The sequence below is a fragment of the Dromiciops gliroides genome, chromosome 3 (genome assembly GCF_019393635.1).
Source record: "Dromiciops gliroides isolate mDroGli1 chromosome 3, mDroGli1.pri, whole genome shotgun sequence".
Taxonomy (NCBI): Eukaryota; Metazoa; Chordata; class Mammalia; order Microbiotheria; family Microbiotheriidae; genus Dromiciops; species Dromiciops gliroides.
The window spans coordinates 81,752,130-81,896,308 of NC_057863.1; the positions used below are offsets into that span (position 1 = coordinate 81,752,130).

The 144,179-nt window shown below is 38.7% G+C and overlaps 2 protein-coding genes across 3 annotated transcripts; one reads left to right on the forward strand and one right to left on the reverse strand.

Annotated features, from left to right (window-relative positions):
- The first annotated feature begins 1,391 nt into the window (after positions 1-1,391).
- Positions 1,392-10,642, forward strand: METTL21A (methyltransferase 21A, HSPA lysine). 2 transcript variants are annotated; one of them, XM_043990755.1, is made up of 4 exons: positions 1,392-1,607; positions 3,896-4,075; positions 4,607-4,718; positions 8,457-10,642. In XM_043990755.1, exons 2-4 carry the CDS (start codon positions 3,932-3,934, stop codon positions 8,852-8,854), a joined length of 654 nt encoding a protein of 217 aa, XP_043846690.1. In that variant the 5' UTR covers positions 1,392-1,607; positions 3,896-3,931; the 3' UTR covers positions 8,855-10,642. The 2 variants fall into 2 exon arrangements, with proteins under 2 accessions (XP_043846690.1, XP_043846689.1); XM_043990754.1 differs by lacking the exon at positions 1,392-1,607 and adding an exon at positions 2,043-2,092.
- An 8,688-nt stretch (positions 10,643-19,330) lies between these two features.
- Positions 19,331-101,706, reverse strand: CREB1 (cAMP responsive element binding protein 1). Its single transcript, XM_043994770.1, is given in 11 exon segments — positions 19,331-25,703; positions 25,706-25,798; positions 25,800-25,818; positions 43,223-43,373; positions 45,355-45,466; positions 45,468-45,538; positions 52,612-52,754; positions 58,275-58,375; positions 70,060-70,206; positions 72,596-72,717; positions 101,512-101,706. Coding segments are annotated over 10 exon segments (984 nt in total). The 5' UTR covers positions 72,710-72,717; positions 101,512-101,706; the 3' UTR covers positions 19,331-25,670.
- Between the last annotated feature and the right edge of the window lie 42,473 nt (positions 101,707-144,179).

Sequence of the window (144,179 nt, forward strand, 5' to 3'; positions counted from 1 at the left end):
TGACAAGAGAACAGTCCCTTCAATCTCCCTAAAGTTATTAATCTAAACAGTCTTCCTCCAGCCTCATTTGTCACAAAATTCTCTTTATAAAGGTTCTTAATAATAGTTAAGATAGTTATCCTGTGAAAGTTTTTACTTGCTTTATTTCTTTTGTCCTCTCCAGAGTTTCTTTCAAACCATCTTCCTTGAATCTCTTTTCAGTTTCTCAGAAACTGTTAGCCCTGACTGCCAAATCCTAAATATTCCATTTGGCTCTTAAAGCTATAGAAACTGTAGCTAAAAAAGAAAAGAAAAGAAACTGTAGCTATGGCTTCTGTAGGACAGGCTTTTTAAAAAAGGGTTTATATTTGTGTTATAGTTATTGACACCCAACATTCTCCCATGACTGGTATGAATTTCGTAACCATATCTCTGCCTGCTTATTTTTTGCCAGGTGATGGACATGCAACTACAAGCAAGGAAGACAGTTCTTTCTCCTCTATTGCCTGTCCATACCCCTCTCCAGCTTCCCTTTAGGTCTTATAGTCCTCCATTAAAATGCAAGTTCTTTGAAGGTTGGAACTGTCTTCCTTGCTTGTAGTTGCATGTCCATCACCTGGCACATAGTAAGGATCTATAAAAATTTTTGACATGCCTGGTGCTGAAGCAGAAGCCCAAAATATTTTTTAAAACCCACAGAAAGAGCTAAAGACTGTTGGGTAGATCCTGCGTGAAGCATTTATCGTAATCTCTCTCTCTCTCTTTTTTTTTTGGTGGGGCAATGAGGGTTAAGTGACTTGCCCAGGGTCACACAGCTAGTGTCAAGTGTCTGAGTTCACATTTGAACTCAGGTCCTTCTGAATCCAGGGCCAGTGCTTTATCTACTGCACCACCTAGCTGCCCCCTCGCAATCTCTTTTTTAAAAATTAATTTTATTGCAATAAAGCATTTATTTTCCCCTCTCTCCCACGAATGGGAAAGAAAAACAAACCCTTGTAATACAAATACCTAGTCAAGAAAAACAAACTCCCATATTGGCCTTGTTAAAAAAACCCTGGAGTTTCTCATTCTGTGCGTTTAGTCCATTGCGTCTCTCAGTGCTCTGGATTTACGGTTGGCCATTGCATTGATCAGTTCCTTACTTATAAAACTGTTAGCGTTCGCAGTTGGGTACACGATGTTCTGGTTCTGCTCATATGAAGAATTTATAGAAAGGAATGAACATGACTGGAGTTGTGGAGGATGAAGGTCGAGGGAGCATTCACACCCATGACATCACAGGTCCACCCGCGCATCCATCAGTTAACTAGCATCTATTTAGGGCATTCTATACGGGACCCAGGGGATACAAACACACAGATCAAACAGTCCCTGCCCACAAGAAGGCTCCATTCTAGCGGGTGGGTAATTTGGCCGGCAATAGACTTCTTTTCATAGCCAGGCCTCAAGATTCGAGGCGGGGAGGTTTGGAACCGTTGGGCTTGCAAGAGCTGCCACCCTCCGTCCGTCCCATCTTCCTGCAAGTCCTGCAGCTGCTCGCGGACGCCTGGCCCTTTAAGGCCGACCTAGGAGACACAGTCAGCCCTGGGGGGCGGGGAAAACCGCCGCGCCGGCCGCCCGCGAGTCTGGTAAGGAAAGCGGGGCGCGGAGGCCCGGAATCTGCGCCTGTAGCTGGCCGGCCGCCTCCTGCAAGCCCTTCCACGCGTCCGGGCAGTCTGCCGCTCCCCGGCCTTCTGCCATTGCACCCGGGGCCGCATGCTCGCCCCTACCCCCTTCCCTTGGACCAGGGCGGAGTGCTTGAGCCCCGCCAGCCACGTCCTTACCACCCCAGGCCGCATGCTTGCCTCCAACCCCTTCCCCCGGACCAGGGCGGCATGCTTGAGCCCAGTCTGGTCCTTTCCACCCCAGGCCCCATGCTTGCTCCTAGCCCCTTCCCTTGGACCCTCGGCTGCCTGCTTGACCCTAACCCTTGCACCCGGAGCTTCCTGTAGGAGGCCGGCTCTGGGACGGGTTCTGGGCTCTCCACTCAACTTAGCTCGACCCGGCGCGCCTTAGCACCCGGGTTCTGGGCTCCCGCTCCCCGGAACGCCCTTCCTCGCTTTGCGTAGAGGAGGTGGCCACGGGAGGGGCAGTGGCCTCGAGAGGGCCCGGGGTGGGTGGGGGAAGCCTGGTAGGAACGGGATGAGGACACCCGGATCGCAGGCTTAGTTCGGGAGCAGAGCGGTCCCCTGGGCCCGGAGCTTCCGGCAAGGGGCCAGCACGAACCATTGGAGGGGAGGGCGTGGAGCAGCCCTGGGGGCGGGGCAGGATGGCCTTTTTTTTTTTTAACACCTTCTTTTTTTCATTAAGAAACCTTTGTCCTCTCCCCCTCCACCCAGACCCTTTGTCACAAATATGCACAATCAAAGCAAAACAAATCCCGACATTGCCCCTGCCCCAAAATGTCTTATTCTGCATCTGAACCCTGCTGTCAGGAGGCGGATAGCAGGCTTCATCCTTGGGCCCCCAGGAAGCTGGCTTGGTCATTGTGCTGATCCTAGTTCCTAAATCTTCCAGAGTTGTTTGTCTTCATAATGTTATTGTTCATGTGTAGATTATCATCCTGGTTCTGCTCACTTCATTCAGCATCAGTTCATACAAGGCTCCCCAAGTTTCTTTGAAACTTCAGCATGGTTTTTTCCCCATCATCATTTTTTTTTTTGGCAGGGCAATGAGGGTTAAGTGACTTGCCTAGAGTCACACAGCTAGTAAGTGTCAAGTGTCTGAGGCCAGATTTGAAATCAGGTACTCCTGAATCCAAGAGCCGGTGCTTTATCCACTGCGAAATCTAGCTGCCCCCATCATCATTTCTTACAGCTATATTTCATCACTAAAGTTAAACTGTATTTTTTTACAGAACACCTTAGATCAGCCTATCCAAATCACCTATCATTTCCCAGGCTTCCATTCCTAACCATATTAAAATGTAATAAGGATCAATTAATAAAATAAATATACAATAAAACATACATTCCATTCCATTTTAAAACTAAGTCGGTATGAAGCCTGCAGGGATCCTTATTCCCCTGAATTAGGGGCACTTTCATATTTCAGTTTGACTCCACTAGCCTAGTGCCCTGAGACCTCCCCAGGATTCCCACAGCCAGTATGTGTCAGGGGTGGAACTGGAACCCGGGTCTACTAGACTCCAAGATCAACTCTTAGGTCCTCCATGCCCCACCACCTGTCAGGTGGGAAAATGAGGTATCAACATTTTCAGAAACAGTTAACGTCATGAATCATTTAATTATTTAAATTAATAATTACTTAATTTGTCCATATTTTATTCCAAGGGTTGCTCCTGGGAGGAGAGATCATTGGGAAGTAATGATGAAAAAAGATAAAAGCATCACTAAGACATTTAAGAAATAAAATAGAATAATAAGGCAAAGAGCAAAACAGTTGATTGTGGAGGACAGTAGATTTAGAGGTGGAGGGGGCTCAGAGTCTGGGTTCTTGAGCACAGAGGGATCCAAATTGTTGAACTGTTAGAGTGAAGAAGAACCATATAGTGCAGACCCATTGCCTTTCCCTCCCTCTTTGTATAGATTTCAAACCAGAAACAGACCTTACCACCATCTTCATCTTTTTGTCTCTCTTTTTTTGTTGTTATTTGTTTTGCCTTTTTTTTTTTTTAATTTGCTGGGCAATGAGGGTTAAGTGATTTGCCCCAGGGTCACACAGCTAGTAATTGTCAAGTATCTGAGGCCGAATTTGAACTCAGGTCCTCCTGAATCCAGGGCTGGTGCTTTATCCACTGCACCACCTAGCTGCCCCGACCATCTTTTTTTTTTTTTAAAGAAATCCTCTCAATTTGTGTTTAAAGCTGCATTTCCCAGGACAGAGCATTTTACATAGCATCCTTTTTTTATAACAGATTGAGGGCAAAGCCTCCAGATGGACTAAAATCAAAATGGCGCTGGTTCCCTACGATGGCGAAGGAATCGGGATACAGAAGTTCCACAAACCTCTGGCCACCTATACTTTTGCAAACCGCACCATCCAGATCCGGCAGGATTGGAAGCAGCTGGGCGTGGCGGCCGTTGTTTGGGATGCGGTTTGTATGCCTCAGGGCTCTGTGTTTCATTAAGAACCACCGAACGACCCAAAACTTGCCTAGAGATAGATGATGAGACTTGATGCTCTGCTCCCTCATTTACATTTTAAGGATGAGCCCACGAGGCTGAGTCAAGATTCCCGGGGATGACATTATATAGCAAGTTAGCAACGCAAACAGCCTCTAAATGATAGGCTCGTTGGCCAGCCTCTCTGACTTTGGCTCATTTTTTTTTTTGAGGCAATTGGGGTTAAGTGACTTGCCTAGGGTCACACAGCTAGTAAGTGTTAAGTGTCTGAGGCTGGATTTGAACTCAGGTCCTCCTGACTCCAGAGCCAGTGCTCTATCCACTGTACCACCTAGCTGCCCCTCATTTTTTTTTAATGGAATTTTTACCAGAATCTTGATTAAAATTCGAAATGCCCAAACCCTTTCCCCTACAATCCTACAAACAGTGTGATATGGCACGGGTCCCTTCTGAGTGTGTCTGCACACACATAGTGTGGCTCTTTGTCTTCTGTTTTGGCCCAGGCTGTTGTTCTCTGTACCTACCTGGAGATGGGGGCTTTCAATCTTCAAGGCTGCTCTGCAGTTGAACTAGGAGCTGGAACAGGATTAGTGGGCATCGTGGCTGCTTTGTTGGGTGAGTTTGCCCAGTTCTTTTAAGTCCACATGGTGTTTAAAGTGAACCAGGTGTGGGGCAGCGAGGTGGCACAGTGGATAAAGCACCGGGCCCTTTATTGAGGAGCACCTGAGTTCAAATTTGACCTCAGACACTTGACACTTACTAGCTGTGTGATCCCGGGCAAGTCACTTAACCCCGATTGCCTCTCCAAAAAAAAAAAAAAAGTGAACCAGGTGGTTGTGGCATTTTCTTGTTTTGGCTAATTTCTTTACTCAGGAGGGTTTGGCTTTATATAGGGTATGCTAGAAGATTTAATAGTTTAAAACTGCACTAAAAATGTTGGAAGACCCTATCTTTTCTCATTGGATATGGTTCAGTAGCAGGCTATTATTATTTGGGGGGTGGGGGGAATCCAGCTTGGTCACATCTAAAAAATTCCTTCAATAACTACATTCTTTTGACCTTAATAATAATGATAACTGACATTTATATAGTGTTTACTATGTTCTAGGCACTGTGCCAAGCAGTTAACAAATATTTCATTTGACCCTCACAACAACCCTGGGAGGTCAGTGCTATTTAATTATCCCTCCTTTTACAGATGAGGAAATTGAGACAAAGAGTGACTTGCCCAAGGTCACATAGTGTCAGAGGCTACCCAGGTCTTCCTGACAACAGACACCCAGGCCCCATCCACTGTGCCACATCTCTTTCCTTTATTCCCTGTTTCTGGAGTCTCATCTAGGTGCAAAATCCCCCTTTGATTTTTCCGCCCATAGTCCCACCCCCTGCTTAAATCTCTTAACTCCTTTCCCTGGCTCCTAGGGTAGGAGAGAGGTTTGCCAAACTTCTTCTTCTTACCACTTCCAGACTGATGTTCTACCACCATCACTCAGCTGCCTTTTTTTTGGAGCCATTGCCTTACGATTAAGCTCACCCATGCCATTTTCCCCTCTCATTAGCTTGCGATGTGTGTGTGTGTGTGTGTGTGTGTGTGTGTGAGTTGGGGGTTTAAGTGACTTGCCCAGGGTCACACAGCTAGTAAGTGCTAAGTGTCTGAAGCCGGATTTGAACTCAGGTCTTCCTAAATCCAGAGCCGGTGCTTTATCCACTGCACCATCTAGCGTCCCTCTCATTAGCTTTTTTTTTTGGGGGGGGTGGTTTGTTTTGTTTTTTTGCAGGGCAGTGAGGGTGAAGTGACTTGCTCATGGTCACACAGCTAGTGTCAAGTGGCTAAGGCCGGATTTGAACTCAGGTCCTCCTGAATCCAGGGCCGGTGCTTTATCCACTCCACCACCTAGCTGCCCCCCGCCTCATTAGCTTTTTTTTTTTTTTTTTGCTCTGGGGCAATGGGGGTTAAGTGACTTGCCAGGGTCACACAGCCAGTAAGTGTCAAGTGTCTGAGGCTGGATTTGACTCAGGACTTCCTGAACCAGGGCTGGTGCTTTATCCACGCGCCACCTAGCTACCCCCCTCCTCTCATTAGCTTTTTTGTTTTGTTTTGTTTTGTTTTGTCTCTGTTTTTGTTTTGTTTTGTTTGTGCGGGGCAATGGGGCCAAGTGACTTGCCCAGGGTCACACAGCTTAGTAAGTGTCAAGTGTCTGAGGTCAGATTTGAACTCAGGTCCTCCTGAATCCAGGGCACCTAGCTAGCCCCCCTCATTAGCTTTTAATAAAGAATTCACATACTTTTTCCTCCCTGATGTTAACTCTTGGCTCAAAGTCCTCTTCCATTCCATACCTTACGATCATCATTAAGACATTTTAATATCCATGCAGATGATTCTCTCCAATAATAATGTTGTTTGTTGTTGTTCAGTCATTTCAGTCATGTCCTACTTCATGACTCCATTTGGAGTTTTCTTGCCATTTACTTCTCCAGCTCACTTACAGGTGAGGAAACTGTGGCAACTAGTGGTACTAGTCACCATAACTAGTAAGTGTCTGAGCTGGATTGGAATTCAGGTCTTCCTGGCTTCAGGCTTGGCACTCTTATGTACTCTGCCACCTAGCTGCCCTCCAATAATAATAAGTTTATATTTATTTATATAAAACCTATAGTTACAGAGCACTTTTTCTTAAAATTAAAATTTTCCAATTGTCATGTATTAAGTTTCTTTTCCCTCCTACCTTCCCAATCCCCAAATAGAAAAAGAACAAAACAAAACCCTTTGGGGGCAGCTAGGTGGCCCAGTGGATAAAGCACCGACTCTGGAGTCAGGAGTACCTGAGTTCAAAGCCAGCCTCAGACACTTGACACTTACTAGCTGTGTGACCCTGGGCAAGTCACTTAACCCTCATTGCCCCCACCAAAATAAATAAATAAATAAATAAATAAAAAGGAAGGTAAGGATGGAGTATTTTTTAGGTAGATGGGAAGGAATCTGTACAGCCAAGTTTCTTGACCTTTTCTTGTGTCATGGCTCCCCTTTGATAGTCTGCTGAAGCCTCTGGACCCCTTTCCCAGAATGATGTTTTGATTAAGATTTTTTTTTTTTTTTGTGGTGAGGCAATTGGGGTTAAGTGACTTGCCCAGGGTCACACAGCTAGTAAGTGTCAAGTGTCTGAGGCTGGATTTGAACTCAGGTACTCCTGAATCCAGGGCCCGTGCTTTATCCACTGCGCCATCTAGCTGCCCCTCCAGAATGATGTTTTTAAGTGCATAAAATAAAATCTATCAGATTACAAAGAAAAACCAGTCAAGTTGAAATAGTCATCGATGTATATACATACACACATACCAATATATGTCAAACATACATGTTCTTAAAAGTTCACAGATCCCATGCTAATAGCCCTTGCTTTAATAGTGTTACCATTCCTAAGCTTGCAAATTGCTTTTTCTTAATTGCATTTAGGTTATCTGTTTCCTGAATACTTTTAGAGAGACTCTCTAATTACATCTTTAAGCACTTATCAAAACACATGTAAGATAGATTAAAAGATGATACATATATGTGGTAATGTTACCAATGGCAGAGTTTTAGCCATGAAGGATAACCTATATCTCAAGTGGAATATTAGGTCAGAAGCTTAATGGAACAGTAGATTAGAATCCAGGATGTGGAAGGGCATAGAATAGTGGATGAAGCACCAGGCCTGGAGTTAGGAAGACCTCAGTTCAAATGTGGCCTCAGCTGTGTGACCCTGGGCAAGTCACTTAACCCTGTTTGCTTCAGTTTCCTCATCTGTAAAGTGAGCTGGAGAAGGAAATGGCAAACCACTCCAGTATCTTTGTCAAGAAAACCCCAAATGGGGTCATGAAGAGTTGGATACAACTGAAATGACTGAACAATGACAAAAATGAGATTAGGGGCCACGTGACAGCAGCCTTCAGTTATCTACAGGGCTGTGATATACAAGGGGGATCAGACTTGTTCTGCTTGGTCTCCCAGGGCAGAACTAGGAATCATGGGTAGGGGTGGTGGAGAGGCAGATTAAAGCTTAAGCTTGATGTAAGGAAAACTTCCTAACAGAAGTGAGATGGGTTGCCTGCCCCCCACCCCCAGCAGCCAAGAAACATTTATTAATTGGCAGGTATATGCCTGGCAATGTTCCTAAGCCCTTGGTTTGGATGGGACTAAATGGTATCAAAAGCCCTATCTGACCCAGAAATTCTGTGAGTATAAAATTATTCTCCTCTCTCATACCTGATTGCTTACCTGCCTACTAGAGAAGCTGTTGGGGACATTAATTGATAATTAATTAATTGGGCACATTATTTATCATGAGGCTATTTCTTTGACCTCTCTTCTAGGTGCTCATGTGACCATCACTGATCGGGAAATAGCATTAGAGTTTCTCAAATCCAACGTTCAAGCCAACTTGCCTCAGGATCTATATCCAAAAGCTGTGGTTAAGGAGTTGACTTGGGGGCAAAATTTAGGGAACTTCTCACCAGGAAACTTCGACTTGATCCTGGGGGCTGACATCATCTACCTGGAAGAGACTTTCCTGGATCTCCTTCAAACCCTGGAGCACCTCTGCGGCGACCGCTCTGTAATCCTTCTCTCCTGCCGCATTCGATATGAACGGGATTATGACTTCTTAAAGATGCTGGGAAAGCATTTCACTGTTCATGAGGTTCACTATGACCTGGAGAAAGATGTGCACATATATAAAGCACACAGGAGAAGCCACAAGGAAGACTTGTAGAATCTGGGTACAAGTATATGCCATAGACACACTCAAAAATTTTGGAGGTCACCTTATCAGTTAAACGCTAAGTGTTGTGGCATCCTACGCGTTTATCTGTATCACCATTGATTCCTTATTTGGTAATATCTTCTCAGGCACATCAAAATCGGAAGAATGAAGCATTTGGCAGCATTAATCTCATGATGAAGTACTCCTATGCATAGGTTCTTAGACATATCTGGATGTTGGTTTAGGGATAGGGACTGGACCTATGATTTATGATTTCAGTCTTTGTGACTTTCAGGTAAGGAAACTCCTATCAACATAGATCAGCACCTTCCCATAAACTTTCTGTATTCAGAGTGCCTTTGAGGACCAAGAAGGAAAGTGACCTGGCCAGTGGGTCAGAGGTGGCCCATGAACCCAGGTTGTCCTGGCTTCTAGGACAGCTCTGTATGCCAAACTGCCTCCTATGGATTTCGGAAGGCTGAGTTATATAAATGACTTAGAATTCCTTGGGAATGTTCAGTGTTTAATATAGAGTTTTCAAAATGTGAAAGAAATTTGTTTATATATTCTCTGACCTTCTATTGCAATCTTGTCTTTCTTGCCCCTCTGTAGGTCTTTTCTACTTTTGTCTGGAGCCTGCAATTTGTATTTAGGAAACATTATATGTTCATTTGCGTAAAAATATAATAAGATGATTAAAATAAATATTTTGGGTATTTTGAAAAATGAGCTCTTATCTGTAAAAATAATCATTTTTTACCTTTTTTTGAATTGCTTGTTGAATTTCTGTTAGCTTCTGATAAAAAGATCATGGTTAATTCTTTACAACTTAACTTTCTAATTCATTCTGTTCTTGCATAGGGGCCTTTCAAAAAGTGCACAGTAGATTATACGGAACATCAAAATGTGGTAGTGTAGCATGAATAGAAGAGGATGGTTTTACATTTCATTGGCTTGTCCTTTTATTCTCTCTCTCTCTCTCTCTCTCTTTTTTTGTATGGCAATAATGGTTAAGTGACTTGCCCAGGGTAACACAGCTAGTAAGTGTCAAGTGTCTGAGGCCAGATTTGAACTTAGGTCCTGCTGAATCCAGAGCTGGTGCTTTATCCACTGTGGCACTTAACTGCCCCCTTGTCCTTTTATTCTCAAATGTAAAGATTTGATGAAGGGTAAAACTTCATTCATAAATAACATGTTTTAGGTCACATGTGGTTTTGTTTGTTTGTTTGTTTGTTTAAAGGATAGAGCTAGCCTAAGTGTGGTAGTAGCTTTCTATAGTCCCTGCTGCTGGGGAGGTTTGAGAATGGTATGTAGTTTGAGGACTGGGATTTCTGAGAAGTGGTAGGGTTCATGCTGACTGGTTGTATACTTCAAATCTGGGACCAGTGTAGTGGGCTCCCACACTGCCTAAGGAGGGGAGTACAGTCCAGGTTGGAAAAGTGCAGGGCTTTGGTGCTGTGACTGGTCCAAGCGAGATGGTGAGGCCAGGCCTCTTTCCTCAAAAGTAAATGAATTGATAGTAGCTTGACACTTTTAGACTAAAAGCAGGTACTTTTCAGTGATAAAAACCATCATTTTTTGTACAGATAATTTTTGAGAATTAAAAATTGATTTTATTTAATTCCAAGTAGACTATGCCACAGCAACTGGCAAACTTTTTTCTTTCTTTCTTTCTTCTTTTTTCTTTGTTTTTTGGTTTTATATACATACACAGTGTCTGAAATGACAAAATTTGTAATTCAAGGAAAATCCCTTGTCATCCTGCTTGTAAAAACAACACAAAACAAAAAAATAAAACCCGTGCTTTTTATTTAAAATTATTAGTTTTGTCCACATTAAATTTATTTGATTTTACTTTTATTGTTCTGAATTAAATGCCCATAATTAATTTATATACACAAAACTGTGTGCTTCTAATTTACAGTTAGAAATGGAAGTCTCACAACTCTTTTTTGGGGGGGGGGGTGGGGAGGGTGTCTTTTCTCTTTCCTTTACGGTACTACCTTAGGTAAAAAAAAAAAAATCAATTCCCTAATTTCTAAATTCTGAAGTCTTCACTTTTTGCTTAAACTGAAGTTACAAATACCCTATTAAGCAACTGATCAACTCATATGCTGTGGTGATAGCCACAAGATGGCATTAGTGCCCTACACGTGGGGTCTGAAAAAATGACTGGTCAGCAGAGCTCTTTTTTCCTTTGCTTCCTTGCCTGCCTGCCTTCCTTCCATTCCTCCCTCCCTCCCCATCTTTCAAAAAGAGCACATTCAACAAAACAAAAAACAAAAGAGCACATTCTCTTTGTAGGTTGGAACTAGAAATCGTAACTGTAAACAAAAGTAACTTTGGACTGCAGTCTTAGTGCAATACTATACTAAGGAAACATTGGAAATACTTATTTAATTGCAGTGTTGCACTAAGATTGTTGGGACAACCTGCATGTTGAGAAGTTAGCTGATTTAGAAGGCAGGAAATTGCCCTATTTTGCCAAACAGGTCTTAAAATTTTTTTGAGGACATAGATTATTTCTTATACATCTTTTGTCTTGGCACAAGTTCTTTCTCTCTCTCTCTCATTATTTGCTGCTTAACATTATAGATACTTTGAAAGATACAAAAAATGACTTGTAGTCACTGCTTCTAGAACAAAAGCTGATTTCTTTCTATTATTTTCCTGCTACCTTCCTAACTCAACTTTCTAATTTTAAGGTAATGTAAGTAAAACTCGTCGAAGATTTGTTGTTATCTTGAAACATTTTATTAACCTATGACCAAGAGCACCTCTGCTCCTAATACCCAGTTACATTAATAGAGATTTAACAAAATGAAGTCTGTTCACAAAACTTCTGTGCTTCTATAACTTACAAATAGTAACAGAGGGCTCACAATTCCTTTGTGTCTCTTTGGTTAGCTCTTAAACAACCAGAGGAAGTTATACATGTGGTAAGATAATGGAATTTGGCAGACTGATTGGGATGAGCCATACCTGTCCTGTCCTGAGTGATGTGTGCTGCTAATATCAGCAGGAGAAACCAGCTTTCCCATAGGCAGTTTGAAGGGGCCTCCCCTTTTGGGGGATGGAGAGTAAACACTTGCAGAGGGGCGCTCAGTCTCTTTCTGGAGTCACTTTCTTTCTGGTGGTGTGAGCTGCAGGAGCTGGCAGAAGAGTTTTTTTTTTTCCTGGCAGTTTGTCCTGTGGGCCTGGACCGCAAAGCTGTTTCCCATTGAAGCTGCAGACCCCAGGTGATGAGTTAACAAATGAGTGCTGCTCTTTTAAATTAGCTGAACTGGAAGTGAGTTTGGGGATTGTATAGTCTTAGGTTTAGAGTTTAGGGGGATTATCCATTTTTCTTTTTCCCTATTCCCTTGTCTTTGATTTTATTAACTTCACCTTTGCTGTTTATTTTATTCCCATTAATAAAACCTGATTCTTTTGTGGAAAAGAGGCTGTTAGGCTCCTTTCTTATTGGCCTGGGAGAATACCTAAAAAGGCAGTTTGGAGGGGAGGGAACTTTGGACCTAGAAGTCCCTCATTATTTCCGGGACCCCAATATTACAGTGAGCCACTCAATTAACTCTTCCTATATCAAATTTGGCCCCTACATACAAAATTATTATCTAGTGTTATCAGCTAATCGGAATTGTATACAAATTCAAATGAATAAACTTTATTAGGAAACTGCTACACTCAGGGCCCTGTGCCAGTGACTGTAGAAGACAAGAAAATAGAAAGTTTTAATAAGGACAAGGTCTGCTCTCACAGAGCTTACAATCTAGTCAAATTGGCAAGCTTACTATGTGACAGGCAATGTGCTAAGTGCTGGGGATACAATCTAAGAGGAAGCTACTTCTAAAGATAAAATTCAAAATAATACATAAGCGCATGAGAGGTATATCTGGGCCGGTGGAATCAGGCAAGGGAGGAGGTATTAGTATAGTTTGGGATTTAAGGGTCAGGTGGGAATTTTATTGGCAAAGTGTGGGTACAGATGTGTATGTATCTGGCAGTGGGAATAGGGGTATTCCAGGCATAGGGAAGAATGTGAGTAAAGACAGTACCAAATATATACGTGACATGGTGAGCAGTCATGTGTGGCAGGAGCACTGTATGCACAAGACTAGCATCAGATAAAGCTATAGAAGGTAGGATGGCATCAAGCTGTGAAGGGCAATGGAGTCTGAAATTTTATAAGAGCAAGAGGGAACTAGTAGGATTTCTGAGTGACTGGATATGACCAGAGTTATTCTGGTAGCACTGGAAAGGATGGGCTGGAGGGGTAGAGAGTGGAGGTGAGCTTGCATGCTGATGGGAATGTGGAAAGAGGCACACAACTATACTATTGGGGAACATTAAATTGGTTCAAACATTTTATAAAGCAAGTTGAAATTGTGATAAAAAAAAGTTATAACCATGCCCTCTGAAGTGCATCCACTCTAAGGAGGTAAAAGACAGAAGTCCCCATAAGCTCTAAGTATTAATAGCAGAACTTTGTGAGGGCCAAGACCTGGGGACAAAAGATGATGCTACTAATTGAGAATGGCTAAACAAATTGTGCTACATAAACGTAATGGGATATTACTGGTTTATAGGAAACAACACAGATGAAACAGGTAACCTAGGTGATGGATATGAGTGAGGGACCAGGGAGTCAGGAAAATCAGAGTTCTAAATCTGGGCAGTGATACTATGTAACTGTGGGAAAGACACGATGTTCTAGTCTTAGTTTCTTCATCTTTAAAAGAGGGATAATAATACCTACCTCACAGGATTTTTTATGAGGATCAAAAATTATTTACAATTCTTTGCAAATCTTACAGTACATTAAAGTGCTCGTTACTAATTCAGAGACATCTGAGAGGGCTTTTATGAACTGATGCCGAGTGAAGAAAGTAAGCACAACCAAGAAAACGATACAAAATGACAAAGTAAGTAGAACAAAATAAAACGAAACTGAATGTTGTGCAATTTTAAGGACCCTGAAGAAGAGGTGGGGGATCTAGAGGTGAGATGTTGCATATATTGTCAGACACAGTTGCTATGTTGGTTGGGTTAATCTTTTTATTTCTTCTTAAATCTTTCTTACAAAGAAAGGCTCACTCTACGAGGAAGGAGAAAGGATACTGTAGTTATAGATGAAGGTAACTGAAAAAGGATAACAATAAAAAGATTTTAAAGAAGAGGCTCTTCTAGTAATACAGGCTGGTGATGAGTAGTGCTTGTACTATGATTGTGGGAGGAAGTGTGCAGATCAGTTCTGGACGTGCAGTCCTTTGAATACTTGTATACGGGACAGTTTCCAAATGAGGGGAACCTATGCATGGTTGGGCTCCATTGCTCTCATCCTCTAAATCTTAATCTACTCCACAGCATGACATTTAGAGCTGTCTACTCTCTGGTCCCAATTGGCCTTTCCAGCATTTCTTCAAAGCTGCTCCTCTGAAAGTGCCCTGAACTAAAGGCTGGTTCTTGAAAGCACCATGTCTACACAGTGCCACATCTGCCAAAGCGTATGCCCGTCTCTTCATCTGAAATACTCTCCTTTGTATCCCTGCCTGCTGAAATCCTACCTGTTCTTCAAAGTCCTGCTGAAATGCCAGATCTTCAGTCAAGTCCGTCCTAAATTACCAACTAAAAATGAACACATAGAGCAGTTTTGTTCTCTTAGGAGGCACTTAAGACAATGTTTTGTGTTACAATATACATCTCATGTGTCCCTTATTAGATTAGACTGTATGCTTCTTGAGGGCAGAGATTTCTTAGATAGCCTCCCCATCTCTGGGGGAAAATATTCTCAAGACATACTTTTAATTTGAATCAGCGTTCTTAACATTTCCTCAAAACAATAAATCAAACCCTGATTTGTAGTCTGCTATTTCTAGGGTATACACATACCCCAAATTGAACATTAGGGTCTTTCAAGTATACCTCTATTTAACTGACACTTAATGTTTGCTAATTTCATTTTATGTTCTTGGCTAGTCCACTGTTCTTGGTTTTACACACATATACACACACACCCTTTTTTTTCTCTCCCAATTCTATTACTTTGTACCTGACCTATAGGAAAACTGGGTGACATAGAGGAGTGCTGGGCCCCTAGGAGTCAGAACCCTCATCTTTGTGAGTTCAAATCTGGACTCAGACACTCCAAAGGGTCTATCTACTATGTGCAAAGCACTATAATGAGTGAAAAAAAAACCCCAAAACAAGCACGGCTTGCCTTCAAGGGGCTTAAATCTCTGATGAGGGAAGGAATGTGTTATGCATTTGGATTAATATAAGGTAATTTGAGGAGGGAGAGAGCTCTTTGAACTGTGGTGGGGAGAGGGAGAGATGAGAAACTTCCAGTAGACAAGTGCCTAAGTTAGCCCAGCATAGTTAAACAGCCTCTATAAAGGAACATAATTGGGAAAACTTAGTTGGGGGGAAAAGTTTGGTTTGGCGTAAACTAATCTGTCTGGAACAGAATGTATGAAGAAGAGGTGTATTAAAAGCTGAATCTGGAAAGGCAGATTAGGGCTGGATTTTGGAAAAATACAAATGCCAAGTTTGAACAAATTATTTTTATTTTACAGGCAAGAGGGAGCCATTGAAGATTTTTCAGAAGGATTGACATGGTCAGACCTGTGCTTTAGAAAGATTTCTCTGGCAATTGCATAGAGGATGGATTGGAGACTGGAGGCATGGAGAGCTAATCTAGGAAGCTATTTCAATAGTTCAGGGGAGAGGTGAGAGGGTCTAAGGCTTGAGGATGCGGCCATGTGAGCAGAAAAAATATAATGCCTGTGATAGATGTGGCAGAGTAGAATTGATAAAACGTGGCAACTGATTGGAAACAAGGGGGTGAGGGTATAGAAGGAAGTCAGTTTAGACCTGGATGTTAATGTGGAGATTGAGAAGATGGTGATTCAGGAAGATAGGGAGGGTCTGGAGGAGGGAAGAGTTCATTCTGAACATATTCATAGGACATGAGGTAGAATATTCAGCATAAGTTTGGCAATGTGAGACTGAATCAAGGAGCTAGATTAGGGATATACAGCTCTCTCTCTCTCACTGAACCCATGAGTACAAACTGTGCATGAAGTCAGTAAGAATCTAAGTTTGAATATGGCCTAAGACACTGCTGTGTGACCAAAGGCAAGTTGTTCAGAATTAAAACTACCATTTACACATTCGTTAAAAAATAACAGTAATAAACCCCTTACATCTAGATTGTGTTTTTAAATGATTGGGGGGGGTAGGCTTAGTTTTCTTTCTTTTTTTTAGCCAATGGGGGGTTAAGTGACTTGCCCACAGGTCACACAGCTAGTAAGTGTCAAGTGTCTGAGGCCGATTTGAACTCAGGTACTCCTGAATCCAGGGCTGGTGCTTTAACCACTGCGCCATCTAGCTGCCCCAGGCTTAGTTTTCTAAAATATTTGCTTATATATTAATAGCTATTTATATAATGGCGATTGCAACCATTTTGGCAGTATTTATTATTATTATTATTTTAGTGAGGCAATTGGGGGTTAAGTGACTTGCCCAGGGTCACACAGCTAGTAAGTGTTAAGTGTCTGAGGCCGAATTTGAACTCAGGTACTCCTGACTCCAAGGCTGGTGCTCTATCCACTGCGCCACCTAGCTGCCCCTAGTATTTATTATTAATATTAAATATTAGTATTGACTTCATGGCAGTTAACATAAGCAGAAGAGCCCCAGAGGGCTCTCAGAGGGAGAGCACAAGGCCTCAAAGTTCGGAAGCCCTGCATTACCTACTCTGACCCTAAGAGAGCGCTCACCAACTGACAGCCTTCGCAAGCTAAGAGTGCAATCCAAGATGTCTACCACCAGGAGCTCATGTATCTCAGCTTTTATATTTATACTCTTTTGATAGAGGTAGGTCGCTAGACACTGATCAAAGATAATTGGCTAGCATCATTCAATTCCATTGGTGACATGGACTTGAGGGTGGTTTCAAATGAAAATGAGCTCTACAGAAACATCAGGGGAAGTATGCAAAGACTACCCCTAAATTGCTCAAGGCAAAGTCCAGTATCTAGGTGTGGTTTAATCCCCATGAACCCTTCAACAGATCTAGACAATAGAATCTATCCTCCATTCTTTTTTCAATGTGTAATGTGATAGATATAACCCACATAAAAGTTCTTTAAGGTCCTCCATTTTAAAAGGGATTCCGAGACCAAAAATTTGAGAATTACTCTCCTAGAGCTTACATCTCCCTCTCCTCATCTTTGTCTCTTCTATTGGATCCCTTCCCATGACCTATAATATGCTTAGGGCTCCCACCTTCTTACAACTGACCCTGCCATCTCCTTAAGCTAGCATGCTACTTGACCTTCACAGCTAAATTCTTGAAAGAGTTTGTCTACACTCACTATTTTACCCCTCCTCACTTCTCAATCCCTTCCGAGTCTGGGTCTTTGATTCCTAGCACTCCCAAAGTGAAAAACGCTTAGATCTCTTTCCAGAAGAAGGACCTTAAATGTTAGACTAGGAGGGTTATTCCTTAATGTACATCCTCCTCCCCTTGGGCTTCCAAGACCACTTCTGACGTCTTCTGTATCTAACTGGTCCTATTTCCTTGCCTCTTCTCAATTACTATTTTCTGGTTACCTTTCCTGTTGCCTGCTCTATGCCAGGCACTGTGTTTTACAAGTTATACTTCTGTATAATTCTGTTTGATCGTCACAGCAGCCCAGGGAGGTAGGTGCTATTCTCATTCCCGATTTTATAGTTAAGGAAAGCAGGGGGACAAACGTCTTCCTTATCCACACTTAGTCCACAGCCAGTTCTGAGGCTATATTCGAACTCAGATTCTTACTGACTTCATGCACAGTTTGTACTTATGGGTTCAGTGAGAGGAGGCTGTATATCCCTAATCTAATCATTGGAAATTAAAGCTATTATACAAATTTGTTAAAAAATAACAGTAACAAACCCTGTACATCTAGATTGGTTCTTTTTAATTATTGGGGGGGGGGGCTATATCTTTATTTGTATTGTAAGCTTGGGCTGGTCCCCAAACCAACTAAAATTCCTAAGAGCTGGACTTTCTGGGGTGAGGGGAGAGAGGGCTAAAAAACGGATCTGGGTCCCTGCCAAGAAAACTCTATCACAAATTTATTTTGCAGATTTCTCTATTGCCTAAGATTAATAGAAAAATATGATATTTCATTTTTGCTTTTGCATTTAATCTTTTGTGGTATTGTTTTGGTTGAGATATTTGTGAAGAAAATCCAAATGTCATTGGATAAAAAAAGAAATAATAGGCAAATAATAACTTAGTATTACAAAAAGTTTTAAGCTCATGGACCAACTTGATAGGGTCTTGGGAACTCAAAAGGTCTATGGCCCACATTATGAGAACTGTTGCTGCAGTCTAGGAGACAGCATATAGGCAGAAATGTAGCAGACAGGGCTTTCTAACCATATTTCCACTTCTTTTTTCAGAGATTTATAGCAAAAGAAGAGAAACGTGGGTGGTCTTAATTTTCTCAGTAAAGGAGATGAGGCTGTTTGCTGAGAGGGAAGGAGCTAATATACCTGGTGTGGAGAAGAGTTTCAATAGCCACGGTGAAGATCAGGGAAGTCTGAGGCCAGATAACTTGAACCTGTAACAGACCCAGGTTGCATGGTTGAGTAGCCCAAGACAAGGCAGGAGTGGGGGTCACTCAAGATAGGGATTTGGCAAGCTGTCAATGGAAATCTGTTCAAGGGTGAGCTACAAGCAATTTATAGCTGAACGGGTGAAAGTTGAGGCCAAAAAATAATTACTAAACATCAGTTATTTTCCCTACACAATAAAACTGAACAATTAATAAAAATCTTAGAAGCGTTTTCACTTTCAAAAGAAAACAGGTAAAGAAATTATCCCTCTTTCCCCTTATTATTTTAATGTCATGATCAAAGAACAATCAAACTTTTGAAAATGCCATCCTAAGAGTATATCTAGGGGCAGCAAGGTGGTGCAGTGGATAAAGCACCGGCCTTGGATTCAGGAGGACCTGAGATCAAATGCAGCCTCAGACACTTGACACTTACTAGCTGTGTGACCCTGGACAAGTCACTTAACTCTCACTGCCCTGCCCCCCCCCCCCCCAAAAAAAGAGTATATCTAGTTAGTTCAACCTCCCATGCAATTCCTTCTACAATATTCCTGATGGTCATTTCTCTTTCACATAATCTATATAATTTATGAATACCCTTCAATTTTACTCAATATAGATTACTGTATCAGAGTGGAGAATCCTGTAGCTAAAACATGGGCATGTCATGAAATATGGCAACAGAAGATCTACTACAGTTCTCTGGTATTATTTTACCCAAGGATTTCTTTCATATGATACTTCTATTAGCATTTTTGCTCACTTAACATTATTAACAAACCTATATAAAGCTTAAAGAATATTCAGTTTGTCACTATTTAAAAAACCCCAAACCATATATATGTATATCCATCCCGCCCCCAAAAAAGAGACTTATAAGCATTTTTAAAAGCATGTTTATGTGACTGCACATAAATGTTGGTGTAAAAAGGGCATTATGACAGTTTATACCACAAAGATTACAGTAAGAAAAAGCACTTCTTTATGACAATTCACAAATTCACAAGGATCACTTTAATATACAAAGCAATTACTACCATTCTGAAACACAAAGCAGCTAATATGTACATAGTGTTAATAAAATGCATTATAACTCAGTACATTTTTTCTTTTACATAAAGCACAAAAAAGATTTAAGTAAAAAAACATTAAAACAGGGATGTTTCTAGAATGTAGGGAATTTTAATAGAAACCTGTTTTCCCCATTATAGTTCTTTATTTTGTAATCCACTCCAAAAGAAATATTAAGAGTTAAGATCAATACCCTGTTTTGTGCTGATGGTTTTGGGTAAAGTAAGAAATGGATAGAAGTAACATTCACCTCAATTTTCTTTAAAAACAACAACAAAAACAAAACAACTCTAGAAACTTCCCTGATCATATTTTTTTAAAAAAAAAAAGTATTAAATTATAAATTTGGACTAGAAATCATTCTTTCTTGGTGATGACAACCAACATGTGAATAAATCAGGCAGGGACTATACTTCTACCACAGAAAACTGATGACCCAGCACTCTTACTCCCCCCTAATAAAATCCATACTAGCAGGAAATATTGAAGGTCAGATATATGCAGTTTCTACAATTTAGCTCTCCCACTTTTAATATAAATAATTTTATTACATACATAAAATGGAGTGGCATCTGGATAAAAATACAACATTCTATAGAGCATTTTACCAATTCAATTAACATAAAATAAAGTCCCCCAAACACATGATAGACTGTTTCATTTGGCCAACTAACATAAGACCTTTATTTTCAGGGATCTCCACCTCTCCTCACCAGTTTCAAATCATCTTAGATGTATCCTCCCCTCAGGCAAGCTATTCAGTTGAGGCTGAATCTTGAAAATTCCATGCTTAAATAGGCGCAAGCATTTTATAACATCTACTCCAAGTAGGTTAACTGATTTACCTATTACTCCACATTTCCTGAGGGACTGATTTTTTTATGTGCAGGTGAGAAAAAAAACCCCAAATTGTCAAGAATATAACTAACCCCAATTCTTCCCTCCCCCTTTCATTTCCCCTCCCTCCCCCCAGCTAGGGGACCTGTACCCACAGTACCAGAATGCAGCAGACAGGTCAATATTTTTTACTTCTGTGCTAAACAAGTCTGCCTGTTTATAATATCAACTTACTTTACAGGCTTCTCTGTATTTTTAAAAGTTTTATATTTTTTAAAAAATAAATTTTCAAGCTAAAACACCTGAAAATACACTTACTCCTTTCAAACTGTATCTGGTCCCTCTTAAAAACTAGTCTGCCCCTGAGGACACATACAAAGGCTTAAGTTACATTCACTAATTCATGTGAACTTAACATAAAGCTGATGAGGACAGATGGAACTTCAGCACCCTGTTAGATTTATTTGAAATCCTTCCAACTGGCTCAGCTTAATGATATGTTCAAGCCCCTCTCCTAATCATTGAGTTTACAAAGTGAAGGAAACCAGTTCCAAGTACATAGAGTTATAGTCAATCGCTAAAGTCAACATTAACAATATTCAGGGATATATACCTAGGTGATCAATTCATCTTCATTGCTGCCTACAAAAAAAAAACTTCTAATTGTGCTTTTTTACAAATGAATGAACAAATTATTTCCATGCACCTTTTGCTTTATGTCAGTAAATTTTATTTTCTTTCACTTGCATTAGGCCTTTTCAAATATATAATCAGGTTTAAGGCTCAACACAAACCAATTTCAGAGTGAAAAATTTAGCACAAAATTTTATTTGGTTTACACAATGAAAAATCCTTTTTTTCAATCTCTTACCCTAAATGCAATTCAGATGGTTGTTTTGGTATCACATTGACAATCATAATGTTGGGCAAACATTCCACCAAAAATGGGGGGAAATTTTTGTCAGAAGAACAAAATTCAATTAGCTATATGCTGAAAGAAAATAAGATAGAGTTTGAGCCAGTCTTTATTCTATTTAGTGGCCCTGACAAATCTCCCACCTTAGCACCTAATTGTAAGGCTAATCTTCAGGTACTAATATTTCAAACAACAAAATGTCTCTGTTAAAAAACAGCCACATGATTTAATCATAAGGAAGAGAAAGATGGACAATCAGTTCATGATTACTAGCCGAAGAAGCTTCTCATATTGTCAATACCAATACCCAAGTTCCTAGAAATTGGGTAGGTTTTTTTTTTTTAAAAGTGCATTTTATACCAAACATTTACAAAGAACAGAATGTAAAAAGAACCCAAATAAATATACAACCTTTATGTCAGGTCAATGGAATATAATCCACTAATAGTTTTCAGAGCTCAAAAAAAGGAAAGAGACGCTTCCTCCCAAAATTTACTAAAAAGTTGTATTATTTCCAGTATTCCTGAACCCTGAAATGACTTCAAAATTTAACTTTAAGATACTAGGCTTAAATTGCAAAATGAAATAACCTTTACGATTTGTAAATAACTACAGCCCAGTTTGAGCTGGTGACTGGCTACTACTGCTCCTAAAATAAAAACTGATTTAATGTACATAAAGAAAAATCTGGGTTAAAAAACACTTCAAGTAAGTAAAGTATCCTTGTTAAACCAAACACTGTTGTTTCTTCCTAAGCCTTTGCATGATTCCAAATATCACCTCTACTGGTAGGTATAGTACCCAAGTGGGGATTGGGCCTGAGAAGAGAAGAGAGAATGTCAGCCAGATGACTTCCCCTTGGACAGCCTGCCTGACTGGAATTGTGCTTTCAGATAATAGCAATGTTGCCAACTTATCATCAAAACACCATTTCTGAGAACATCCTGCCTAAATGAAACTCTCGAATCCCTCCCCAGAATGGTTAAGAAAATCAGTGGTTCTTTTTCAAAGAAATCTTCCAATTTTTTTTTAAACCACTGTTATAGCTGCCAGAGACAAAGCACAAAAATAATTGAATACTTTGGGGGGAAGTTTTCAGGCAAGTACAAACATAATTTATAAGAATCAGCCTAAGATAACTAACAATAAAAAAGAAACAAAATAGTTGGAAGAGTAATTAGAACATAAAAAATGCAATCACGAGTGCTGGAATAACACAATCCAAACACTACCAAAAGGGATGCAACAGCACACAAAAATGTACGAGCTGTATCTGACCTCAATAGACTATAATACTCAGCATTCCTGACTTAAGAGCTCTCAGAGCTTCAGATTATATACTGTGTGTATATATATATATGTACATATATTATACATATGTATTTTTCCAAGAATATCTAAATTAACAGAGCACCTCTGACAATATCACAACTGTCAGCCTGGTACTTTTATTTGTAAAATAATGAAAATAAAATAAATTTTGAAACCAAATTTTTGTACTGTGAACATAATGGATCTAGCCCTTTCTAACCTGCCCTTCTGTTAAACCCTACCAAAGCCCCCAAACGCATAACTTTTAAGATATAAAAAAATCCCCCCCACACTTAGTTTTTATTAGACTTAATCTGTCCTACAGATAAAAGTGCCAACAAGCCCTAATTTGCAAAGTGAGCAATATCAATTTTGCTATTTTCTACAACATATATACAGATTCCTATGTTTTCTTTCCCTTTTGGCCAAAATGAAGAGTAAAGCATCTATTATTGGTAGCCACATGTATTCTTGGTTAAAAATGATTTCAATGTGGGTTTCTTATTAAAAAGTTACTTTCTAAATGAAAATATCTAAATTCCTTAATTCTCAGTTATATGGTTGAACAACCAAACAAATTCTGTTTTAAAAAACAACCAGAAGAAAAGTAGCCTGATTTCTATTTGTGGAAACTGAAGTCCTCAAATATATCCAAGGATCTACAGTAGATTCATTTTAAGAGCATACAATCCTTTCTCCTCACTACTTTATTGATGATTTCAATTCAGTGTTACTACCTTTAAGGAGAAAAGAGCCAGGTCATTCTTCATAACCCAATAAATAATATTAACCAGACTGTCATTATTTACCAGGAAAAAATAGGCAAACTGTCAACTAACTTTCAATATAAACTGAAAAGTACCAATTTTTTGTAAAATATATCTTTAGAGGGGAGAATCAATTTTCTAGGCACTGGCTATTTACAGTTTGTAAATAATTTTTAATGGAATTCCTATTTGACATCAATTAAGCAATAAGAAATAATTTTGCCATGAAAACAAATCCATGAATTCCCTCAATTTCTTCATTGTGGCAAATGTTGAGGAATGACACATTGTACACTAAATAGCCATTAAAAAAATTACATTATTTGTTCCAAGTAGCTCAGTCAGGTAGAAACACTAGACTTTTTAAGCTGTTTGAAAGCCTTGAGAATTTGGTGAATGCATCCACATTTATAGCTATATCACTTTAAAAGCTACATTCTTTAATTGATGGTTCCCCCACTCTGTTTACATTAAAAAACCAACAACCCCCCCACTGCTATGATAATAAAGCCATTTATAGCTTGAAAATATTGCTTTTCAAAATTGATCCAGTAGAAAGCCGACATGACTTTTGCATTTGATAGTAAACAGTCTATACAATTTGATTTCAAATGGTGATGACCTAAGACAAAAACATCAAATCCTACACTTTTTAGCATTTCTTAAACTCTCTTATAAAACTGAATGCAAAATCATAACGCAAATACTGTGACAATGATCTTAAGCCAGTGTTTTTAAAATTATTCTACATTGATATGAATTATACCTTCTTTAACAAGGTGAATTTTAATTTTATTTCGGGGTAGATTTAGTGAAATAATTTAGCAATGAATACCTCAAAGAATTATTAGATATAATTATTGTGAGATATGCTCACAAGCCATACATTTCTTATTAGGGAGTTTAGACATGCAGTTACTTTATCAAATGACAAAGATCACATGCCATATGGAAGCCCTGAAGCATAATTAACCTTTTAAGGCAAAAACATAAATTCAGGACTTTGGTGGTTTGAATGAGCATGTGAGTACGTTTACATGAATGAAACCCAAACACTATAATAGAATTCACTCTTAGACACTGCACTGGAAAAAAAAATGCATGCATAAATGAACACTGAATGCGTTTCAGAATGTTCTTATAACATTTTTATAGCTTTCACTAATAAAATTCACCTTGTGTAAATTTTATACTTAAAATGGGCTATTGTGTAATTAATTTCATTTTTCCTACAACACATTTTATTTTCATTAATATAGTATTTCATTTTTCTCTCTTTAGCATCTTGAAGGCTTTTTTGGTAATGATAAAATGTTAAGTGCAGAGGGAAGAGCAGGTATTGAATTTTTTAAAAAATAGTAAATGATTACTGTTCTGAAGCCACGGACATGAATATTCATAAAAACCTCTGTTTTAATATAAAGGGTCTATTCTATTTCTTTTAAACAGTTCTCTTCATTAAAAATTAATATGCCTTAAGTAAAAAGCTCTTCACACCTGTATTGGTTAACTTTGACTTCACTTTTGATCCAAAGGCCATGCTATATACCATTCACTTGGTGACCTTCATTAAATGTATTCCAAAATACAAAGAGAATTGCAATTTAAGAAGGGAGGTGACCTAAAAGAAAAGCCAGCCCCAAAATGCCTTGACAGGTATGAACAAGTTTTTAGCACTGCAGAAATTAGAGAATAGAACATACACAAGAAACCTCTTTGAATTAATTCCCCTAATTTTTTTTTCTATATATAAATCCCTCCTTTTGGGATATATCATTAGCAACAAATTTATAATAATTTCAATGATACAGGTCAATTGGCAATCATCACTTCTTCATTGCACCTTACTTACTTTCTGCATTCAGTCCACACCGGTACTTCAAGAGGCTGGGGGGGGAGGGGAGATGAGAGAGGAGGGAGGGGGAGATTTCTGTTGCTAAGGCAATCAAGGAGCTCAGCACAAACCCCTTGAAATTAATAAAAAAAAAATTCTTCTCACTTTCCCCCAACAATTCAAACAACATGAACACATTATCACTCCTTGAAGAGTTGAAGAGGGGATAAAAAACCAGAAGTCTCATCTTCATGATCAGGAAGATGACAATTTCTTAGGGTGGGGAGAGTGGAGGCAGGTGTTTGAATATTCACGTTTAATGCAACGCACAGATGAATTGAAATTCTGTAGTTGCTTTCAGGCAGTTTTGCGCATAGAAAAAAGAGAACTGTTTAGAAAATAAAAAGTTACCTTTGTCTTTCTGGCTGTGGACTAACCAGTCATTTTCTCCACCTTAGGAAGTGAAATGAAATCCATCCCCCAATTAATCCGATTTGTGGCAGGTAAAGGTCCTTAAGTGCTTTTCAGCGCTTCAATCAGTGTCTTGTTTTGGTTCTCAAGCACAGCCACTCTGTTCTCTAGACATTTCACATCTTCCTTTTTCTTCCTACGGGCACTCACGTGCTGCTTCCCTACAAACAGAAAAGAACATTTAAAATAAAACTCAAAGACAGCTCTCTGGGAGGAGGGAGGATGGATGGATACAGAGGAAAGGTAAGTGATTAAACAACATGTAATACATACATGGGAGTTCATTTTGGGACTAAATTAAGTGGATTTGAAAACATTTTGAAAAAACAGTTCCATGAATTAGACATTCTTAAATACATAATGAATTCAAAGAAGCTTAATAATGAAATACTAATCTTATTTCCCAACTACCAGGCTTCAGATTATCCTGGCCTCCACTTGGGCCATCGTGCCCCACTAAACTTGGACTCTGGTAGCAGGAACAACTAACTCTGGGCCATCTGATAGGTGAGCTTTCCCTTATCCCACCCAGAACCAACCCTATGCTAGCACCCTTACTTCCTGGCCACCAACCAAAACATGACATCGCATCCTAATTCCTTCAATCTCCCTTTGAAGCACTGTCTTCAATACACAACATAAACTCCTTGCTCACTAGTATTTGTGTACCCAGTGCTTAGTACAATGTCTGGCACATAGGAGATGCTAATAAAATGCTGATGATATCAATTGTGTCAATCAAAATATTCTATTATGTACAGTATAAATTATAAGTAGTGCAAAGAGAAAATTAGTCACTGCATCTCAGAAAAAACCAAAACAAAACACCTTTCTTTAAAAACCACTAATGTTTCTTCCTTAGCCATCCCTTTGGTAACACTGCCTGCCTCCCCAATTTTCTTCCTAATTTTGGCTCTGGACCTCTGACTTCACAGGTATGGGGGATATCCTAGTGCAGAAAGTCCTCTATCAATGCACATCTTGCCATCATCCTGGCAAACTTCTGGTCTTAGAAGAGTCACCTGGAGCACTGAAAAGTTAGGTGACTTGTCCAGGGTTATACAGCCATCAGATGTGGGACTTGAAATCAGGTCTTTGTGACTCTGAGGTAGGATATCTATCCACTATACAACACTGTCTCCTTTCTCCCCCATGGCACAAGACAGTAAGTTACCCATGAAAGCCTAAAAATTCTGATATATAAGCATTTTACTCTGACCTTCTAAGAACCTAATAAAACATATATGAAAAATATCTGCAACTGAAATTTTTTTCTTCAGTACTAAAACTTCAACCACTATTCCAGCACACCCAGGGTATTCTTTAGGTGTAAAAGTAACCTGATCTGGTACTTGATAGCAGAAGGAGCACTGATCTTGGAGTTAAGAGAACTGTTTTGAGTGCTGGTTCTGACACACTGAGACAGACCTTGGGCAATCGCCTTATCATCTCACTGCTTCAGTTTACCTCATCTGCAAAATGGGGGTAATAATAGCTAGTATTTATATAGCATTTTAAAGTTTGCAAAACGCTTTATTCTCATTATTTAAAAAAGTCCTCAAAACAACCCTGGAGGTAGGTGCTATTACTATCACCATCATTTTACAAGTGAAGAAACTGAAGCAGACAGATGTTAATGGTGGCCTTGAGGTCATATTTGAACTCAGGTCTTCCTGCCTTAGGTCCCGTGCTCTATCTTCTGTATCACCAAGCTGTCTCCAAATTGTACTACTTATCATACAGGGTTGTTGTTGAGGAAAATGTTTTATAAACCCTTAACTTAAAGCATCATTAAAAAATGCCAAGTGCCTACCACATAGAGCACTTAGTAAATGCTTGAATTTAATGCAAATATGTTAAAGTATAATTAATATTACTCTTAAAACCTCTTTATAAACCTTTTTCTCTCTGTACTTATTTCTGTCTTCACCAAATTCAGTTCTTATGTACAAATCCAAATTGTCTCTTTCTTTGCTTTATTCCTCTTGCTTGTTTTCAACCACCCAAGTTGTTAATTATTTTTTCAGAAGGCTGGCCTTCAAACATTAGAATATAGGCACTGGGTGCCCCTGACATCTTTTACTTTTCCAGACTAAACATATCCAGTGTCTGTAATTATTCTCATGTCATAGATGCCAGATCTCTCATCATCCTGTTCTTCCTTCACAAGACAGCCAATACTCCTCTGAAAATGTGGTCCCAGGAAAAATGTTAGTTATTATTGCTAAAGATACGCAAAGGGCTTGGATTATTGCATTTCTTACTTTTTTAAAGGCCATCCATGTTTTAGAACTGTTGGCTTGTAGTAAGCTTTTTATTATATTATTATTTTTTTTTTGCAGGGCAATGGGGGTTAAGTTTGTAGTAAGCTTTTAATGAAAAACCTCTTGCTAGTCAGATCTATTTAATACATATGTAACCCTCAAAATTAGGTATAAAAACATTATGGGGGGTAGCTATGTGGCACAGTGGATAGAGCAAAGGCCCTGGATTCAGAAGGACTTGAGTTTAAATCCGGCCTCAGATGTTTGACACTTACTGGCTGTGTGGCCCTGGGCAAAGTCACTTAACCCCCATTGCCTGCAAAAACCCCAAAAACCCAAAATCTAGCTTTAGACTCCCCATGTCGGCTTAGTCAACATCCCTCTTCCTCAGTTACTCTCTACATTTCAGCTATTCCCTATTAATGCCTATCTCCATGGCTTACCACAGGCTGGCTGTCTCTCATGCCTGGAAAGTACTGACTCCCTACTGAACTCCACCTTTGGAATCTCAAGGTTTCTGTTTCTTAAAGACTCAACCCAAGTACTCATCACATTTTTGAATTTTGTCTCCAAGAATTTCATGGACATTGTCAGATGTCTTGCTGTTATCAACATATACCATGTCTAAACATTCCCTAGACCTAAATCTAAAAAACCCTCTCTCTTGTGGGTGGGGGGTGGAATGGAGAGAGGAAGAGAACCTGGGACACAAAGTTCCTAAAAATCAATGTTAAAATTTGTTTTTACATATATTTTGGAAAATAAAATTCGATTAAGAGAAAATAAATAACCCTATCAAAAAAGGAAATGAGGGTTAGTAAGAATTGCTCTAAAGTAACCTTATGAACTCTTTTCTAAAATGGTTATAATCTTTTCTAGAATTATAGTGAGAATCAACATCAAGTTTACTAGTCTTGTTTTCAGAATATCAATCAGTTGATAAGAGCAGATGTTTATCAATACACCCACTATGTGACAGAAACTGTGGTAAGTGCTGCGGAGTGGTAGTGAATATAAGGACAAAGAAATGAAAACAATTTCTACTCCAAGAAGTGTAGCTTAGCTTACATTCTAATGGAGGAGACAACAGGTACAAATACAACAAAAAGCTAATAAATACAAATGTACAAAAACCAGTTAAATACAAGATAGAATTAGAGTGATCAGGAAAGGTTTTCCTGTAGAAGACAGTCTATACTGCATCTTAAAGAGATTCAGGCCAAGGTAGGAGGGTTTAGAGGCATCCCAAGCATGTGAGCTGGTAACTACAAAGGCATTGGAGACAGAAGATGCAGTGTCCTGTGGAAGTCCTAGTTGAATCATGGCACGTGGGTGGTCATATAGTTAGACCTACACTTAAGGAAAATTACTTAGTCATCAGTGTGTAGGATGGAGTGGAGAGAAACCAATTGAGGTGTTGCAATAATCTAAATGTATCACTTCCCTGTTGAGAATCATATTTGAGGCCCCCTCTAGACTTCAGTGGTTTCAGGATTACATACATATACCAGGGAATGAAATTTATTAGGGAAAGGAGACACTCATTTAAAGTCACCATCTTTTCTCTTCTCTTCATCATCTCCTTGAATTTCAATTCCTTTAAATGTTTGCTTTAATCATTTTATTTGAAGATCTTCCTCAGAATAATCTTTTGGAAACTCTTTTATTTGGAAGACCTTTCTTGGTTGAGAAAAAAAGTGGTAATTAGATCAGTGCTTTATCCATTGTGCCACCTAGCTGCCCTGATCTTCCCATTTTTCAAGCCATTTCCCTTTTTAGAACCTCTGCCTATGAAACTGGAATATACCTATTATGAAAACACTAGGGTACATGTTTAGGTTTGAAGTACTTTCCTTAGCTATTATGAACTCCAAGATAAGATGGTTACTCTTCAGTTTTATGTCATTTCATCATACTAACCAATTCTTCCTAGTTAGCCTGAATTAGCAGAGTCAAAATTAATCATGAAGTAGCAGCTCCCCTCAGTGCTTCCTTTCTGTCTTCTCAGTGATATAACTGTCATCACAGTAAGTTAAAATTTGATGCTCAGCTTTTAGGACAAATCAGATTTCTGAGGTTGAGATAAAGTCCATTCTCAACACTGTCCCTTGCGCCCCCCCAATACATGACTTTATAGGTTGCTTTTGTAATCTGCATCAGAATAACATTGTCTATATCCTTTATTTGTAGTTTACTCACCAAATGAAATAACTTTAGCTACAAAATTAAAGTAGAATGTCAACAAGGAAATTAAAATCAAGTGGTGATTTTCATAAATTGGTAGAAATACTATCATGCAGAAAACTGGGGGTTAGAACTACTGAATTCAAAGAAAAACCAAGAGTTTTCAAAGTCTTAATTTTAATTTATTTCCCCATCATTATGCTATTACTTTATTTCCATAATAAGTATAAATAAGTAACAGTAGAGCTGTTGTGTCACATAACAGAATTTATGTACAAGAGAAATGGCTGCCTAATAAAGCAATTTTAATGTATTAAATGTTATTTTCTGACAGAGCCAATATGCAAGTAAATTAGCATTTATCAAACACCTTCCAAGAATGCTAAGCATATAAAAGCAAGATGAGAGACAGTCCCTGGATTCAAATAAATAAAAACAGGTGATAATCAGAAAAAGTAAAGTGTACTAACAACTAGGGGGATTAGGAAAGGCTTCCTTCTAAGAGGTGGCACCTGAGATGGTCCTTGATGCAAAATGAGAATCCTAACCCTACAGGATCGAGGAAGCTAGAGAGCTGGAGAAAAGGCAGGCAGAGAGACAGAGTTTGGCAAAGGTCAGGGAAATAGCAAATGGACAGTCCAGGTGAGAAGGTACTATGAATGGAGGAATGTGAAATGCAGTGGGAAACAGAATGGAGAAGATGTAAGAACAGACTGGCTATAGGGGAAAGAGGAGTCAAGAATGATTTCCAAGGTTAGGAACATGGGTGATTGGAAGGATAAAACTAGAATGTGTATACAAAAATGTTATCAAGATAATAAAATCACTTCCCACCTAGGCTAGATGTCATCTTGCCCATTCTGTCTCTTTTCTATATTCAGTCTTTTCCCTTCCCACAAGAAATCCATGGCCCCAAAGAAGGTATACTTACAAGAGTGTGTAAGTATAGCCTCTCCCCTGCCCCCCCACAATAGTTTAAGCAGCCACACTAGAGAGAAAAACGATCCCTTCCCCATAGAATCAGAGAGGCACATGAGCTAGTCAGGATCGTGACAGTTCATTTAGCCCAGTTTCCATATTTTTACACAACAGGAAACCAAGAGATAAACGTTTCTTGCTAAGAGCTAGGACTAAAACCCCCAGGGTTTTTGTATTAATCACCATTTATTAAATGTTATTAAGTACCAAGCAATGTGTCAAATGTACAAAGGCAAAAATAAAACGGCCCCCTGTCCTCAAGGAGCTTACATTCCATTAGGAGAGACAACATGTACACACCAATATTCCTCCCCTGCCCACAGTGATGAGGGGGTGGTGGTTAAATTTTGTTACACAATGTTTGGTTTTCTAAATGTTTCACATATTTCTCTCTTGCCTTCCCAACTACAACCCTGAAGGCAGGGCTGATGTCTGTTTCTTTTGTATTCCTCAAAGGTCCAGCCACATAGTAAGTGCTTAATAAACACTTGATTTATTAATAATACTGTGTTCTGGGGACAGCTAGATGGCGCAGTGGTTAAAGCGCTGGCCCTGGATTCAGGAGTACCTGAGTTCAAATCCAGCCTCAGACACTTAACACTTACTAGCTGTGTGACCCTGGGCAAGTCACTTAACCCCCATTGCCTCGCAAAAAAAAAAAAACTACTGTGTTCGACATTGCTTTATAGGTTTGATTTGCTCTTTGGAAGCTATGATTTCTCCTCATGTTATTGCCACAATTCATATAGTTGTTATTAGGTGAATGGTGGCTATCCTCCTAAGGTGATATAAGCTAATACCAACTAGGCTTTTAAATAAGAAGTTAACATTTATATTGTACTTTAAAGTTTTCAAGGCTCATTACATTATGTATTTCTTATTTGATTCTTACAATAACCTTGTGAGCACTACTTGTCTTCCATTTGTAGATGAGGAAACTACGTCTAAAAAAAGGTTTGAGTGTCACACAGCTCAAAAAGATTAAAAAGCAGGCCTTCCTGAGTCTAGGTCCCCTTATGATGCATGTGTATGTGTGTGTAACTAAAACATTAAAATATAACACAAGATTTCTTTTTTTCCCCTCAGGATGTCAAATTTCTAATGATGGATGTGGCTGGAGTTAGGGGACCTGGTTTAAATCTCATCTGATACTAGCTGTTAAAGCTCTACCAGTTCTAGATTTGTTCCTATATTACTCGGGGTCTTTAGAAAACTTATACATCCAGGGTCTGTGTGTGACCAGCCAGGCCTCTGCACAATGAACCTCAGACTCCAAACTTCATCCTTGATTATAAAAGGGATACCTGAGGAGATCCACCTCTCCATTTTTGCTAATTTTCCTTTTGGGCCAGACATAACTCAAGATGTAGGCATTATTGGCTTGTGCCTAAATCAGGGACTCAACCTTTTTGTGTCATGGAAATCTGTGGCACTCTAGGGAAGCCAAGGACCTTTTAAGGACCCTTACTTAGGATAACATTTTTAGGTGGAGAGAAAATAAAATATATAGGATGGCAAAGAAAGAAATGAATTATATTGAAACAAAGTCATCAGAAACAACCCCCCCCCCCCAAGTCCACAAATGTCAAGCTAAGAACCCCATGTCTAGATAATGGGACAAAGAAAGATGTATCAGGAATAATTGTCCTTATTAGCTTTCAGTTTGTTGATTTACATAGTAAAGCCATCTCAGAAGATAGGAATGAAGTCAAGAGAATAGCAATGGAAGGATTAATTTTAAGGCCAAATTTGAGATTTGGGATGGAAGGTAGTTTTTAAGCAATTTAAGCAACTACATTAGGAAAAGGCATGAGAACTAGGTAGTTTTCCCTCAAAGAATCTTAAAAAAAAAAAAAAGACAAAGTAGAGCCTTCTTAGAAGAGATGTACAATCACTGAGTCTGTCCTATCCATCTACACAGGAAAGACCAACTATATATCTGACTGGACATTCAATAAAGCTTATCCAAGGAACAAGACAATAGGAATGAATGATGAGCTGGGCCCAAAGTTGAGAAGGTTTGGATTACTTCTGGGAAACTGAAAAGCATTTTTACATTTTTCTTAGTGCTGACAATAAAGATAAAGCATGTGAATTTTATAACAAATTTCCTCATGAAACTTAGTTATTTGGTAGGTATTTTTGGCAAAACCAAAAAAACGCAACTGAATACTCTAAACAAATCAATGTAAGGTCCTTAAATTCTTATCATGATCCAGAAAAAAAGAAAAACATCTTTATGAAAAATTAGAGCTATGTATAGTACAGTTAAAATTTTTAGAAAAATGTTCCTTAATCTAAAACTCCCCATCACTCCCTGTAAGTAAATGACCTACTTATTAAATAATCACTTGCTGGGGGCAGCTAGGTGGCGCAGTGGATAGAGCACTGGCCCTGGAGTCAGGAGTACCTGAGTTCAAATCTGGCCTCAGACACATGACACTTACTAGCTGTGTGACCCTGGGCAAGTCCACTTAACCCCCAATTGCCTCAACAACAACAAAAAAATAATAACTTGCTTGGTTTATAAAAGTAATTCTCATTTTAATTTAAAGGCTAGAATATTCTTAAATATAAAAGGAATAAGGAACTCAAAGCATGATAATACAGCTTGGTCTTATTCTATCTGAACAAGAATATTTAAGAGATGATCTTTTAGATTAGCAGATAAAAAAGGAAAATTAAAAATTTGTTAGAGGGGATTTCATTCAGGAAGAGAGATACACTGTTGATGCACCTATGAATTAGTTTAACCATTGTGGAAAGAAATTTGGAATTATGCATATAAAGTGGCCAAAATATCCATACCCTTCATAGGCATATTCAAGAAAAGGGCAGTGGAAAATGTAGGTTATATAAAAAACAAAGTATGAAAGAAAATCGAGAATGTCAGTGACACATCGAGAAACTTTGTGCCTCCAAATTAACACATTCTTTACATTAAACGAATAGTTACATTTTTGTTATAAATGAAATGTGATACTTATAAAAGGATTTCATTAATAAATAGTTACATGTTGTTTGTTGTTGTTCAGTTGAGTTGTGCCCTAACTCAGGAAAAGATGCTGGAGTAGTTTGCCATTTCCTTTTCCAGTGGATCAAGGCAAACAGAGGTTGAGTGACTTCGCGAAGATCACACAGCTAGTATATCTGTGCCTGAATTTGAACTCACATCTTCCTGATTCCAAGCCCAACTACATGTTACATTTTTATTATTTGTTTAAAATGTGTTGTTATAACAATAGCAATTCATTCTTACTTGAATAAAACATGAACTAAAATTATCTGCATACATGGTTTTAAAATTTTTTGTTTGTTTGTTTTTGTGGGGCAATGGGGGTTAAGTGACTTGCCCAGGGTCACACAGCTAGTAAGTGTCAAGTGTCTGAGGCCGGATTTGAACTCAGGCAATCCTGAATCCAGGGCCGGTGCTTTATCCACTGCGCCACCTAGCCGCCCCCTGCATACATGGTTTTATGAAAAGTGTGGGGTGACAATTCTAGGGGAGGAGAATTACATAAAACTTGAAAACCAGAGTCTGAGAGGAGAATATTTTAGGATTAAATAGTTTTGCCATTTCCCAAGGGCAGAGGGTTCTGAGGCAAAAAGGATCTTTCAGATCTAATTATCTCTTCCTCTCTTCCTTAGCCCCAGGATAACCTTAGAAAGGACAGCATGTATATAGTAAATGGAATGAGAAGTGCTTCAAAAATAAGATGACACTAAACAGAGAATTTGGCTGGATGAGGTGGTATACAATTGTAATATCAGTTTGTGAAGAGGCTGGGGTTGGTAGTTCTGAGTTGCAGTAGGCTATGTGGATTGGGTGGCTAAACTAAAATCTGGTATTAATATAGTGAGTTGGGAGGGTGGGAAGAGATGAATGGATCAGGTTGTCTCAGGAGATATGAACTAGCTCTCCTAAAGCTAATGGATTAAGGCCAAAGCTCCCATGCTGATCAATGATGGGATTTCCAGCCTGGCCAAGATGGGGAGACCCAGTCTTTTTTTTTTTTTTTTAAGTGAGGCAATTGGGGTTAAGTGACTTGCCCAGGGTCACACAGCTAGTAAGTGTTAAGTGTCTGAGGCTGGATTTGAACTCAGGTACTCCTGGATCCAGGGCCGGTGCTTTATCCACTGTGCCACCTACCTGCCCAAGACCCAGTCTTAAAAGAAACAAACAAGAATCTTGAGAGAAAGAAAATACCTTCTATCCTCTCCTACCTTAGAAATGGTAAGAAATCAGGTAACAATTGAATTAATCTGTCTGAGCTTTTAATTAACATCTTATTAAAAGAAATAAAAGTAGCAGCTGCTAACGATGTTAAATGGGTTAATTGGGGAGGGGGTCAGGATCTGTGATTTCATAGAGAATATGCAATTTACAGTGGCAGACAGCTTCCTATGAGCACTGAGAAGTTAAGTGAGTTCCTAGAGTTAATCATCAGAATGTCAGAACCTAGGTCTTCCTGACTCCAAGGACAACTCTCTAGTAGCTATTCCAAAGCTACCTCTCTAATCAAATTACTTCACAACTATGGCTCTAGGTAGAATGCTCAACCAAATAAAGGATAGATAATAAAAAGCAAAATAAATTATTTTAAATACTTAGGAGATTTTTGTAAATAAAGATGAAATCAGAAAAACAGCAGAGTATGAAAATACTGGTATGAATTGATAACAGGCTGATATAACTGTGAAGTGATTCCAAGTATTCTGGATTACGTTTTTGAATTATGTAATAAAAGTGACCACACTGTCCATACCAGCTATCCTGTACTTAGTCACATCCTTCAGTTTTACCTTGTTTTAGAAGATCAAATCTGAGTTATTTATTTAAAAAGGATGAAGGCTATTATAAAAGAATGAGAATGAGAAGGAACGTTGGCAGATCTTACCTTCTTCACAAATATCAGAACCCCCTCTCCCCCCCAAGATAGGGACCATTTCCTCCCTAGACTTCAGTGGTGAGTCTGCACCTAAAGGGGCAGGGGAAGAAGGCTGTCATTTTATGGAAGAAACCATAATGCTCTCATTCTAGTAAAATACAACCAGGCTACAAGAGAGACTCAAAACTCCAATTCAAAAGTGAGAGGAAAAGGAAAAAGGGGAAAAAAATCCCAATAAGAACTAAGAAAAACCTGGGAGTTGTAATAAAACCTCAGTATGGCATCCTTCTGCAACCTAAGCAAAAGGTCCTTAGAGGCAGTCCCATGTTTGGACCATGGAGGTATGTCAGCTTAAGCTTTCCTTCATAGACCAGGGCAGAACCTGCACTTTTCAGCTCATTGTACTCTCCACCTGAAGCTCTACATGGTTTCGGCTCCACTGAACAAGATGCCCCAGTGCTGGGCACCGCCATGCCAGGTACCCCCCCTGCTAGACTATCAGCTATTTGAAGGCAGGGACTTTTTCCTTTTTTTATTTGCATCCCCAGAGTTTAGCACAGTTTCTGGCACATAGTAGACCCTTAATTTTTTTTTTGCTCAATTGAACCTTATCAAATCCTATGGAAGCTGCCTGTTTCCACAGCCTTCTCATTGTGGGAGATTGATGACCCTGCAGTTCCTTTATCTGATGGGTCATTTTCCTCCTAAGCATTTCTATTGTAAGAAAGTGAGCCAGGTCAGTCAGGTTCCTTCCTTTCTGAGCCCTGCTCCTGACTTTCCAGAATTCCTAAGCCACCATGCTCTACCTGATTTCTTATACTGGGAGACAGGTCCAAACTGCATGGGTGGCCCTTTCCTCCCCAGATCTTCATGTTAGGGAAAAGCACCAGGCCCACCATGTTTATTGTTCTAGGTCCTACTCTTCATGCTCCAGGCTTCTTTTTTCACCATGTTTCCCCACTGTAGCTCCATCCCCTCCCCCTTTCCCTCCCAATATTCTCAGCTTCTTTTTGTGCTGTCCTCCCCCATTAAAATGTTCCTTAACAGGGGCAGCTAGGTGGTGCAGTGGATAAAGCACCAGCCCTGGATTCAGGAGGACCTGAGTTCAAATCTGGTTTCAGACACTTGACACTTACTAGCTGTGTGACCCCGGGCAAGTCACTTAACCCTCACTGACCCCCCACCCCCCAAAAAAAGGAACCCCAAACTATAAATTTTAAAAAATGTTTAAACTGGAAATCGAGGGGTTGCCCATCAATTGGGGATTGGCTAAACAAGTTGCAGTATATGAATGTAATGGAATACTGTTGTGCTGTAAGAAATGATGTGCAGGGGCAGCTAGGTGGCGCAGTGGATAGAGCACCGGCCCTGGAGTCTGGAGTACTTGAGTTCAAATCCGGCCTCAGATGCATAACACTAGCTGTGTGACACTGAGCAAGTCACTTAACCCCAATTGCCTCACTAAAAAAAAAAAAAAAAAAAAATGATGTGCAGGCAGATTTCAGAGAAACTTGGAAGGACTTACATGAACTGATGCTGAGTGTGAGATGAGCAGAACCAGGAGAACATTGTACACAGTATCAACAACATTATGTGCTGATCAACTGTGATAGACTAGATTCTTCTCAACAATACATGGTCTAAGATAGTTCCAAAGGACTCATGATGTTAAATGCTCTCAAATCCAGGAAAAAAAATAAGAACTGTGGAATCTAGATGCAGATTGAACCATACTATTTCTATTGTTTTTATTGTTTTTCTTTTTTGAGGTTTTCCCTTTTTGCTCTGATTCTTCTTTCATAGCATGACCAATGCAGAAATATGCTTAATATGATTATACATATATAACCTATATCAGATTACTTGCTGTCTGGGGGAAGGGGGAGGGAGGGGGAAAAATTTGAAACTAGAAATCTTATAAAAACAAATGTTGAAAACTATCTCTACATGTAACTGGAAAATAATAAAATACTTTTATGGAAAAAAATGCTCCTTAAGGAGATGTTCTCTTCTTTTTGCTTAGACTTAGCACATGCCTGGCACAAAACAAGCAAGTGAAAGATACTTAATTCGACACAGAGAAGTATAGATGATTTCATATATATTGGCATCATGGATTTGTGCAGGGGATTTTGTAGTAAGCAGAAATCAACATGGCATGGGGCAACTGCCCTTGGGCAGAGATGACAGTCAAACAGAACACTGATTGACTTTGAAATAAACACATTAACTTTTGAACAGCCTTGAGGTGGTCAAATGTACAATCTTCTACAGCCACAGATACCACCTAAGCAAGCAAGATATGGGTTAGAAAATGTAACTAGGCTCCAGGGTCTTAGAAAATAAGGAAAAAGTTGGAAGCTCTAGAAAAGAAGACTGGAAGTGGGGGAAGTACAGGAAGCAATAGGAAGCAATAGGAAAAGAACAATCCTGAGCAAATAAAGTTATCCTTTCCAAATCAAACATACATGGAACAAAAACGAAAGGAGACCTAGGACTAGAAGAATGGGATGCATAAATTTAGTGAATGGAAGGGAAAAACCTATGGTCTGGAATCCTGGTAATGAGAAAGGCGATAACAGGGATGAAAAGGCATAAGGAAAGATGATTAGGGCTGGAGATGCTGGTACTTCCTAAGCCATGATCTTAGTTGTCTACAGACTTGCCTGGGAGGACCTTTGCTGCCAATTCTACTGTCTGCTGAGTATGCCTTATCGAGGCTGTAGGTGGGTGGGGACAATGCCAGTAAACACTACAGAAGGAATTAGGAGACACTTAGTCCAAGGCTCCTACTATGTCCTATTTTACCAAAACAACTTCCAGAATACCAATGATAAGATGCAGCTAGGCTCAGGCTTTAACTATCATGTCTCTCACCTTAACCTTAACTTCTAGGGTGATCAGTGTTCCATGGCCTACCCTCTTCCCCTCCCCCACCCCAGTCCAAAACCAGAAGCTGAGCAGGTATATAAGCAGTCCTGTTTTCTTCATGCTTCTTTCATGTAGGTGGTCATTTTTTCAGATTTTAATAGTCATGAGATACCACCCCCCCCAAAAAATACTACCTTACTCATGCCAAATTTTAACATAGGATGATCCTCGATGAAAGAGTGGATTGGCTTGTTGAGTGGCTGGAATAAAACTCAATGTAACACACTGTGGTCTCTATTGTGGTCAGACTCATATGGGCAGATCCATAGAGCAAGGAAAGAAATTTCTCTCAAGTTCAACAAAAAGGCAAAGAGTCAAAACTGCTTTATATGAGCCTGAAAATAGACAATCTTGAAATCTTGAAGGCTAGACAAAGGGCTTTTGAGATGATACAAATTCTATTATTGCAAAGTAGAAAAAGAGACAAGGGAAATAAAGTCACTAACCCTCTTTCTAGGAAAAACAACACAACCTATAACAATCGAAAGAAAGACTGTGGAGGATGGGTAATTCCAGAAATGACTGTCAATCCATGAGAGTTATTCAATGCCTCAAAATTGCTGGTCAGCAAATATGTGCTTTCTTTGCCAAGCAAAAGGACATGTCAACGAAAGGCAAACCATTATGAACAAGGATGAAAATATTAAGTATCACCTCACAAAACAAGGAAACACATTAAAAGGAAAATAAGGGGCAGCTAGTAGCGCAGTGAATAGAGCATCGGCTCTGAAGTCAGGAGGACCTGAGTTCAAATCTGGCCTCAGACACTTGACACTTACTAGCTATGTGACCTTGGGCAAGTCACTTAACTCCAACTGCCTCACTTAAAAAAAAAAAAAAAAAAAGGAAAATAATCCTGGAGCCTGGCATGAGATTCATATCCCATATCATCTTGAGAGCATATAAAAATAAACCAGAAGAGGCCAACATATAGATGTGAGATGAAAGAGAGCCATATTTGGGCTCTATCACATGTGTACCTGACACACCCTATGAGGAAATAGTAGTATAACTTAATAAGATTAAATATGAGTGTCTAGATTAGACCAAACACATACTGAAGAAATTCACTGCAATTTTAAAGGCAAAAGATAGCCTAAAAAATTGATTTCTAAAAGATCATAACTGTTGTTTATACTGAGACAACCATCCCCATTCCAGGACATTGAAAAAAAAAAAACAACCCAAATACTACCCACAGGCTTACTTTCTAATTTCTTTAGAAAATCTTTATGAGAATGATCTATATTCACACAGAGAGGATCCTTAATGATGAAAACATAAGATGAGAGCAGATAGACTTAGATAATTTTCTACACCTTTACTTTAGCTTGTATATATCTCATTTGTACATGGTTGTTTGCATGCCATGCCCCCCCCCCCAGATTGTAAACTCCCTTAGGGCAAGGGACTGTGCCTTTTTTGGAGGTATTCTCAGCAATTAGCAGGCCTTGCATATAGTAGGCTATTATGAATGCAAACGACAGAGTTAGACAAGGGGTCAGGAAGCTCTGACTAGCCTGGATAATTACAAGCTCTGTGGGTCTGTTTTCTTATATAAAATAGGGATTAAAAACAGTAGCTACCATTGAGTGATTTATCAAATGCTTATCGCAGTCTGAATCAAGCAAGCAGGAAGATCAGATTCTGTCTCCAGACATCACATCAAGAATGGATATGAGTGGGGGGCAGCTAGGTGGCGCAGTGGATAAAGCACCGGCCCTGGATTCAGGATTGCCTGAGTTCAAATCCGCCTCAGAAACTTGACACACTTACTAGCTGTGTGACCCTGGGCAAGTCACTTAACACTCATTGCCCCGAAAAACACAAAAACAAAAACAAGAATGGATATGAGTGAGCTCATCTCCGGATGAACGTTTCAAGACTCCCTAATAAGGCCCCAGATGACTTCACACTAACCTCTCTTTCAGTAGTTAGTACATGAGCTTCCCATTTACCATGAATATTGCAGCCATCTGACTAAGAGCCTCCTCATGGGCCATTTCTCCACAACTCAAAATCTCTCTTAAGAAAACGGATGAATTCTAACTGCGGATTGAAGCAAGCTTTTTTTTGGGGGGTGGGGGTGGGGTGGGACTATGGGGGGTTAAGTGACTTGCCCAGGGTCACACAGCCAGTAAGTGTCAAGTGTCTGAGGCCAGATTTGAACTCAGGTACTCCTGAATCCAGGGCTGGTGCTCTATCCACTGCGCCACCTAGCTGCCCCTGAAGCAAACTTTAAGAAAATTATTATTTTTATTGTTTTATATTGTTTGTTTTCTTTTTTTAAAACATGGCTAATGTGGAAATGTTTTGCATGACTTCTTATGTATAACTGATAAAAACTGCTTGTTTACTCAAGGAGGGGGAAGGAGTGGGAAATAGTAAAAAGAATTCAGAACTCAAAAATTTAAAATTACATGTAATTAGTAAATATTTAATGAAATTATAATTTAAAAAATCTTCTCAACTCAATTTTTTCTACTTTAACAACTTGGTTCAGCAGAACAAAATGTAACTTTGAAGGCTTTTAAAAAAAAAAGGTGTTTTTCCATGTGTATTTGAAAATCTTCATATAAAATTATGCCAGATATGGTTGTAGAGATAATCTGGGTCAATAACTGGAATATGATTACATGAAGAAATGTGCAAAATAGGAAGACACAATTACCTGGGGTATTTCTTGCAATGTCACAGAAGATGAGTTTCACAGAGTTCAAAGAAAACAAATCCCCTATGGATGGTAAGGTTTTCAAAAATGCTCTTTGTAAAGGATATTATACTGACTGTACAGGAGCCCAGAACCTGACAAAGTCTCTTCAGTGAAATCCACAATAAAAGCAAAAGACATTATCCTTCCATTGTGGATGGTTAAATCAAAGTGGATGAAATGGTATACATATTATCCAGACTAGTGAATGTAACTAGATGGGGAATTCACCAAAGTTGTACTATGTGAGTTACTATTACCAACATGGTTGTGAATCATGGGATATTATAATCTCTTAAGAACCCCAACTTAAGAGTAACAGTATAAATATAAACAGAATTTAAGCACATTGCCAAAGAGTAAATGAAAAGGAGCAAAAATAATACCAAAAAGAATGTACTTTGAGAAATAAATGTTCAACTTATCATGTGGTCTTAAGTGAGGCAATTGGGATTAAGTGACTTGCCCAGGGTCACACAGCTAGTAAGTGTTAAGTGTCTGAGGCAGGATTTGAACTCAGGTACTCCTGACTCAGGGCCGGTGCTCTATCCACTGTGCCATCTAGCTGCCCCTTATCGTGTGGTCTTATGGCGAGAATGACAATCAGGACATGGATGGAATGCCTAAGTGCTGTAAGTGGAACCCCAAAGATATTAAGAGAACTAGAAGACACCACCTGGGGCTGCTGGATGACATTCCTCAGGAGGATTTATCTAAAGATATGAGCAAAAGCTGCATAAAATAGAAGGCATGGGCAAAGGGGTAAAATGATCATGGTATAAAACCTTATACTTATATGCCAATCATAAAGTGATACAACTGTAAAGTTAATACATTTATCTAGTCTAGCTTATAAGGAAAATACAACACACACATCAACTTAATTTCTTCCAACTTTTAAAAAGAAAATAATTTCAGTTAGTCCATCTGGTTAGAGCATAGTAATAGTAAGATAAAATCTATACAAATGAATCCTTGAAACAGGGTTCCTACTGAGAAATGAAACTCTGTGTGTGTGTGTGTGTGTGTGTGTGTGTGTATGTATGTATGTATATATATGTATATGTATGTATGTACACACACACATACACACTATATACAAAATAAGTTATCTAATGAATCCATGCTGTTGGTCACCAGTGAAGACAAGCAGAAAGAAGCAAGTGAGGGGCAGCTAGGTGGTGCAGTGGATAGAGCACCAGCCCTGGAGTCAGGAAGACCTGAGTTCAAATGCAGCCTCAGACACTTGACACTTACTAGCTGTGTGACCCTGGGAAAGTCACTTAACCCTCATTGTTCCACAAAGAAACAAAACCAAAAACAAACAAAAAAGAATCGAGTGAGATAGCTAAGCATACATCTCCAGAAAAAACAAAATGTGCATCATACAAAGCATAGCACATTTAAAAGACTTAATGATTTTTCTTTCTTTTTTTGTGAGGCAATGAGGGTTAAGTGACTTTCCCAGGGTCACCAGTGTCAAGTGTCTGAGGTCAGATTTGAACTGAGGTCCTTCTGAATTGAGGTTGGTACTTTATCCACTGCGCCACCTAGCTACCCCCACTTAATTGGTTTTTGACTTAATCTAAGTTAATTCATTATTACATACCTATTCTTCATGAGACGAACTTCTCTCTTTCGTGCTGCCTCTTCTGCAGGTTGGGTAGGAAGTGCTGGGGATGAAGCCATAACAACACCAGGTGCAATGGTACTGGTGGGTGCCGTTCGAATCTGGTATGTTTGTACATCTCCAGAGGCAGCTGAGAAGAAACTAAAAAATAGGGATATAAGGCATGAGACTTTGAAGCCCTACAATATGCAAGTGTTAAACTAGCATCACTATAAACATGACAAAGGACAAAAATGGGATCAAAGGATTGGAGGACTCTGGCATTGTTTGGGTCATCAATGGAAACTAATTCCTAATTTAATGTATCCATGAGTAAAGCCCCTTGAATGGAAAAGGATTTGACCCCGCACTGCTATGTGTTATCATTTTCTTTCACTGAAGGATAATTCTATTCAGTTAACAGGCTTACCAACTTTAGATCTAAAGGTAAGTAGGAAATAGCAAGGACGATCTTCTGAGACAGTGAGTATTGTCTCCAATGCCTTCTTTTGATATAGGTAAATTCATATTTTAATATTTCAAGCAGAATCTTTTGCCAGGATATAAAAACAACCAAAACTTTTCAAATGTAGCAAAATGGATGAGAAAATAAAGCATTATGGTCAACTGTTACAGTTTTTAAAATAAAATAAAATGTACACTATCAAAGAGTATTGTTTGAGACACTAAATTATTCACGCAGACACTGTTTTAATTGGTAAATAAATTCAGGTTGTGTTTTACTAACCAAAATAACCAATGATTATGAAAAGAAACACAACCAATATTCTTTCCAAACAAATCGGCTCTAAACTAGACTATACTCCCAAGGAAAAGAAATTTAAGGAAATTTCAAAGAATTCCCGAAGTTTTCATGAATTATTCATATTTACTCCCAGACCTACCACCACCTTATCAGTACCAATTAAAATGTGTAGTTTGGGGGAGAAAAGTTAAGATTTATATACTAAGACATGTTACCATCTTCAAACTGACGTTCAGAATTCAAATTCACTGACATCCTGCTTTACATTTTTTGAGTACCTGCATGTAAAGTGAAAAGGTGTTTTATTCCCATTAATATGCAGTATATTGTTTTCAAAACGTTATTCTTTTAGTAACAGGATTATGTTCTGTAAACCTCCTAAGCTCTTTAAGTAATTAAGAAAATATGTATTTGATTTTTTTAGGATTATTCAAAGGAAAATATCCAAGTTGAAAGACAAATAGTCACTTGCCTGACATAAGGATTAAAGGTTTATATCTGCAATGGAACATTTTTAAGGAAATAAGTGATAGGTCTACTTTCTATCATTCTAACTTACAAACTCTACTTTTAAAATGACAAATCTAAAATCTGTTGCCAATTATTTATATTCTTAATGTGGAATGAATTAGTATTCTTGAAAGATCCATATAGCTAAAAAGAAAAAAAAAGGACCAATTCTTCTTTATAAAAAATTCTAGAACCAAAATAGAAGGTAAACAGGCTTTTTTCAAACCCAAAGTTGATAGAATGCAATTTCCTCTATAATGAAACTCTATGTGCCCACAAAAGGAACAAAGCTAAATATTACTCTTAGAGAATCATGGAAACAGAACTCATACTAGTATTATAATCTTGACATAAATGTGTAATATAATTACACATTTTTGGCTTAAAAAAGTATTTTAGGAAGCAATCTGTGACATTAAATACAAAAAGGTGGTAAAATCTTTTCAGGGGAAGAGAAATCATAACATTTTAAGACAGAAAGGGACTTTTAAATCCTCATTTTAGATATGTGGAAACTGAGCAGTAGGAGGACTTGCCTAGGTCATACAGCAAGTCAAGGAAAGTAATTTCATTCGGTGCACTTTCCATGCATATGTTCAAAGGAAAAAAAAGACAGACCACCTTTTAAAGTCTAGAAACACTTGCTTTTGTGCCACGACATTCTGGTCCAATAGAAATGGTGACACATTTTAGAAAGACTATTACAGTCTCCGTGATTAATGAAATAGATGCTTAAGTTTGGAGCATTCTTTCCAACAGTGACTTACACTGTACTTACTTTTGCTGCTATAGTTTGTCAAGTTACAATCTTCTCGGAACAATCACAACACATTCAAAAATTCTGAAATTCTCTTACCTTGCACAACAACCTGGTTGCTAGGTACGAGGATCTGTTGCCCATCAGTGGTTTGTGCATACTGCAGGATGGTGGTGCTGGCCTGAGTGGCAGCTGCATTTGTCATAGTTAACGGTCTGCAGGCCTTGTACCCCGTCTGTGCCATTGTTAGCCAATTGTATTGCTCCTCCCTGGGTAATGGCAACTAAAACCCAAAGAATTTTTACTGTTACAAATAAAAATAAGTCATAAAAAAGACTACAAATACATATTTACAAGAAACACTGAACATTTACTGTAACTAAAACCTCATCACAACAAATGTGATGTCAAAAAGAAAGGTTCTATCACTTCTGAATTATATGCTGAAGAGTTATCTAAAAGGTGGGAGAGTTCATGCTCATTATCTCATTCTGTTAATGTAATTATTAACTGTCACTTTTCTGATGGAAAATAATGTAATCACATCTGTGTTATTCAAATAGAACACAAAGGTAACTAACTCATCCATAATAAGTAAGTGTGAAAGCAATGTCAAGACCTTAAAAGGGATATGCAGGTATGTCATTTTATTGCTATTATTCTAACAGGGAGAATAATGCTTGTACTAGCTATCTCACTGGGCTGTTTTAAGGTAAATAATCTGTAAAGCTCAAGTAATACTGAAATGCAAAATGCTGCTATTGCCATCCTACTTTATATTTATAGCATGACTTAAAATTAAGCACTTAACTGACTCAAAGAAAAGCCAAGATCATTTGTTACTATATGTCAAAAAATGACTACGGTAGCAATTCAAAACAATGCTTTTTGGGAAAACTACAAAGATATTCTTTATTAAATATCTGCTATGTGCCACAGGCATTGAAAGGCAAAGCAAAATTTAATCTCTCCTCTCATGGAGCTTACTTTCTATTGGAGAAAGCAACAGGTGTCAACCCCCTTACCCCCCCCCCCAATAAATACCAAATAACTATGAGGGGATTTTAGGAAGAATAAACCAAACTACCAATCTTAAATACCTTCTTACTTAATTTAAATATAGTATATTATGGTAGTTATTCCTTGAGTAATTCCTTCAAGAGACAGAGGTCACAAAATGAAAATCAGATCTTACTTTTAAGATAGGATTAAAATTTAGCCTAGAGACAATACATAAGGATTCCTGGTACTGGCTTGTTTCTTACAAGGCAAATGCTCAGGACTCTCTACCTACTTTTAACCTTTAAGACGAATCTCGAAATAAGTGGTCTCCAAGTTTTTTTGGTCATCTACCTCATCAGTAAAAAATTTGAATATGCAACCCCAATGTGTATTTATTTATGCATAAATTATAAGTATATTATGTTAATAATTTTGCATATATAAAACATAAATAAAACATTTTTAAAGGGGGTGGGGTTAGGTGAGGGGAAAAAGTATACAGATAGGGAATTTAGCTGCTACATCTATCTGAAGAATGGTTAAGTTTTTTGGTTTTTAAAAAAATTTTTTAGTGAGGCAATTGGGGTTAAGCGACTTGCCCAGGGTCACACAGCTAGTAAGTGTTAAGTGTCTGAGGCCAGATTTGAACTCAGGTCCTCCTGACTCCAGGGCCAGTGCTCTAACCACTGTGCCACCTAGCTGCCCCTGAATAGTGGTTAAGTTTTAACTGCCAGTATTGGGAGAGAAGGTGATGGGGGTGGCTAAATTATGTTGGACATAAGACTATGACTGGCTATTGCAGGCTAAGTAAGAAAGCCCCCATCTCTCACCCTACTACTGGTTAATCATAGAGTTGTTGGGGCCATAAAAAACTTGCACTTCTGTGACTATGGGATCTAATGGATAAATATTCTCTCACTCAGTCTCAGTGAGTACCCTCTATGTCTGTGTCCTTGTCCCTTTTCAACTCTACATGAGAGGCACAGTTTGAACCCCGACTCAGACACTTTATAAGCTATGTGTCCTTGGACTGGTCACTTAACCTGGGTCTCAGTTTCCTGATTTACAAAATGAAGGGGTTAAAAAACTGAAGGTCTAAGGTCTTTTCTAGTTCTAAGTCTATGCTTTTATGAAATCAATGAATATTTCTATTGGCTAAAACATGAAAATTAAAACTTGATGTTTTTACTCAGAGAGAAAGATCCCTTCTGATTCCACCTCCCAAACTGACTCCTGGGAATCTCATCCTGTTTTTTCAGCTCCCTTACTTAAGCTAATCTTAGAAACCTCACAGATAGTATGGGATACTATGGCTTTAGTGGTATGCCTGGGTCACATAAGGAAAGCTAACCTTTCATTCACCCTCTTAGGGAACCTGGCCTCTCATTCACCCTGTTACATAAGGGGAAGTATGTGCATTATTAAGTGCTTATTATATGTCAGACACTGCTAAGTGCTTGGGATACAAATTACTATCAATGAACAGGAATCAAATCAACACTATTAGTATTAATAAACTTAAAACTTACTAGCTGTGTGACCCTGGGCAAGTCACCGAACCCCAATTGCCTCACTAAAAACAAACAAAAAAGAAGCTAAATCTATCTATAACCTCTCTGTGCTTTAGATTTTGCTTCTGTAAAGTTGTAATAATTCAACCTGGGCAGGGTTTTTGTAATTATCAAACAGAAGGGATATGAATATACTGTGCAAAGTATCAAGGTCTAGAAAGACATGAGGTATATAAATTCTTTATATTCTTCCCTCCTTGGTGAATAAGTCTTTTAATAATTCCTTCTCTTCTTCACTGGTACTTTTCCCTACCTTAAAAAAAAGAACACATGTAACTCCCTTCCATTTTACCTCTATCCATTATCTTTTTTATTTTTTTTAACAAACGTTTTATTTTTCCAGTCACATTTAAGGGCAGTTTTCAAACATTTGTTTTCATAAGATTTAGAGTTTGAAATTTTTCTCCTTCTCTCCCTCCCATTCCTCCCCACTCCACAAGACTAAAAGCAGGTTATATATGTACAATCCACAAGCGCTCTTTTTATCAGTACTTTCTATGGGGGTGGATAGTAAGAATTGTCATTAGTTCCTTGGGATTATCTTGGATCATTGCATTGCTGAGAGTAGTTAAGTCATTCACAATTGCTCATTGAACAATACTGCTGTCACTATGCACAATGTCCTCCCAGCTCTGCTCACTTCATCTTCAGTTCATGTGTTTTTTCTGGGATCATCCTGTTGGTCATTTCCTATAGCACAGCTTCTTCAATTGATGGACATTCCCCTGATTCTCAATTCTTAGCTACCAAAAAGAGTTGCTATAAATTTTTTTGTGCAATCCTCCCCGCTTCTCTCTTTTTCATGATTACTATTGTTAACTGTTTCCCTTCCATACTATTCCCTTCCCCATGATATTTATTCTATTATCCATCTTCTTTCATCCTATCCCTCTTCAAAAGGGATTTGCTTCTGTCTGTCCCCTCCCCCAATCTGCCCTTCCTTCTTTTGCCCCTCTCTCTTTATCCCTTTTCCCTCCTATTTTCCTGCAGGGTTAGAGAGATCACTCACCCAATTGAATGTATATGTTATTTCCTCTTTGAGCCAATTCTGATGAGATTGAGGCTTTGAGCCAATTCTGATGAGTGTTAGGCTCATTTACTGCCCACATTAAATAGATTACTCCACCCAGTTGCATGTGTATATTAATCCCTCCTTGAGGCAACTCTGATGAGTTTGAGGTCTTTGAGCCTGTTCTGTTGAGTGTAAAATTCATTTACTGCCCTGTTCCTCTCTCATCTCTTCCCCCATTCCATAAGCCTTTTCCTGTTTCTTTCATGTAGGATTTCACCTCTGCCCTTTCCCCTCCCCCAGTGCATTCCCCTCACTCCTCAATTCAACCCCAAAGATGTTATCATGGGGCAGCAAGGTGGCACAGTGGACAAAGCATCACCCTGGACCCAGGGGGATCCCAGCCAAAACCCAGCCTCAGACACAAGACAGTCACCCACTGCATGACCCTAGGTATGTCTCCCAACTCCCCCAATTTTTTATGGTTCTCTAGGCTCTTGTATTTTAAAGTCGAATTTGCCATTCAGTTCAGGTTTTTTCATCAGGAATACCTGAAAGTCCTCTTTTTCATTAAAATCCCATTTTTTTCCTCTGAAAGATTATCCTGAGTTTTTCTGGGTAGATGATTCTTGGTTGTAACCCCCAATTCCTTTGCTCTTTGGAATATGATATTCCATGCCCTCTAGTCCTTTAATGTAGAAGCTATTAGATCTTGTGCTATCCTGACTGGGGCTCCACAGTACTTGAATTCTTTCTTTTTGGCAGCTTGCAATATTTTCTCCTTGACCTGAGAGCTCTGGAATTTGGCTATAATATTCCTAGGAGTTTTCCTTTTGGGATCTCTTTCTGGAGGTGATCGGTGGATTCTTTCAATTTCTATTTTAGCTTCTGCTTCTAGAATTTCAAGGCAATTTTCCCTGAGAATATCTTGGAAGACGATGTCTTTCCTTGATCGTGGTTTTCAGGTAGACCAATAATTTTCAAATTCTCTCTCCTGGACCTATTTTCCAGGTCAGCAGTTTTTCCCAGAAGATATTTCACATTTTTATTTTTATTCATTTGGATTTGCTTTATTGTGTCTTGGTTTCTCATAAAGTCACTAGGTTCCATTTGTTCAATCCTAATTCTTAGGTAATAATTTTCATCAGAGAGCTTTTCCATTTGGCTTTTCAGCTGTTGACTTTTTTCTCATGTCTTTCCTGTATCACCCTCATTTCTCTTTCCATTTTTCCTCTAACTCTCTAACTTTATCTTCAAAGTGCTTTTTGAGGGCCTCTATGGCCTGAGACCAATTCATATTTTTCTTGGAAGCTTTAGATATAGGAGCCCTGACGTTGACATCTTCCTCTGAGGGTGCACCTCGGTCTTCCTTGTCACTGAAGAAACTTTTTATGGTCCTCACCTTTCTCTATCTGCTCATCTTGCCTTTCTTTTACTTGACTTCTAGCTCCTTAAAATGGGGCACTGTTTCCAGGCTGCAGTATCCCAAGCTTCAGAAGTCCCAGGTGGTTTGATTTAAGGAGGATCAGGTGCGTTACTCACCGGCCTGTTGCCTGGTCTGTAGATGACCCCAGACCAACTTGCTAATCAACCAGCTTTGTGTTGTTGTCAGCTCAGATGAGCCTGTGCCCCTCCCCTACCTGGGCCACTGCTACTCAAGCCTACCTCCTGGTTCCCAGCAGGGGTAAAAAACCCAAGTTCTGTCTCAGCACCAGCATAGACCCCTGTAGTCTTCCCTCTTCCAAGGGCTCAGCCCTCTCACTAGACTGTGAGCTTAGTTCCAGATGACACTGATGCTTCAGCTGATTCAGAGGCTCTGGGGGTCTCCTTCTCTGGTGAGGCCTTCCTGGGACTGCACCTCTATCCATTATTTAACCTCTCCCCCCAATTCTTCTTCACTTAACTTTCTTTCAATTTAAATACCAAGGCCATTGTGATATATTATAATGGCTATATTAATAGATTATTATTATTATTATTATTATTTGCAGGGCAATTAGGGTTGAGTGACTTGCCCAGGGTCACATAGCTAGTAAGTGTCAAGTGTCTGAGGCTGTATGTGAACTCAGGTCCTCCTAAATCCAGGGTCATTGATTTATCCACTGCGCCACCTAGCTGCCCCCTCATAGTTTATTATTGCTATGATTATATATTATAAAACTTCTGGAAAAAAAAGACAGTACTTTATTTTTTAAATATTCTGTTCATTTCCCTTCTTTATATACCTCTTTCTTTCCAATCTAAAGTATTTAAGTAACATAAACAAAAACATAAGTTTCTTTTCACATTCAAGTTACTTTAAAATTCTGTTCCTTTTACCTTGTGAAAAATTTCAACTAGAAAAGGCAAAATAAGTTCTTAAAACAATAGGCAAGCTTGATAAGGTGTGAGTGGGAAAGGGAAGTGCCTTTTTTTTTTTTTTTGCGCAGGGCAATTGGGATTAAGTGACTTTCCCAGGGTCACACAGCTAGTAAGTGTTAAGTGTCTGAGGCCAGATTTGAACTGAGGTCCTCCTGAATCCAGGGCCAATGCTCTATTCACTGTGCCATCTAGCTGCCCCTAAAGGGAAGTGCTTTAAAGATGATTCCTTTGGAGAATGTTTTCTGTGATAATTTTTTAAAATTAGAGCTACTAGAAAGCAAATAGTAGTTGAGTTGAAAACATGACTTCAAGCTGGAGAACTGTGAACTTGTACTCATTGTTGAAGCACAAACTATTCCAAACAACTGAGCTATATACACCACTCGGGGGTTAGGGACATGCATGAAAAATAAATCAGCATGTAAATTTACTAATAGATTCTCTAAAGCTGAGCCAGGAAGCTAAATGATGGGCAGCACCAAGTTTCATACAAAAGGTACAGAAGTTGAAGGAGTTTTAGTGAGAAAATTGGGCATCAGAATATATCCACTGTGAAAAGGAATCTGAATTTTTCAAGAGGAGTTTTTATCTCTGAGAAGCAAAAAGTATGTCATCTTATTTTCAATATTTTCCCATGTTTGGACCCACTTAATTACAAAATAGAACTATATCAACTACTACGTTATACTAGGGATAGATTTCAAGTATGGCAAGCCATTGCAACCAATATAAAAATTCAAGGATGGAGTCCTTTCCAAAACTACCCTTTGGGGAAAGAATTCATTTTAGAGAGGAAAAGGGGGAAGGGTTATTTTTATTCTTAACTATATTCAAAATGTTTCCTTTATTTGAATGCATTTTTTGTACTGTAGGAACTGAAAAGTAGGGTTGTTTTATTCATCTTTGAATCTCCATAAGTTTGCACACAGTAGGTGCTTAATATTTATTGAATTGTAAGTAAACTTAAAAGAGACATCTTTTAAAAGATGAGCTCATCCATTTTTAGTTACATTATACACCTTTAGAAAACGGTTTATTGTTGTTCAGTTGTGTCTGACTCTTTATGACCCCATTTGGGGCTTTCTTGGCAAAAATACTGGAGTGATTTGCTACTTCCTCTTCCAGCTTATTTTACAGATGAGGAGACTGAGGCAAAGAGGGTTAAGTGACTTCCCTAGGGTCATACAGCTACTAAGTATCTGAGGCCATATTTGAACTTAAGTCTTTCTGACTTCAGGCTGGGCACTTTACTGTATAACCCCAAAATACAAAGCTCTTTAAACAGAAGACAATGGCAAGGGAAATGTAAACAGCTAGTTTGGAAAAATCATATTGCATACCTTTTATAAACTCAAAAAGAATTGTCACTCACTCCTCTCTTAGTTTCTCTAAATATAAATGTGTATAACTCACTGTATTGCCCACTGCTAGTCTGGTAGATTGGAGTTGGCACCGTCACAGTTGTGATGGCTGGTGCTGAAGTCTCCTCTTCAGACTTTTCTTCTTCAATCCTTGGCACTCCAGGTGCATCTGAGGATAAGTCATTCAAAATTTTCCTAGAGAAACAGTAAACCATGCAAATCAACATAAAAGTAAAACAAAGTACCCTAGATAAGCACAAAGTAATCAAAAAGAAAGCTCAGAGAATGATAAAGTTACTAGTTTATGATTGACTACAAATTTGGGAATCACTAAATAACGCATTTTACCAAAAAATCTCAAACAAATAAAAATTGTTAGTTAATACATTGTCTAATCCTAGATTAAAGGAAAAGTTCACAATATAGTTTGTGTTAAGAAAGTAACTTCTATGAGGAGACAGCCTGATGCTGTGGAAAGAGTCCTAGTTTTGAAATTGCAAAACAGGTTCCAATACTGACTCTTCCGTTTACTACCTGTGTTGCAGTGAATAAATAACAAACTCTCTGGGCCTTAGTCCCCTTCTAGTCCTAAATCTATAATCTTATTTGAAGTAAAGTATGTCATTTATGTATAAACTATCATGAATTAGACAGCATAATTCACTATGTGAATGAAGTCACTGCTAATGCTTTAAGTCACTGTGCTATCACATACACGCACACTCGGAGTGATATAATAAATCAACATTTTCACCATTAGGGGAGAGAGATGATTGGATCTATGATTTAATTGGTATTAGAACTTCAGGTGAGGAAACTCCTCTGAATATAGATGGGTACCTGCTTTGCTATTTACAGAGCTGCCTGGTGCATTAAGAGCTTAAAGGTTTGTTCATGGTCACATACTCTGTGTGTCAGAGGGAGACCTTAAGTCCAGGTCTTCCTGAGTCCCAAGACCAGTTCTCCTTTTACTATGCCATGCCTCCTTTCTAGTTTCATAACATCAATCACACTTTATAATCATACTCCACTATCATGTCACGAAATCCTACTATAAAAGAGTAAGCAATGAGTGGTTATTAGTCATCCAGTTATGTGTCTGAGCCCCAGGTGGATTAACTTCTGACTAGTAGGCTTTATGTGGTCATATTCCCTTCATTCTTCTGCACTGGTCATTGCACATGCTTGGAATGTACTCCCTACTTACCTCTACCTCAGAGTCCCTCTCTTCCTTTAAGACACACTTCAAACATTATTTTGCATGAAGGCTTTCCTGATCCCCCAAAGGACAGGGCCCTTTTCTCCAAAATTAACTTCTACTTAACTGCTTTGTGTGTGTGTGTGTGTGTACATATTTATTTTATATTTATGTTGTATGTATTTATATGTAGGCTTTTGTCTCTCTCGTTAAAATGGAAGCTCTTTGGCAAGTAGAGATTGTTTCATTCTTTATACTTGTATACCTAGAGCCCAGCAGAGTTCCTGGCACATAGGCAGAACTTAACTGATTCTTGCTGATTGATAGTCTTATCTAACTTGTTTGTGTGGAAAGAAGTGGTTGAAAACAACTGTCAAAAAACAAACCAAAGAACTATGATCAATGCATTGACTAATCACAATTCCAGATGAATCATGTTTCCCGGTTCTTGGTAGAGAGGTAATGGATTAGAGGTACAGAATAAAGTGTGTGTGTGTGTGTGCGTGTGCACGTGCGTGCGTGTGCACGCACACACATGCACATGTATTTCAGACTTAGACAATGTGTGGATTTGTTTTACATGACTATGATTATTTTTTCCAAGGGAGTTTTAAGTTTTCCTTTTTTATTACTGTGAATTTTACCATAATGAAGAATAGGGGGATTAATTATATATATTTTACAAGATTTATTTTTCCTTTTTTTCACTGGGAGATGGAGAGAGAAGATACCTAATGATAATGTTGCTATCCCCCACCAAGACCCAAAAGTATGAAAATATTTATAGCAGCTTTTTGTTATAGCAAAGAACTGGAAATTATTTTCGTCAATTGGGGAATGTGTGAACAAAATATGGTGTATGAATGTAATGACATAGTACTGTGCCATAAGAAATTTTTAAAAGGATGGTTTCGGAGACCTGGGAAGATTGATATGAACTGATGCCAAATGAAATGAGATTGAGAAGAACAATTAAAACAATAACAATACTTCAAATAAAGATAACTCTGAAAGAATTAAGAACTGTTACCAATGCAATGATGAATCACAACTACAGCTCAACCAGAGGGCAACACTACCCACTTTCTGACAGAGAGGTGATGGGTGTAAGTTGCAGAAAAGATTTTTTTAAATACAGTCAGTGGTAGGAATTTGTTTTGCTTGGATAACCATATTTGTCATAAGGATTTTGATTTACTCTCTCCCCTAAAAAAAGAGGGAGGGACGAGGGGAAAGGTGGGGACTAGGGATAGGGTTTCCCGAAAGAAGAAAAAGAGAGAAAAAATTGTCATTTGAGCTTTTAAAAAAATGCACAGAAAAGAACAAAAAGGCCAAAAGGAAGCCCAGATAAGCATGGTTGTTTTAAGTTACATGTTGAATGGGGACAAATTTGAATAACTGTTGACAGGGGAAGCTAAAAGTAATTAGTTTGCTGAGGACAAGAACATACTGAAAATAACTGATGATATGGCAGTATAGGACAGGTAGGTGACAAGGGATAGGGCACTGGGCCTGGAGTCAGGAAGACACATCTTCCTGAAAGTGAAGAGGAATTAAGAAGCCTCTTTAGAAGGGCAAAAAAGGAAAGTGTAAAAGCTTAATATAAAAAACCCTAAGATCCTGGCAACTGGTTCTATCAGTTCCTGGAAAACAGAGGGGGAAGAAATGGAATCAGCGTCAGATTTTATATTCTTGGGCTCCTTAAAGATCACTGCAGATGGTGACTGCAGCCATGAAATTAAAAGATGCTTGTTTGTTGGAAGGAAAGCTATGCAAATCTGGAGAGCATACTAAAAAGCAGAGACATCACCTTGCCAACAAAGGCCCATACAGTCAAAGCTATGATCTTTCCAGTAGCGATGTATGCCTGTGAGAGTTGGACTGTAAGGAAAGCTGAGCGCCACAGAGCTGATGGTTTCCAATTGTGGCATTGGAAAAGACTTCTGAGAATCCCTTGAACGGCAAGGCCAATTCAGTCAATACCTAGAACATTGAATTGAAGCTATTCACTAGAAAGTCATTACTCAAGCTGAACCTGAAATACTTTAGTCACATAATGAGAAGTTGACTCACTGGAAAAAACCCTCATGTTGGGAAAGATTGAAGGAAAAAAGAAAAGGGGATAGTAGAGGATGAAATGGACAGATAGTATCATGGAAACAATGAACATGAACTTAGACTTCAAGAGATAGTGGAGGATAGAAGGGCCTGGCCTGCTGTGGTCCATGGGGTCACAAAGAGTTGGACAGGACTGAACGATGACAACGACAACAACAAACAGTAATATAAACCTTCTGAAACATCCAAGCAAGAGAAAACATTAAGCCAGAGAAAGAAAAAAGCAAATGGAAAAGCAAGAGAAGCAGTTCACTGCAGTGTCATGGAATTTAGGATAAGAGATTTGCGTACGAAAGGGATTTATGAAGTTACTGAATATTTATTTGTTGCTACTGACTCATTTTTCAGTTGTGTCTGACTTTGTGACTCCATGTGGCATTTTCTTGGAAAAGGTACTGGAGCTGTTTGCTATTTCCTTCTCCAGCTCATTTTACAGGTAAGAAAATTGAAGCAAAAAGGCTTAAATGACTTGCCCAGGGCCAGACAGCTAGTGAGGCTGGATCTGAACTTGGAAAGATGAGTCTTCCTGATTCCAGGCTCATTGCTCTCTATCTGTTGTGTCACCTAGCTGCCATGAGTATATATAAGCCCAAACATTATTACTGACTAAGAAACGGAAGTCCAGAGAGTCAGAACAACTTGTTCAAGGTCAGAGTTCAGATTTAACTCAGGCCCTCTCTGATTCCAAATCCAGTATTCGTTTATTTATTTTTGCAGGGCAATGGGGGTTAAGTGACTTGCCCAGGGTCACACAGCTAGTATGTGTTAAGTGTCTGAGGCCGGATTTGAACTCAGGTCCTCCTGAATCCAGAGCCAGTGCTTTATCCACTGCGCCACCTAGCTGCCCCCATCTAATGGCTATTTGAGACTTTATTCTCTTTTCAGGCTACTAACTACTCATTTTTTCCTAAAACAAATACTAGGGGGCAACTAGGTGGCGCAGTGGATAAAGCACTGACCCTGGATTCAGGAGGACCTGAGTTCAAATCCAACCTCAGACACTTGACACGTACTAGCTGTGTGACCCTGGGCAAGTCACTTAACCTTCACTGCCCCACAAAAAAAAGAAAAAAAAAGAAAAAAAGAAATAGCCATTAGATTTGAAAATATGACCTTTAAAAAAGAAGCTTTGTTAAAAGTGGGAATAAAAACCAGATTTCAGGAAATTAAAGAGAATAAGTGGTAAAGAATTTGTTGTTTAAAGTATTTAAATATTATTGCTAGAGAGAAAAAAATACTGCCTGTTTTGATTTGCTTTATGTTAAAAAAAAAAGTAGTATAACCTAGTCTTAAAAGATACATAAAAATTTAAGTTATAATGCTAACTTGACAGCACTATAGGAAACAAACAAAAAAATCAGATTGACTATAAACTGGTAAAAATATACCCAGTTCAAGAAGAGTGAATTCAGTTGAGCAAAATTTCTGAAAGCTTCAATATTAGTTTATAAATATACATTTAGAAACCTGAATTTGACTCTAAAAAAATGAAATGAACTAATTTGTCTTTAGGAAAAGAAAAAACAAAAAAAAAGACTACAAATAAGCTGTGACAATTACTCTCCAGTTCCTCAAAAGAGCACAGAGAAACACATAAATGAGCTAAAACAATAATCCTAGGTATATAGCACAATGAAAAGGATTATGACCAAGCAGACAGAGCTGGTTTTATAGTCAGGAAAGCCTAGGTTCAAGTTCTGTCATTGACATGTAACAGTTGTGTGGCCACAGGCAGTTCCCTTAACCTCTTAGTGACCTGGACAACTCTCTAAGATTCTAAGCTGAACAACTGGTGCTGATCAACAATAGTAGAGAAAATTTCCCTACTGGGATTTTTTTTAATGCTGAAAACACAGGTCCAAGCCCATTCCTTACACAACTGAAAACAAAAAGCAGAAAGATTACCACCACTGTCAATCTAAGAAGGGAATTTGTGGACTTTTCCTTCTGTTACAGCCTTGAGGAAGGGGGATCCTCACAAATCAAGGCAGCTAAAGGCCAGAAGTAGTATGTATACTAAAAGTAGTACTGTAAAAAGAGCCCTGTAGGGAGCAGCTAGGTGGCACAGTGGATAGAGCACCGGCCTTGGAGTCAGGAGGACCTGAGTTCAAATCCAGCCTCAGACACTTAACACTTACTTACTAGCTGTGTGACTCTAGGCAAGTCACTTAATCCCAACTGCCTCACCCAAAAAAAAAAAAAAAAAAAAGAGCACTGTGCTACTTACAGAATGCAAAGTTTTTATTCCTAACCCTTTCATTCTAAAGATGGAGTCCATTATTTTCAGAACATAAACTCCACAAGAGCTCAGATTATATATAATTTCATAATACCAGCCTCTAAACACAAGGCTATATACATAGTAGAGATCTGATAACTACTTGTTTGAATTTCTGTACCTGTAGGAGGGTCTCCTTGAAAGAATTTCTCTTCTTTTTTGAGAATCTGTGACACTATCTACTGATTCCTGTGAATCCTCACTCTCTGCAATAGTAGAAATCTGAAAAGAAACAAAATTGTACTTCAATCAAGTTCAGTTCATATAGTTACTTTACATATAAAACAAAGTCAAGAACATAAACAGCACACTTAGGATGGAATAAAGAATATCACAAAAAAGATTAACATTGATTCCTTTTTGTTTCTCAGTCCCAAACAATATGGAGAGCAAATGTTCTCAAATAACTTAGAAAATCTGGGGGGCAGCTAGGTGGTGCAGTGGATAAAGCACTGGCTTTGTATTCAGGATGACCTGAGTTCAAATCAGGCCTCAGATATCTGACACTTTATAGCTGTGTGACCCTGGGCAAGTCACTTAACCCTCGTTGCCCTGGGGGGGGGGGGGGAGGAAAATCTATAAGAATTTGTCAATGTTAGGATATACCTAAATTCAACCTTTATATTCAAACAAAAGAAGTCCTGAAAGAATTTAATCTTGAGTAGACTAGTCATTTAAGTTTCCTCATCTGTAAAATGAAAGGTAGTGGAAACTATGATTCCTTTTAGCTCTGAATTGTATAATTTTACAAATGGACCAATTCTTCTTCTTAGCTATTTATATTTTACTTACTGACCATGCCTTAGAAAGAAGACTCTAGCTTCAGAACTAGCACTGGGGTTAGTGGGAGGAGAGACCTCCACTATTCTGATTGGTATGTCGAGGCCAACTCTACCTAGTCAGGCTACAGCCTTAAAAAGCTCTTCTGGCCAGCTACCATGTACATACATGTATACCCCTTTTCTTCACCTCCAAGCTAGGTGTCTAGTTCTTGAACCATGGTTTGGAGAACACTGTATGTTGTACTTCAATAAGCCAAAAACTTATTAATATAATTCATTTCCGTGTTATATGTGGGTGAAGGAAAGCTGGCAAGAATGGGTGAATGGAGATGGAGGTAAAGAGGGCAGAGGCACAGGAATGGAAGGAAGAGGCTCAGCAGGCTCCAGGAATGAGCTGAGGTAAAATAAACCAACCTTACTACACTAGCTTATTCCCTGAGGTTGAGTCCAGGATCTTGCTTATTTATGTTGCTCTTTTTAAAAATTGCTTAATCTTAGGTCAGAAGCATGCCCCCCTAGAACTCTTCAAAAGCATGGGATGGGGTAGTTAGGTGGCACAGTAGATAAAGCACTAGCCGTGGATTCAGGAGGACCTGAGTTCAAATCCAGCTTCACACTCGACACTTATAGCTATGTTTTCCTGGGCAAGTCACTCAACCCTCATTTCAGCACCGCCCGCCGCCCCCCCCCCCCCCCCCCCCCCCCCCCCCCGCAAAAAAAAAAAAAAAAAAAAAACATGGGCATAAATGGTTAAGTAAACTCGCCTATGTTTTGTAGTCTTCAACACTATTACCATGAATGTTTTTTCTTTTTTATCCCAAATTATCCCTTAAATATGCAGGACCAGCCTTTTAAGTATTTGGGTCCCTTAGCCTCACAGGAGTCATGCAAAAACAATACTTTAAAGTCATTGGAATCTTATACAACTGAATAACACTTGATTTATTGTAAATATTGAAAATGGTCAATAGTTGGATATTTTTGCTAAAAAAAAAACAAAACCCCAAACAAACCCTGACCTTTGAAATGCTAGTTAAATTATCCACAGAGATTTTCAATACTTCTTCATCCTTAAATCTAATCTGCAGAGACGAAACCTTTAATACGTTATTCCCTGGCCAGCCTTGGCATTAAACTATGCATCATTACTCCAAAGTCTGATCAAATCATTAGTCAAGGATGTAGTGAAGGTCCTCTATCCAAATAATGTGGCACATCAGTTTAATTCTTAATTCTTTATAGAAATTTGCTCTAAAATCAACTTTTCAAGAATGTGTTCTCTTGAGATATAATTTGAAGTGTAACCATTACAGAAGAGCAAAAGTTGACATTTGGCTGGGGCTCCTTTAAAACTGTTGAGATGTGAACACAGATGAACTCTATAAAATTCAGCCTCCCTAGTAGCAGAGATTACAAATGTATGTTACCATGTCTGACCTAATTTAATTTCTTAAAAAACATCCCCCCCCTTGCTTATTTTTTTGTTCCAAATTCTCTTTTCACCCATCTCCTCTCCCCTATTCACAAGGCAAGAAATGATACCTACTACACATGAGTCAAGCAAAACATTTCCACATTAGCCACTGGGGGAGGGGGGGCGGAGAAGCAAGAAAAATAGGCTTCAAGGAACACTCAGGAGTCCATATCCACCTTCCTAGAGGTGGGCAGCATTTTTTCATCAGGAGTCTTTTGGAATGGTTGTGGATTATTGAACTGATCAGGGTAGCTAAGTCTTTCATAGTTGTATATTATCATAACATAGCTGTTACTTTGTACAATGTTCTCTTCACTTTCCATTAATTTATATGGGTCTTCCCCAGTTTTTCCAAAACCATCTCCATCATTTCTAATAGCACAATAACATTTCATCACAACTTGTTTGGCTATTCCCCAATTGGGGGGCATTCCCATAATTTTCCAATCTTTGCCACCACAAAAAGAGCTACTATAATTTTTGTACAAATGGGTCCTTTTCATCCTTCTTTGATCTCTTTGGGGTATAGGCTGGGTTAAAGGGTATGCATAGTTACAGTCCATTGGGCATAGTTCTTAAGTGCTGTAGAGGATAGCTAGACCTATTCAAAGCTCTACCAACTGTACTTTAGTGGACCTATTTTTCCACATCAACCCCAGCATTTATCATTTGCCTTATCTGTCATATTAGTCATTCTGAAAGTTGTGAGATGGTATGTCAAGGTTGTTTTAATTTGCATTTATCTAATCAATGGGGATTTGGAGGGTTTTTTCACATGACTACTGATAATTTTGATTTCTTCTTCTGAAAACTGCCTGTTCATATCCTTTAATCATTTATCAATTGGGTAATGGCTCTTATTTTTAAAAATTTGGCATAGTTCCCTATATATTTGAGAAATAAGACCTTTATCAGAAAAAGTTGCTGTAAATTCCTTATCTTCCTCCCAGTTTCCTGTTTTTCTTCTAATTTTTGCTGCACTGGTTTTGTTTGTGTAAAAACTTCATGTAATCAAAAGTATCCATTTTATCTCCCATGATCCTCTCTTTATCTCTTGTTTGGTTATGAACTCTTTCCTATCTTATCCATAAATCTGATAGGTAATTTCCCTCCAGGTTCCCTAATTTGCTTTTGGTATCCCCCTTTATGTATAAATCCTGCATCCATTTTGAGTTTATCTTGGCATATACTATGAGATGTTGGTCTATGGCAGTTCCTACCAAACGGCTTTCCACTTCCCCCAGCTTTCTTGTCAAACAGTGAGTGCTGAGGACAATAGCTGGGATCTTTGGGTTTATCAAATACTAGATTACCATGGCTATTTACTTCTGTATGTTATATACTTGATTTATTACACTGCTCGAGCACCCCATTTCTTATCCAGTACTAGATTGTTCTGATGATTATCATTTTGTAATATAGTTTGAGGTCTGGTATTGCTAAGCTACCTTCCTTTACTTTTTTCTCGCACTGATGTCCTTGATCTTCTTGACCTTTTTGTTCCTACAGATCAATTTTTAAAAATTACTTTTTGTAGCTCTATAAAATAATTCTTCAGTAGCTATATTGGGATAGTACTGAATAAATTAATTTAAGCCATATTGTCATTTTTATGATATTGGTCCTGCCTACCCATGAGCAATTAATTTTTCAATGGTTTAGATTTCTTTATTTGTGTGAAGTGTTTTGTAATTGTGTTAATAGAGTTCCTATGTCTCTCTTGGTAGGTAGACTCCCAAGCATTTTGTACTGTATGTCGTTATTTTATTTTATTATTATTATTTTTGGTGAGGCAATTGGGGTTAAGTGACTTGCCCAGGGACACACAGCTAATCATTGTTAAGTGTCTGAGGCTGGATTTGAACTCAGGTCCTCCTGAATCCAGGGCCAGTGCTCTATCCACTGTGCCACCTAGGTGCTTCATATGTAGTTATTTTAAATGGAATTTCTCTCTCTTGCTGCTGGACTTTGTTGAAAATACATAAAAACAGTGATGCGGGTCTATTTTATATCCTGTAATTTAAGTTGTTAATTGCTTCAACTAGTTTTTTAGTTGAATCTCTTAGGATTCTTTTAAGATTCTCGTTCTCTTATGGCTCTCATCATATCATCTGCAAAGAGTGCTAAGTCTTACTTCCTCATCACCTATTCTTATTCAATTCTTTTTCTTGTCTTATGGTAATTTCTAAATAATATTGTCTCATGACATTTCTAATATAATATTGAGTAATAATGGACATTCATGTTTCACCCCGTATCTCACAGGAAAGGCTTCTAGTTTAACTCCATTACAGATAATGATTTTAGATATAATAGGAATGGGTGTGGCCTTTTGTCAAAAGTTTTTATTATCTATTAATATGTTTTTGTTATTGATAGTGGCCAATTATGCATTCCTAGTATAAATAGCACCTGGTTGGAGTATATGATCTTTATGATATACTGTTATAATCTCCTTGCTAATATTTTATTTAATATTTATATTTAGTATTTTATGTATTTGTATCAATTCATTATAGTCATTTAGGGAAATTGGGTTATAATTTTCTGGGGTTTTTTGCTCTTCCTGGTTTAGGTATCAAAACCATATTTACATCATAAAAGGAATTTGGTAGGATTCCTTTACCGATTTTTCCCCCCAAATAGTTTATATGGTATTGGGATTAATTATTCCTTAAATGTTTGGTAGAATTCAATTGTAAATCCATCTGGTCCTGGGAATTTGTTTTTAGGGAGCTCATTTATGGTTGCTCAATTTCTTTCTGTAATATAGTTCTTTAAATAATCCATTTCCTTTTCTGTTAATCTAGACAATTTATATTTTTTGTAGCTATTCATCCATTTTACCTAGATTGTCAGTTTTACTGGTATTTAACTGGGTAAACTAATTACTAATAATTGCTTTATTTTCATTTCATTGGTGGTGCCCTCAACTGTTTCATTTTTGATACTGGAAAACTGGTTTTATTCTTTCTTTTTAAAAAACAAATTAGGGGGCAGCTAGGTGGCGCAGTGGATAAAGCACCAGCCCTGGATTCAGGAGGACCTGAGTTCAAATCCAGCCTCAGACACTTGACAATTACTAGCTCTGTGACCCTGGGCAAAGCATTTAATCCCAATTGCCTCACCCCCCCCTCCCCAAAATAGGTCTAGCTTTCAATCACTCCCTCCACCTTTGCACTCTCCTCCCCTTTCCTTTTCCCTCCTACTTCTCTGTCAGGTAAGATGAATATCTATAACCTATTGTGTGTATATAGATTCCTTAGAGTTTCAAATACTGTCTGATTGCCCTCATTTTCCCCTCCATTGTAAAAAAATCTTGTGTACTTCTTTTATAAGTAAACTTTTCCCATTCTTCCTCTCCCTTCCCCCTTCTCCCAGTTTATCTTTTTTCCTCAACCTTTTATTTTTTTGAGATTATCCCAACATAACAGACTCACACCCATGTCCTCTGTCCCCACTAACTGCCCTAATAATGGTAGTTTTTAAGTTACATGTATCACCCTCCCATATAGAAATGTAAACAATTTTAATTTAAGATATATTAAATTTAATACAAAATATTAAGCAGAAATTTGGGATAGAGGAATCTCTCCGGTAGCAGAGTTAATAACTAATGTAAACAATTTAATCTTTAATAAGTTTCTTATAATTTTTCATTCAAGATTACCTTTTAAAGATTCTCAAGTCTTATGTTTGAATTTCAAATTTTCTATTCAACTCTGCTCTTTTCATCAGGAATCCTTGAATGTCCTCTATTTCATTAAAGATCCATTTCCCTTCCTTGTAGGATTATATTCAGTTTTGCTGGGTAGGTTATTCTTGGTTAAAATCCTACCTCTTTTGCTTTTTGGAATACCATATTCCAAAGTTTCTGCTCCTTTATTATGGTAGATACTAAATCTTTTGTGATCCTGACTGGGTCCATGGTATTTGAATTCTTTCTTTCTAGCTGCTTACAGAATTTTCTTCTTGACCTGGGAGTTCTGGAATTTGGCTATCATATACCTATGAGTTTTCATTTTGGGATATCTTTTAGGAAGTGACTGGTGGAGTCTTATAATTCTATTTTGCCCTCTGGTTCTATGTTATCTGGGCAATTTTACTTTATGATTTTCATATAGTCTCTAAGGTGTCTAAGTTGGTCCCATGACAGCCTTAAAATTTTTGCTTACAACTATCTTTTGCTGTCCCCAATGCTTCATTTAACTCTAGTGTTCATCCTAAAGGGCTCTTTAACTCAATTTATGGTTTCATAATTATTCCAGGATGTTTCATTTTCAAATAAAGCTTTAGTTCATCCTATACAGGGGGTAATAAAATGATCGCATGACATGTGAAATGCTTATTAAACATTGTAGTTAGGTGCATTTATGTGGTGAGTATGGAGTAGGTTTTGTCTTTCTTCAAGTGGTAGGTTATAATTATTTCAACAGATTTAGGATCTCACTGACATTAGTATTTCCCTCTACTGCTGCAAAAATCACAAATGACCCATATACTTTTATCCAGTGCAACTCCTGACTGCAGATTTCCATAAATCTTCCTTATAGGATTTCCTATCTACACATACTGGTAAATGGATGCTATAAGGTACTAAAAAACCAGCTTTACCATCTCTCTTCCCATCTACAGCTCTATTAGGCTGTTCTACAGTTGTAAAGTGGTTTAGACTTGCAATATGATTGATCACCCTTACTTTAACAAACCCATGATCTCACCAGTATACATATTCCTTCTACCAGTATCCATCACAATTAATCTGTCACCTCCCATCCTGAATATTGCTTGACGAAATCTTTTTATAGATCCTACACTGAGAATACACCTGCTATGTTAGAAACCTGCCCTAATCATTTAGAGATGTATAACCATGATTTTAGGATATCCTCAGTCATGCTTTCTTTCATTCTCTTCAAATAGAAGAGATTCCTCTCCTCTATGGCCCTTTTGCCAATGGACTCAAGGTACAGAAGAAGACATTACATCTCTGGGCAAGGCCACTGTGTATATTCATGTTGCCTGACCATGCTTATTTGTTACAAGGCTGTTTTTCTCCACCCAGCTCCCCACCTCTCCTTTAAAAATTTGTTTTTAGTTGAGGGTTGGCTGGGTTGGGGATGGGAGGAGGGGAGGGTTTGGGGGGAGTTGAATGAGTCTTCTAATGATCTCTCCTTGATCTGCTTTCCAGGTTGGTTGTTTTTGATGTCACGTATGTTACATTTGCTTCTATTCTTTAATCATTTGATTCTTTTCCTATGGAATTACTGTTTTTGTTTTGTCTATTCTAGTTTTAAGGGAGGTAGTTACCTGGATAACTTTCTCTTCAAAGTTCTTTATTATCTTAACTCTTGGATTCATTTCTTCAAGGTATTGAGAAAGTCCTTGTGGAAAAACCATCTTTTCCTTTGAGTTATTGCTTGCGGTTGTTTGGTTGTTACATACTCCAATAGAAGTCTCTATTTCTTTTCTTTTCTTTTTGCAGGGCAATGAGGGTTACACAGTTAGTAAGTGTCAAGTGTCTGAGGCCAGACTTGAACTCAGGTCCTCCTGGATCCAGGGCTGGTGCTTAAGGTAGTTCTTTTAAGTGGTATCCTGGATGGCCTCCATCTCCTAGAATTAGGTCCCTATGATGTCTGAGATTCAGAGTGCTGGATCAGGCCTACAGCGGAGCAGGACAGAGTACTAGGAACTACCAAACCCCTAGATACTTGGGATATTCCCATTCAATGAGCTACCACTTCCTGGGGTTGCTAAGGTCTCCAACTTGGACCTTTCTCAGGGGATGCTTCACTTCTGATGCTTCTGGATATAGTCTTAGAGGTTTCTGTGGTATTGATTATATGGGAAAGCAGGGTTTATTTGTCGGTGTAGGGGCTGGGCTTTGCTGGTAGCTGTCTTTCTTATGCTCTTGCTTATCTTATGTTACTCACAGGATTCCTTCTGGCTATTCTAGGGTGAAAGAAGTCTCTTACTGTGGTTTCTTATTGGATTTCTTGATCAATATTCATTATGCTGCAAATTTCAGGTTTTCTCTAGAGTAAGTATGTGGGAACTGTGAAGTCTGTACTTCTTATTCAGACAGGCATCTAGGTTCCTTTTATTTTATATGCAAATGTTCCCTAAAAATATCTAGCTTAGCTGGCATTAATATAAAACTTTCTTTGAATTTCTTTGACAATATTTTTCTGTTTTATGAAATGATACTGTTTATAATTTTCCTCTATCCTCCTTGATAATGTTTTGCAAATGAATTTATATTCTAAGCTAGTGTTGATCTTGGCTGCTAAGTCTCTGCTTTTTGTTGTTTGTCTTTTGTTCTTGAAGAAGACCACAACATTGGGGTGATGTCAAGACTTGCAGTGAACTGGATTTAAGTGAGGGAGGGCTTTACAAAGTCACCAACTTCATTCTTTCCTCCAGAGCCATTTGCATCCATTGGCAAGATATATTATCAGGACAGCTAGAGATAGCCCCAGGTGTTTAATGCAATTGGGGTTAAATGACTTGCCTAAGGTCACACAGCTATTAAATGTCTGAGGTGAAATTTGAACTCAGGTCCTCCCAACTACAGGGCCAGTGCTCTATCCACTATGCCACCTAGCTGCCCCTTTTGTCTGCTTAGGCAGAAAGAAGAAAGAATGCTTGGTGAATTTCTGGGCTTTCAATCAGGCAACCACTTTGTAAGCTTCCTTAAGAAATAGTGATAAGTAGAGTTAATATCTTTTATCTTAGCCAGTTTCCACATTTTTGAGTCAACATCATAAAACTGATCAGATGGAAATTTATGTAATTGAGCATCAGTAACTTTATGTTCACTTGTTATTGATTTTGACTTCTGCTCTAACCACTTTATGTTCTGGCTGCACAAAGATAGTCAACTGTGAAATGGATCCACATGGATCACTATTGGTCCTTTCCTGTATGTTAAGATAAAGTCAATTTCATTTATTTTGCAATGTTGTTCAATGCTCATTATTTTTAATGCTTTTACTGTTTTCCAAATGAAAATATTAATGAGAACAGTCTTAGCAGCATTTGACCTCTAATTTCTTCATCCTGAACCCTATCCTTTCAAAATCATTTTCACCATTTTCTTTTTTGCTCATTTTTGTATTGTAGTCAATGACTATTAAAGCAAATGCTGCCCATGGCAGCTCTGAAGTGTTTTGAGTCTGAGAAACAATAACAATACTTTTTTTTGTTCTGCTAATGCTTTTTTGGGCATCTTTTTTATTTAATACTTATTCCTCCCCCCCTCCCAATTACATATAAAAACAAGTTTTGGGGGCGGCTAGGTGACGCAGTGGATAAAGCACCGGCCCTGGATTCAGGAGTATTTGAGTTCAAATCCGGCCTCAGACACTTGACATGTAATAGCTGTGTGACCCTGGGCAAGTCACTTAACCCCTATTGCCCTGTAAAAACAACAACAAAAAAACCCCCCAAAACACCCAAGTTTTATCATTTGTTTTTGCAGGGCAAAGAGGGTTAAATGACTTGCCCAGGGCCACACAACTAGTAAGTGTCAAGTGTCTAAGGCCAGATTTGAACTCAGGTCCTCCTGAATCCAGGGCCGATGCTTTATCCACTGAGCCGCCTAGCTGCCCCATCATTTATTTTTAAAAATTTTGAGTTCCAAATTCTCTCCCTCCCTCCTTCAGAAGGCAAGCAATTTGATATAGCTTATACCTGTGCTATTATGCAAAACAGATTTCCATATTAGTCATTTTGTGAAAGACAGACAAAAAAAAATATACCAGCAAGTAAATAAAGTTCAAAAAGTATGCTTTCATGCAAGTCATTCCCCAACTGAAAAATGGTCAAAAGATATGAATAGGCAGTTTTCAGATGAAGAAATCAAAGCTATCTATTGTCATATGAAAAAATGCTCTAAATCACTATTTTGTTTTTGTTTTCTTGTTTTATTTTGTTTTTTTTGCAGGGCAATTGGGGTTAAGTGACTTGCCCAGGGTCACACAGCTAGTAAGTGTTAAGTGTCTGAGGCTGGATTTGACCTCAGGTTCTCCTGAATCCAGAGCTGGTGCTTTATCCACTGTGCCACCTAGCTGCCCCCTGATCCAATCATTTTGGAGAGCAATTTGGAACTATGCCCAAAGGACTATGGGACTGTTCGTACCCTTTGACCCAGTAATACCACTACTAGGTCTATATCCCAACGAGATCATAAAAAAGGGAAAAGGACCCACATGTACAAAAATATTTATAGCAGGTCTTTGTGGTGGCAAAGAATTGGAAATCAAGGGAATGCCCATCAATTGGGGAATGGCTAAATAAATTGTGGTGTATGAATGTAATGGAATACTATTGTGCTGTAAGAAATGATAAGAAGGCAGATTTCAGAAAAACCTGGAAAGACTTACATGAACTGATGCTGAGTGAAGTGAGCAGAACCAGGAGAACATTGTACACAGTTAAGAGCAACATTGTGTCATGATCAGCTGTGATAAAGTTAGCACTTCTCAGCAGTGCAATGATCCAAGACAATTCCAAAGAACTCATGATGGAAATTGTTCTCCACATCCAGAAAAACAAACTGTGGATTCTGAATGCAAATTGAATCATACTGTTTCTACTTTTGTTTTAACTTTTTTTGAAGATTTTCCCTTTTGTTCTGATTCTTCTTTCACAACATGACTCATGCAGAAATGTTTAATGTGATTGTACATATATAATCTATATCGGATTGTTTTCTGTCTTGGGGAGGGGGAAGGGAAGGGAGAAAAATTTGGACCTAAAAATCTTATGCAAACAAATGTTGAAAACCATCTTTACATGTAACTGGAATAAAATACTTTTATGATTAAAAATAAGTATGCTTTCATCTGCATTCATAATATATCAGTTCCTTCTCTGAAGATGGATAACATTTTTCATCGTAAGTCCTTCCAAATTGTCTTAAGTCGTTGTATTGCTCAGAATAGCTAAGTTATTCACAGTTGATCATTGCATAATACTGCTGTTACTACGTACAATGTTCCCCTGGTTCTGCTCATTTCCCTTTGCATCAGTTCATGTAAATATTACCAGGTTTTTCTCAGAGCATCCTGCTCATCTGTACAATACTGTACAAAAGTATTCCATCACAATCATATTCCACAACTTGTTTAGCTATTCTCCAATTGATGGACATTCAACGGTACCTTTTTTAAGCATCTTATCAGGATGTTAAATATCTATAAGAACAGTACTTGAGATTCTCATTCTTGGCTAATTTTGTTGTTTTTCTGCTACATCACCTAATGGCAGCATGGATATTTCACTTAGAGGAGGGGCTGAAGTCAGTCAAAGTTAGCAACAAAATTTAACACCATAACAGCTATCTCTTCAATACCTTAAACCAAGTCACATGCTGAATGCTGAAATACCTTGTGGAATAATATAGTCTGATTCTATCTCTACATCACTTGGAAAGTATGTTAGGTACAAAATAATAGTTATTGACCAAAAGAAACAGGAAAAAAAAAATCACAGTAAGGAGGGGTAGGCACAGGAAACAAGCATTTACTCTGAGATAAAAATTACCCTACCATGTATGTCTGAATTATTACTGGTTTTTAAAAGAGGAGATCAGTAAAGCTGTATGCAGCTTATACATATACAGATTAAAAACTCTTTCATATGCATACCTGAACAGTTTGGACTTGTGGAGACTGAATAACTGATGGCTGGGCTGCCTGAATAACTCCATGGACTTGAACGGTTTGCCCATTAGGGAGCTGCACTAAGGTCACTGTGGGAGCAGAAGAAGTTGCATGAGCTGCTGGCATAGAAACCTACAAAAATAGAGAAAATGTTATAAACACATTAGGGCTAATAATAGCAGCTCAAAATCATGTAGCACTTTATTAGATAGCAGTTCATGTGACAAAATTTAGGGGTTTTAGTGAACTTTACAGGCTTAATAAGCCAACAGTATGACCACAGTAGCAAAAAAAAAAAAAAAGCAAAAGCTAATGGCATTATAGACTGCATTACCTGTATCACAGTGACCAAGGTCTTAGCCCAGTGCTTGTCACGTAGCAGGTGCTTCATAAGTGTTTACTGAATGAATGAATGCTATCCCCCTGTATTCTGCTCTGCTTAAAACACATCTGGAAAACTGTATTTAGTTCTGACTCCAAAGTCAGTAAGGGTAGCAACAAGATGTAGAAGAAACAGGACAAAGAAGGGCCTCAAGTTTATGCCATATGAAGAACAGGTGAACCTACTGGAGCTATTTAGGCTAGAGAATAAACAACACAGGATGTAAAGGGCTGTCACGTGGAAAAGAAATCAGAAATAGTCTTTTTGGCTCCAGAGGGCAGGAATAGGAATAATGGGTAGAAGTCATAAAGAAACTAAGTGAGGCTTGATGTAAGGAAAAAAATCTTCTAATAATTAGAGCTGTACAAAGGTAGAATATGTTACCTCGGGTCCCTTTTGCTCAAGGTCATCAAGCAAAGAATAGATTACTCCCTATCAGATGTGATTTACAGGGAACTCCTTTTTCAGGAATGGTTTGAATAAGACAACCTTTAAGGTTTCTTCCATCTTGGAAATCTTGATTCTGTACTATCTTTACAACTTTTGAGTTATAAGTACCAAGTATTAGTACCCTTATTTTATCCAGATTAAGTGACTTTCCAGAAGTAGAAAAGATCAGTAGGTCCTAAAACCAGTTAGAACTTTTTTTTTCCCTTGGGGGGGGTGGGTGGGTGTTTTGTTTTGTTTTTGTTTTTTTGTGGGGCAATGAGAGTTAAATGACTTGCCCAGGGTCACACAGCTAGTGTCAAGTGTCTGAGGCTGGATTTGTTTTTTTTTTTTTTTTTAGTGAGGCAATTGGGGTTAAGTGACTTGCCCAGGGTCACACAGCTAGTAACTGTTAAGTGTCTGAGGCCGGATTTGAACTCAGGTACTCCTGACTCCAGGGCCGGTGCTCTATCCACTGTGCCACCTAGCTACCCCTCTGAGGCTGGATTTGAACTCAGGTCCTCCCGAATCCAAGGCCAGTGCTTTATCTACTGCGCCACCTAACTGCCCCCAGTTTTTCTAACTTTTAAAACTCTTTCCTCTGTACCACTCATTTTCAAAACTAAAATTATTTTCAATAATAAAAATACAACATCAACTGGGAAACATCTTACTATGTACAAGAAATTGATTATGAAATTTAATGTTTTAAAAAAATGACTAAACATACTTGTTTCTTCTTCTATTACTTGTTTCTACCACAAACCCTTCAGCAACAAAATAAAGCACTTTGCATAGTTCCAAATTTGGGGTTTAGCTTAAAAATGACATCTCCAATGCCAATGTTAGAAGCAACCGAAATATTAAAATGAACTATTTAAAAAATACTATTAAACATTATTTTTAAAAAGCTGTTAATAGGGGCGGCTAGGTGGCGCAGTGGATAGAGCACCAGCCCTGGAGTCAGGAGTACCTGAGTTCAAATCCAGCCTTGGACACTTAACACTTACTAGCTGTGTGACCCTGGGCAAGTCACTTAACCCCAATTGCCTCACTAAAAAAAAAAAAAAAAAGCTGTTAATAACCAGTTACTCTCAAAGGAAGATTGAATATGTCTAAAACACACTTAACAAAAGATTTACTAAAAGTCATATTTGTAGCTTAATGTTATGCCCATGATCACCCAGGCTACTGTCAGAGATAGAATTTTAATCCAAGTCTTCCTGACTCTATGACTACTCCACCATCTGTCATATCATAGTGTTTCCTGTTTGTAAACAAAAAAGATATGAAACTACTTTCTTGGAAACTTACTTGCTTGAATAAGGTAATGACGTTATTTATTACTTGTCCTATCTTCTGGGTTATATACAAACAGTACTCCAGAGAAATGGGTGCAATGAAAAAAGAATAGTGTTTTCCTCTAACCAAACAATACAATACTCTTTCTAAAGATTAGGAAAGAAAAATAGTATTTTTAAATGGTGGCTCTAGAATTAAGCTTTGTATAACAATGGGTTCTTTTCAGTTTTGTTATATGAACAGCATTTTACAACAATTATGCTAAAGTACAATAACTTCTAAAATTTCCTGTCTCTCCATTCATTCTAGGTGTGCCACTGAACTAAAAAAAAATGTTTTGTTTGAATCCAAAACACACATGTCCTCTTGGAAATTATACAGCTTAATGAAAACTCCAAAGTTCTCTTATACCTGTGCTAATGTTGCAATCTGTGGTTGTGTCTGTACAGCCATCTGTTGATTTTCTGCCTCCGTTACAGCTGCATCGCCACTCTGCTGGGTCTCTGCACCAGATTCCATGGTCATTTAGTTACCTATAATTATAGTGAAATAGATTCTTAAATATTGATGTGCCTTTTTTATGGTTCTATGAACATTTCCTGACTCATGACTGTTTTGTTTTTCAAAAAGCCCTTGTAAAACAGTTGTCTAGAGGTCTGACTAGTGAAGCTGCTAATAACTGTGTTTAGGTTCCCAGCTCCTACAATATTTTGCAATAGTACTATTGTAATTTCGAATTGTTGTTATATCAAAAGAGTTTTGGAATTTGCAACCGGGAAGTGGGGATGCCAGGAATACTATTTTCCTGCCAGTCCTAGATATCTGAAGAGAATCTTTTCCTTTATTCCTCAGCTTAAGAGCTGATGCACAGAAAATACTCTGATGAGGTGTGAAGCTGGTGGGAGTTCTGGAGGTGGGGCATGAGGAGGGTAAATAGTAGACAAAGAACTCTTTCAACTCACAAGGCTATGGAGGGGGGGGTCATGGTTGATGTCATTTAGGGAAAGGAAACCAATGCCTAAAAGCAGTGGTAGTAAAGAGAGAAGGAACGGGATAGGCAGATCAGGGGGGTTAAAGAACTCAAGATGCCTATTCTATCATCTCCCACCAAATGCAGGAATACCCTCTGGCCAGATGATTGATCATATAGCCCCTGCTTAAACATTCTATTGATGGCAAAAACTCAGTAATAAGGCCAACTCGTTCTGTTTTTTAGACAGCTCTAATTATTGTAAAATTTTCCCTTATACCAAGTCAAAAATGTGTTTATTGTAACTTTCACCCCATTGAGCCACATTTTTAATAGCTATGTAAAACAAATCTAATTTTTCTTTTATGAGGAAAATATTTAAAAACAATTATTTTAGTCATCATTTCTCCCTGTTCTTCTAACTGTTCCTCATATAATATTCAACAAATTCAATTCTATTAGCCATCTACACATTTAACGCACTGTGCTGAAAGATGAAAAACAACAGTTCTTATGCTGAGGAACTTATTAAATCTAGCATATTATACTATATAGTTTCTGAAAGTGTTTCCCTCACAACAATTCTGAAACTTGGAATCTGAGAAGGTAAGTGCCTGGCTTACAGCTAGCAAAATGGCCAAGTCTGGGCTCAAACCCAGTTCTTCTGACTCCAAATATAGAGCTTTTCCAAGTTCCACTACCCTGCTGGCTGCCTTTTTCTGAACATGCCATGAGGATGTTGCCTTTTGTTATTGGTTCCTCTTAAAATGGGGTTCCCACAACTGAATATAATATTTAAGATCTATTTAGACCAGGGTGGAATTTAATGGGACTATGAACTCCTTTGATTTGGGCAGTATACTTCCGTTGATACTGCTCAACAAGGTATTAGTGTTTTAAACAGTTGTATCACACTGTATTCTATGTATAGTGTAGCTTGTAGTCAACTAGATCCTCAAGTTTTTCCCACAAGAACTGATAAACTATCTTCTAAATTCTGTTTGTAACAACTAACTTTTGGAATCTAATAACAAGATTTTATATGTATCCCAATTAAATAATGTTTCATTGATTTCACCCTATCATTATTCCAGGGATTTTTCTGAAGCTTGATTCTGCATTCCAACTTATTCCCCTTTGTGTCACCTTCAAATTTGAAAAGCATGGCTTATCTGTCTTTATTCAAATTATCTATAATACAAATGGTTCTAGACTAAAGTCTCAGTTGAAAACTCACCTTGTGCACTTCAATTTTAATGAAAAAATATTAATAATTATTCTTTGGGTTTTTAACCTGCTCAGGAATTCACATGATATCATAAGTGATTTGGCACTATGTCCTGTTGAAATTATATCCACAACACTGATGTTAAGTCAAATCTATTTCAGGCCTAAAGTAGATCTAATGAGTAACAAACACTACCAATCACATCACAAGCATTTATTAAAAGCCCACCCTGTATCAGATACTGTGCACATAAGAGAAACACTATGACTAGAGTGAAACAATCCCCCTTCCAAAGAGCTTCTCTCTTTTCCAGCTCATTTTAGCAGTGCTTTACAATTTGCAGAGTGCTTTCTTTATGTACACGACAGCACTTAATTTTCACAATGAACCCTGTGAGTGCAGTTATTATCTCCATTTTATAGATGATGAAACTAAGGCTAAGAGAAAGTACATAAAATTATCACTTCCAATTATATACCTACGAATTAGTAACTAAATAATTTTGCTTAGCACTCTAGAGTGGCACGAGGTCCTGCTCTTCGGTATTATACTAATTTATCTTAAGATGACTCAATAGTTTCTACCAATGGAAGTAACATTTTATGGCAATTCTAATTAAAATGAAAGTGGAAATATTTCTACTTGTAGGAATGAATATAAGTATTTTGAGAGTAAAATGAGTCATGCCAACCAAGAATAACCCACCTCATTGCCAATACTGAAAAAAACTCAAAGAATCAATAATAAACTTCAAACTAATTCTGACAGCTTATTAAAAAATTTCCCCCATAAATGCCAGGTATTTTTATGAGCAACCATCACTTATATTTGACTTGTGGCAAACTATCATCACAAATCCTTGCATTTTATATTCACACACAAATAAGCTTTACACAGGCTAGTACTTATTTTGGGGGAGACTGGACCTGTCATTTCATTAATATAGGGGATTCTCAAAGGAGAAGCTCCCTCTACATGCTGGTCAGGACTTAACCCTGCAACAGGAGTACTACTGCCTTGAAAGATTATATGACTTCCAAGGTCATCCAGTTAGTATGAGTCAGGACTTGAATGTGGGTTTTCTGACTCCAATCTTAAGAGCTATGTTAGGTTACGGAGTCATTAAATAACCTGCCCAGGTTTCTGGTAAGTTTTTCAAGGGAAAAAACCATAACATTTAAAAATTCCCCTCTAATCCTAGTAAAGTACTTAGCACTGAGTGATAAGTCAAATATTTCTTGCTATTTAAGGTACATGTATCTTCCTAATACTTATGAAAATGAAGCATATTAATAGATATGAGAAAGTATCTCAGTAAAAGAATGTGATATGTGTGTATACATATATACACATATTTATGTAAATAATTTTTAAATAGTAGCAATGCCTTTTCTTTTTTTTTTTTTTGCAGGGCAATTGGGGTTAAGTGACTTGCCCATGGTCACACAGCTAGTAAGTGTCAAGTGTCTGAGGCTGGATTTGAACTCAAGAACTCCCGAGTCCAGGGCCGGTGCTTTATCCACTGCGCCACCTAGCTGCCCCAGCAATGCCTTTTCTTTCTTTTTTTTTTTTTTTTTAATAATTTTTTTTTTAAGTGAGGCAATTGGGGTTAAGTGACTTGTCCAGGATCACACAGCTAGTAAGTGTTAAGTGTCTCAGGCTGGATTTGAACTCAGGTACTCCTGACTCCAGGACCGGTGCTCTATCCACTACACCACCTAGCTGCCCCAAAATCTTTTTTTTTTTTTTTAAAATGAGGCATTTGGGGTTAAGTGACTTGCCCAGGGTCACACAGCTAGTTAAGTGTCAAGTGTCTGAGGCCAGATTTGAACTCAGGTACTCCTGACTCCAGGGCCAGTGCTCTATCCATTGTGCCATCTAGCTGCCCAGCAATGTCTTTTCAAAAGAGGAATGGGACATTAATGTTCCGTTGGTGAAGCTATAAACTAGTCTAGCCATTCTGGAAAGCAATTTGGAACTATACCCCAAATGTCACTAAACGGTTCATCCCCTTTGAGCTAGTGAAACCACTACTAGGCATAATTAGAAACAAAGGGAATCATGATCATGATCTGTGGAATGGCTGAACAAATTATGGCATATGAATTTTAAAAGACATATTATTGTCTTGTGAGAAAGGATGAAAGAGTTGGATTCAGAAAAACCTGGGAGGACTTGTAATTCATGTAAAATAGGTTCAACAAAACCAGGAAAACAATTTATGTAAGGATTATATATAACATTATAGCATTTTATTTTTTTTTTTGGTGAGGCAATTGGGGTTAAGTGACTTGCCCAGGGTCACACAGCTAGTAAATTTGAACTCAGGTCCTCCTGAATCCAGGGCCAGTAGTCTATCCAATTCGCCACCTAGCTGCCCCTATATATAACATTATAAAGAAAAACTGAAAGACTTAAAAATTCTGATCAATGCAATAACAAAATGTTTTCAGATACAGCTAACGTGTGGATATTTTGTTTGATTATGCTTATTTGTTACAAGGGTGGGCTTCATCAGGATTAAGTGAGTGTGGAGGAAGTTAGTGACAGTCATGCCAAAAGAAAGAGAAAAGTATCAATCAACTTTTTTTTTTTTTGGGGGGGGGGGGGAAGTGTGTGCGAGGCAATTGGGTTTAAGTGACTTGCCCAGGGTCACACAGCTAGTAAGTGTCAAGTGTCTGAGGCCAGATTTGAACTCAGGTCCTCCTGAATCCAGGGCCGGTGCTTTATCCACTGCACCACCTAGCTGCCCCCTCAACTTTTTTAATGAACAAAAAAAGAAAAAGTTCACAGGGAGAATAAAGACAAGCAGGATGGCTTTGGAATGAATGCCTTGAGATAAATATATCTATATCTATATATATGTAAGTAATCATTTGTTGTATATTTTAAAATTTTTCTTTCTTGTGGTTTTTCTCTTTTGTTCTAATTCTTCTTTCACAACATGGCTAATGTGGAAATATATTTACCATGATTGTACACATATAACCTATATCAAAATTGCTTGGTGTCTTGGAGAAGGGAAGGAGAAACATTTGGAACTCAAAATCTTACAAAAATGAATGTTGAAAACTATCTTTATGTGTAATTAGAAAAAATACTATTAAAGAAAAAAACCTGCAAGTAATAGAGATTTGGTATTTCAAATATAATCCTTTTTCTGTTCTTTCTTTTTCTGTGTGAAAATGTTCATGTTTGTTATCATTTTTCAGGTTTGGAATATATTTTTAAAAAATACTTCATCTTTAAAAAATGTCTACGCCCTGCCTCCCCAAAAAATTGATCCTGAAATTGTACCTTCCTTTTGGAGAGGCAGGTTTGTTAAATGATATGAAGGAAGAGAGTTGAAGGACAGGATATTCTATATATATTTTAGGAGAAGGGATATGTCTGACTTTCTTAAATTACCACAGGAGAACAAATAACAGAACACTGAAAGGATTTTGTTAGCTTAGATAGATTTCTAAGCTAACAAATAAAACTAATAAATAACTAATAAAACAGAAAAATGTCATTTGGTATTTAGAAGTGTTATTATTCAGTATCTCACCCTCTATATTGAAAGGTAGTAATAGCATAGTAGGATGTAGGCTAGACTTAGGATTCAGAAGACCTGGGTTCAGTTCCCATCCTACTAAACTGTGACCATGTGCAAAATCAGTTAACTATTATGAGTCTTGGCTTCCTCACATGTAAAACTGGGGATAATACCTGTAATACCAACCTCAGAGGGTGGTTGTAAGACTCAAATTAGACAGCGTATTTAAAATACTTTTTTTTGTTGATTTGGTAATTCAACTATTCAGCAATATAAACTAAAATTATTAATTATTTATAACAATCTTTTTTCCCCCACCTGGTGGCAGCGATCATCATTAGGATTGCCTAAAAAAATCTCTTAAATGAAAATGAAATGAATCCAAGGTATGTTCTAGGGAAGTTTGCTTTCCATCAAACTGAAACCTGGCTTTCCCCTGAAGACACCATCTCTTTCATCTCCAGTGCTGGGCATTCCTAACCTCATACTCCTCTCTCCCACTGGCTTCCAATGAAATTACATTCAGGAATTCCAACAATACTCCTAGCCCCAAATGCCATCTGGGAACCCTTGCCCGTTCACCATTAATTGGTAATTTCTTTTTAAGTTCATGCTATCCTTGTGCTGACTTGACATTTATTTACCTCAAGATTAGCTCCCCACCTTCTCAATGATTTTAGCACCTAGAAATGGTCTCATCCTTTAACCAATCCATCATCCTTGGTGACTTCAATGTTAATGACTCTTCTAACACCCTGATCTACAAGCTCTCCAACTTTCTCATTTCCCAAAAGCTCTATCTCTACTTTTCCATTGCTATTCACAAGATATGTCACACCTAAAATCTTACCATTAGTTAGAACTTACAACAAGAGGAAACGACTCTATGATAACCCTCCACAGAGGTTGATACAAACCTCTTTCCTCGAGTCTCAACTTCTCTGGCTCCTACCTCTTAAGCAGATACCCTTGATTTCCATTTATAGTATGACAAGGCTGTAAGTTCCCTTTTTTCCAAAACCTTTACTGTTTCCCTTAATGTCTCAAGAGAAACAAAATCAATCAACAAGCCTTCATTAATCACCTAAGTGTCAGGTGCTGTAAATGACGGTCCTTGTAAAGCTAATTTCTCCATGTGTTTTTTATATCATCTCTCCTGCCTTTTTTTCTCCCATCTTCAATATGAACTTCCCATTGGTTTCTTTCATTTTATCTACAAACATCAAATCACCCAAACCTGAAAAAAATTCCCTTGACTATAAGGACACTTCAAACTATCAATTTGTCTCTCTTCTCTTTATTGCTGAACTTCTTTAAAGAGTAGTGTATTTGTTGACTCCAATGCCTCTTAACTTACACCACTCTTCCACATACTTCTATGTACGGTATTTCATTATTGATAAAAATCCTTTTCTCTAACATGATCAACAACCTCATCATCAATCTTTCTCTCTTGCCAATGGTTCCTTAATTGTTCGGCTTAAACTAAAATGTGTTCTCCTTGACTTTGGCATTCCTTCCAACAACACACTAAACCCACATCTGCCCAGGAAGTGGCTTTTTCCTAATATTTCAAAGGCCCCAGTGGAGCACTTGGTTGTCTACCTCTTATCCTTTGACCTTGCCAGAGGACTAGCCCCTCCTCTTCCTATCATGAACTCCCACAGTTCTTCATTGGTTGTGCTTATAGAAATAAAATAATTCTAAAAAGAAAAAAAAACACCCTAAATTCGACATTTATAATAAATAGCAATTTGTAATCCTTCTTTTTTCTGCATTATCCAGCACAGTTAACTTCCTGTCAGTTTTGACAGCTCCTTTGTGGGTTTATCTCCCTTTTCCCAAGGCTCTATGTTCTCGAAGGCCTCTTTTTTGTATTCTTTCTCTACAATCTACCCTTTGGCAAAATCATTCAATCCTATGGATCCAAAACATCACTTCTATGCAAGGACTTTTATTCAAGTTCACCTGTCTCCTAAACTTCACATACCCTACAGAAAAATAATTTTTCTCCTCAAACTGTTAAGTTCCCAACCCCTTATTTCTGTTTGTGTATCAGAATTCCCCGTCACCTTGTTCTCTTTCCTGTTCCCACATACTATCAATTTTCAAGCCCTACTGATTCCATGTCTGTAATCTCTTATAAATTCCTTCCTCTCCAAACTTCTACAACCTAGCTTCAGGTGCTGATCTTCATTTGCCTAATCTCCTAAGGTAATAAGTGTTTGAGGTATTCTAGGGAAGCCTGATGTTAGCTGACAAAACTGTAACATTACTATAAAAAGTTTTTATTATGAATCATGATGCCATAAAGCTTCTTCCAATACATCTTTCACAAAACCTTAAAAAAAAAATTCCTCTGAATGCAGATGTCTGACCATCTCATTCTCTTATTCAAAAGCCATCATGTCCTTATTATAGGATCACAGGATTTAGGACATCATGGTGAATGAAGAGCACCAGGGCCTGAAACTGAATCCTGGCTAACGGGGTTGCTATCATAATAATCACATTACTGAAATGACATCTTTTAAAATATTGATATTCTGCCTAATTTTCTTTACCCTAAATGCTTTTCCCTTCATTTTAATCTTGAGAGTTCAGTGACTGACATAAAAAAGCATCAAATGTCGAGATCATCGCTTGAGATTTTAAAAGAATTTAAACAATCCTGCTTTGAGAGAAATATCTGGTAGGACAAATAACTCTCAAGTCGTATATAAACTATTTCAGATCAACTGGTCCCAGGGTCATCGTGGCCATTCTTATGAAGTTGTCAATGCTTCCAAGCAAGAGTGGGAAAAGCTAGTGCTAAGCAAGATGAGAAAAAATCCAGGTGCAATGAAGAGTTGGGATTCTGGATTCAAAGCTTTGGATCTGTGTAAATGTAAATTTCTCTGAGCTTGAACTTATCAATAAAAGAAAGGGACTGGACCAGGCCATAACATTCTGATAAATATTTTGGGAATTACCTCAGACACTCATTGTGTGACCCTCCAAGTCACTTAACCTCTATTTGCCCCAGTTTCCTCAACTATAAAATGAAGATAATAGTAGCATACACCTCCTAGGGCTGTTGTGAATAATAATTGTGAAGCACTGAGCATGATGCCTGGTGCATAGTAAGTGCTTATTATTATACACTGTTGTGAAGAGTCCACAAGCTTCAAGAGACTGCTAAAGAGGTCCACAACACAAGAAATTACATTAGATGATCTCATACCCCTTCCAACTCAAATCTACTGAGGCAATCTTAACATTCATCGAGTAATAAAACCCACTGCACAAGATCACAAAACTGGAAAATACTAGAGACATGATTCAACCTCAGATGCTCTTTCCTGAGAAAGATACAAGGCAAAACACATCTTTTGTGTGTGTGTGTGGGGGGGGGGGGTGTGTGTCCCAGTTTCCTAATGTGTAAGCTAAGAGGATTGGACTAAAGGGCTCCTATGGGTCCTTCAAACTTTCAATCTATGAAACAATAAAACCCAAATTCAGAATCATCACAATTTCAGTTGAAAATGAAGTCCAGAAGCCATCTAGTCCAACCCATAATTGAGAGATTCCACCATAACATACCCAATAAGTGGTTCAAAACAAAACAAACACAAAGAGACTGTCTGAAGACTTTCAATGATGGGTAGCTTTTCATTCCTAAAGTAGCTCATTCTTTAGATATAGTAAATCTAAATTTGCCTATTTGGAATTTCTACCCACTATCCCACGTTCAGCTTAGAGGAATCAAACAGCAAAGTCTCTCTTCCACATTATATTCCTTTCAAACAAATAGATAAGTCTCCCTCCTTCCACCAATACTTGGCATAAACTTGAAGGTCCTCCCACTTCAAACTACCTTTCTAGGATATTGTCCAGGTTAGCAATGTCCTGAATAAACTTTAGTGCTCCAAATGGCAATAATAGTCTAGTTGTGGTTTGACAAAGAAAGACTACAGAGGAGTTTCATGTCACTTTTGTCCTGGGAAGTATGCCCCCCTCTTAATGAGGCTTAAGACTGGATTGGCCTTTTGAACCGTCATGTTACTCCATTCACTTTTATTGGACTTGCTGTCCACTATAACACTCAATTGTTCTCAATGTCCCTGCCATTTTATACTTGCTAAGTCACCCCCTTTCTGAACCCAAATGAACACTGTACATTTATACTAAATCCAATTTCATCTTACTTTATTTGACCAAATGTCCTAGTTTGCCAACAGCATTTGAGATTTTATTAACCTCTGTATTAGCTATACTTGGCAGCTAAGTCACCTGCAAATTTGAGGCATGCTATCAATGCCTTTATCCAAACCACAAACCAAGAAGAATGATTATAAATTTTCCAAGACTACATCTGTTCTCTCCCTCCTTTTTGTGTTTATATAGACTCTTGTACAGAGTGAGAACACATTTCCTCAGTATCCCTTCTTAGAAATCCTTCCTTCAAGGACCAACATAAGTAGCACCTTCTCAATGAAACCTTACATTCCTGTTCTCCTTAAATTTTGTAGTAGTACCTTTGCCAAATCTCTCCTTTGCCCGTATCACATTTTATCTAGGGAAAGCACAGTAAGGTGGAAAGAGAACAGTCAGGAGACACCTGAACTAGAATCCCATCTCTGCTAATCATTAGTGTTTATGGTATTAGAAAAGCATTTAATCTTTCTGAACCTTCATTGCTAATCTATAAAATGGAAAAAAATAATACCTAACAGAGTTGTGAAGATTAAATAAGGTAACATCTATATAATGCTATGTAAGTGTCATGTGTCATTACTACCTTGTATAATACCTACAGTCTTGTCCTCCCCCATTTTACTAAAATTCCCTTGAGGAAAGGGATGAAATAGTTTTTCAGGATCTAGCATAGTATACTATATATATATATATATATATATATATATATATATATATATATATATATATATAAAATGCTTAATAAATGTTGCATTGAATTTCTGTTCAGTCAATCCTAGTTTCATTACTAATTTTCAGCATAAACTCAAAATAGATTATCTTGGGTCTGCTCCTTCACCCCCAAGTCCACAGTTAGAATAAGAGTTATGTACTTATATAGAATATAAGTACCTATAAGAATAGAACAAATTGTCTAAAATAATATAAAGGGGAAAAACACTTTTAGAAAAATTCTCAATGACAAACAATATCCCAAGGTTTACTAAAAATATGCCACAAAACCTCCCAAAGCAAACACCCTCTACAAGAAACTGGCATCATCGTCATTTGCTTTATCCTGCTTTCCATAGAATTTGACTTGAGGTGGTAATCCCAGAAACACCACCAACTTGATCTTTTAAAAGAACTAAACAATAAACTCAAACACCTTTAATATTTTAAAATTTACATTCAAGATAAATCTTAAACAAAATTGAACTTTTCTATTAATTTTTATTCACTAATCACTTTTTTTTAACCCTTCACCTGGTGGCACCTGGAGAATTTGCTATAAAAAGTTTTTAGAGAAGGGTCAGTCTAGTATGGTACTGTGGATTCCCTACCTGGGAGCCTGTTATTACCTATATTCACATATAGGTTATATTACCTATATGTGAATATTTTACTGTCTTTCAAATATAAATAGATGCTCTTGTGTTTAGGATACAAAACCATTTAAAACCATTATTTAATTCAGAATAGGTTATTTATATATATATATCAGATACTGATAGTAGTCGTATTATCATGTGGGGAACTGAAATTTTATTGTTAGGTGCACATCCTCAAAAAGATGGGGAACCACTGGTGTTAGGGAAATAGCACTGGACCTGTAGCTATTCAACCTCAATTTGTGTTCTGGCACTATTAATTAGCTTTGTAACCCTGGGCAAATCACTTGATCTCAACTCTAAGTTTCTTTAACTCTGAGTACAGTAACCTTCTATAAGAAAGCAGGAAATCAAAGTAAAACACTAACTTGTTTTTACCATTGAGGCCCACCCACTACAAGATTTGTTGAATGAGATAGTAGATGTAAAGGGCTTTTCAAAACTGTTATATGTGTAAGTCATTATCTTTTAGAAAGTGTGGTGGCCAGCACATAACAATTAATAGGTAAAATAAAAGAGTCTGTGCAGAATAATACCAACCTAGGGTAAAGTAAAGTTCTCCTTAGGGGCCTTCAGCATACTAAAATGGTACTTGCTAATACAAGTAAAATAATTACTGTTGGAGAATAGCTGATAGAAGCAGTGCAGCCATTAGGATCTATATGGAGCCAATACTAGGCTAGTATGTTCGATTTCATGGAAGTAAACAGACTTGCTTGGGTAGTTTATGATCTAGTTAGAGAGATAAGCCATACTAAGGATAAGATATAATTTACCACTTTGTATTCTTAAATTCGCTATAAATAGCAGACAATGAGTGCTTTAAAGTTCATAAGAGACAAAAATCCTTGACCTTAAGTGGTCAAGGAAGGCTTCATGTAAGTGGAGTTTGAACTAGACTTTGAAAGGGGTAGGATTTCACTAAGTGTAGACAGTCTAGTATAGTGAAAAAACTGCTAGACTTGGAGACAGGAGATCTATGTTCAAATCCCTACTCTGACAGCAGCTGGGTCATCAAGAGCAAATCATGTCACATTTTTAGCCTTAGTTTCCTTACTTGTGAGATGGGGAAAATACTTATGATATTTCATGGTGTTGTGAAGAAACTGTAAATCTTAAAGCACTATATAAATTGGAGTTATGATTATGCTTGGATAGAACAGAGGAGGGAAAAGGGAAAAGAAACATTGCAGGAATTGAAAAAATAGTCCTCCTATAGCATGGAGTAGGGAAAAAACAAGGCTTCGTCTGGGCTAAGTGAACATTTGACCAGAGTAGGTTTTTTCATATTGGAGCTTTGGAAAAAGAGGTTGTTACTCTATATAACGGAATGGCTAGAAAAACCTATTAACAGCAGCAACCATAACAAAATGATGGAAGAGCAATCCCACAAATCTGAGTTTGGGGTCTCCTGTTCTTTAAAATGTGACTTACTTATTTCTGTAAATCCCCTAAGACACAGGCCCTAGTAGGTATTTAATAAGTAGCTGAACAAAATATCAAGAATAGAGCAGTGATTTGGAGTCGGGAAGACCTAGCTCAGATACTTAATAATGGCGTGACCCTGGGCAAGTCACAACCTCTCTGTAAAATACGGAGTTGGACTCGATTCTCTATGGTTCTTTACAACTTTATAGCTATGTAAAGTGATAGTTGTGAAGTCTATGAAGCCAATATATACCAACAAGTCTCTTACTATATTGTGTTGCCAAGTGTCTCGGGAGAATATGCTTCCTAAGAGCAAGGAACATGCTCATCTCTGAACTCCCAACATTTTCATTATTTTTAAGCAATATTTATTATTCACCGTACTTACCCATAAATTATGTTTACGAGATAATGGAAAATATTCTACTCATAATGAAATATTGATATGTAAATACTTTGAAGAAATAAATATATTAGTATTGCTGTGAGAATTTTACAGGTTTTTTTTGTAAATTTGTACGGTTAAGCACTTTAAACCAAACTGTTATTAGGCAAAATCTGTAAAACTTCAGCTTTTGCCCCAAGAGCTGTTAAAATGTATGTAAAAAAAAAAAAAAAGAAGATGTATGCTGGTATGACTTCAATATTTTGAGTCTGAAGGCAAAGAACAAACAGGGGACATCCAGTCAATTCTACTTCATGTATTCTCTAAAAATCCAAGTTCATGAAAAACAACTATCTGGGATAGTACACCTAGGTATTTATAAGTAATGAATTATAACCTTGGGGAAAGCTTAAATGAAATACAATCAGAAAGATCTGGTTTTCCCCCTGTACTTGTGTTGTTGCTGCCTCTCTTCAGCTGACTGTCTAACCGCACTTAAAAATACTTGTCACTGGGGAAGCTAGGTGGTGCAGTGGATATAGCACTGGCCCTGGATTCAGGAGGACCTGAGTTCAACTCTGGCCTCAGACACTTGACACAAACTAGCTGTGTGACCCTGGGAAAGTCACTTAACCCTCATTGCCCCACCCCTCAAAAAAATACTTGTCATTCACCAATCTAACAAAATTGAAGAGCAAGATTTCAATATTAATGTTAGCTGTACTCCAGGCCCTTCGTGCTATTATCATTCATTATTCCAAAAACCAGACAGAACACTTACAGCAGGTTCAAGTCCCAAGTATAAAGGCAAGACATTAAGCTAACATGTCTAAACTTTTGGTCTGTGTATGCATAATACAGCACATATATTAAAGGAATAGGCTGGAGGCATTATGATCAACAAGTAGAGTAACTTTGGCATTCTCATCAAGACAACTGTATTGTTGACATTGAAGCAAGATTTGCTATATGCCCTGGTATCCATTTAAATCAAATTCACAAATCTGGGATAAAGTAAACAAAGATAAACTGAGGACTGGAATGGAGAAACTGTGTATCATGGGAGATTACAAAACAACTCAACTATATGAAAAAAAAATCACAATGCTCTACGGAAAACTGTATTCAACTGATTTCTTAGGGGCAGCTAGGTGGTACAGTGGATAAAGCACCAGCTCTGGATTCAGGAGGACTGGAGTTCAAATCCAACCTCAGATACTTGATACCTACTAGCTGTGTTTTCCTGGGCAAGTCATTTAACCCTCACTGCCCCCCCCCCCCAAATCAAAACAACTGATTTCTTGCCAACTATTTTTTTGCTATAATTGGTTTAAAAAAAAAAAAAAACCAAACCTGATCCCATTTGTAATAGTTCATAAGTCTAGTTTACTATGCAAGTAGAATGGCATAAAATAACCACCAAAAATTTAAAATTTGCTTGGATATGATTGCAAAAATTTTGGAACAGCATATTTTGTGATATATTGGGGTCTTGTAATCACCAGAATTTTACAATTTTGGATTGAATTATTAGGATTCTTATTATATTCTGAAGCCTAGAATTTTTTTCCAAAGGAAATATATTAGAAAGGCACTAATGTAAAACATGGTGTTCTGTGGCAAGAAAACCATCTATACGTAGCATCAAAAGGTTTGGATTTTAATCCCAGATCTGCTACTGGATACACTTGATAACCTTGGGTAAATCTCTTTACCTTTCTTTGGGTCTCAGTTTCCTCATTTGTAAAATGAAAGAATTAGACTAATTCATCTCCAAAATTCTATCCAACTCTGGAATGTATTAAGTTTTTGTTGACATTTATTCCATAAAATGAAGTAAATCTGAAATGTATTTTTTGCAGAAGTTTCATTGTCTTTTTCTAAGTGGTTATTATTATATTTACTCTTCCAGGTTCCTTTGGAAAAAAGGGATGAAACCTATTTTCATACACACAAAAATTAACTAACAAAAAAAGTAAGTAGTAAAGTATTTTCCAGAGCTTTGAAAACAACTTTTTTTTTTAGTTTATCAATTGTTTCTGAAGGTCCCTCCTACCTTTTATTTTTTGATACTAACCAATTCATCCCATCCTGCTCTACCCCTTGTGCTTTTCTCTAAGGTGAGGACTACATTTCAGACTTTATTAAGAAAAGGAATCATCAACCAATGATGTGTCATCAATATCTCATTCTTTTCTCTACTGCAGTCTCTGATGATTCTGTGATCTTTTTCACCAAAGCCAAGGCCTCTACCTGTACACTTGATGCCATTCTGTCCAACAGATTACCCCCATAACAAAGTGCTCTACAACTCTGCTGGCTCCTTCCATGCCGCCTACAAAAAGCACAAATCTTTTTTAATCTGGAAAAACATCCTCACAAAACCCTACCACCCCCTTCTTTGTAATTTTTGGGGGGTGGGGCAATGAGGGTTAAGTGACTTGCCCAGGGTCACACAGCTAGTGTCAAGTGTCTGAGGCAGGATTTGAACTCAGGACCTCCTGAATCTGAAGCCAGTGCTTTATCCACTGCATCACCTAGCTGCCCCCCTACCACCCCCTTCTAATGATCTTACTTCTGTCTTCATAGCTCAAATCCTTAGTAATAAAAAAGTTGTCTGTACTTCCTGCTTGCACTTCCTCTCCTCTCACTCCCCATGGCTTCTGAACTTGTTTATTTAACTGAAATTGTTTTCTCCAAATTTTTGTTAAATCTGATGGCCTTTTCTTGAACCTCATTCTTCTGAGCCTCAACAGTATTTTACACTCATAACCACCCTCTCCTGAATACTCTATCATCATATACTTGCTTGATTATCCAATTACTCCTCAGTGTGGTCTATGTCATACCCCCTAACTGTGGGTATATATACCCTGAAGAGTATGTCCAGGGCCTCTTCTAATCTCTCCACATTCTTTTCTTCTTTCTTTTTTCCACATTCTTTAATCTGGTAACTTCAACAACTTCCAAGTTACCATCTTTATAAAGGTGACTCCCAAATCTATATATGCAGCCCTAGTGTCTCCTGAGCATATTATGCACATATCACTGAAAATTACTATTTATTTCAAACTCGATGTCCCAGAGCTATTTCAAACTCAACATATCAAACACAACTCATTAGCTTTCCTCTGAAACTCACCATCTTCTGATTTCCCTATTTCTGTCCCTGGCACTATTAACCTTTCACTCACCCAGGTTCACTTAGTATAGTCCTCAAATACCTTCTCCACCTCATAGCTAATCATTTGCCTAATCTTGTAATTTCTAGCTTCACAATCTTTCTAGCAGCTGTGTCCTTCCTGGTGCCCATCCCATTTCAGGCCCTCATCACCTTGTACCTGGATTACCCCAATAACCTAATTAGTGGCCCTATCTCACCTCTCTCCTTTCTCCAATCCATCTTCCACATAGTCATTCCTGAACTTGTAGAAATTATGGTAGCTATGTCACTCCACTATTCAAAAAACCCTAGTGGCTCCCTACTGCCTTTAGGATCAAATATAACTGCCTCTATTTAGCTATTAAAACCCTTTCAGGGGCGGCTAGGTGGTGCAGTGGATAAAGCACTGGCCCTTCATTCAGGAGTTCCTGAATTCAAATCCGGCCTCAGACACTTGACACTTACTGGCTGTGTGACCCTGGGCAAGTCACTTAACCCCCATTGCCCCACAAACAAAACAAAACAAAAACAAAACAAAACAAACAAACAAAAAAAACCCTTTCAACCTGGCCCCAACCTCTCTTTTCCAAGTTTCTTAGCCATTACTTCCATTTCTATACTCTAGTCCAGTGGAACTGGACTTCTTGTTTCTCACACATGACACCCCATCTATACTCTGAGCCTTTGTGTGGGCTGTTCCCCATAACTGGAATGTATTTCTTGTCCACTTCTGCCTCTTAAAATGTTTACTTCTAAACTCTGCTCCAAGTACCACCTTCTACCTAAAGCCTTTTATGATTACTCTGGTTACTAGTGTACCCCCATCCCTGTTGCCTTGTGTTAATTTGGTATAATTTGATTCCCCTGATAGAATGCTCCTTGATAACAGGGGACTATGGCATTTTTATCTTTGTATCACAGTAGGTATTTTTCATAATTTACAAAGAATATTCATTATAAACAATCTTTGTAAAATAACTTGAACTTTATGGACACAATACATAATACACACAAAACTGAACAAATGATTACAAATAATAATGAAGATGGGTATTTATGAACTTTAGCTAGGGCCCCTAAATATAGAAGAGAATCAAGTTTCATTTTTCAATGAATTCTGGAAGGGGGTGAAGTACATAAAAAAGGAAGGTAAATGCATACTTTTAGAAAAGCATTTTCTATATCCAGTAAAAAGAATATTATTTTCAAATTAATTTCTACTAGCTCTGGTAAAATTAAGACTCTCCCCAAAAAGTACTATCAAATGTAAATATTTATAGAATCATTGTACTATAATAGACCAAAAAAAGATAGTTTGTTCCATGGAATTTAATTTAACAATATGCTTTAGAATTTGGTTTTAGGAAAAAAAAAAACAACCTTGGTTAGTTTCTTACAAAATGGCCCTAGAGGGGCATCTAGGTGGCGCAGTGGATAGAGCACTGGCCCTGGAGTCAGGAGTACCTGAGTTCAAATCCGACCTCAGACACTTAATACTTACTAGCTGTGTGACCCCGGGCAAGTCACTTAACCCCAACTGCCTCACTTAAAAAAAAAAAAAAGGCCCTAGGAGTAAAAAAGAATATTGGTTTCATTGAGGAGGCAATATGAAAAGCACAAAATTGAAATAATCAGGAGATCTGAGTTTTATTTCCAGCTCTGAGATTGGCTGTATTTCTGAACAAGTTAATTAATTTTTTCTAGGCCTGTTTCCTTATCACTAAAATGAAGGGAACTGAGCTAAATTACCTAAAAGGTGCCACCTCACTTTTATGAATCTATCATAGATACGGCACAGTACTTCCTGTTGTTAACATAAAGTGTTCCACAATTTTTAAGGCACTTCAGACACATTATCTCACCAGAGAAAACATCTAAAGTAGTGGTATCATTCCTCTTTTACAAATGAGGAAACTGGGGCTCAAAGAAAATTAGAAAGTGATAGAGCTGGGATGAGAACTCAGTTCAAACTTCAATGTATTCTTTCCACTATGTCAGAATGATCATATTCACATACCCCCTGTCTCATTCAATGCCTATGACTTAACGAGGATATGCCTTATTACTTCCATTTTAAAGATAATAAAACAGTAATTGTTAAGTGACTTGTGTAAAGTCAAAGCTATATGTGCTATAGCCACAACTAAAAACCCTGGTTTCACCTGGCTACAGAGGTTTCTCTATTGTCTCCAATGATGAAAAGAGTGGATAATATTATTGAAAGTTTATTTTGCCTTGCTAATTATTTTAATAGCATAGATGGCTGTTTAAGTGCATGTTGACTAGAAAGAGGAAGTAGACCCAAATCATACTTAATATGGGGAGGGAGCGGTCAATTTAAAAGAAAACTAATAAAGTTAATCCAAACAGATGATTTAATTGATTTTTCTACATATTCTTTATTGCTAATAAAGTGGGGGAGGGAGTGGCATGGGGAAATTAAATCTAAAAAACCTGTTGGAGTATAAAGATGTTGTCAAATCCTCTATATTCCTGCCTTAACTTTCATTATTTTATTAATTGTGATATTGTTCACATTTCAGAAATGAAGATAAAGCATTTGAATTACCAGAAATTCAAAATAGAGAAAATTTCTATTCAAGCAGAGAATACCATTTAACTTTTACACTGCATATAATAAAGAGTATGATAATACTTTCTTAAACTGACCAAAAAGGGGCAGCTAGGTGGCGCAGTGGATGGAGCACCCGCTCTGGAGTCAGGAGGATCTGAGTTCAAATTTGGCGTCAGACACTTGATACTTACTAGCTGTGCAACCTTGGGCAAGTCACTTAACCCCAACTGCTTCCCCCCCCCAAAAGTTATGTTACTGACCAAAACGAAATTTAAAATACATAGGATTGTTATGGCAAATACATAAAAAACTACTCTAATCCAGCTTTATGAATTTTGAACTGAAATTTACATGCATGGCTCCATTTTTCTATGCATATATCAGAAACGTGTTAGACCTGGCTTACCAAATTATCACATTAAAGATTAACTAAGTGTTTTACAAGTAGGTGGTAACAATTTTGCCATCTCAAAGCTTTTACTAGTCTAAAAGAATGTATGTATAATAAAATAAATGAAGTTAACCTTTTTTTGTTAACTACTAAATTCTAACAGTTATCCTATGTCAATAATTTGGGGGGGGGCGTGGCGGGCAATGAGGGTTAAGTGACTTGCCCAGTGTCACACAGCTAGTGTCAAGTGTCTGAGGCCGGATTTTTTGTTTTTTGTTTTATTTTGTGTGAGGCAATTGAGGTTAAGTGACTTGCCCAGGGTCACACAGCTAGTAAGGGTCAAATGTCTGAGGCCAGATTTGAACTCAGGTCCTCCTGAATCCAGGACTGGTGCTCTATCCACTGTGCCACCTAGCTGCCCCCTGAGGCAAGATTTTGAACTCTGGTCCTCCTGAATCCAGGGCCGGTGCTTTATTCACTGCGCCACCTAGCTGTCCCCACCTATGTCAATAAAATTAACAATCATGATTATATCAATAGATGCAGAAAAAACTTTTGACAAAATACAACACTCATTCATATTAAAAACACTTCAAAGCATAGGTATAAATGGATTTTTTCCTTAAAATGGCAAGAAATATCTACCTAACACCATCAGTAAGCATTATCTGTAATGGCATAAGTCTTCCTGATGAGAAATGCATCAAGGACGCCCATTATTACCAATATTATTCAATATTGTACTAAAAACACTAGCAACAGAAATAAGAAAAAGAAATCAAAGGAATCAGAATGGGCAATAAGGTAAATAAAACTTCTCTTTTTGTGGATGATATGATGGTAGACTTGGAAAATCCTAGAAATTCAATTAAAGAGCTAATTGAAACAATTACAGAAAAGTAGCAAAATATGAAATGAACCCACATGAAAGTTATTCTGATCGAACAATTTACAAAACCAGAATAACTGTTTAGACACTTTTTGTACTACTGGTGAAATAGTATGTTAACTTATAGTAGACATTATAATTTCACAGAAAGCATTCTCTTCATTTGTTTGTTGACTTTTTAAAAATCACCAGCAAACAATGCAGCATAGCATAAAACAGAACAGAACTAGTACCAGTTCCAGCCCCACTAGCTGTGACTATAAGCCACTTAATTGTTCATAGTCTAAGAGTAAGAGCTTCTTCAACTTTTTCTACCCTCAACCCCTTTTTGCCCTTGCCCAAGAAATTTTTACCTGACCCTGGGTATAGAGGTACATAAAATAGGTATACATAACTTTTTACTATTGCCAAATTTTCACAACCCCTTCATTCAGTTACGCAACTCCATATGGGGTTGCAACCCACTGCTTAAGAACCTAGGGTCTAAATAACAAACAAAAGACCTTTTTTCCAGGCCTAAATTCTATCTGCCGGTTGTTGTCTTGTCCGTGGGCGTGTGCGTACACACACAAATATACACGTTGTTTCTCCCATTAGAATGTAACCTCCTTTTCACAGTCATTGTATCCCCTGGCACTTAATTGCTTGATTGTTACTTCATATCTTTGTAAAGCACTTTGTTAAACTCTATAGCAATATACAAAAGTGAAACAATGTTATAAGGCTCTATGGCAGGATGTATCCTATAAGTTTCATGAGGGCTTATCGAAGTATATAAAATAGGACAAAATTTATCTAACTGCGATGTTAATTTAGGTCCTCTGACTCCAGAATCAGTTCTTTCCACTATACTATGTAGCAGGTTGGTCTGTAGCTGGCAGAAGACTGCTTGAGTCAATAAAATGGCTGCAGCCTAGTAACACTGTTCTTAAAACAGGTTTCCCTTTTAAACATTTTTTGTTCCCTATCCCATTAGCTCTAAACGCCTCTGTAGGAAGACAACATATGAACATGAGGAAGACAATGTATGAAAAATGAGGTTAAATATGCACGGTGACTATAATAATTAAGCACCTGTGTGTGTGCAAGGGACTGGGGATACAAAGACCAAGGTGAAATAGTTCCTGCCCCCAAGAAGTGTACATCCTATTTTTTTTTTGGGGGGGGGGGCAAGGAGGGTTAAATGATTTGCCCAGGGTCACACAGCTAGTAAGTGTCAAGTGTCTGAGGCTGGATTTGAACTCAGGTTCTCCTGAATCCAGGGCCGGTGCTTTATCCACTGCTCCATCTAGTTGCCCCTGCCTACATCCTATTTTAACATAAAATATAAATAAAAACAGCACTTTGATTAACTGTTATTACTAGTCTTAGCCCAGAAAACAGATGCTGAAACATAAGACCTCACTGGTGGTCTGTCATTTGCATATGTGTTATTCTATTCTGGGTTTTATCTCCCATAATCTGGAAGTTCCAAGGATCACTGACAAGCCTGAACCCACTCTGATTGGCCCTTTGTCCCAGGCTGATCCATGCCTCCTTAGACCACTGGAGGCTGCTGCCACCTTTGCCTACCCCTGGGAGGTTCATCATGTCAAATCAGTGAGGAGTCCCACTGAAGCTTAGTTCTGAGTTCAAGAGATCCATCAGCTTCAATTTCCCTCGCAAGAAGAATTACAGGCATTGCATCAGACCTGATGGCACTGTGTACTTTGTAAGGCTACAGCAGCAGACAAGGGCATTAACGGTTAGTTTTACTTTTTCATTTTAGAAGGGAGGATTCAACTGTTTGTGGAAGGGAAGATATCTATTGTAGGTAGTCCTCTCAAGATGTTTAGCCATGATGAGGAAAAGACATAGGATGATAATTAGCAGGAATGAAAGAATCAAGTAAGGGTTTTCTGAGGATGGGATAGACATAGGCATGTTTGTAGGCAGTAGTTAAGGATCCAGACAGGAGAGAAATGGAAAGTAAGTGACAGAGTGGATAGGAATAAGGAAATGGATAATGGGATTCAATATCATTGGAATGTGTGAGTTATGACCAGGTGTATGTTAAACATTGAGTGGTACCACTCTTCTTCCTAGAGGAAAATGAAGATGAGGCAAGAGACACAGGCACCAGATGGAAGATACAATAAAATGGACATTTCCTCTTCCTTCTGAAAGTTCAAGAGCAGGCAGAAGATGGCACAGCAGAAGAATGAAATCCTGCTTCCCAATAACCTTGCTGTGGCAGGAGATACAAGGCCCCAGGTCAGAAAGGTCACTGAATCCAGAAGCTCTCCTCCCTGCAGGAAATCATGTTGGCATGAGGTAGCTGTTCATCTTTAGTGCACATGGAAGTTAAGCCCCAAGCCATGCCACCTCCCCATGGGACACAGGCAGCAAAAGGTTTCTCTTTTCACCTGAGGCTGCAGATCAGATAGGTGGGGCAGGAAGTGGAAGTTTTCTTTGGGGTCAAGGGAGGGATGGAAGTTGTAGGCTTCCTGCTGCCTTCCACCAGGGAACACCAACAGCAGGAGATGGAAGGTAAGAGGAAGATCTGCACCTAAGTCCTAGATGCAGGCCTGTTCTTGTTCCACTACACCATGCCTAAATTTACAATTCAAGCATTTTTGGAGAGTTGACTGAGGATCAAAGAGGTTAAGGAACTTATCCTTGGTCACAGAGCTAATAAGTATCAAAAGTCTTCCTAATGCCAAATCTAGTATTCTGTCCATTAGGTCAGACTGCTTCTAGAGAGAATTGTTACTTATTTCAAAGTATTATTCATTTAACAGTACAAATAGATCTGAATGAACAATGCCTTTCAGTATGACTATGAATAGTTTAAAATAACTAAGACACCATATAAATGTGAATTATTATTAAATAACTTAAAATAGATCCTTCTAAGGTGGCATATTACCTGTATTAACAATAGGTAAGAACAATTACTTCAGTCTAGATAAATCTTTTTTTTTTTAGCTTCAGCTACATCATCCCAGTTACATCAAACACTAACCAATAGGCACATCACTACCTCATCAAATAAAATTGATGTAGAGAAATAAAAGCACCAAATTAGGAAACGGAAGACTTAAGTTCTAGTGTCAGCTCCACCGCTACCTAAAGTTTGGGCCTCTGGTACATACTTTGATCTCTCTTGAGCCCATTAAAAAACAAAATTCAGCATTGGGAAAAGTACCAGCTTGTCTTATTTTACTATTATGAGGATTGAATAAAATGCAATAGTTGCTTTAAAATTATTAGGGAATCATAGGGTGTTTAACATTACACCTTAGGTCACACTTGGTTGATGTATGGGTTAGTTCTGTTGACCTCCTTTTTCTACTTTTAAATCAAAAGGAGACAAATTAAAAAGTATTACTGTATGTGTTCAACCACTGATTTTGGATCTTTTAAGAAAAAGAATTTCATTTTAACCTTTGGTAGCAACTTTAGAAATTTGGTGAAAAAAAAGAAAAAGAAATTTGGTGACAGTTCCCTTCCTAAGACTTAAAAAAATAATTTAACTGTCCCATTTATCCACCTTTTCTTTTACATCAATCTTTATAGTTGACTACTATACCCTCTTATTTTAAAATGGAATTGTTCAACAGCCCACTGGTATTATTTCTTGGTCCTAAGGACACACACACCACCTAGAACTAGATTATAAGAAATGGTGACATGTTAAAGGTCCAAATAATTCTGGCTATTGAATTTAAGATCTTGAAAGGGTTTTTGTTTTGTTTAAGGAAGGTGTGCTAGGGTAGTTAGGTGGCACAATGGATAGACAACCAGACATGAAATCAGGAGGACCGGAGTTCAAATTTGGCCTCAGATGCTTACTAAACAAAACAAAAACTAGGTGTCCTTACTCTCACTTGTGATCAAACAATGCTTCTTTTATTTGATTTCTCCATTCAAGTTGGACACTGATAAAAGATACCTGAATTTCTAACATTTATTATGGAATAATGATGTTCAAAAAAACCCCAAGTGTCAATGTGTTCTAGGTGATAACTTCCTGCCTAAAATATAAAGCACAGTACTATTAATTACTGTTCAATTAAATATCACTAAATTTACATAAAATAAAAAGGAGACTAGTTCTTTTTAATCTAGGTCAGTTTCTTATGCTAAGCATCAACATCACTGCTATCACTGCTAAAGTGGCTGGCAGAGGCAAAAAGAAAAAACAGCCAAATCTTAGTGATGAAGGAGTATTTCTAATATTTGACTTACGTTACTATGAGGCACCAATGCCATGGATCAATAGTAGTTAACACACAACTGCCATATTTTAGGATAGGCATAGGCAAAGACTACTATTATGAGTCTTTGGTGATGACAATATGAAAGAAAACAGGATTGTCTGTTCAAGGCAAGCTTCTTAAGGAGAAGCAGCCTAGTAAACAAATTTTGACTGATTCATATCATCAAAATGACAACATAAAGTCCCTTTTATAAGTTAAATGAAGATAGCTCCACCACCTACTAAAGAGAGCCCTGAGTTTGCTTCCAACAGTGAGAAAAATATTTAAATATATCTGAAAGCCCATAAAAACGTTTGTGCTTGCAGATTTGTTACAAAAGGCAGATATGACAATGTGCTTATAAAAACAAAAATCACCTTTAGTATAGGGTATTATTTTAAATAATAAAAATCACATAGGAGATTGTCTGCTAAAATAAATATACATATAAAACTAAGAAAAGCTAGATTTTCAATGTATACAATTTCAGTGTACAAATGACAACCCCTTCATTAAGATAGTTGCACTTAAAAGATCACAGGATTTAGAGGGGGCAGCTAGGGGGCGCAGTGGATAGAGCACTGGCCCTGGAGTCAGGAGTACCTGGGTTCAAATCCGGCCTCAGACACTTAACACTTACTGGCTGTGTGACCCTGGGCAAATCACTTAACCCCAATTTCCTCACTTAAAAAAAAAAAAGATCACAGGATTTAAAGCTGAAAGAGACATTAGCAATTAACCCAATCTATTTCACAAATAAGTAAATTAAGGCCCCAGAGAGTTGTGTGACTTGCCCACAATCACAGAGCTGCTAAGTATAAGAGCTGACATTTGAATCCAGGTCTTCTGACCACAAATTCAGCACTCTTTCTACTACCCACACTGAAAACCATTTTAGAACTGGGAACATAATACATTTTTTCCCTCAGTTCTAAGTTATTCATAAAAATAATTATTAAATTAAGAAAGGAGGTAATGGACCAAAAAATGTTCATAGAATTGCTAAGGTATAACATGAATCAATGGCTTTTGTTTCTTAATTGAGTCACACGTCAAATGACATAACTGGATCTCTAAGACAAATACTTGGATGAAAAAACCTCAAATACAGCAGAGCTTTAGATATCAAAACAAGTTAAAGTTTGTTTGGGAACAAGTTGAAAAGTTCTCTTCCTGAAACACACAGATATTGATAAAACACCAAGAAATCTGAGGTGCAAGGGCCATCTGAAGAATGATCACTAAACATAAATATCCCTGAGAAACTAGGTCTAAGGCACTTTTATAACAATATTTCTTACAACTACAGGAGTTAAGTATTATGTGCCACAATAAAAGAAAGAAAATGGTGATACTTCAAATTTCCCAAGTCTATCCACAACTGTATTAAATTTTCTGTGGAAAGTAACTTTTTTTTTTTTTAAATGTGGGGCAATAAGGGTAAAGTGACTTGCCCAGGGTCACACAGCTAGTAACTGTCAAGTGTTTGAGGCTGGATTTGAACTCAGGTCCTCCTGAATCCAGGGCTGGTGCTTTATCCACTGCACCACCTAACTGCCCCATAAATTACTTTTAATTCAGAAAATCAGTTTATCAACTGATTTTTTTGCTGTTCAAAGTTTTTTAATGAAAAGTCCTCTCTCACCCCTTTTCAAGATAATAATAGCACCCTTTACTATAAGTAAAAGTCAGTTTTAGAAACTTAAGTTCCTTATCTTGTGGCATACAACTAACTGAAACAGGCATTATAAGAGCCCACATGAGAGTAGGTTAAAAAAATAGTAACATTTTTTCATTCGTTAGGTGTATATAACCTATCTGAACCTTACCTTTCAGATAACTGAACTGTTTCAAATGTGCAAACAAGTAATTTCCCAAAAACATACAGTGTATAGTTGGCTGGATGTGTAATACACATGATACATGTCATATATAAATTACAAGTGAGTCAATTTCAATTTATTATGGAGATAAATGCTCCAACGTGAAATTACAACTGGGAAATGGACAGATAAAATTTACTTTTTTCTCTAACTGTGGTTTAACTTATCAAAGCGATAACAGAAATAATGTATAATTTGTTTAAGAACATTAAAGTTACCATTCAAAAGGCCTATGACATTTCACAATATTCAGAACTAATCAAAACTGGCATGTTAAAGAATCAGGTGGAGATGAAGAAATGTCAAACCTCCTCCACCCCACCCCTCAGCATATGAATTATCCCAATAGTAAAATTAAAATTTTCTACTTAAGTGAATTATCACATCATTACTAAATTTTATTTAGGTAACATTGACAAAATTCTTAACAGTATGTTATCCCTAAATCTAGATTAAAGACAAAAACACAAAAAAAATCTAACTACTGGAAAATCCAAAACTCTAAGTAAAGCTTTATTCAAATGAATTTTCCATTTGAATACTTCCAATTAAAACACTCTCCCCTCCCCATCCTTTTATGCTTATAATACATTTACTCTGCTACATTCAATAGGGGGAAATAATTTGTTTAAAAATAGATACTTGGGAGGATACGAAATCATTTCAGTTCAGCACCATTCTTTAAGTGCACATTCAAACATCAACCAGACAACCCCCAAAACTACAAAATTAAGAACTTACATATTACTTTAGGTTGGGACTACAAGAAAAATAATCTAAGAACAAGGGGGCAAAAAAAGTACAACTATTTGCTGGTGAGGCAGTACAATGTTTCTGCACAATAATGGTTTATGAGCAATTTGCTTATCAAGTTTCCGTTTAATAAAACCAATACTGAAGTAAATTGTCCCAAAGACGGCAAACTGAAACATGGAATTTTAAGAGCACACACAAATACATATGTGTGTATATGGGGGGGGGGAGTGCCTTGCTGTCACATAAAAATATCTGACTTTTATGTAGCACTTTAAGATTTTGAAAGCACTTACATACATTCTCATTTGAATCTCACAACAACCCTGTGAGATAGGTATTGCAGATATTAAAATGCCTTTAGTCAACTTCGATAGTTCCTCCAAATTATAAAGACTTAGGATACATTTTTTTCCAACAGATAAATATGTCTAAGGAATATACTTTTTTAAAATTGAGAAATGAAGGTGTGTAGAAAAATTTTCATTTTAGCCAGTTAGAAATATTCTAAATTAAAAACATATTAAAAGTTTCCATGCAAATATTCTCATCTGAAATCCTAACTTAATGTGTGAAGAAATACAGGTAACTGAAACCGATCATATTCAAAGTTAGGGGGGAAAAAAAAAGCTTTCCCCCCTTTATTGAATGTGCCAATAAAAGAGATTCTTCTTGCCCCCAATCAAGAGAAACAAAAATGTGTAAATAAAAGTTGCTTTTTACTCCTTGATGAAGGGTATGTGCTACCTCAGAAAATAAATATAGGAAAAAACCAAAAATGTGTAAACAAAAGTTGCCTTTTACTCCAGGGCAGTCATGTCATGTGCTGTAGTGGGAACTGGGAAATCACCCAATTATGAAAACAAATACGAGTTAACAAAAGTTACCTTTTATTCCACGATGAAGGTACTAGTGCTATAGGGGAAAATAAATACTATTAAAAAACCACACACACACCTTCAGGGCTTTACTAAGTTGATACCACTTCTGATAGTTAAATTTTGTCAAGAGTATGAATTAGGGGTCAGGGGGGATGTGGAGAAGAGAGATGGAAACATACAACACTTCACAAGGTTTGGAAGAAGCAGTGATGTTCATACCCCGTCCCCCGTCCCAAGACTCAGGAAAACGTGTGTGTGTTTTTTTTAAGACAAGTTTCATTCTGAAACGGTGCAAGTAACTTTTACCTCAAAAAGAGTTAAATTAGAAACTGTCCAGGAGCCGTGGCTTCCCTTTTACAAGATAGTTGGTTGCTTTTTTTTTTTTTTAAACGACTAAAAAGAGTTTTTCGGTCGTTTAAAAAAAAAAAAGAGAGACTTAGGTCAGTGAACATCGGTCTCGGTTTTTTTCGCCCTGTTCTTAAAAAGGAGGGAAAGTCAACCAAAAGAACTGCAACATTAACCCTCATTACAACTGCGCAGAAAAAAACCTCCACAATTTTCCCAAAGGGGATAGATGGATACAGGGTGAGAAAAAAAGTGCAGCAATAAAAATACGATACAAAAAATGCCTTTGGTTTGGAACTTTATTGCACAAAAGAGCAAAGAGAGAAAGACAGGTTAAACGTTGGCTTTTTTTTTTTTTTGGCACCCACCCCTCCCGAAACTGGCGTGGTAGAGGGGTTTTTCAGGAAGCAAACCCCTTCGCCAACACTTTCTGCCCCCCCAAACTTCTTTCCCCTCACTCCTTAAAAAAAATAAATTAAAACGGATAAAAACAACAAAAACTCCCGGGGCCTGAAACCGCTTCTTTCGCTTTGACCCAGCGGTGCAGGAGAACCTGGCGAGGAGCGCACGGGGTGGGGAGAGGAGAGGAAGGGGGAGGGGGGTGAGGGAGGGGGGCTCCGCGGGGGGGGAGGGGGGGGTCGGCGGTTGTTTCCCCCCCGCACACCCCCTCCTCCCCCCAGCGGGAGAAGCAGGGCTCCGGCTCCCCGCCGCGGGCGCCCCTCACCCCTCGGTCGCACGCCGGGGCCGCGGGGATGCGGGGGTCCCGCTCCCGCCGCCCCCCTCCCCCGCCGCGCCCCTCCCTGGGTGCCCCCGGCCCCCCGCCCGCCCGCTTGCCCCCCGCCAGGAGCGCCGCCGCTGGCTGCAGGCAGAGTCGCTGCCGCCCCGGCCGCCGCTGGCTCCAGTCCGCCGCCATTATTCTTTGTTCGCTGAGAGCGGCGGCGATGTGGTCGGGCTCGGGCGGAGGCTCCATCTTTAACGCGGCCCCTCCTGCGAGAGGAAGGCCCCGAGCGCGGGTGTCCGGCGCCTCCCCGTCCCCCCTCCGTCCCCCCGGCTCTCTCGGGCTCCTGCCTCCTCCTCCTGCTCCTCTTACCGGTGGTACTGGCTCCTCCGTCACTGCTTTCGTTCGCGGCCCGGATCTCGCTGGAGTTTTATTCTCTCCCCCACGTAACACACCGCGTCAAACTACACCTCCGCCGCGTCACTCACCAACACTCCGCTTCTCCCAGCCGCCCGGGCCACAGGCAGCAGCAGCCGCCGCCGACTGAGGAGCCGCAGCCAGGGAGCCAGCCAGCGCCGCCCAGTGCCGAGTGCGCAGCGGCGGCCGCGCACGGAAACGCCCGAACTCGGCCGGAGACGCCCGAGTGGCCCCGCCTCGCGGCTCCGGAGGCGGAACTTGCCGAGCGGCTTCGGGAGCCCCCGGGCCCAGACGAAGAGGCTTCGGCGGGGGAGGGGAGGCGGGAAGGAGGTTGCGGTATTTACAAGCGCTAACCACGTGGGCTCAGCTTGCTAAGGAAGGGAAGGAGCGTTTGTCACCCAGCGGGCCGAGAACACGGCAGAAAGGGGAAATTCCTCCGAAGCTATGGCTTATTAAGGCAACTCTACCCTACACATTTTCCCCCCACCCCAGTCTCTTCCCCCGAGGAAAAGCGGCGGACTCTAGGGCAGTTCTGTCCAACTGACCCCGGCGGAGGGACACACAGCTCTCAACGTGGTAACAGAGCTCTCCGCCGGACCCCGGGAACATTCAAACGTCGCTGCAGCCGCTGGAATGGGGGTGGGCTGACACTTTGGGGGCGTCAGAGGGTAGGGTTTGCACCCGCAGCCAAAGCAGAGAAGCTGCGGGTGCTCACCCACTCGGAGACACTTGTTTACCTTCTTCACTCCCCCAGCCCCCCCGCATCCTGGTTGTTCCCCGCTTCCCCCCCCCCCCCCCGCAATTTCACGTGTCTGACCTCACACCCCCAAGGGATTCATTTAGGTCGATCTGCTGAGCCCCAACAAGGATGCACTATCTGAGATGGAAGGGCTGATTTGTCCACCAGCTGGGGTTGACCTGGGTTGAGCAGCCAACATCTCTTGGACCCGATGGAGGTGATTATCTAATTTGGGAGTGTTTAGAAGTTGACCTAATGACACTGACTTTGGTTTTTTTTTTGTTTTTTTAAGTGAGGCAATTGGGGTTAAGTGACTTGCCCAGGGTCACACAGCTAGTAAGTGTTAAGTGTCTGAGGCCGGATTTGAACTCAGGTACTCCTGACTCCAGGGCCGGTGCTCTATCCACTGTGCCATCTAGCTGCCCCTGCCATCTAGCTGCCCCGACACTGACTTTGAATAGGGGCTTTTCGTTTAGTTTGGTTTTCTTGTTATGCCAACTGATCAAGAATGCATCACTGTGCTGGTGACCTCCCGATGTAATCTTCTATATATAATGGCTCTTCCCACCACTCTCCCCCTTTATCCTCACCTTGAATTCTTTGGTTTCCTTTAAAACTGGAATTCATGCGATCTTCTGCACATGAAGCTGCCCCTGGTCCCTGAACTCAGATCTCAGTTGCTCATGCCTGCACCCCCCTCCCCAAATTGCCTTATATTCATTTTGTGTATATTCTTTATGTAGTATGGCTGACTCCCAGGTTTATCAGGGGAATAGGTGTGTGTGTGTGTGTGTGTGTGTGTGTGTGTGTGTGTGTGTGACGAGACAAGAAAAACCACATCTTGATTCTCCTACTTCCATACTTCTCCATGGGATAGATAGTTCGATTCCAGCCAGGAGGAGGTTCCAGCCAAAGGTTGGTCACCACTCTGCTCTCTTAAATATTGTTGTCTAGAGGACATAGTATTCAAATTCAACCTAAATTCTTGATAGCTATTTCTTTTTTTTTTTTTTTGCGGGGCAATGGGGGTTAAGTGACTTGCCCAGGGTCACACAGCTAGTAAGTGTCAAGTGTCTGAGGCTGGATTTGAACTCAGGAACTCCTGAATCCAGGGCGGTGCTTTATCTACTGCACCACCTAGCCGCCCCTTGATAGCTATTTCTTAAGGATGAAAAATCCAAGCCCTGGGGCTTGACTTCCTTCCCTCCAAATGCCTTCTCTAACAGGAACACATAACAAGTAGCAAATACCCATTTATCCAAGTCCATAGCAAAACAAATCAGCAAAACTATTCCTATAAGACTATATACCAGACAATACAGATGGAAGGAGCTATCCCACTGGGAGATACGCCAGTTCAATCAGGAGAAAGTCCTAAATTTCTCAAAGGGAAACTCCCTGAAATGTCTAGTGTAACAAATGGTGAATAAGGAAATGATCAAAATTCTGCAAGTAGGCTTCTTCCCAGAGTCTTTTTTCCCCCTTCAGCAACCTGACGTGTAATAGGCATTAGTCATCTTTTCTCTTGAAGTTGGAAGCTGGAAGATCCCTAAAGGGACTCTGAGATTAGCTACTCTCTCCCATTCCACAGAGGTGTGGGTTGTTGAACTCCAAATGAGGAGAATCCCATAGTAGTGGGCTTTGGAGCTCAGATTTCATGTATATGCTTGTATACATACATATTCAGAATGTAAATTTCTTTAGGGCAGGAACAGTTTCACTTTTGCCACTGAAACAGCAAGGTGGTAGTGCAGTGAATCCAGTGCTGCAACTGGAATCCGGAAGGCCTGAGTTCAAATGTGGCCTTAGGGACTTAATCTCAGCCTCAGTTTCCTCATCTGTAAAATGGGGATATGAATAGATTCTACCCCAAGATTTGTGAAAATCAAACAAGATTATATTTGTAGAGCCCTTTGCAAACCTCAAAGTGCTATATAAATGGTAGTTTTTATTATTGTTATTATAATTTCCAGAACTATGCAGTCTCCAGTGTTGTAGGTGCTTAATAAATTCTTGTTGATTGATTGTAAAATGAGGGTGTCCCTAAGAATCCTTTCTACTCTTGCACAGTCAAACTTTTTAAAGGAATGATTTATACCCTCTACAACCTATTTGGCTGCTTACCCACTCGCCTCCTCAACCAACTTCCCAAAAGCTGTCCTATTCACTCTTCACCTCCTCTTCCCCTTATATCCTCACCATTTTACTGAAATTATTGCCAAAGAACTTTTTGTTAATTCTAATGGCTCCTTGAAGGCATTTGATGTTGAAAACCTGGGAGTTCTTTCTCTTAGCTTCCAAGACAAAATATTCCTGATTCACTCCCTAGTTCTCTAGTCAAGTCTCATTCATTTGTGTTTTTTTGTTTGTTTGTTCGTTTTTGTTTTGTTTTGGTGAGGCAATTGGGCTTAAGTGACTTGCCCAGTGTCACACAGCTTGTGTCAAGTGTTTGAAGTTGAATTTGAACTCAGGTCCTCCTGACTCCAGGGCTGGTGCTCTATTCACTGCACCACCTAGTGCCCCAGGTCTTATTCATTTGTATTCTTTCTTCCTTCATCTTTTGGTGATTGTCCTTAAAATCCTCTTTACTCTCTCTTGTGAGAATGGTCTTCCTGCCTCAAGTGTCTTCCCACTCCATTCTGTCTTTAACTCAGCTACTGTTTTAGTGGTTTTTCCAAACCATGTCATTCCCTACTCAAACTTCATTGGCTATTGTTTCTAGGATCAAATATAAAGCCCTCTCTTTGTTTTTAAATACCTTTCCAACCTGGTCCCAATTTTCCCTTCCAGCTTTATACATTATTCACCTTCCCATGTTCTACAGACCAACCAAACTGGCTGTCTTATCGTTTCTTCCACACTTCCAGCTTTAGCACTGGCTAATTCCCCAAGGCCAGAATGTATTTTCCCCCCTCACTTCTGCCTCTTAGAATCTTGTTTGCTCTGTTGCAGCAAGTACATTCAGCCCAAGTACCACCTTCTACATGAAGCTTTTTCCTGATCCTCTAAATTGCTGTTCCCCCCAAATTATTTCTATTTGTGTTTTATGTGTACACATACATATATACACGTGTGTATTTGTATGCACACATACACGCATATTTTGTATGTGTTCATATATGTATTTATTCTCCCACCCTTGTCCAAATAGTATGTTGGCCCCTAAGGGCATGGACCACCTGGTACATAGTAAATTCTTAATAAATGCTTGTTGATTGATTTATTGTATCCCCAAATGCCTGATATCAAGCACTTAAATGCTTGTTGACTGATTAAGGACTTATCCAAGTTCATGGTTTCAATTATTCCCTCCATACTGGTCACTTCCAAAAACCTATCTCCATACCTCTCCTCTCTCACCTGAACTCTAGGGCCCATCTCCAAGTCCCTATGAGCTCTTTCTTCTTAGATATCTCAACCATATTTCAAAGTCAGTATATTCCAAATTGATCTCACCACAACCCCCAATTTTCCTTTCTGTGTCATCATCATCCCAAATACCTGGACTTGAAACCTTGGAGTGGTCACTGACTCATCCTTCTCCATCTCTTATATGCGGTGAATCACCACATCCCAGTCAGTTTTTCCTTTAGAACATCTGATAGCTTTTTCTCCCACTGACACTCTCCCACATTGCCCTTCTGATTCCAGAACTCTCCTCAGCCCTCAATTCATTTTGCATCCTCCTAAAATTTCTTAACTGTTTTCATCATGGCACTAACTTTATCAAAAATCATTCATCATTATTCTGCTTAACTATATTTATTTGTTACAAAGAAGGCCTTTTATTATTTGGAGGAAGAGTTGGGACAAGTGGTGGCTAGTGAAAGACATGCAAAGAAACAAAATAGAAATACATAAATGAAACTTTTTTTTTTAATAGAAGAGAGCAGAAGTTCACAAGGAGATACAAAGAAGCAGGGCAATGTTGATACTACAGTATTGCATGAGTGTTTACCCTGCCCCACTCTGCTTGAAGACCAAGTATGTTACATTTCTCACACACCCCTCCTAAGGTGTATGAGGGCTGTCTGGTCTCTCTACCATTGGTTTGAGTCCCCATCAGTGATATCCTCCCAATTTTAAGGATTACCTGCATTCCAGTTCCATGTCTTCTCCAGGATAAGTTCACCACCTACAATTTAATATCAGCTTTGATACCGAACACTTTACCATCCTCAGTTTCCTCCACAGTCTCATTGGAGTGGGAATTCCAGCTGGAAGGCTTAGAATTTTTCAGCTGACTGCTGGAAACTCTGCTTGCTTTCAGTTCCACAAATATCATGTCCCCTGTAACCTTGTAACCTCTGGTAGCCCATTCTCCCTTTTCAGGTTCCTTTTGTGTATTATTTACCTCCCTTAGATCATAAGCTCCTTGAGGGCATGGATTGTCTTTCTTTTTGCTCGTATTGTATCCCCAGTTTAACATAGCACCTGGCACATAGGAGGTGTTTAACAAATAGTTTTGTACTGATTTTGGGGATTCGCTGCACTCTCTCCATCTGTCTCTGCTTGTCTCTCTCTGACTCTGTCTCTCTTTCTCTGTCTCTCTCTTTGACAACTTTTGAGTGAGGAAGAAGAATTCTGTAAGCCTTTGGATGGGGAAGAGAAAGGAATAGATAACGCCCACGTGAACCACCCTGTGGTCACGAATCCATGGTGCCCCTTGTTTCTTTGTCTCTATTATGTTTCTCCTTCCTCTATCTTAGGTAAATTAGTATTAGAGATGGAAGGGATCATATCTGAAACTTGTGAGCTTCAAGAGATTGGAAGAACAATCAGAAGTCCAGTAACTAGAGTCTATAACAATGTCTGCCACTAGTCTCAGCAACCAACCTAGCCCAACAGTGAATTAACATCATAGCTGTGAGGTTCCACATTGGGTAGTAACACACTATGTCTTGCAAGCAAGGGAGCTACTCATCCATCAGCCACATCTAGAAATGTATTTGATGGGGGGAATGTTTCATAGAAGAACAATCAGAAGTATAGCTACTAGAGGCTATAACAAAGCAGTTGATTTAAGCAGAGATAGTAGAAGAGAGAGTGCCCTTGATTTCAGAAGATTTTTTGTGCTTTAGATCTTACTACAACTTCTCAAAAAAAAAATCCTTTATAAAAACCAATTGATGTTAATTGGTTATCAATGATATTGTGGAAATGTCCATGGGGAAATTGATATTAGTCTGCTAATCACTAGTTAGATGATACTAGGGAAAAAGAAACAAATGGAAACTATGAAATTAAGTAGCACACATTAGATAAGGGCCCATGACAAACAGTGTCAGAGATCCTTAGGGCTTACCCTTAGACCTCTGAGGGGAACAGTACCTATGATCTGGAACCCAATCTGCAGTGGAGTTGATAGAGTGAGCTCAAAGTTAGAACAGATATACATGCTGTCTTTCATTATTTATCCTTATGTCTTTCAAATAATTTCCTGCCCAGATGATAGAAAAGAATTTCACATCTAAAATTTGACATCTGTATAATCCTTTTTTTTTTAGTGAGGCAATTGGGCTTAAGTGGACTTGCCCAGGGTCACACAGCTAGTGTTAAGTGTCTGAGGCTGGATTTGAACTCAGGTCCTCCTGAATCCAGGGTCAGTGCTCTATCCACTGTGCCACCTAGCTGCCTCTGTATAATCCTTTTGTTGGCTGTTTGTCTATGGAAATGCTCATTAAAAATTTTTTTTTATTTTTGTCATAGTCCGTATATTTTTTGAGAAAAGAAAATTTGGGAAAAATTATTAATCAAATATTTATTAAGTACAAAAGCAAACACTCCATTGGATGGGTCATCTTATTTATCTGGTTGTTCTTTCCAAATGTACAACTAAGGTACTAGTGTGCATTCATTTCCTGTGACTCTTGTCCATGTTTTACAGTAAATTCACCGAAGGGCGGCGTTGACCTGATGTACTAGGGTTTTCATTCATTTTTTTGTGTGTGTGAGGCAATTGGGGTTAAGTGACTTGCCCAGGGTCTCACAGCCAGTAAGTGTCAGGTATCTGAGGCTGGATTTGAACTCAGGTCCCTCCTGAATCCAGGGCCTGTGCTTTATCCATTGTGCCACCTAGCTTCTCTGGTTTTCATTCATTTTTCCCAACATCTATGGGGAAGTCAGTGGAATATACAGATTTTCTGGTTTTATTGTTTGACCAGCTCACCTTTTTTACTCATACAGCATATTTCTTTAGGGTCATCCTTACCTCCTCTACTCCACTTCTTACAATTTCTTTCTTTGTAATATATTGCAGCTTACTTACACCTATCATGTACCATTGCTCTATGAGTAGGTGTATGCTGGTAAATGTTTAACAACTGGATCTTTACCCCCCCCCCCAAATATATACAGGATGCACTTTTAAGTGTAACCTGCATTCTAAACATCCCCCCCCCACTAGAAATCAACAAAACAATACAAGAATATCTGATTCACAGATTTGCTGATTGCTCATAGTCAAAATTTAACAATTGGTTCTCATGGGGTGGTTCATAACGGTTCCAGCACACCTCTGCTGTGGGTGATTTTCAAATTCAATTCTTCAGAGACTGTAATTCTCTATGACTCAGCCATACCATATCATCAGAAGAATACTGGTTATTAAAAAGACATACTATGGGGCAGCTAGGTGGCGCAGTGGATAAAGCACTAGCCCTGGATTCAGGAGGACCTGAGTTCAAATATGGCCTCAGACACTCGACACTTACTAGCTTTATGAACCCTGGGCAAGTCACTTAACCCTCATTGCCCTGCCCCCCCCCCCAAAAAAAAAGTATACTATATTCTACTATTTTGGTCAGTTGTCCAGACTTTGTAGACAGATTTCATCTGTGTAGGAAAATTCCAGAATGGGAACTCTCTCCTCTTACTGATGAAGATTAACAACTGTCTGTACCTTAAAGCTTTGAGAACTGCTTTGGGCACAGAAAGGGTAAAGGACTTTCTGATGATTATGTAGCTAGTATGTCAGAGAAAATACTAGAATCTGAGATTGCCTGACTCAAGGCCAGCTTTCTATCCCTTACTCTCCATCCCAACCCATTTCCTCAACATAGTTACTTCTACTTAGGCCAGCATGTTCACTGTCCCACAAGATGGCATTTATTCTTTCTTCAGTAGAATACTCTTCTTTTTTGCTCTCTGCCTATGCTACCCAGATCAATTCTCCCTTACTCTAATAATCCTTCCTCTTACCACTACAAGTTTTCCATTGATCTCTCTTTCTCTGTATTCTTATAATATTAATAATCTGTACCATAACATCTTGGTATTGATTACTCACCATCTTTTATGTTTTACCTCCTTTTTGATTTGCACTGGTTTTTGCCAGTTGCATTGTAAGCTTCTTGTAGGCAGGAGCAATTTTTTAAAAACTTTTATATATCCTTCACAGGACTGAGCACATGATAGGTAATCAGATATTTCATTGGTCTAGCCCAGGTCATAGGAGTGTTATTTTGTTTCTCCTGTGTTTAAAAAAACACAGACATTGCAAGCATGTGCATGCTGCTTGGATTTTTTTTTTAAAGATAGTCACTATTATTGCTCTAGTTCCCCAGTGGGAAGTTTGACCTTGTTGGTTGCCATTTTCGACTATGATGGGCCACCTTTCTGGACAGTTAAGTTTCTAGCCAGCTTACTGAAGGGATATCAATAAAAACACTGAATATTACAGGAAAAGGACATTGAAGTTTGAAAATCAAAGCTCACTTAGTATAGATAGAATTTATATCATTTTATTTGGTACTTTGCACAATTAGATGTGACCCTGGAACCTTGAAGATCTATATGCAAACATTCATTTGATCATTTAGCTGAAATACCTTTCTATCATCTGGGTAGGAAATGATTTGAAAGACATAAGGGTAAAATAATGAAAGATGACATGTATATATGTTCTAAGTAAACCTGACTTTGGGAAAATGGGACCTACAGGAGAAACACTTTATCTTGATACATTTTCCTGTTCCATTTCTGAAAGTAGCTAGTACTCTGGGTCTAACAAGGAGTCAGAACTGTTGAACTGATGATGTTTGATGTCTGCACCTGTTGTTGCTGATTGGTAAGTGGTAGCACTATAATGAGGTAGTTTTCAAAATGCTGTCCTGTCCCTTACTCTTAAACTGAACATGTGTTTTCAGCAGTGCCTCTGGCAAACTGCTAATGGGATGGAGGAGAAAAGAAGACAGTGCAGTAAAGGAATTCAAAGATATTGTACTCCCTGTCATTGGCAGTATCCTGGGAGCTCAGGAAAGCAAGTTCAGGCTATGTGGTTCCCGCTCCTTAGCTAAGAGTTCTCAGACTAACATAATGTATCCAAACTTTTTCTCCCACAGAACACATATAAATTTCTAATGTTCCATTAAACACTTGGTGGACGAGGGCATGCCAGTGATGAATTGGAGAGGGGAAGGGGCATTTTGGGGTAGGGAACACCAAGTGGAGAAAGAGAGAGTGAGAGAGAGAGACAGAGAGGGAAAGAGACAGACACAGAAACAGAGAGAGGGACAAAGAGAGACAGACAGACAGACACACAGATAGACAGGAAAGTGGGAATTGAGAATCACAGGTAGATGGCCAAGCTCTGTCAATTCATTCTCCACTTGTTTGTTACATTTATTCCCAATCTAATTGGGGGTAATCACCTAGTATAACTAGCCTTGTACCTAGTTCTTAGGCAGGGTACTTCTTCCAGAAGGAATATTTGAAGTCTTTCTTTGAGCAAATTCTCTGACAAAAAGGACTCCTCCTTTTGGCACCACAGTGTTTGGTTTAATCTGTGTTTCAAAGGTCTACACTATTTTTTTTTTAAATTTTATTTTTTAGTGAGGCAATTGGGGTTAAGTGACTTGCCCAGGGTCACACAGCTAGTAAGTGTTAAGTGTCTGAGTCAGATTTGAACTCAGGTTGCTCTATCCACTGCGCACCTAGCTGCCCTCTTGGTTTTAAGAATAGAATGAAATAACACTTGAAAGAGAATTCAGGAACAATAGAGTGAAATAGATGAAAGTAAGAAATCAGTTTATCATAGGCCTGGTGAAATGATCACTACTTAAGGCAAATTAATTATGACAGGCATATTCCTTATCTGGCTGACAATTAACTCCATTTCCCAAGGCAAAAACTAAATTCCTTGACCACTAATCTGACTAAGAGGAGCCAAACTAGTAGGTGCTTATCTGATTTCCAAGGGAGAAGAGGATAATTTGTACAGTTTCTAGTGATTTACTTAGGGGTGGGGGGGGGGGTAGGGGTACACTTAATGGGATAAGGGTGATCCTACATGGTCCCAGGGCCTTCCTAAGTGCCAGAGGCAGGGCTGGTCACTAGGTCTCAGTTTCTAGAACATCAATGTAGATGGCCAGGAAGGGTCAGATGGCTATCTATTGATTGTGTTGCTTGATTTTCTGTGTTCAATATGGTAAAAGGAAAACTAGAACATCTAGCTCTGGGGAAGAGGGGTCATTATGTAATAATACCTGAGGCACCATGGAGGACCCTAAAAGAATATGTAGAAATGCCATGTAAATAATCCTTGCCCCTTCTCTTTTTCTCAGTGACCCCACAGAACTTTAACAGAGATTTAATAATAATAGTGGTAAACTGACATATGAGAGTCAGTATGATATAATGAGTAGAAATCTAGTCCCTATTTCCAGAACCTTGGGGTTCAAGTCTCAACTCTGAACACATAGTGACCCTGGGCAAATTACTGAACCTCTCAGTTTCCCCTAGTAACTCCCTAACACTTTCAGTGTAGAATAGTTGTAGGCCCATCTCCTTAGATGGAGTTTCTTCCTTAGAAGTCCCTGCACGAATGAAATAAGTCCACACTGAAAAAACCCCCAAACACCCCAACAAACTATATGCGTATAGATAGACAATTATTTTGCAAACTTTAAAGGACTATATATCATCCCCCAATCTGAAGTGGTCACTTTATTTGAATTGTATTGCATTTTTGCATTGAACTGGAACCATATGTCCACATTCTACATAATTATAACTTCAAATAGAGTGCATTTGAATATGTGACAACTTCAAGAGATTCATTATTCACATTAAGTCTGGAACTAATTGTATATGTAAGAGAGGTTCCAGAAGTCTTAATGTAGTCTTAAGCTACTAAAAAAATACATATATGATATGTGTGTGAATATATGTGTATATAACTGCACTAAAATATTTGGGACACCTTGTATATATAAATAATATACATAATATAGATGGATATATAGACAACTATCTTTTTTTATATCCATAGATATCATGTCAGTTTGTTTTATCTTTATGTATATCCTAACTCTGTAAGGTAAATACAATGGGGTATTATTATTGCCATCTTACAGATAAAGAAACTGAGGCTAAGTGGTTAACTGACTTGTCCACTAACTTGTTCACAACAACTGGCAAATGTGGGAGGTTTTATTTGAACCCAGGTCTCTGCTACTTTCAAGTTCAGAAACTCTTACCAAGACTGGACCAGAGAGAAAAAAAGGTGGTTTGTAATAAACAGAAATCATATACGTATACACACACACACACACACACACACCCACACAACCGTTTTATGATTGTGATAAGACCATATTAGTATAGATACTTAAAATCAGTTAAGACTAGTCCAGATGCTACACATTATTTTTATTGAGACTGTGGAGAAGATAATGTGAGAAGAGCCCCCTCCCCCCTTCAAGGGATTATATTAAGATTGATTGGTATGAATTTTGCTGATTGACTTACTTGAAGTTGACTTGATTTTAAACCACACCTACCTGAAACCCTGACCCACAGGGGGGTGTGTTTGCTGAATTCTGACCTTGGCATGTACTGCTCATGGACCCGCCACTCAAGTCCAGTGAACCAATGGATTTGGATGATGCTGGCAATTAGCTTGGGAGCGGGTTGTGTAAGGATCGCCTCTCCTCCAAAACCCAGAGGAATATTACACCCTCAGACAGGCTCTCAGAGGTGCTTGTGGTGGCTAGATAGGCTTCTTAACTTTCTGAGCCAAGTGTTATCTTTTGTTGTTTTGTTTGTTTTTTAGTGAGGTAATTGGGGGTTAAGCAACTTGCCCTGGGTCACACAGCTAGTAAGTGTTAAGTGTCTGAGGTCGGATTTGAACTCAGGTACTCCTGACTCCAGGGCCGGTGCCCTATCCACTCTGCCACCTAGCTGCCCAAGTGTTATCTTTTTTTTACTAATACTTGGTATGCTTTAATAAATGCTTAATGCCCCAAACTGTTTGGCTAAAGCTTCTATTTATAAAATAACAAATATATTAAAAACCCCAGCTAATTTCCTTAAACTTGGACAGAAATAAAGCGACCACATATAGTTTTACTTGCCACAGGGCCAGATAGAATGCTCTCCAAGTTCTATCTTGCCCATTCTTGATTTCATTTTTATAGAACTGCATTCAGTTGCCATTCATATGTATTTTTATGTGTGCATCTGTGTGCTCATGTGAGAATTGAATTGGAGCCTACTCCATGGAGTTTCCTGAGGACTCTATCCTCTTACTTTCCACTAGTGGACTCCTCCTCAGCCAGCTTTCACACATAGGTACCAAGTTCACTCTTGGTGGAGGCTATCTGAAAAATGTTATACTAATAGACACCATAGAGAACAGAGTGCTGGACTTGGAGCAAGGAAGAACTGAATTCAAATCCTATCTCATATACTTACTAGTTGTGTGACCCTAGGAAAGTCATTTAATCTCTGAGAGCCTCAGTTTCATCATCTGTAATTAATAGAGGTCTGGATCAGTGTCTGGTAAGGCTCCTTGCAATTCTGTATCTATACTCCTACAACCTTAAGAAGGGTCATGCTCTTTCTTTTAGTCTTTTGATTTTTACACTCTTATCCTGGTAGCTTCAGGGGGAAATAACCCAAAAACTTGGGTTTTTGGCTTGTGTCTAAGGTATCCCCCAAAAGAAGAATTAGGAAGGTACTGAATGTAGCAATGTAGATCAGGGTTAGAAACAGTTATTTATTTCTTCTCCACAAAAATGCTTAACACACATAGGACCCCCAAGTATACATTGACAAAAAGGCTTAAAACAGGTTACAGGTAACTCATAGCTACTGTTATACTCTCCTGACAGGTTGATACTTAAAACCAAGACATGATACAGTCTGTGGGACTGCTAACAGGCATTTTATTTTATTTATTTATTTATTTTGCAGGGCAATGAGGGTTAAGTGACTTGCCCAGTGTCACACAGCTAGTAAGTGTCAAGTGTCTGAGGCTGGATTGAACTCAGGTCTCTCCTGAATTCAGGGCCGGTGCTTTATCCACTGCACCACCTAGCTGCCCTGAATAGAGCATTTGATATTTACCTCCAGCATGTTTGGTCCGAACAGTTCCCTCCAGGTCTGTATTTTCTATTAATCCTGGTTAGGGAATTGAGCTCTTCCCTTTGTCAGTGGTTATTTTCTTGGTTCAGAAACTTACCCTGCTGACATTCAGCTCTGACCAAAGACTCCAGAATCTGCAGATCTTTCAAATTCATAAGGTTTGGTTCTGATGTTAGACATGTCCATCTTGGGATCACTGCTTGGTCATCTATGGGCAGGGATGGCAACACAAAGCAGAAAGGAACCCAGGAAAAGCAATCTGCCACCTATTGAGACGTGGAATGTTTTGGGGGCTTTGCCTAAGAGGTCTGGGTCCCCCTTTTTTTGGGGGGGGTCATAAATTCCTCCTATAGGGAATAGTAGTATTTTTTTAAATTTTGCTGACTTTTGATTGTACTTATAGATCAAAAAAATTTCACTCTCATATGAATCTAGTAAGCATAGGCATCTCAAATTCAATAATGTACAAAAAAGAATTCCATTGGGGGAGCTAGGTGGCCAGTGAATAGAGCACCGGCCATAAAGGTCAGAGGACTTGAGTTCAAATTCAGCCTCAGACACTTGATACTTACTAGCTGTGGACCCTGGCAAGTCACTTAACCCCAATTACCTCACCAAAAAAAAAAAAAAGAATTCATTGTTTTTCCACCCAAACCTTCTCTTCCAAACTTTCCCTGTTACTGTTGAGGACACTACCATCCTCTCAGTAACCCAGGTTGGCAATCTTGATGTCACCCTTGACTCCTCTCTTTCATTTAACCAATAGGCCATTCCCTCTTCAAATCTTTTTTCTACTTTGGCCAGCATGTCTTGTATATATTCCTTTTTCTTTACCTATACAACCACCCTGTTCAGAGTCCGCCCCCCCCCATCCCCTCTCTTTTATTTTTAAAAATTTAAACATTCTTTTCTTTTAAAATTGTGAGTACCAAATTCTCTCCCTCCCACCTCTTCCTCCACCCCTCACCCCACCCACTGAGAAGGCATGCAATATGATATCAATTCTAACATGTGAAACCATGAAAATCACATTCCCTATACATATATGAACAAGGAAGAAAAAGAAAGGGACAAGTTATATATCAATTTGCACTCTCAGATTCATCTGTTCTCTTTTGGAGGTAGATGGCATTTTTTCCATCATGAGTCCTTTGGAATAGTCTTGGATCATTGTATTGATCAGAGTAGCCAAGTCCTTCGTAGCTGATCATCATTACAACATTGCTCTTACTATGCACAATGATATCCTGGTTTCTTTTTTTTTTTTTTTGTGGTGAGGCAATTGGGGTTAAGTGACTTGCCCAGGGTCACACAGCTAGTAAGGTGTTAAGTGTCTGAGGTCAGATTTGAACTCAGGTCCTCCTGAATCCAAGGGCCGTGCTCTATCCACTGTGCCACCTAAGCTGCCCCTATCCTGGTTCTTTTAAACTTTACTTTTTTATCAGTTCATATAGGTCTTGCCATGTTTTTCTTAACCCCACCTTCCCGATCTCACCTCAGTCTGGTGCTTAAAGTATTTTCTCTTTGACCTGGGAGCTCTGGATTTGGCTATAATATTCCTGGGAGTTTTCATTTTGGGATCTCTTTCTGGAGGTAATCTGTGGATTCTTTCAATTTCTATTTTACTCTCTGTACCTAAGATATTTGGGACACTTTTCCTTGATAATTTCTTTTCTTTCTTTTTTTGTTTTTGTTTTTTGTTTTTGGTGAGGCAGTTGGGCTTAAGTGACTTGCCTAGGGTCATACAGCTAGTAAGTATCAAGTGTCTAAGGCTGGATTTGAACTCCTGAATCCAGGGCCGGTGCTTTATCCACTGCACCACCTAGCTGCCCCAGATAATTTCTTGAACTATGATGTCTAGGTTCTTTATTTGAGCATGGCTTTCAGGTATTCCAATAATTATTAAATTATCTCTCCTTGATCTATTTTCCCAGGTCAGGTGCTGTGTTTTTTTTTTAATGAGAAATTTCACATTTTCTTCTATTTTTCATTCTTTTGACTTTTTGTTACTACTTCCTGATGTCTTATGAAGTCATTAGCTTCTACTTGACCATTCTAATTTTTAAGCAATTATTATTTTTTTTTGGCAGGGCAATAGGGGTTAAGTGACTTTCCCAGGGTCACACAGCTAGTAGTGTCAAGTGTCTGAGGGCCGGATTTGAACTCAGGTTCTCCTGACTCCAGGGCGGGTGCTTTAACCACTGCTCCATCTAGCTGCCCCCTGTGTGTGTGTGTTTTTTTTTAAAGGAGTTCTTCAGTGAATTATTTAAGCTTCTTTTCCATCTGCTTATTTTGCTTTTTAAGGAATTATTTTCTTCAGTGAATTTGTGCCTTCTTATACCATTAGGCCAATTCTGTTTTTTTTAAGGTGTTATTTTCTTCAATTTTTTGGCTATTTTAATCAAGCTGTTAATTCTCATAATTTTCTTGCATCATTCTCATTTATTTTTCCAATTTTCCCTCTATCCTTACTGCTTTCTTTAACTCTTCCAGGAATTCTTGTTCATCTTGGGTCCAATTAATATTTTTCCTTAAGGCTTTGTAGCTGTTTTTAACACTGTTGTTTTCTTCTGAGTTTTTGTCATGATTGTCTCTGCCATTGTAGTAACTTTTTTTTTTTTTGCAGAGGGCAATGGGGGTTAAGTGACTTGCCCAGGGTCACACAGCTAGTAAGTGTCAAGTGTCTGAGGCCGGATTTGAACTCAGGTACTCCTGAATCCAGGGCCGGTGCTTTATCCACTGCGCCACCATCGCCACCCCCTGTAGTAGCTTTTTATGCTCAAATTTTATTGTTGTTTCTTATATTGCTCTTTTCCCTAGCCTATTTCTTTCTTTATTTCTTCTTTTTTTGTGTGTGGTGTGAGGCAGTTGGGGTTAAGTGGCTTGCCAGGGTCACACAGCTAGTAAGTGTTAAGTGTCTGAGGTCGGATTTGAACTCAGGTCCTCCTGAATCCAGGGCTGGTGCTCTATCTACTGCACCACCTAGCTGCCCTCCCCTAGCCTATTTCTTGACTTTGAATTTATCTTAAAGTTGGGCTCTGCTCATCTAGGGGTGAGAAAGCACTGTCTCAAGCTTTAGATTTTAATGCTTTCTGTTTTCAGAGCTCATTTTGAGGGGTCTGTAAATTTTTGGTGCTTTCAAGGTTGCATGACCTGGGGAGGGGTGTGGTCCTTTTCTCCTAGTCTACATGCTGTTTTTCAATAGGAAGGGTCCTTGGTCCCGCTGCAACCACAAGTGCTGGTGCTCTTTGTCTTGGAGCTGTGACCAAGGCCCCGCTCCTTGTGACTGATCCTTATTGCTCCTTTTCACCTTGGAACTGTGACCCAGAACTGCCTATGGGCAATAGAGTTGCCAATCAGTGCCACAAAGGGTCCCCTGTCATCTCTTTCTGACCACTTATCTAAGCCCCTAACTGTCTCTGAGCTGAGAGCTCCTGAGCTGTTGCTGCAGTTGCTGTTGCTGCCACCACTGTGTGGGCTCTATACAGGCTTCCACTTCCAGTATCACAAACTTCTCTAGACAACCTCCATAAGTTTTCTTAGGCTGGAAAAATGTCTCTCACTCTGACCTTTTGTTGGATCTGCCTCCCCAAAATTTGATTTCAGGCATTATTTTAAATTGTTTGGAGGGGAATATTGAGAAATCGAGCTGGGTGCCTCTAATCTGTCATCTTGGCTCTGCCCTACCCCTCATCCCACTCTTACCTGGGCTATTGCAGTATCCTTTCTTTTTGGTCTGCCTGACTCATCTCTCTCTACTTTAGTCCATCTTTCATGTACCTGTCAAAGGGGGTTTTCCTAAAGTCTGAATCTGTACATGCCATTCTCTGACGTAACAAACTCCAGTGGTTTCTTGTTACTTCCATGATCAAATATAAAATCCTCTGGCATTGAAAGCTCTTCACAACCAGCTCCCCTTCTACCTTTCCAATCTTCTTCCACTGTATTCCTCCTCAAACTTTATAAAAACAGGTACTCCAGCTTAGTTGGTTATTCTGTCTCCATGTTTTTTCAGGGACTGTCTTTGCCTGTCTATTCACCCTCTTCAACTCTGACTATTGGCTTCTCTGGCTTCCTTCAATGCTTAGCTTACACCCCACAGGTAAGATATTCTCTCCCCTCTCTGTCTCTGTTTCTCATACACACACACACACACACACACACACACACACACACACACACACACACAGACACAGAGTGAGGAATGTAGGTAGGTAGAAGATAGAAGGTCTTGAGCTTTGGGTTTAAATTTTTAGCTTACTTAGAGTTGCTTGCAAAGCAGATATGTAGTCTCCTCTCTGGGCTCTCTGGGGTTTTCTATGGAACGGTTCCATTGAAATAAGTTTGAAAGGTGCACGATCCACAACTGGGAATTAAATATGGAGCCATCTGAATTTTCTGAAATTAAACTTGAGGGTTTTAAAAAATATATAATTAAGGCTATAGATGCTAGCTAGTAGAAACTATTGAAAATGGCCATACTCAGTATGCTAAATAGCTGTCCCAATCTTACCACTTCACCTTACCACTTGACCACTCCTTTGGTGAGAGTAAGAGGTAGATCCTTGGGGCAAATTCTTCCTATTAGAGATGAAAGGGAGGGACTACTTTGTAATTGAGAAAAACAAATAAACAAACAAAAGAAAGCCCAGCCCTACCCTGTTGCCAAGATTCCTTTCCCTGTGTGTATCACTGGGTTCCTTAAGATTTCCAGCCTTTCCTTCTAAACCTGGGTTCTTAGCTACCTTTTTGTTTGTGTCATGGATCCCTTTGGCAGTGTGGTAAAGTCAAGTTAACAAAAATTTTTCAAGTGCAACTATTCACCAAGCATCTGGCTAAGTGTTGGGGATAAAAGAAAAGGCAAAAAACCAAACTAAAGTCATACATACATGCACACACACACACACGACACCAGAGATATGCTATGTACAGATATATAGCTGATATGTCTATATATACAGATATATGTGTCTGTAAATATAGACATATATAAAGATATATACAAGCATATATACACCTACTACATAAAATGGCAGATAATTTCAGAGAGAATGCACTAAGATTAAGTAGAACTGGAAAAGGCTTTTGTGAGAAATCCCCATCAGGAACTTGATGGAAGACAAGGAAACTAGGAAGTGGAGAAGAAGGGATTCTTCTGACCTCCTTCTTAGAATAATGTTCTTTAAAATATAAAGTAAGGGAGCAGCTAGGTAGAGCAGTGGTAAAACACCCACCCTGGATTCAGGATGGACCTGAGTTCAAATCCAGCCTCAGACAGTTGACACTTACTAGCTGTGTGACCCTGGGCAAGTCACTTAACCTCATTACCCCGAAAAAAAAAAGCCAAACAAAACTTAAAAATATAAAGTAAAAAAACATGGGAGTCAAGAGAATCAATTAAATTGAAATAGTTATCAAAATATTAAAAAAAAACAATCAAGTTTGTGGCCCCCAAAGTTAAGAAATCCCTTCCATTAAAAGAGTTTTAGCTAACCACAAGTTATGTATAATCAAATAAAGTGTAAGTCTAAAATTCTAGCTGTGATGTTTAAATCTAATATGTGGTGTGCCTTAAATTAGAAAAGCTTTAGCACCAGTCTTTGGGCAATAAGCATTTATTAAAGTATATTAGGAGTTAGCCAAAGGGAGAGAGAGAGAGAGAGAGAGGGGAAGGAAAAGGTTGCTTTCACCTAGCTATCTAAGAGAGTGAACATGCCTCCCACAACAGCCGATTCCTGAACCAAAAAGACCGCACTACTTCGTTGCTTCTCCCAGAAGCCCCCTGTGAAATGGGAAACGGGGCCATCCACACACACAGCTTCAAGTTAATTGGCTGGTAACTTTGATAGACAAGACCCACAGGCATTGGACATAACTTCTGGATGCCAATATGATCTTTGAAACCCCAGAAAGGTCACCTCATGCTTTCTCCTCAAGGTGGAGCTTCCCTGCAACATCTTTCTCAACAGATTGGTGGTGCTCCCAATCTCACAAAAGTAAAACAACTATTTTTTGCTTCACAGTCATAAAATTGTTAATGATGACAAAAGATGAGAATAGTCAATGTTGGTGGGGTTGTGGATAGAAAGCCATACTAATACACATGGAATTGTGAATTGTTTTACCATTTTGGATAACAATTTGGAGTTATGACAAGAAAGTGACTATAGCCATATACTTTGATCCAGAGATTCCACTAATAGGCATAACCTACCATACCATTAAAGTAAAAAATAGAGAGGTCCCTTATTCACCAAAGTATTTATTGCAGCACTTTTGCAAAGAACTGGAAACTAAGTTGGAAGCTAGGTGGCTCAGTGACAAAGTGTTAGACTTGGAATACCTTAGTTTGAATTTTACTTTAGAAACTAGCTGTGTGACCACAGGCAAGTCACTGAACCTCTTTCATTCCCAGTTTCCTTGGCTACAAAATGGGGATAATAATAGCACCTACCAATAATATGAATGTTGTGAGAATTAAATATATATGAAGAGTGTTTTGTAAACCTTAAAGTGCTTAATAAATACTAGCTATTAACAAAGCAGATGCTTGTTGATTGGGGAGTGGCTAATAAGTCATGGTGTATTAATGTAATGGAAATTGAACTGGAATATGAGAAATACAGAGAAGCATAGGAAGATTTATATGATCTGATACAGAGCCAGAGTCAAATAAAGCAGAACAGGAAAACTATACATGGTAATTTCAATAATGGAAACACAAAGAACAACAAGAGCAACAGACCTAACACTGTATAATTATAATGACCAATCTTGTCCAAGAAGAAGAGCAAGTATGGGGAGAGGGGAAGGAAATAAGTATTTATATAGATCTACTCCTGCACCAGGCAGTGTCCTAAATACTTAACAAATATTGCGGGAAGCTAGGTGGTACAGTAGATAAAACACCAGCCCTGGATTCAGGAGGACCTGAGTTCAAATCTTGCCTTAGACACTTAACACTCACTAGCTGTGTGACCCTGGGCAAATCACATAGCCCTTATCACCCCGCCAAAACAAACAAACAAATATTAACCAATTTATTCTATTCGTTGATTTGCACCTCCCTCTTTTTTGCAAATACTGTCAGACTCAGTTGACATTTTGGTTAGTTTTGTTGAAGTGCTTTTGTCTCTTTTATTCTTGGTTATAAGGGTTGCCTCTCTGTGTGACATGGGGGAAGCATATACCATAAAAAAGAAAAAAAAAAGAAGGTGAAATGAATGAATGTAAAAACAAAAGAAATCAATTTTCAAAAAGTCCTTAAAAAGGACTTTGAGTTTTAAACTTAAAGAACCTGGCAAAAGCCTAGCCTTTCTGTGAGAACTCCAAAAGGTGTCAGCTGAAACCAGAATTGCATGCAGAGAGAACCTTTTTGATCACATACCCAGTGGCACTGCTGCTGGTAGTACCTAGGAATAACCATGCCATGAGAGAAGCAATATGATCATCAGGGAGTATGCCTGGTGGAGGGCTCTATGTGTGAGGATCTAGAGAAGAACTAGTCATTCTTCCTCAGCTCCTGGCATTCTCTCTAACTGTCCCCCATTCCTGGAACACTCTCCCACCTGTACTCCTCCTGTTGACGTCCCCAGCTTCCTTTAAGTCCCAATAAAAATCCTCTCTTTCACTGGAAGCCTGCTCCAGTTCCTCTCAACTCTAGGGTCTTCCCTTTGCTAATTACTTCCTATTTATCCTGTATATAGCTTCATTTGTATATATTCTTCTACATGTTGTCTTTTCCATTAGACTGTAAATTCTTTGAGGGGAGGGATTATCTTTTTTGCTTCCCCAGTGCTTTAGTACGTTTCTTAGTGACAGTGGCTGCTTAATAAATGTTTATTGATTGACTTGGTCTTGTGGATCCAGTGGGAACAAACTTTCCAGTATAAACTGTCTAGGACAGAAGACCAGTCAGTAGAGAGCAAACCTATGAGCACAATGACACTGGAAAACATCTGAGGCTCTGCTGTGTTGGAGGTGTGAGTTATTCATCTACCCATGTGATTTGTTCACCTCTATTCCCTAAGTGTGTGCCATTACTCTTGTTCCTTGTGTATAACCATGTAGGTATCTGGTGCTCTAGGTGTTATAGAAATGTTTATTCAATGGAGTTGAACTTTAGGGGTAGATAGTTCAAGAGGTCACTCCTGTAAACAAACAGCCTTATCTATACTTCTCTGTCCTAATGTCCAATAATAAGTGCCATTTACATAGCACTTTGAAGCTTGCAAAATGCTTTATATAATATGATTTCCTTTGAGCTTCACAAAAACACCATGATAGGTATTTTTATTTCCATTTTACAGATGAAAATATTGATCCTCAGAAAGGTTAAGTGACTCTCCTATGGTTCCATAGCTATTAAGTATCAGAGACAGTATTTGAATCCAGAATCTTCTGGGTCTGTCTGGTGTTCTATCTACTATGCAATACTTCTCCTTAAAACCTTGAAGGTGTCCCTGTAACCTACTTTCCAGCTTTCTCATTTCTGTTATCCATAGTTAGCATTCCAAACATGGGGCCCTTCCCCTGCTATTTCCTCCCCTCCTGTCATCCTTCTGCAGCTCCCCCCAACCTTTCCTAGGTTTACTCCACTCATCCCTTTAACTGTATGCTATGTGTATTATACCCTCTGGGGCCACTTCCCAAATTTAATTTATGCAAGCAGGTTGAGTCTCCAGAAGGGTGACTGATTACTTTTTCCTTTATGATTCTAGAGGGTAACCTTAAAAGACTATAATTTCTAGTACTTTACCTCCTGAGCTTCAACTTGTAGGTTCTCCATTATTAATTGTGGGGATTAAAATTGTCCAAATATACAAGAGACTGAGGCAGATCTCTGAGCCAATGGCACTTTATTAAGGGGTCCATGGTCCCCTCTAATGAAGTGGACCTCAGATCTTCTTCACAATCTGAGATGCCCCCTTTTTCTAGAGCCTTATCTTTATAAGATTTGATACCAGATCTATTTCCTGGTTGTTCTAAAGTGGCTATATGAAGTATGAATAAGCTAAAATAAGCAAAAATGGTATGTTAGCAGGGTCACAGTTGGGTGAAGCAGGGGGTATCTCCGCTGATCAAATGGTCACGAGATAATCACTTGCTCATATTAGACAAGAGAGAATGGTCCAGAAGTACAAAAATATATTGGTGGACTTTCCATGTAATTCAGTCATCTCTACCACACTGGGCTTGGTCACCAGAACAAGGAAAAACAAGGTTGGGGAGGGCTCTACTTAGCTTCTTATGATTAAGCAAGGGAACTTACAACCTGCAGTTCAGAGCTCTGGGGCCTAATATATAGAACTTATAATCACTACCCCTATTGGACCATATCAAATTGATTAATATTGATTGGAATAGAGTAGGGGTCCAAATGAATTATTTCTCACATAATCAATTCATTATTGATTGATTGACTTGGTTCTGTGGATCCAATGGGAACACACTTTCCAATTTGTTCTATAAGATATAAAAGAAATTAATTGAGAAGGCACAGTTGGGCAACAAATATTCAGCCCTCCTTACTATCTCCTTCATGTTCCCTATCCCTCCCCACTTCCCCAGCTCCCCAAACCAGGAGGGTACTCTCCTTTTGTGTATATGTCTGTGCTGAAATTTAAAGTACACTGGTAGTGAGGCACATATGGAGAGACCACTTGTTAAAGAGGGGGTAATTTCCAACTCTTGGCCCTAGAAATCTTTTTCTCCCTTTGTGGAGCCCTCAAGAATTTTGTCACAGTCTATGGCAATGGTGATGGACAAATTGCTCTTTTGGGTTGGCCCTTGCAAGTCAAGGTATCTCAGCAGGATGGGTCACTTCATTGCTGGGTAGGTATCTCTGCTTGCTATTGGGCCAGAACTGGCTGCTCAGCTTGCGTTGGTACTCTTTGCCCCTCTCCTGTTTGGGTGCCCACTATCACCCTGCAGTCTCTCTGGACCTTGCAATGCTCATGAGGTCTTTGCTTAGACATATCCGCCTTCAAGTTGGACTACTCAATCACCTCCATTTCTGGTGGGAACTCTGATGGAGGGGACCTCTGGATCTTTTCAATTCATCATGTAGGCTGGGCACTCCAGTGTCTGAATAGTCATCCACCTAAAACCAGGAAAGCTAACCCCACACCCACACCCACACAACAGAAGTGCTACGTGCTCCCTGATACGGCTAACCAGGCGAGGACTTGTAGTCAGTCACTCCCCTTTCCTCCCTGCCCCTTATTTTTACCTCCAGCTTTCAGAAATAGCTTAAATTAGTTGTCTCATACTCTAAAAATAAAGCAACTGAGGGGTGGACAAAGGAAAGAGACAGTGGTAGATGGGATGACCCTTTTGTATGCCCACTTAGTTCTAGCTTTGAGACCCCCGAGTCGCCATTTCTTCTTATTCTTCAGCCAAGTAGAAGACTTCATAATCCCTCCATACCAGCCTGTAAGTCATGACCAGAAACCTACTCCCCAAAGTTTCCAAGGGGTTGAATTAGAAGTAGGCAGGGGAATATTTGTATATTTTTAAAGGACTAACCCCCTCCCCCCCAACCCAGAGGCCCATTCTCCATTATACCTGTAACCCTAGCGTTGTAGAACTTTAGAAATAGAAAGGACCTTTCATACCATCTAACCCTTTTGCAAACGAGAAAACTTAAATCCAGAGATTTAAAATGGCTTGTCCAAAGGCCAAAGCTAAGTAGTAGTGGCTAGAGTGCTCTAGAACTTAGAGCCAACTAGGTAGTGCAAGAGATAGGTACAGAGTTGGGCCTGGACTCAGGAAGATGAGTTCAAATTCAGTTTTACATCCAGCTGTGTATCCCTGGACAAACCAGTTAATCTTGGTTTGCCTTTCTTTCTTCAACTGTAAAATGGGGCTAAATAATGGCACCTACCTCCCTAGGTTGTTATACGGATCAAATGAGATAATATTTGCAAAACAGTTAGCAGATTGCCCAGGTGCTTAATAAATATTTATTTCCTTTCTAGTAGCAGAGCTGGGATTAGAATCCAAGATTTTCTCTCTCCTAGAGCAGTTTCTTTCCCCTACCATTCATTGTTTCCAATAAAGAACTGATAGAAATAAAAAGGAATCTCAGTGGGGGGGGGAGGAAGGAAGAGGAAAATACATTTTTTAAAGAGAAAGAAGATGTGTGAACTCCTCAATGTGGGTATTCACACCACGACTACACAGCACAACTCATCCACACTTTCTCATTCTGTAAATCTACATCTATGTTCTTCCATTAGACTGTGACCTCTGACAAAAGGAACTCATTTGCCTTCTTCTCTGATCCTTAGCACAGTGTCTGGCACATAATAAGAATTGACTAGATCCTTTACAGAGAGGATCTGCCAGGGTGCTAGAGTCCTTTCTCGAGATGGTTTTTTATTTGTTGGGCACCAGGATAGCATGTGGTCTAGGTAACTGTTATTCCTCACTTTTGTTTCCTTACTGACCAGCCTCCTTTTTTGATCATACATTTCCTGGATGACGTGTTTTATATCGCTTCTTGTTTCTATACCACGGAAATATACTATATTCTACTGTCCATTTATCTCTTTATTGTCCTGACTTCATTTACACCTTTGATTCTTTGAAGATTGTGATGTTTCAAGGTTCAGAACTATATAATTGTCACCAGAACATTGGTATTTTTTTTTAAATGATGAGTTTTTGTGTTGTGGACACAACTTAGTCCTTTCCTATATTCCTAGTCTTTTTATCTTTGACTCTTCCCCCATCTATTCTACCATTTAGCTAGACTGACCTACCTGCTGATCCAGCCACATAACATTCCCTCTCATTGCACTGTCTTTTACTGGCTGACCTCTATGCCCAGAATGTTTTCCCTTCTCACTTCTACGTAGTGGCTTTCCTGGACTCCTTCAAGACTCAGTTTAAAAAAAAATTCCCTTGATCTTGTCTCTCCCCACTCACTTCCTCTGAGATTACATTCTGTTTATATTGTATATATCTTGTATATTCATATTTATTTGCATGTTGTCTTCCCCATTAGAATGTAAACAGGTTCCATTTAAAAAAAAAAAAGCCCATTCCCTAACGTAGTGCTTAGCACATAAGAAGCATAAACTAGGCACATGTTTACTTTGATTATCGGCCACTAGGTGGCATTGTCTACCAGCATTTATTAGGACACAGCCTTCATTTCTGCTAAAACTCAGGTATAGCAAAGCAGTATTCAATCTTTGAGTTTGAATTCCTGGGTAAGAATCATATTATTTAAAAAAGAATGTGTACTAGAAATGTATATGGAGAAGAAGGGGGCAAAGAAATGCTTAATTAGTTCTCTAGAAGGGATGGAGATTTAGAACCATTGTCAAAATATTTCAGTATTTTAAGGATGAATCAACAAACATTTATTAAGCACCTATTATGAGCCAGGTACTAAGTGATTACTTCCATTATTCCACTGCTGTAAGTCTACCCTACAATGATGCAAATTATTGGTGTTCTATACCCTAACAGATAGTTTGCATGAATTGCTATAGTTGTAGCATCTTTTCTTTTCTTTTTTTTTTCCTTGATAAATAATTGTTTATTGGAAAAAGTGGGCTGAGGAGGGGTCCACAATTCACCACAGAGCAACAACACCACACAAGTTAGGAGTGATGGGAGAGGTCAGCACAAAGCTCTGGGATCTCAGCCTCTTCCTGGACTGAGGGATGGCTTGGAGTGTTAGGGCATACCCAGGTGAAAGGTCTTGACTTAATAGGTGTGGTTAGAGACAAAGAGTGACTTGCTGGCTGCAGCTCCTGACTTTCACTTGGAGTATACTTGCTTGAGCAGCTTGGCTATTAGTTGTGGCCCACTTAATATATTCCTCTTTTCTAATCTTAGTGAGACTAATTCCTCTAGACAAACACACAGTTAGTCCACAAAACCACAGCCAAAGACTTTCCAGATTGGTAGCACCTGCCAACTATGATGATGAATCAGAGTAGAACTTTTCTGGAGTAATGTTATTGAAAACATCACTCTTAAGATTTCAAATTCAAGAGTAAGGTTTAGAGCTGAAAGGGATTTTAGGGGCCCAAAATATTCATTTTACAGATGAGTGATGAGATCAGAGGTCCAAAGAATTTAAGTGACTTACTCAAGGTCACATAGGTAGAGACAGGATTCAAATAGAGACTCTCTGACTCCAAAGCCTTTCTATTGCGTCCCCACTAACATTTTGCTTAATCTTATCTTAATGTTAGTTAGAAATCGTATTTTTAGGCTAGTCTCATACTTAATCTAGGCCATTATTTATAGATCCCAATGAAATTAGTTTGAAATGAAATTTTGCCAGAACCAATATAGATGGGACTTTTAGCTTTGTTCAATATTCTTATTGATAGTCAATGAATCTACTCCCTTAAAATATGGTCAGGGTAGGTTCCTATATGATTAATTCTGTGTTCTGCTATGACATCAGTGAGAGTCTTGTCTGATAGATTACACTTATGATTTTTCTCTATTATCTGTCTTGTACTAAGCAACTTGTTTTTATCAAGTGTTTGCAAAGGCCTCAGCACTGTGTAGGCCATAGGATCTAGAGTTGAAAAGAATATTAGAAGCCATCTGGTCCAACACCTTCATTTTACATGTGAGGAAAATGAGGCTGAGGGAGGGGAAAATGACTTGCTTAAAGTCCCACACAGAGTAAGTAGAGGAGCAAGAATTTGGATTTGGTCCTTTGAATACAAAAAGGGGCTTTATCCATTACTTCATGCTGCCTTGAAAGTTGTCAGTAAGATGTTACAATGGCATTTGGTTGTAGGATTACAAAAAGAAGCATAAAAACTAGGACATCAAATCAGTTCACCAGAAAAATCAAAATAAGATTTTGTTTCTACTGTATGAACAGTTACACATGTTTTGGTTCTCTTAGCTATATTGTCTCCTTTTGATATTTCTACATGACTTATTTAAACAATTAACATAGAATACTTTATAAAACAGTTAAATCTTATTTTTCTATCATAATTATAATTAAGGGGTCTGTAAAAGACATCTATTTTCATATCCTGGTGAATGCTCCCTAGGAATAGTGCCTTGTTGGATATGCTACAATGATTCTTTAAAAGAAACAAGGCACTGGAGCAAATGATTTCTCTAATTTCAACCTCTATTTCTCTTTGTGAAAAGGTCACTCCAGTATATGCTGTTTGTAAAATGATATTCCAGATATTGGAAGACTACTTTTGACATGTTAATTCATAAGGAGAACTTAGCTACAGGAACACAGTAAAAGAAGGGAGAATTAAGTTGGGTTTTTTAGCCATTTTTTTCCAGCTTGTATGGAAATGACAATTATTCTTCTCCTTACCTATTCCCCTCCTTCCTTTATTTAGCCACCAGGTGGCACTGCTAGCCACTCACCTGACATTGATTGCAGAAAAGGATCTGGTTTGGGGGAGACTTGTGCTTAAGTTGGCAGTTATGTGTGTGCATCACATTTAGGAGGTGTTTATTCCTTATAGTTATCAGGGAGTCAGTGACCTTCTATCCACAGCTCTCCCTCTCTATTTGGTATGGCACTAAAAAATTTTCTAGTGTAGCTAGATTGTGGAGTAGATAGGGTGCTGAACAGGGATCGGGAAAACCTGAGTTCAAATATGACCCCAAAACATTCGCTAGCTGTGTGACCCTGGTCAAGTCACTTAACTTCTCTGCATGTCAGTTTTCTCATCTGTAAAACTGGAATAATAATAGCATCTAATTCCCAGGGTTGTGGTGAGAATAAAATGAGCTAATATTTGTAAAGTGCTTTGCAAACCTTAAAGTACTATGTCAATGCTAACTATTATTGTTATAATTATAATAATCATCATTAGAGCTATATGGATTTGTGGACTTGCTCAAATCAGAAGCCAGTTCTTGAGCCTCCATCAACTGGCAACTCCCATTGATTCCAGGTGATGTGACTTTAGCATAAAATAGAGTTGACTGAACAGAACAAAAAGACATATTTGTATACTGTATGCAATATTTACTCTTATCATAATAGTGATAAAAATGAATGGATTTTTTTTTTTTTGTGAGGCAATTGGGGTTAAGTGATTTGCCCAGGGTCATGCAGCTAGTAAGTGTCAAGCATCTGAGGCTGGATTTGAACTCAGGACCTCCTGAATCCAGGACTGGTGCTCTATCCACTGTGCTACCCAGCTGCCCCTTAAAAGTGATAAAAGACAATAAACAATATACACTCAAACATCTTCTAAGGTGGGTCCTTAGTGTCTCTCAGAACCCAGAAATTCCTAATCATAACTGAGCTAGAAACTGAAGTTTTAGAAATTATACAATCTGAATTGGTTTTCCCCCCTAAAACTGCTTTTCCTGTGGACAAAGAAATGAGGATCACTATTACCCCCAAAGAGACCAAAGAAAGAGGAAAAGGACACATATATACAAACATAGTTATGTCAGCTTTTTGCTATAGCAATAAATAACAGAGTAAAATAAGAGGGATATCCATCAATTGGGGAATGAATAAATAAATTATGGTATATGAATGTAATCGGATATGATTGTATCAGAACACATGATGAAATGGACAGTTTCAGAGAAACCTAAAAAGACTAGTATGATTAATATATAAGGAAATAAAGGTGGCGCAATGGATAGAATGTCAGGCCTGGAGTCAGGAAGTAATGATTGAACAACAACAATAATAAAACAACAAAAACAAAACAGAACCTGGAGAAACAATTCAACCATTGTTTAAACAATAAAAATAACATTATAAAGACAAACAATTTTGAGACTTAGGAATGCTGATCATCATAATAACCAGCAATGATTCAGGAGGTAGCCTGGAGGTTGGACGAGATGATCTCTAAGATTCCTTTTATTTCTAAATTATGATCTTATAATTGATGATTCCAGAGGACTGATGATGAAGGTGCTACCTGCTTTTTGACAGAGAGGTGATGGACTCCAGGTGCAGGTTGAGACATAATATTTTGGACACATCCGATATAGGAATTTCTTTTGCCTGATAAATGCATCTTGAAAGGACTTTCTGTATTTATTTTTGAGTGGGGAAGTAGTTAGGGAAGAGAGGGGGACTAGCAATAGGATTGTCTAAAAAATATAAACAAGAGATGGAAAAGAGTATCATTGAAGAATTTAAAAAAAACACACAAAAGGAAGGCCAGAAGGAGACACAAGTGGGACAGCTTTGAAAGTTATATGTTGAACTTACTTAAAACAAAAGCAGCTATATGTAAGAAAGATGTGCAGTTTCACATGCAATCTTTTTCTCTTCTACTTTGTTTATGGAATTGTTCACTTATTTTGTACTTGTTAAGTTCAGATTAAAAATAATTTTAAAAAGCAAAGGGTTGGGGGCAGCTAGGTGGCACAGTGGATAAAGCACTAGTTCTGGATTCAGGAGTACGGGAGTTCAAATCCAGCCTCAGACACTTGACACTTACTAGTTGTGTGACCCTGGGCAAGTCACTTAACCCTCATTGCCCTGCAAAAAAAAAGGGGGTGATCATATGATGTAGTTTCTATAGAAGATTTTTTAAAGAAAATCTTTAGAATCTGGAGCCTGGACTCTTGGCCTCCCCCACCAAGTTAAGTCACTTCTGCAGGGTAACATAGCCAGTATGTGTCAGTGGCTGGACTTGATCCCCAAGTTAGTAAGACCAGTTGAGCTCTCTAACTACTATACTGCATTAACTATCTGGAATGTCATCACAATCCAAGAAATGTTGCATATGAGAAATTCAGAGAAACACAGGAAGAAGTATAAACTGATACAGACTGGAGAAAGCCAGCTTTCCATCCACCATGCCAAACTGTAATTAAAACATAGTGCCATATATTATGATTTATTTTTTGGGGGGGTTTGGACTGATGATTTCATTATCATTGGGAACTCCCTTGAATACTACAGATCAGTAACTATTCTACAATTGAGAGTCTTTTTTTTTTGGCGGGGCAATGAGGTTTAAGTGACTTGCCCAGGGTCACATAGCTAGAAGTGTCAAGTGTCTGAAGCCAGATTTGAACTCAGGTCCTCCTGACTCCAGAACCAGTGCTTTATCCACTGTGCCACCTAGCTGCCCCTACAATCGAAAGTCTTAAGCAGTTGCCTGTTACTCTGTTAGTGTGGATCAGACATGGGACTTGAACCCAAGCCTTTTGGACTGAAGCCAGTTCTCTATCTCCTACATCACACCGCCTTATGTAGAATATTCTCTCAAACATGGGAAGACTTTCATGAACTGATGCAGAATGGATAAAAAAAAAGCAGAAACAGAGGATAACAATGTACACAATAACTTGTAAGATTGTAAATGAAAACAACGCAGATTGACAGCTAAAGACAGAGAAAATGCATTGGCTGATCTTGGTCCAAAATTAAGGTCACTTGCTGCAGCAATCAGAACAAGGGCTCCATGAATCTAAGGAGTTCAAAAATGAGGGAGAAACTTTATCAGTTCTCACAAATATTTCCATTCCTTTGTTTGGCAGCAAATGCATCTCCAAATGAATAATTATGTGGTAACTCAAGTGTGTACACTAGGGAAGGGAAAAGGAAATCCATGCACGAGACTTATGTGTCCAAAGGTGATTTATTCATTACAGGAGATATTCTTTATAGCAGACTAAAGATAGGAATGAGATGCTATGGACTTTCAAATCTGTTTGCAGCTTGGGGTGATGGTGTGGCAGGTCCCCAGATTTGGGTGTATGATAATTCCAAAGATAGTTTCCTGATTCTGCCTTTTTGAATAGGGAAGGTTTGACTGGAGTTAAAGGTGATCCGTGTTTTTGGAGGTTTCCAGGATGGGAATGGTAGGGAGCAAAGTGCTGTTACCTAGATTTCCATTATTTACTATTTGAGTGGGATAGTTGGTTGAGGATGATAAAAGCATGGAACTGGAATGTTCTTTGGTTTAATGAAGGATAGCTAATAAGGGGAATATAGAGAGGCTTGAGTATGATGTCAAGTGTTATGGACCTATCTGAGTAGTACAGATATAATTTTATCTATGAAGTTATTATTGGAAAAAGAGGAGAAAATTTCCTCAGTTGATTTTAGGAATGAAAACAAAAAGCACAGTGCATTTCACACTTAGGAGATACATGTTAATTTTCTGACAAGTTCCAGGAGCATGATGTTGGGTTGTTTCAAGGTATCAAAAGCCCTGTAACAGTGTTTATGGTTGTTTCCTCTCAGAATTCTACATGTGAAGTGCTGATTCAGACTTCAAAGGGGAGGGGGAAACAAATTCTCAATACACAAAGATCCTAGCTTGCCAGGAGACTTTCTTTATCAGTCTAGCTATGTATGTATAAATGCATGTATGCAAGCATATACAACTTGAGTTTACATTGGCCTCACTTTCTGAGGGCCAGATCTGTTACATCTCTCCCTGAAGTTTCTCTGGTACCATGAGGAGGTTGGAGGAGTCTCTCTTAGCGATTAGCTTGAACACCCACCAATTGTGTTCTACCATTTTAGATCCAATTAGTAGTACTCCAGTTTAATTTGCCCACTTAACATCAGATTAACTTTTACATAGGAATATACATCAAAGATATAACAAGGACAATCATAAAAACATTCCCCTCCCTGAACAGCCCCCCCCAAACCATCTTAGTATATAGAGAGGGGAGGGGGATTGTCTCACAATTTAACTCAATTTTTGTTGTTGTTGATATAGCATTAGTCCCACCAAATTCAAGTCCAAAGCTGCCCTTAGCTAGAGCACTCTGGGATGCTGGCTTCACAGGGCCTCCTTTCTTGGCTATCTGCAACCTCTGACCTGGATTTCTAGGCTCCAAGAATCCCATGGCTTAAATTCCCCAGTCAGGGACTCCACTTCCTGCACCTAGAATTGAAAAGGACAAATGAAACAAGACCAAAACCCCAAGCCTGTTTCTCAGGGCCGTATTGCCTAAGGCGGGGTTGGGGGGGGGTGGGATGATGTGGTTCTTGGACTCTCTCCCTTTACTTAATGGCATCAGCTGCTGGGAATGGAGCATTGCACTCTTAAACATAAATGCCAGGAGAGCCACTGTGCTTAGGGCATTTAAAAGCCAATGGGAAAAGAGGCTGCTTCTCACAACACGGTAGGCCAACATAAAATATCCACTAATGCACCAGTTCTCCTAGAAGCAGGCATCCAGCATCTCCCACATAGGTGACTCCATCTCAGGTGATCTGGGTGTGTGCTAACATATATACATACACATCATGCATATATTCTCTAGCAAACAACAGTGATTCATTTTTCATTCCATAAAATGAATAAGGATGGCATTTGCATTTAGGCAATTTAAATTTTTTTTTTTTTTGGTGAGGCAGTTGGGGTTAAATGACTTGCCCAGGGTCACACAGCTAGAAAGTGTCCACTGCACCACCTGGCTGCCCCTTATTTAGTCAATTTAAAGAAGCGAAATCATGTCCTTATAGACATAATAATAATAAAAAAAGGGTAGTAGAACTATAGAGACAAGACAGTATGGAAAACACAGCAGTTAAAACATGGTTGATCCTGCTATAGACCCTAAGAAAAGATGATGAGACACACTTCTCTCCTTTCTTTGGGGAGGGGGAGAAGAGGGGTGGAGTGTTGCCTATCCTGTCAGATGCAGTAGCTAAGTCAGTTAGTGTAATTGTTTTTTGTTTTGTTTTGTTACCACTGTTACCACTAGAGGTTGGCAGTGTGTTTGGCTCTGTGTCTGATGAAGCTGATATACAAATCTCCAAGCTGGTAGTAACTTTGTCCTTGAAAGTATAGTTATGAAACAAGTAACATAATCAGAGGTCCTGACTACACCCTCAGTTAGAGAGTGCAAATTCTCTAATAATTGGAAGGGTTCTCAGCCTTATCTTAGCAAAGATCACACTTCCCTTTGTGATTCCCAGAGCTATCCAACATCCTTGTGTCTGAAAGGACACAGGGCACAAGGAAAATCAAAGGACAGGGTAGAACACAGCTGTTTATGAGTAATAAGATTGAATTAGTCAGATGCAGTCTTTAACAGAATAAAAAAAAATCACCATTAAAAATAGGAGGCAGTCTTACCTACTTGAAGTAAAGCCGAGGGGATAAGGATTGCTAGTTTCTCCAATATGGTTTTTACCCCCTTAGTGCTCCAGTCACCTGAGTGCCCTTGATGATACAATAACACAACAGCAACAACAACAACAAAAACCACAGTGTGCCTGCCACCTTCCTGCTTTACTGAAGGGAAGACTCAAGGAGCAGAACTGCCAATGTTACTGTTTCAGCCACCCATGCAGTCCTGCTGACTCTATCAGTATGTGGGTCTATGTGGGTTTGTGTGGGTGAGTGGGAGGGATGTCCTATCAGTTCCTTCTTCTCCAGTCTTTGTTTTCTCTCTCTTCTCTCTGAAGAGATCCTTAAAACTTTCATAAGAAGGGTTATATTGAGGACAGGGACAGAGTAGGAAATACTTATAGTATAAAAAGCTAAAGGTATAATTATAATACCTCCCCCCCCCCCAAGAAAAACATTGGATGTTCCACTGGATTAGTTGTAATATGATTTAGGTCTTGACTTCCATTTGAATATCTGTATAATTTTTTTTAACATACCTGATCTTAAGGTTCAGTATGCTTTATACAAAGTGAACTTTCATTCATTGAAAATGAATTAGTGGGGGCAGTTAGGTGGCACAGTGGATAAAGCACTGGCCCTGGATTCAGGAGTACCTGAGTTCAAATCTGACCTCAGACACTTGACACTTACTAGCTGTGTGACCCTGGGCAAGTCACTTGCCTTGCAAAAAAGAAAAAGAAAAAAAAAAGAAAATGAATTAGTACATTAGTGTGCTTTCTTCTAGCTGAATGTTATTTGCAAAAGAAGCATTTGAAATTACTAAGGTAGAAAGAGTTTTTGAATGATCACTTTAGGTATTTCTGAAGAAACAGTTCAGTTCAATTCAACAAACATTTATTAAGTGCCTAGTATGTGCCAGACATTGTGCTAAGTTCTGGGGATACAAATAAGAAAAGAAAGTTCCTGCCAACCAGGAGTTTATACTCTAATGGGGGAAGACCACACACAAAAGGAAAGCTGGAGGGGTTGCCATCAGAGAGCAGGGTTGTTCATCAGAGAGAGAGGAGTTCAGGGGGGGCACAATGTCTTGATGTTTCATGGAATTGAAACAAAGCAGAGTTACTGATGGAAAATGGAAAGTTACCTGGAAAGTTCTGATCTGAGCCCTCTATTAAAGGAAGGCTTTGGGAAGAGTTTACTGCTCCATCCTCCAATCAGAGGGGAAAGAGGCAACTGAAGGGGTTGAGAAGGTTTTGATGATCAAAAACTGAGTCAGTCTGCATCGCTTTAGCTTATCCTGTGATCATCGATCAGCTTATTCTGGGGAGGCAGGCTGTTCCATGGAGTCAAACTAAGAATTACTGATGGAAAATACCTTCTACTCCAGTTCTGTGTCATTGTTGCCCACAGTTACATGCTCTATTTTCACAATTTAAAAATCCTTCCATTTCTTTCTGTTTCCTTAAATATGTCTGTTTTTTTTGAGCTATGGGTCAGATCCTGTCCCTTAGGGATTCTGATTCACCTACATTATTCTGTTGGGCTGGATTCCTGTGTATGTGCATGCTGAATGCTTGGACTGAGTTTTCTTTTTTCTTTTTCTTTCTTTCTTTCTTGTGGGGCAATGAGGGTTAAGTGACTTGCCCAGGGTCACACAGCTAGTGTCAAGTGTCTGAGGCTGGATTTGAACTCAGGTCCTCCTGAATACAAGGCTGGGTGTTTTATCCACTGTGCCACTTAGCCACCCCCTTGGACTGAGTTTTTGATTGAATTTTATTGCTAAATCAATGAACTCCACCCCCCTCCCCATCATGGAGATTTGTGTAATAATAGGCAGCATAGTGTCATGGAAAAAAGTATAGACAGTTCCAGAAGATTTGGGTTCAAATCCTGACTGCCACTTCTCCATGTGACTTGAACAAATGACTATTTTAATAAAATGACCTATAAAATCTTTTTGTTCTCTAGAGCTTACCATTTCTATGATATTTAACTAGCACTCTGTGTTTTCCCCCCTAATAATAAGGTATACTTACAAATTGCAGTATTCTAGGAACAATCTCATAAAATCATAGAATGGTCTCCCTCTCTCTCTAAAAAGATAATTCACAGTATGCAACTCCCAAAATAACACTGACTCTTTTCCCCTCCCATATGTTACATGAGAATGCTGCCCAGTGTACTTACCCTTACTCCCTTAATCTTTTTAAGTATCATTACTGACTTCTTTCATCCTTCCAATGTCTCTTGGACATCTTCCAACGTCTAATTTGCATTTTCCCATGAAAATTAATTTGATTATTTTCAGCCCATCTTTCTAATTTCATTATTTCCTTGTGCTTATGTAACCCATGTGTCAAGGGAGGCTCCTAATCCCCCCTACTTTTGGCAGTCATACCAGATTCTATCTTGGGGACTTTCAATAATAACTCATCCCTTTGGCTCATGCTCCCACCCAAAATCTCCTTCTGGGAAAAAATAATTATTTGTCTGGTTTGTTTTATCTCCCCTCAGGGGTATTAGATTTCATTCCTGCAAATAACTCAAGGCTTCCAAGACTTTTGAATATAACATACATATTCAAGACATATCACAAGGTTATTTCAATGCATGTCCAGAGCATAAAAGAGGCCAGCATTCGAGTTCCATTGAGTAAATTCAGTAGGGTTTAGTGATCAGTTTACTAGTTACATAATCACAGAATTTCAGACTAGAAGGTGACCGTGGTATTTAGTTCGACCGATACCTGAAGAAGAACCTTCACTACAACACAGCTGAGAAGTGGTCCTTTAGCCTTTGCTTGAAGTCCTTAAAGTGAGGAAGAACCTACTACCTCCTGTATGTGGTGTTCAGGAAAGACTAAAACCTCTTGTGTGAGGGCCCTTTTCAGGGTTGCTTACCCATCTTAGGTGTCCACCTCTCATCCAACTCTTACCTGTGGCTCCAAGAAGCTGTAGCGTGTGCAGTGGCCCCCATCTTGGTATAACCATCTCAGCAAATGGGCTAAATCAGGTTGAAGGTAACCATGGGCTTCAAGCCTGTTGATGAGTTGGTTGGTGGGTGATAAAGACATCCCTCAGTGGAATGAGTGGATAAGAGCAATTTATTCCAATGGTCATGAGGATGACTGAAATAGGTGCTGGAGCACTTAGACCTTGGTTAGGCAAAGAAGACAGCGAGGTCACCCACTTCATCCCAGATTTCATCATCTTGACCTTTGTCTTCTCATTGGACTCTGACGTCTCTTGAAGAGAGAGTGAGGCTGATGACTTTGTACAGCTCTGCCTCACTTAAATCCATTCCTGAGCAAGTCAAGACATCACCCTATAATGTCACTGGTCCTCTTCCAAAATGATGGATAAACAACAACTACCTCCTAAGGCAGCCCTTTCTCCTTTTGAAATTGTTAGGAAGTTTTTGTTTTTTTGTTTTTTCCCTGAGATCAAGCCTAAATTTGCCCTTGTAAACTTCTCTCCATTGCTTCCGGTTCTACCCTCTGGGGACAAAAAGAATAAGTCTAATTCCTCTTTCACATGCCAGTCTTTCAATTACTTGAAGACAGCAATCATGTCCTTTGACCCTTCTCTTCTTCCTTCTAAACATCCTCACATCTATCATCTGGTCTTCAGATGTCACGGACTTGAAATCCTTTACCAGGTTTTCATTGTCCTTTCTAAAATGTTTCTAGATGTGGAGTATCACTTCTAGTTCTGGATACCACTAAAGTAGAGTATGATAGGAATGTCATCTACCTGTTCTAAGAAGCTATGAACCTCTTTTTGAAGTCCAAGATTTCATTATCTTTTTTTGGGGCTGCCATAACATCCTGATGAGTTATATTGAGCTTGCAGTAAACTAAAATCTCTCTGTCTCTGTGTGTCTCTGTGTCTCTGTTTATGTGTCTTTGTCTCTGTCTCTCTGTCTGTCTCTCTCTTTGTCTGTCTCCAAACTGTTACCCCAAATTGCCTGCCTTATCTTTTACTTATGAAGTAGATTTCTTGAGTACAAGTATAAGATCTTACATTTATTGATAGTAAATGTCATTTTCTTAAATTCACCCCAGTGTTCTCACCTGTTAAGATCTATTTGATTCCACATATCCCTGAGACACTCCAGCAGAAACTTTCTTTCATGTTGACACGGAACCATTAATGATGACTACAGCTACATAGTGTAGTGGAGAGAGCAGGTGACTGGGAGTTAGGAAGACTCAAATTCAGATGTTGCTTCAGACACTTAGGAGCTGTCTGACCCTAGGCAATCACTTAACTCCTGTTAGCCTCAATTTCCTTATGTACAAAATGGGGATAATATTAATATAGCATCTATTTTACAGAGTTGTTGTGAGGATCAAATGTTATAATATATGTAAATTGCTTTGCAAACTTTAAAGTGCTATAGAAATACTCATTTATTACTCCTTAGTCCAGCCATTCAACTAGTTCCAAATTCATCTAATTTTAATATTGTCTTGCACACATCTTGTCATCTTTTTTTGAAAGGATAGATACTTTATCAAAGTCTTTGCTATAATATAGATAAATTGTATCAATAGTGCATTCCTGTTCTACTTTCTTAGCAACTCTGACAAAAAGGTAAATAAACTTAGTCTGTCATGACCTCTTCTTGAAACTGTTGGCTTTAAGTGGTCATCTTTTGCTTTTCTAAGATGTTCACCAAGTATCTCCCTTAATAATCCATCCTATAACTTTCCCCCCAGGAACCAAAGTTAAACTCCCTGGCCTACAATTTGTAAGCTCTATTCTTTTTCCTTTTGTGAGAAAGACATTTGTCTTTCTTCAGTCCTCTGGTTCTTCATCATCTTTCAAATGTCACTGACTAGCTCAGAAATCACAGCTGCCAATTCTTTCAGTACCAGAGTTTGTAGTTTATCTGGGCCAGGTGACTCATATTCAGCAAAAGGAAGTAAGTGCTCTTCATTAATCTTGGGTATCAACTTCCTATTAGCCCTCTTTGTTCTGTTCTTTCCCATCCAAAGGTCATTATCCTTAGCAGAGGCAGCTAGGTGACTCAGCAGATAGAGTACTGGACCTGGCATCAGAAAGACTTGAGTTCAAATTCAGCCTCAGTACACTAAGCTGCTTGTCTCTGGGCAAGTCACTTTGTCTCAGTTTCCTCATCTGCAAAATGGGGATAATAATAGCAACTACCTCCCAGGATTGTTATGAGGATCATATGAAATATTATTTGTAAATTGATGGGGCAGCTAGGTGGTACAGTGGAGAGAGCACTGGCCCTGGTTTCAGGAGGACCTGAGTTCAAATATGGCCTCAGACACTTGACATTTACTATCCGTGTGACCCTGGGAAAGGCACTTAACCCTCATTGCCCCACAAAAAAGTCCCCAAAGTATTTGTAAATTGTTTTGTACACTTTAAAGCACTATATAAATCCTAGCAATTATTATTATTAAACTGAACAGAATAAGAATTGAGATGATTTTCCTTTTATCTTGTCCATTCTCTCATTCTGCTGACCCCCAGAAACAGTCCTGTCTCTTCTTTGGTCCTCCTTTCCCCTCAATGACAGTTGAAAAAGAAATAGAACCCCACTTTTCACTCTCAATTTTCCTTACCAGCCATCATTTATTCTGAGTTTTAGCACTCTGGGTGCTATTTTAAAAAAATAAAAGTATTTTATTATTTTCCAGTTACATGTAAGGATAGTTTTCAACATTTGTTTTCATAGGATTTTTAGTTCCAAATTTTTCTCCCATCCTCCCTTCCCTCCCTTCTCCCCAAGACAGAAAGCAATATGATATAAATTATATATGTACAATCACATTAAACATATTTCTTCATTAGTCATATTATGAAAGAAGAATCAGAGCACAAGGGAAAAACCTCAAAAAAGAAGGGAAAAAAACCAGTTCAAAAGTAGAAACAGTATGATTCAATCTGTATTCTTAATCCACAGTTCTTTTTTCTGTATGTTGAGAACATTTTCTATCCTGAGTTCTTTGAAATTGTTTTGGATCATTGTACTGCTGAGAAGAGCCAAATCTATCACAGTTGTTCATCACACAATGTTGCTGTTACTGTGTACAATGTTCTGTTTCTGCTCCTCTCAGTCAGCATCATTTCATGTAAGTCCTTCCAGGTTTCTCTGAAATCTTCCTGCTCATCATTTCTTACAGCACAATAGTATTCCATTACATTCATATACCACAACTTGTTTAGCCATTCCCCGATTGATGGACATTCCCCCAATTTCCAATTCTTTGCCACCACAAAGAGAGCTGCTATAAATATTTTTTTGTATATGTATATGTATAATTCTGGCTCATTAACTCTCCCCCTGAAATCTCAGAGGAGAGCAGTGGCCTCTGGCTCCAACCTCCTGCTTCCCTTCTTGGAAGGAATTAAATTTTCCCTCGAGAAAGGTAGGGGGAGAAGAGGCTAGAGATGTGGTGGTGTGGGGACAGCCCTCATCACGTGTAGGGTACTTTATCACTTGTCTAAATGTATTTACCAGATTCCTGTTAGTGGTTATTATACCAGTGGAGGTTTGTGAAATAGTTTTAGGCATGTGGATTCACATGCTTTCCCCTAGAACCTGGGGTACCAGCCAACCTCTGGGGACCCAATTTCAAGTGTAAATTGGAGTAGCCCAGAAGGGGTGCTACACATTTATAAATGCTGTGCTTTTGTCTTTCAATGCCATTATCGGGAGTTTTTATTATCAGTTTAAAGGAATCTTTTTTTTTTTTAAATTTGGAGGTCTGTATTAAACTAGGAATTTCCCCAAAGTGTCCGTGTTCTTACAGGGACTTATAAAGTGTCCATCTTGACTAAAGTCATTTCTCTTTATCGAGTAAGGTTCATCCTACCATAGCATCCTATCAGTCACTTGCTGAAAAGGTCCTGAGAGCTGCTGGTTAGGAAGAGGGAGTCATTCAGCTGTGCCCCAGAATCTCTTCCTGGAACAATGTTACTAACAAATCCTAGGACATCTGTTTGACTTTCCTGCTGTCCTCTACTTCTATTACTTAAAGATAGCCCTGTGAAACCAAGGGAGCTGCATCTCTGATCATACTTTCTCATTTTTCAGCTGACTGTCAACCATTAAGCTAAGTTCAGAAACAACCCTTTCTTCTCGATAGAGCCCAAGGACATCAAGGAAAGTGAAAGACCTCAATGTCATGACTGGGTAAGTTTGGTTCAGGCAACGTGATATGGTCAGCAGAAGCATTATGTGTATGGGGAACTTGGGGTTTAAATCATTTGAATGATTGCTTCCAACTCTCTTTGGAATGTCCATAGGGCTTAATGAAAAGGCAGAATCTATGGTGTAATTTCAGTAATCCTGAGGAACAATTCCTATCCTCAAATATCACCTCCCCCAACCTTGAATACTACTTGCAAAGCCACCAATAGAGATTAATTTCTTTAGTAGAAGGGACTGCCTCAACAAGACTCCTTTCATAAAAATGGAAATAACCATGGAAGCAGTAACATGTGAAGGTATTATGAGTCATTCACAGCTTACTCTGAATTAATTCAAAGGGCTTAAGAGATAGAGTGGGTCTTAGAGATTATCTAGTCAAACTCCCTTATTTTACAGAAGAGGAAATGAAAACCAAAGGGAAGTGACTTGCCCATAGTCACATGATTGATAAGTAGAAGTCTTCTGATTCCAGATCCAGCTCTTTTTGCACAATCCTCTCGCCTTCATTTTATCATCTCTGTTGACTCCCTGACAGCTTGCTGGGATCAGGGCACTAGAGGAGTGGGAGTTTTGACAGGAAGGAACAAATTAATTTTGGAGTGGAAAGTATTGCCAAGAAAGTCCCAGCTTAGATAATAATGATAATAACTTTCATTTCCTTGGGGCTTTAAGGTTTGCAGAGTACTTTATATAGGTTATCTTATTTGATTCTTATAACCCTGTGAGGTGGGTGCTATTATTATCTTTAGAGAAGAGGATAAGAGGTTAAATTACTTATCCAGGGTCATGCAACTAGTCAGTATCTGAGACAGCATTTCAACTTAGGTCTTCCTGACTCCAAGTCTAGTTGCTTAACTACCACTAGTTGCTTAGCTACCTAGCTTTGCCAGAGTATGTTTGCAGGCACTATGAGGACTTTGGACATTTTGGAGAGGAAAGGAGAATTGTGGGGAAGGAAAGTGATGCAGCAGAAATGGGAAGCAAAACAAACAAGATTTTCCACAATTTTCCACAATTTTCCTTTACATACTTAATAGTTGTATGAACTTGGACAAATCACTTAACCTCCCTGAAACTCAGTTTCCTCATCTGTAAAATGGAGAGAGTGAAATGAGAGTAGGGCAGTGTTGAATTAGATGATCTTTAAGGTCTTTTCCAGTTGTAACACTCTATAGATTGATTATCCTCATCCCAAAATTTTGGAAGAGCAACATTTTTTGACAAAAGAATTATCTAGGCTTGACTTCCACTACATTGAGAATAAGAGCAATATTTGATTGTACTTACCTGTACCAAACAACCATTTTCACAAATGATTCAAAATAAATATTTTTTTAAAGGAGATTAGGAGATGAAAATTTAAAAGCAGTGATGAAGATGGACTTTGGCAAATACTCACAAAGGCTCATTAAGCTCTGAGAATCTAAACCCACTCTCAGATTTCTAGTCATCCATTTTTAGTCATTCTAAGTAGCTAAATTAAGTTGTTTGCATTCATTTTCAAAGAGTAAATCTTTTTAGTTGGCTTGTGCATTTTTATTCTTCCATTTATCATGTTATATTTTATTATTTATTTAGAACTAGGCATTTTTAATTAAACATAACTCAAACAGGCATTACATTCTCTCTCTTCCCTACATATAAGCAGGAAAAATGAAAAAAAAATGCTCTTTAAGACAAATACTTAAAAAGAACTAACTAGAAGGTTAACATAAGATTCATTGTGATGCTACATTTTACTTTTTTCAGCTTGGCATCAGTCTCATAAGTTTAGTTTCTTATAAAGAAATTTTTATTAGTTGACATTGAAAGATCAAATAAACACAACATGAAACCAGGATGTATAACATATCAGGATGCATTTTGCTCTGGGGGCTCCAGCAATATTACAGGCTTTGGAAAAATGTGGGAAGAGGAGGTTGTTTCCTCTCTCACTTTCCACCCACTTCCTCTCTGACTCACATTTCCATGTCACTGATTTTTTGGGCTTTTGATCACTCTCAGGTTCCTCCTGTAATAGTTTTTTTTTCTTTTTTTTTTTTGCAGGGCAATGGGGGTTAAGTGACTTGCCCAGGGTCACACAGCTAGTAAGTGTCAAGTGTCTGAGGCTGGATTTGAACTCAGGTCCTCCTGAATCCAGGGCTGGTGCTTTATCCACTGCGCCACCTAGCCGCCCCCCCTGTAATAGTTTTAATGGGTTATTATATCATTTCTGGCTGCCCTGCTAAATTTGGCATTGGAGGACCTCTGTTCAAAGCCTGGGGTTACCAATCACAATTGTGTAG

Excerpts from the sequence above, each read along its gene's own strand:
- METTL21A (XM_043990755.1), top strand. The coding sequence starts at position 3,932 with ATGGCGCTGGTTCCCTACGATGGCGAAGGAATCGGGATACAGAAGTTC. Across the intron at positions 4,076-4,606 it reads CGGCCGTTGTTTGGGATGCG|GCTGTTGTTCTCTGTACCTA; the intron begins GTTTGTATGCCT and ends GTTTTGGCCCAG. Across the intron at positions 4,719-8,456 it reads CATCGTGGCTGCTTTGTTGG|GTGCTCATGTGACCATCACT; the intron begins GTGAGTTTGCCC and ends CCTCTCTTCTAG.